Source organism: Nelusetta ayraudi, unplaced genomic scaffold, assembly GCF_046127955.1.
Source record: "Nelusetta ayraudi isolate G7.1 ecotype Tasmania unplaced genomic scaffold, CSIRO-AGI_Nayr_v1 ptg000092l, whole genome shotgun sequence".
Lineage (NCBI taxonomy): Eukaryota > Metazoa > Chordata > Actinopteri > Tetraodontiformes > Monacanthidae > Nelusetta > Nelusetta ayraudi.
In genome coordinates this window covers 3,507,125-3,645,000 of record NW_027466142.1, presented here as the reverse complement: position 1 = coordinate 3,645,000, position 137,876 = coordinate 3,507,125, and the positions used below count along the sequence as shown (strand labels likewise).

Sequence of the window (137,876 nt, the reverse complement as noted above, 5' to 3'; positions counted from 1 at the left end):
TTTTATAGGCCATTATATAGGCTTTATTGGCTCAGTCCTGGACCAGGCTGCTGGAAAAAAGTGGAAAATTAAATCAGGGAGATTAAGGCCAAGTGGGCAAATCAACATTCATGGGGATTTTTGCAAAGGTTTTTTGTTGTTGTTGTTGCTGTTGTTGATTTCCTTGACTGTGTTTCTTGTACGTGAGACTCATAATCTTCAGATTTTTTAGTAGTTTCTTAGTTTCTTTCCGCTTGCGAATTACAGTAGTGTGTGTCGTATAATGAACGTTTAGATGCAGGATTTTAAGGTACAGTGTTTAATGTACATTCCAAATCGATTATCCTGTCTTTAAGATCTCCAACTGACTCTTGATCAACAAAATCATTGCCCAAACTTTTCGTGCAATATCATTTACAAAGGTCTTGTTTGTTCGTTCTACCATCTGTGTCTTGTTATGTGATTTCAGGAGCAAGTACTGCTCAGAGGTACCACCAGGAAAAATATTTTATCTTTGCCTTGACGCCACAACAAGTCCGAGAAGTATGCATTTCGAGGTAGGATTGTCAGCTAACAAGCTGACAGCTGTTAGCTTATGAAGGATTGGTCTGACACCATATACTTTCAGTCCGGGGTTTTCATTCAGACATTTTCAAATTATCTCTTACTAATGGAATTACGCCTAAGGTCTGATTGACTTAAGTTTTTTTTGTTGTTTTGATCCCTTTGTGATGTCACTGATTCTGTGTTTGAAGTTCTGTTTTCCTTTTCCTTGTAGTGTTTTGGTAAAACAGGTTAATTCTACAGGGATGTGATTTGTATATTTCTGTTCTCACCTATAACAGACTCTTTGATATAGTTAAGTGTCAACATATAATGATTGAATTGACACATATGCGACCTTGTCTAAACTGTGACAGCCAGCCAGACAAAGAAATCGTTCATCTTCAAGATGAAGAATAGTTGGTAAAATAAAACAAATCCATTAAAACTCATTTAAGATCCAGTCTGTCAGCTTCAACTGACGTAGAACCTTCGTACAACCATTGAGAAAAAAAAAGAAGAAGAAGCTTTTCCTAAATAATTAGATATTCACATTGAAATTGTATGTGCGGTAAAAGGAGCTCGCTTGGCACGAAGCATATTTTCATATTCATATCATCATTGCTAAGAAAACATTTTTGTGTGTTCCATGTGGATGATAAAAATAACAAAACTTACCCTTGTTTTTTTTGTTGTTGTCAGGGACTTTCTTCCTGGTGGAAGACGGGATTATATGGTTCAAATTCAACTTAGGTGAGTGTGTAATGAGATTACCAAAAGTTTGTGAAGGTTCTCAGTCATCCAGGTCATCTCGAGGTAGAAGGGTTGAGTGAGGGCAACTGGACTCGTTTTGTGATTTCAAGATCACAAAACGAGTCCAGTTGCCCTAACGCAACCCTTCTACCTCAAGTTGACCAAAAGAAGCAGTACAAGATATTACCTTTGAAATTATTACATTAAATACATTTTTTTCCCGTACATCTTCTGTTTTTTTTCCGTGCCAGATTTACAAATGAAAAAACCCAGTATAAATATATATATACTTGTAAGTTTTTGATGTTGTAAATGTAGTAAACGTGGCTGATGCTTGCAATGATGGTGCCTTCACAATGGTGTTTATGCAGTGCCGTTATTCTATTGTCTATTTCCCAGTTGCTCTCATATGGATCTTTTTTTTTTGTCATCCAGGTTTTGCTTGTCCGAGACAAGTTGCGCTCAAGAAGACAATTACCCAAGTGGTCTATGTATAAAAGTCAATGGGAAACTTTTTCCTCTGCCTGTGAGTTGTTCTCGTCTAAGATGGTTCAGATTTAGAAAGAATGCAGCTTCAAACGTACCAACAAAGCCTTTCCCTCCTGCAGGGTTACGCACCACCACCAAAAAACGGCGTAGAACAGAAGAGACCTGGAAGGCCTCTGAACATTACCTCCCTCGTCCGTCTCTCCTCTGCAGTACCCAATCAGATTTCAGTCACATGGGCGCCTGAAATTGGAAAAGTAAGAACACAATTTTCCTTTGAATTCTCCCACTTTTTTTTCTTTTTTTTTTTCTTTTGGTTGAATTTTGAAATGCAGTCGCTGAGACCCCGTTTGTGTTGCAGACCTATTCCATGTCTGTGTACTTGGTGAGGCAGCTGACGTCACCACTGCTCCTGCAGAGGCTACGGATGAAGGGCATCAGAAACCCTGACCACTCCAGAGCACTAAGTAACTAAGAGTTGAACACAATCTGTTTGTTAGCCGGTGCATCCGTGTTCCACATGCAGCCCATGAAGTGCATTTCATAGCATTGTCTTCTGCTGCATATATATGTATATGTATATATATATGTCTATATATATATATATATATTTGTTTATTTTCCCAAATGTTCCTCTTGCTCCAGTAAAAGAGAAGCTGACGGCAGATCCAGACAGCGAGATCGCTACAACGAGTTTACGAGTCTCCCTCATATGTCCGGTAAATTGAGCTCCTAATGAGGAATCAAACACATTCACACTGTCGTCAAGTTCCATGCAATTCACCCTGCATGTGCGTAATACGTGTCTTTGTCTCTTTGCCTCTTGCAGCTGGGCAAGATGCGCCTCACTGTGCCTTGTCGGGCCGTCACCTGCTCTCACCTGCAGTGTTTCGACGCTGCCCTCTATCTGCAAATGAATGAGAAGAAGCCCACCTGGATCTGTCCTGTTTGCGACAAGAAGGCTGCCTACGAGAGCCTCATTATCGACGGGTTAGTTGAACTTTTCTGAGCAGAAACGATTTCTGTTTCTTTCGTCATTGACATTTTTTTTTCTGTAAAATGATGTCTTTAGATTCTAAGATTGGACCAAAGGAAATGGTTAAGGATGCACTGATACCACTTATTTTTTTACTGAACGAGTAGAGTACGATACCGAGTACTTGATAAGGCTATTACATATTATAGAATTACTTTGCTTTTGTTTTTCTACAGGTGTTCTGTCATTTGAACAACATTGCTCAGCATGTTTTTCCAGAACATGGGATGACTGTCACAAGTTCCACTGCAGTACAAACACAAATTTAACAAACTTGTCATATGCATACACATACAACTGGTATCGGTGTTGTGGTATTGGCACGTTTTTTTTTTTACGAGTAGAGTACTCAACTCTGGTACCTCTCTGTACCTTTACTGGTATCAGCGCATCCGGAAATAAAAATTAACCACGAAAACAAGACTTTTCAGAACACAAATATTGAATTACTTTTTTATTGGTTTCTGTGGTAAATTGTTTCTGTCTAATTAGTTCAACAGCGAGAGTCTGATATGTGTGCTTTGTATAATTGTGATATAGTTACTCATTCTGTGTGCAGTTTATTCTTAGAAATCCTGAATGACTGTTCAGACGTGGATGAAATCAAGTTCCAGGAGGATGGAACGTGGTGTCCCATGAGGCCAAAGAAAGAGGCTGTCAAGGTCTCCTCGCAGTCGGTTCCAAAAGCCGAGAGTAAGTGGCCGATTCCTCACGTAGAGTCCAACCAATAGTATCTGTCAGCCAATCCCGTCGGGACAAAAAGTGTCTCTTTAATACGGCGCACTTAGCTTTGTCTCTGTGCATGATGTATTTATTTGATATGGGCGTTTCCGACAGACCGTGTGTGTGTGTGTGTGTGTGTGTGTGTGTGTGTGTGTGTGTGTGTGTGTGTGTGTGTGTGTGTGTGTGTGTGTTTGGCACAATGAAACATTTTTTGGTTTTGTTTTGTTTTTTTTGTGTTTTGTTTCCTTGATTAATGGTTTAAATCCCTGCTGCCGGTAATTGTCGACTTTTAGCCAAGACACAGCAGCACTGACGTCACAGCTCCAGAGTCCTGATAGAACGTTTGCATCAAATGCAACAGCTCTCACCTCCTGTCACACTGTACAGTCCTGGTTAGAATAATGTAGAATAAAACCCTTTATTGAGGAAATGTGCATAATTACAGCAACAATGCCGTGCAAAAGAAGGACAATTGTATTAATTAAAAAGAAATAAAATATTTATAGACTACGAAAAGGAAAAGCCAATATGTTTACATGATGTTTACATTATATTCCAGTTGCATGGCTGTAATTGTGTCTCTAGCAGTCACTCTGCTGTCCCATATTCTCTCTGGAGGAAAGCAGGAGCAGACACAAAGCCCTCAATTAAGCATGCAATCTTAGAGCAAAAAAAAACATCCTGATGCGCCATCTATAAGCGTGTGCAAGCAGTTCAGCGCCCCTTATTTTGCAGTTAGTAAATCAGCCCCTCAGCGTTTATGAAACAATTGTGGAAAAAGAGCGCCACCTACCTGTGGTAGTGGTGTCGGAAATGTTTCTGTGACTTTTTGCCAGAACAAACATTTGCCAGGACATTGTGAGTTTTTTTTTCATTTTATTTATTTCCTAAAAAAAAAGTGGCCGTTCAAAAGACACTGAGAGTCTGCCTCAGTGAGACACATTGAATGAATTTTTTGTCTTTCAGCCGTGGTTCCACTGCGACAGTCCTCGGTCCTGTCCGTCTGCGCTGAGCCCAGCGCCACCAAGAAGGCCGACGTGATTGACCTGACCATCGAGAGCTCCTCCTCTGACGACGAGCAGGACACCGTCCCTCCCCTGAAGAAACACTGTGTCTATATGTCAAAGAGTGAGGAGATGCACACAAAGGGGTAAGCGAGCCCTGGTGTGTGTGTGTGTGTGTGTGTGTGTGTGTGTGTGTGTGTGTGTGTGTGTGTGTGTGTGTGTGTGTGTGTGTGTGTGTGTGTGTGTGTGTGTGTGTGTGTGTGTACAGTATATGTATATATATATATATATCGTGATAAATCGCAATTCTTGATTAATCGCGATTAATTGCATCGTAGCCCTTTGAATCGGAATTTTGAATCGAACCTAGCGATTCCCACCCCAAGTAGACAGTAGCCTCAGCGTGTGGTTCCTCGATGATTGAACAGGTCCCTAGTCATGCAGTAGAGCAGCGTTAGTTTAAAGGTGGATGATTTCATTTCACCAATATCTTTGCAATGTGCAATCTGTTTCCCTGAAGGGTGTTAACCTACCAGCCCACTGTTCGCATGCCAAATGTCCCGGCGTTGGATCCGTCGTATCTCACGTCTTCACTTGCTGATTACCCAGTCCCCTTTCATCCATCCACCCTGGCCTCCATCCCCGCAGACATGAAGAGTAAGTCGGCTTTATGATCGAACCCAAATCACCGTTAATCGCTGGTGCATGACAGTAATGATATTGAGTTTTATATTTATTTTTATTTTCCATAGGTCTGGATTTATTTTCCCTAATTCAAGCGGATCCACAGGTAAAGTGTCTGCTGTTATGAGATGTGTTTTTTGTCTGTTAAATCTAGGTTTTGTCCCATTCAGCAAGTGCCAAAAAGTGGTTAATTATAAAAATCAAATTATAGAAATCAAAATAGTTAAAACAGACACAATATTACCCCATCATGTCCGAAAAGGAGTAGGATGAAGCATAAGCTTATTAAATCCTAGCCCTTCTCCGCTACTCAGTCATCAACGGTCAACCCCCACACACCCACAAGCATACGTATTTATATATGTACATATTCCCAGACAACAGAAAATAAATAGTGGAAATAAGCAAATAAACAACCTGTGAAAACACCTGGTTAAAGCCCTTCTTCCCCCCCTCACACTGTCAAAACCATGTGTTTGCACCACTTTTTGAACTGGGTCATGCTTGGACATTGCTTGAGCCCCACGTACCGCCTCACTCCACAAGCAGAAACACAAAAGCGTTCTAATGTTGTACGCTCCCGCAGTTGTTTTGAGTTAAACACCCCCCTCAAATTATAGCCCCCATCTCTGTTAAAAAAAAATATATATAATTTTTGAATATTTCCAGGAAGTCGGTTAATTATTGCTTGATACACGATTTGTGCTGTTTGAAAATGGAGCAGATCAGTGAATTTTAATGATTTTGATTTTAAGAATAACGATCTTAAGTTGGTCAGTTAAATTATATTATTATATTGATTAGTTAATGAAGTGATAAATGAAACAGCACCTCAAATATGAAAGTGTGTGTCTACACACTTTCATAATGCACACTTTTTAATCTTAATATAAGTCAAACATTTGGGACTTCTGGGATTGTTCATCAGTTTCAGCTGACAGGTGCACCGACGGGGGTGTTTTTTTTTTTTACTGAATGACTAAATTGATACAAAAAAAGTAACTCTTCATCGCATTTTAAACATGCCTGGTAAACCCCTTCAAATACTCGAAATACCTACAGGTATTTTGGCCGTTTTGTTAAAGTCTTTTTACACAATTTGAAATCACAGTTAGTAAAACTGTTATTGCACATAATGCATCAAAACTTAAAAATTAGCAAAGTATAACTTTCCTACAGAGCTGGTGGGACTGACAAAAGGATTAACACGGAACAGATTAATTCAGGGGTGTCAAACTCAAATACACACTGGGCCAAAATGTCAAACTTGGAAAAGGTCGCAGGCCAACATTGATGTATATATTGAAGAAAATCTCCCTCCAGATGTGACAGTGAACCTTTTTATATGGACCAAACAAGTTTTGCTTCAACCTGAAGCAAAATAAGCTAATACTGCACACATACTAAATTGAGTTTCAAATAAAATAATAAAAAAAAAACAAAACTCATCAATATAACGAAAATGTAAATAAAAACTGTATGCCTTTTTTTATTTGCACAGTAACATTTTTCCACGAGGCAAATAATAGATTTGAAAATAAAGTATCAACAATAAACCAATTCAGTAGTAATAATATCCATCAATGAACTTCCTGTCCTGATTGACCCACCAAAATGCCAGCAGAGCATTCTGGGATTTGTAGTATTATAATCTGGCCAAATTTGGCCCGCGGGCCAGAATTTGACCCCGATGGATCAAAGCGTCACTCGTCTCTTGTTTCACTGTGAGCAAAAAGTGGCGGGCGTGAGTCGTCTCCGTGTCTTCCTGTCGTCAGCACTACCGACCGCAGATGTTCCTGGACAGCCTGACGGGCGGCAGGACGAGCGCCGCCGCGGCCAGCACCAGTGCAGCTCTGGTCTCCTCCACCAACAGCCACTACGACACCAGCGCCCACGCTGCCAGCTCCATCCACGAGAGCCGGGTCATCGCAGGAGGAGGAGGGGGAGGCGGCGGGAGAGGGACTCAAACCAGCATCTCGGACATCATATCGTTAGACTGAGCCACGTCCAGCCGTTCACTGGCTGCTCTGTTTTCCTCTGTGGCCCGCGTTACATGTTACATTGAAGCAATGGCCGAGAAAAATATTGTTCCCGACTGCCATTTTTTGTTTTCATTGACCTTCTGAAAATATTTCCTTTCCACACACGGCTCGGTTTTCACAAGTATTGCCCGGGGTCCTCACTCCTTGGTGTTTTAAAAAAAAAACAAAAAAAAACCTTGGCTTGTTCTGCCATCTAATTAAAACTCTGCAGCTCCTTATGCACAACCTTTTATAAGTGGCAATTGTAATATCTTTGGCGGGTTTATCCCAGTATTTTCCATCGAGTGACGCCGTGGAAAGAGGATCTTCAAGTGACGCCGCAGATGACGATCACAGAGCAACATTCCATCGAGAAATCGAAATGACGTCCCGTCAGCAGCAGCGTTGGGTTCGTTTTGCAAAAGGAAAGCTTTGGCCGCTGGTTGCACATTTTGGGATGTGTTTGTCACACAAACCAGTTGACCTGACGACCCCTGATGTCACCCTTCGTGATGGCCTAGCTAGGTAGTAAGTAGACACAACTATCTCTCCGTTTATGAGCTCTTGCAAAAACAGTCCAGCCGGTCAGCAAAACAGTTCTCTGACCGGCTGGAGATTCTGCTGTTGCAAAACACCAGGAAAGTGGAATTTTGCATCAAGTGGAGACGTCCCATCTATGGGTTCTAAGAAGTCCTCCCGCTCCATATACGGTGCATGGAAATGAGACTGTCCTGGGAAGCCCTTCAGAGGGATCCACATGAGGGGCTGGTGGGGGTCTGTGTTCAGCAATATATTCTGTAATGCTCCTGTTAGAAGTCCAGAAATGGCCTGAACTGTAAGGAGCAAAAACAAGGAAGAAATGGTGATGGTTGGCTTTACTATTCTAAAAAAAAACAAAAAAAACAACCCTCCAGCCACTGAGGAATTGGCTGGTGGGAAATGTTTCTATTGTTTCTAATGTTTTTTTTTTAATTTTTATGGCATATTATTGTATTTTGTTTATTGTTCTTCTTTGTTTGTTTTGTTTTTTTAACAAGGACAGTTAAAATATTCAGATTTTCAGTAAATGATTTCTGTCTCTTAACGCAACATTGTAACTTTGCTTCTTATTGTCGCTCATTTCTCTGTGTAGGCTTTTCTAAATTGTACAGTATTTTGTTTACATGGGACAAAAGCAGTTTGCAGCTTTGCCAATATAACTTATCTGCTTTCTTTCAGCAGTCACACGCTGCCATCTAAACCTGTCAAAGTCCGACATGGGAAGTGATCTCTCTCGGCAGGTCTCGAATGTTCTCGTGCATTGATGATAAGGGAGCTGATGAGCGTTACAGCTGTTTCTTTGTGTTGAAATGTTTGACGTTGCTGTCACACAAGCAGAATTGACAAACGGGGCAGCTACTGTATTATAATGACATGATTTGAACTTCATTGTGCTCTTGTGGACTTCCATCAGGACCTCGATCTCAGGGAACTACTTTTAACGACGGAACTGGAGGGGATATGAACAAAGTGACCCGTCTTTTATTTTTACAGTCTGTTTTTTTTTTATTTATTATTATTTATGTTCTGAGGTGTAGGAAAGGGGCCTATTCAGCACTGTTCATTCCCAGGAAGGTGACAATACAAAGTGATATTTGAGAACAAGAAAAAAAAAAAAAACAGCTGGCGACATTCACCAACGAATCGGTTACAAAATGCCAATGCGAATTTGAGCATGGAAGATGTACAGCATCACAAAATACAACAATGACTGAGAAAACAGAAGCCTCAGTGGAGACTGTTGTCACAAACTTCAAACGCAGAGAAGTAGTTTTAACTCGGTTGACATGCATTCTGTTGGTGGTGCTGTACATCCTCAGTAATTCTCATTTTTTTTTTATAGGTCAGTACTCGTCATTTGGTTTTTACGAGAAACAAAAACAACATATGAGATATAAAGAAAGTTTCACTGTCAAGACACACAGGCCTGGTTAACAGTATCCCTTGTTTGTTTCCTTAATTGTTCGGGGGGGGGGGGACTTCCTTTGGACACCCCATTCATTTTGTGATATATTGCTTTTAGAATCTCTCTTAATTCTCCAAGTGCAATTTCTCCAAATAGAGTCATCAGCAACCCACATGCTCCAGCGCACTCTTCCAATGAGGTCAAAATGGATGTTTCATCAGGATAGTGTCACACATCCAAGATAAGCACAATTTTAGGTTTGATATTTTTTCCTCTCGTTTACAATAAACCAAAAAACAAATCATTTTCATTTGTGAGTGGGGCACGTTCACCCTTTGAGACACAAATATTGGTTTTTCCACAGAAATATTTGAGATGCTATAAAATTCCAAAGGGATCGTTCAACAATTTTGCATATGGCCTATTGCCTAAATAATAAAATAGTCATGTGAGTAGGCACTTCAGTTATCATTCTGTTGTTTTGAGGTGTGTCCCATTTGTGTCAAAACTCGCCAAGTACACAATCCAACACTAAAATGCTTGTGTTGTGACCTGCACATTCAGCACAGTAGGAAATAGTGCATAATTATATAACATGACACTTGAGACATGAACCAAATACTCAAAACTACATTTTCAAGTACATCAAAGGGCAGTGACAGCGCGCACCTCCGACAGTGCCACAGTGATTTACTTGGGTTTTGGTTCAAATAAATAAGGCTGATGGTCTTTGTCAGTAAAGACATCATCCCGTCCACCGCTAAGTCCGCCAGGGTCGGAGGTCAGCTTCTCCTCAACAAAACATGTTGTTTCGATAATGGGAGTAGTTTCACTAAACATGCATCATAAAACATTAGGCACTCGTGCATACATACATTCGTATGTGTATGTATGTATTAATAAATAATAACTCTGGCAAAGGGATAATTGACATTTAATATAATATATATTAAAACAATATTAATTCTGCAGAGAAAATTTTGTTGGCAATTAGTAATTAAATTAACTGGAACTGATTTAAAACAAAACAAAACGCTGCAACAGGTTAGTTACTGGGTACAAGCAGTAGATGGCAGTATAACTTAAAACGTAGCAATGTTGCGAACAGATTTGGTCGCGCGATCACCTTTCGAAAATCAATATTTTGCTGAGATTTAGTCAAAAATGTTGCCAAGGAAAACGTTAAACACATTTAATTGCGACTCTAACAGATGACAGGATACACATTCTAAACTTGCACATGAGAAGTACAGTGGAGTGTGGCCCGGCCTTAGAGTGTACACTCTGAGCTCAAGCTGAAGGAGTCAATCACAGATATCCTCGAAAAGTTGTGTTCGCTCGAAGCTAATCAGAACGTGGACAATATAATTTTGCCACGGCCTTTCCTTGGTTAATTTAAATTTATCCAATGCCTCGTGTGAATTGTAGTTGTTTTATGTTATATATTTTTTTGAACTACTATCATGTTGTTCAACAATGTCACGTTATAAATAAAATAAGAAGAGATACTGACTTAAATGAACGCAACTTTTCCAAACAACATTCTGATACAGTCTGAACTTCCATGTTTTTTCCCCCCTCGTATTATTTTGTTTACCACACGGTTACAACACTAACAGGCCATTTTAGATACGTTTAAGGTTTTTCTATAATGAGATGCATCGTGTTTCTTCTTCTTCTTCTTCTTCTTCTTCTTCTTCTTCTTCTTCTTCTTCTTCTTCTTCTTCTTCTTTCATTGAGAGTTGGGCGGCTACGTTGTTGAGTCTTCCTCAACACCTGTTTCAGAACTACGACATTATCACAAAAAGCTGAAATTGGTGAGTATTTTTATTTATTTATTTATTTTAGCAAAGTACAAACAGTGTACACATAGCACTATGTTTCTTCTATCTTTTTTATTTAATCTGACTATCTTTGTTAATTTACCAACACGATGTACTTGTACTGTACTCTTGTATAGTTTTGCGAATCGCCACCATCAGCACGGCACATTGACAGACTGCCATGTCCATCTTGGTGAAATGTTACCCATGAGGGCGGCTCACACGGCAAATAGATCCCCCATACACACGAAAGAGCTTCACACGATGGTACTGAAAACCAGCAGGAATTTCACCGACAGTTTGGCGAGAGTCAGTGGACCTGGCGAGGTTACGCGAGGAAATCGCTGCACACATGCTGAGTCACTTCCCTCTCGACGTAACTCTCTCGGCGAACAAACCTAATTATCTACAGCGCAACGTGTTTTTCTCTCTACTGGGACACAGCCACAACTCCATTCAACACCTTCACCGCAGATTGATGCCGTATCCTATTTTATAGAGGCGTTATTGATCGGCAGTGTGCTTGTCAGTGGTGCATAAAATTAACACTATGTTATTAGGGCATTGATTTCTGTCAGCCATTGACAAAGCAACCTATTATTGGACAACTGCTCCTAATTTGTTTTTGTTTATTCAGAAGTATAATGTAACATTCAGAAGACGATAAGTCTATTACCTGCATATCCTGACTTGCCATTGGCAGCCACTAATCTTCGCCGCTCCTAATTACATGAGGATTCTCAGCCTTAATTAACCAATCTTTAGCCCATTTTACCCTCTTAATGCTGTGCCCTGCGAAACCGCATTAGAGTTCGACTGCTTACTCCTGCTAAAGAACAACTTTCCACATCTCCAGCTTTTTTTCGTTCTCCGCTCCACTGAGACGCGTTCACAAATGTTCAAATGAAGGGAATATGTTTAATGTTCAATACATAAAAAGGTAAACTGCGCAATTTTGTGTGTCTGTGTGACAGATCTTCCTCGAAGGAATTCAGCCTCTCGACCTAAATGTTGGTTCAGTTTTAAATGACAAAGATGGGGCTTTGTGCTATAAGAAGGTACAAGAGCCTCGCTGGACCACTGGTGGGTTGCTGGAGAGAATTTTAGATCTTACTTTTTAAACCTTGGCATTTTACTAGCAAACTGCGGCACGTTTAGTCGCTGTAAACAGAGGATAATAAGAGGAAAGTACAACCCCGTCCCCAGTCAGTAGCCACTACCAACACCATAGACTGTATGCTATTTCCAAATTCAGGTTATGCTGTGATTGGAGAATACAGCCATTAGTCTGCAAGACAGAAACGAGCCCCAGTAATGTCACTGGAGGGTGGCAGCTTGTCTCGTCCATTGTCACTCCATTTCACTTTCCAGAGAACAAGCTGGCCAGTGATGCATTTCCAGATATGCAGGGCCACCAAAGATCCATCTGGCGCTGCTTTCAAACTGAGGAAGTGAAGGGTGTAGTTTGCAGCTCTTTTGGAAGTAGGAAAGATTACTGCAGTTCGAGCACTGACCTCCTGATGTAAAAAACAACAACAACAAAAAAACAAAACAAAAACTGAGAAGGTTTAAAGGTTCATAAAAGGTCCAGTCTGTAAAATTTTTAAGGAAGCAAGACTGTCAGCGCGTTCTGTTTTTAGGACACTGTCAGACAGGCTTTCTACAAAATTGGTGGTGCAAGATGGCAGCTAACTGGGAGCAAGACCCTTATTGATCTATGGATATTCTTCTATATATGAGAAGAGTATCCATTCTGAGGGTACGAAAACCAAAATGACTTTTATTATATCTATTAATGTATTTATGGGCGATATGCTAAGCTTTTACCAAGATAAAAAAAAATAAAAAAAATCATCAATCAAGCAAAATTATATGTATACTCTTACAAATTTTGTACAGTTTTTACAATTACACACTGGACCTTTCTTATGCAGAAAAGAACGATGTTTGAAGACAAGAGAAATGTACTGTCAACACTTGCATAATAATCAATTCATCCAATGTTACAGAGCCACAATAATGTTTGTGGTCAATATACATGCACTTAATTCTTCCTCCCCAATGTAATAATTTATGTCTATAGTTCCAAATAAGAGTCATAAAAACGGTAAATTAATGCAGAATAGTGTTAGTGCACTAAAACTAAAATGCCCAATACTCCACACTGAAAGGTATATGGAGATGTTGGCACAAATATCTTATAGAATCACTGAGCTGGGCTCCACTCTAGGAGGCCTGACTTGTTATTGATGCTATGCTGTCTCTGAATCGGGTTGACAGTGGTTTTTTTTCTAAATCAACGACGCAGACCTTTTCACTAAAGTTTGAGTATAATTTTATTTTTCAAACACAAGTCAAATGGCAAAGAAAATGTCCTTGACCTTGATTGTACATTTTAAACCCTGAGCACCACAATCCAGCATTCCTACAATGAAGTGGATTCATCCCAGATAAACAAAAGGTAAATCAAACACCAATCAAAACTAACAGCATAGCAAATCTAATACACTTGACTACAAATTTCATATGACTTGAACATGCAAGGTGTTCCTTTGGTTTTGCGCCATGATCAACAGCAACAGCATAGCACAGCTTTGGTAAACATGATACATGATTTAATTGCCTTGGCAACAACTTGTCTTCCATTCATTACATTTGTTTCCTGTACAGTTTAAAGAATCCTTCGTTCCTTTGCCATGACATTTTTTTTGACACACAATATCCCCAAATGGAAATCACTTTCACAAAATAAATGAATAAGAATCATAGAGTATATTGTTAATTTTGCTCCTTTTAAAAGCAACTTACACTTTTCGAAAAGTATTGTTCACTATTTAGGAATAATTTTCTTCACGCGTTATTAAACATACTAAACTTGTTGGTGAATAATCGTTTGTTTTTTGTGTAATTGTTTGGTTGGGTATTCTTTGAAGGAACTTTTGCCTCAAGTCACTACCCAACCAAACTATTTTGGGGAACCCTGACATTGCAAAAGGGTGAATTCCACTTCCCACTTCCCTATCCCCCCTGCAAGTATGTGTGAAAAAACAGGTCATTTTTGGCTAAAATAGGTTGTCTTTACTTCGGGACAATGCAAAAAAGTTGTGTGCTTATTGGCAGAGGTACCTCATCATCGCGACAAGTGCAAGTTATAGCCTTTGATGTAGCTACATAAACACCAGGCATCACACTGCGTACAAACAGTAGAGCAATATTCAGATTTGATGTAATAAGTGCTATATTCTCACATTTACGGCCTTGTACTGCTTACATAACACACTTGACTAAGTCCTGCCAGGGTAAAAGACACAGAGGCTATAATAACATTATCACACTGCCGTGTTTGAAATAGAAATAAATGACGTCATCCAGGTCTAAACTGCTTAGAGACTTGAGAGACTCTTGGTGCCCTTTGATATTGCACACACAGCACGTGAAGTGCAACATCACATGACCTCTTGATATTAACAGGGAATGCCCTCAAATCCATGATTGTGAATTAACAATTTCAAAATCAGCGATATATACCTGTTAAACCTGGTCCAGGAGATTTTAACAGCACTGACAGAACAACATGCAACCAGGGTTGCACTAGGAGCCTTGAAAAGCAGTGGATCTTTAGACAATGAGTTTTGGAAAATCTAAGTTCATTAACGAAACAGAAAAAAATTGCAATCTCACTAGTACATGGCATACTGTTGCTCTCGGCGGTGCAAATTATGCCACAATAACACTAGCTAACAACATCAAGCATGTCAGGCAAGGACATTTCCAATGGAAAAGAAATGTATTAATCCGTCATTTGTCTCCAGGGGGGTTTCCAAGTAGGAGCTTCAATGAACTCCCTGTCTAATTCTTAACTCGGACTCTACTGATCCTGAGCAGGGTAAACTTTGGATGTCTGGTTCCAGAACAGCTGATTTGAAATGGCTCAATCAAATCAGAGTATGTTCACCTTAAATTAAGCATGTGGGCCACGACGGCACAAAGGCTACATTAATGGAGCCCTGCTACAGCGAGTCACCATGGCAACAAGAGGAAGTCAATGTCCTTTGGCCTGCTGGAACGAGACCGTTTCATACGCTCATACAGCGAATGTGAGACACTGATGCGTTCACAAAAGAGAAACGTGTCATGGGAGAAAATCACAGATGAGTAAATGTGCTACTTTAAAGATTGTTATTTCATTAGACATAAACAGGTGGAATTAGCTTTTGGAAACAGCTTAAAATAAAATACAAGAACATAATTCAAACTTGTGATACGTATTCTGCAGAATCAAATCAAGATCAAGGTTGAGATATACTATCAAAGCGGAAAAATACACTGTCTGTCAATGAAGTAGTCATTTGTGAATTTATAATTTCACAATGAATCCGTAACTCTGCAATAGTAACGCAGTCTGCTCAGTCTACAATGTCATCAGGACACGGCATGTTCACCACAGTCAAACCAGCATTAATTTATCCCGACGGATGACAACACTTGGCAACAGTGCGGGTTAAGTGCTCCACTGATTGGAGGAGCCACGGTGCTTCAAAGTTACCGCTCTTCGTGAGACAGGCTATAAGTGAAACCCCAGAGTTTCCCTTGTTTCCTGGGTAACATCCTTCCAGTTTTCACAAAACCCGCTTCCTGGAGTACCCCGCTGGGCACTAATATTGACGTATGAGACAGCTTGTGTAGTTGTGTAACGTTGATGCAAAAAGATTTGTTGATTCATTTTATATCTTGAAAAGTAGTCAATCACAAGATTACATCAATATGAAACATTTATATAATGTATGAGGTAGTGTCCGTTCACCATTCTCTTTAGCCTGACAAGCTTAAAATAATTTTTAAAAACCAAGTGGAACATGATTTGTTTTTTTTTAAAGGAAACAATAGTTAAATCAAATTTACATTGTTCCTTATTTTCTGATCCCCCCCCCCCCCACCCCCACCCCCCCTTCTACTGCCCCAGTACCACACCTCATGCATAAGCATCCTATACAAGGGGCTAATTGGGTTGAATTAGTGGCACAAAAATATATGCAAAAAAAAAGTGGAGAAAAACCTTATCAAAAATGACACACAATAACATGCTTGAAGGAGGTGTGGTGCTTTGTGTTTCCTTTCTTTTCATATTTGGTTTGTACAAAACAACAAACAACCATTTTTTTGTTCTTTTTTGGTTTGCCTGGCTAAATTGAATGATTAAATATAGCGATGATACACGGCTGTATTGTGTGTCAATAATATATTATTTCCCTAAGAAAGTGCCATACAAAATAAACAAACAACAGTAAAATGAAGCAAACAAACTAAGTCCAGTCATAAGATAAAGCGGAGTGTCGATTTTCAAGTAAATTATGAATAAATACAAATGGAAATCATGAGGTATTTTTTGTTTTCATACAGCATTATATACATTAAATTAACGAGGTTACTGTGTTTTGGAATAGCTTACAAACATGCATTTACACCCTAAGTAGTGTTTTTATTGTGGAGAGGATCAAAATTAAGATCCAACTAACTAACTTTGCGTTTTTTGTTTCAGCCCTACTATCATCTGGAAAATTCAAGTACAGAGAATTGAATAAAACAGCAACAGCTGAAACATTTGGAGGTACGTTGTGATTAAGACAATTTAGCGCGTGAAATAATTGACAGAATGCATCGAATGGATCTCGGGCCAAAATCCTAACAACATGAGCTGTCTTGCCTGTGTCAAAAGAGCTGGACGGCTATGACAAGGTGCTGTTTAGTTTAATACCACATCACTCTGTGATTACTGGTCTGGTCACTTCGCCTGCCTGCAGATGCACATGCAGCAAACATGCCCGTGTATGTTTTGACTTAAGTCGGGAAAACCCCTGGGTGATTAACGGTGGCGCCATGTTGGAGGGAGGTGACAGACTGCACATTTGTTTTATGTAGATGGGCCTGTGCGCTGCTTTGAGAGGGTGGAAAAGAAAAATAGTATAGTCAAGCAGAAAATAATTGACAGCGACTGCTCCACGTGGTCGGGGGTTCATCATATTTTGTTTTCCAATTAAAGTTTTCATACCTGATTTGTGAAATTTAGAGTGATGGCAGAGGCATTACACTAAATCATACTAGCAGTGACTGGCCTTTAGAGACATGCCCGCATTTATAATTCAATTTTACATACGCATTAGAATGAGGAACACAGTCCAATTTCCTATTTCTGCGACTCATCAATGTATTTCAAAGTGCGCAAGTAGTAAGTAACAAACAGAGTCTGTGTCACTCACAGGAATACATCATAATAGATGCATGTTTTCCATACGTGTGACCAGTATGAGGACGTTGGTCGTTGGCAGGCGGCGTTCACAGGTAAGAGCTCCACTGGTTAAACGCTGGATCGTGTCATGTGAAAGTGCGTGTGTGAAAGGGGCTAGTATCCTTTGTTACTATTAGATGCAACTAAATGTTACACAGTTGACCTTTAGGTGTTTTGGTATATAAATTTTTTTTTTTAAAAATCGATTACAATATGTATAAATTTAACATTCTGCTGATGGCATTATTGTAAGACTGAGGCTAATTTATCTGGGACTATGTGAACACTTTGGTGGAAGCCTCCATTATACCGTACCAACCAACAACAGGAAGGGTAATCTGTGAATGATTCCTCGAATATTTCAAATGTGTCTGAAAAAAATGACCTGTGTCACAATATTGGTATAGTTGACAGCTGATATGGAAAATGGGCATTTTAAAATGACAAGGTTTTGTGCCAGCATAAATCAGATTGTCATTTTAGTGTCAGCGGAGCCTCCTTGACTGATTTGGTAAACCCAAATCCAAGTCTTTACAACAAAGTTCAGCCACAATTAATTCCCCAGTTAAAAGATGAGACTGTTGTTGCGACAAACAACAGTAAATATCCTTAGAGTATCATTCCACACAAAAGCACATATCCGCATTTGCATGTTTTTTTTGTTGTTTTTTTTGGTTCCCAGTCGTGTTGCTTTCGAAGCTTCCGTGTGATGGAGGATGTATCTGAGTGAGTGAAATCTTTTCTCCAACATCTAATCAGATTTTTTTAAGTGAACAAAAAAAAAAACAAATGGTCCAACTCGGTGTGGTGGCAGGACAGACACTTAGGGAGAGGAGTTTGAGTGCCCCTGAAACGAGGATGATGAAGAAGTAGAAGAGGAGGATGAGAAGGAGCAAGAAGGCTGGAACTGTGTGTGAACGATCTTCCCTTCAATCTGACTGTTCATGTGTCTTCCACAGTGGGCTGCCATCGCCTCTATTGTCAGTTGCTGAGCAAATAGGATGCCTAAAGAAAAACAAAAAACAAAAAGAGTGCTTCTTTTAACTCCAAGCTTTGCAGTTTTCACCTAAATATTCAATAGGTCATGTCAGAATTAGCTTTTCAACCCCACAGAAGTACAGTGAAATCCTAAATTAATGTATCAAACAAATTTGACTTAAATTTAACTAAATTTAACAGTATTGATCCCAGTATTCTATTGACATTACATGCCTAAACACAAGTTTACAAATTGAAGAGCGCATTAATGTTGACAAAGAATTAGGCAATGATTGAATGAAATAATTTTAACAATGCTACATTCATTACATTCATTGATGATGGACAGGTGTTACACCTCACACTTTGTGTGTCTGTGACACTATGTTAACACTGAGAGGCATTAATTACCTCAAGATCAAGCCCCCTCCCCTATGACAATCTCTCTCTCTCGTGCATGCACGTACACATCCACGCGCACACATGCACACACACACACACACAACACAAGACAGGCACTTAAGACAATAAGCCCCATCGACCTCGAATCTACAGGACCAATTCTGAGATATTTAACTTTTTTAAGTCTATTGGACTGCCACTTCATTGCAATGGATTTTATAGCAAAAACATCAAATTGCGTAGTGGACTAAGCACCAGGGTGCTGCTATAACTTATTGAATTTCCTGCCTGCAATTACATCAGCAAACTTCCCCTCTATTTACCTGTGTAGACAACTCCATTTATTTCTATTGACATGTTGATGCTGCTAATGCCGTTGGTAGACAGGTTCAATGCAGTCTCTTGTCTATCATCTGTCAAGGGAGGAGGCAGAGAACAAGAGAGGAAAAAATTCAATATGGGCATTTAGAAAGGGAACAGAAGAAGCGAGAGGAGCGCCCTGGTGGAATATTGGTGATAACTAAGTGAGTGACAGGATAAGGAGAGCTTTCGTAAAGAGTTGTGCAGAGAAAGAACTGTCAAAAGAGCCAGCCATTTGTATGTTGTCACTTATAGATAAAACCTGCAGCAGTCCTAAACAGCGGGAAAATTTGGCTCAATAAATTTGACTGGTTTAAAATGAAAAAAGAAGGAGAAAAAAAAGAATAAACTATGCTAGCATTAAAATGCTATCATTTTAAAAACCGCCCAACATTACACACATGGTAATCCACATGAGTAGCTCTGATATCAAACTGGTAAACACACATTTATTCATCTAAGTGCACTTTGTGGAAACAAATGATAGTGTTTGAATTTAATCTTTAAATGACAGTGTTTAAGTGCTAAAGCAGGACCAGTGACACGTGCAGCCAGGTTCATGGCTGGTGACATTACAGCCCGGTGTGTGTGTGTATATATGTATATATATATATACATATGTATATGTGTATATATATATACAACTTAGTATATATATATACATATATATATATATATATATATATATATATATATACATATGTATATATATATATATATGTATATATACTAAGTTGTATATGTACTATATGTATTAAGTTGTATATACATATGTAGACATATATATATATATGTATGCATATACATATACATATATATGTATATATACACACAAGACATTATTACAAAGAAGTACATGTAAAGAAGTACATATACAACTTACATTTTTATGCACGTTTTTCTTTTCCTGATGTGTGTATACATTATTTTTATTAGATGAGGCAGACCTCCTCAGCCTCACTGAGGGAGGCACACAATAGCAAATATTGGGGACATGAAGGGAGACAGAATCTGGCACCAAAATCTGAGATGTACTTCACCTATGTATTTGAAGAGGAAATACGAAAAAAAAGAAAAAAAAGCAGAGCAAAGAAACAAAATCTAAAAGAATTTTTATTTCATCAATAGAAGTTTATATATTTTTTACTCTTCGTGCCATTACAGGACAGTATGTGAGTTTACCTGGGAAACAACTCACTCATTTTTCTCTCATAGATGAAGTGCAAAGCCCATTATTATGACTAATACATGGGGCAGTGAGGCAGACAGAAATAATATCACACTTGAGTAGATAGACCTCTTATTCTTCCTTTTGTGTCTATCATTAAGTCATGTGTGACTTATGGCTTGTCACAATCTGTGCTGGTGCAGCAAAGCAGCAGCATTTTTACTCATGACAGGCTGCTGTCTTCATGTGGTCAACACTAACTATTTTTTCATAGCTGGAACTGGGCTTTAAATCAACCTTTCATCATCACTGAAGGGGACATTAGTGGTAGAGCCTGGGCAGGTCGTTGGGGGTCCTATTTGGGCTAAGGTTCATACATGAGACAATATTTTGTTCTCTTTTGAAGCTCTTTTGCGAAAAAAAAAAAAAAAAAAATATATATATAGGGATTTTAAAAACTAGGTTCCCGGCTTAGTCATCCAAATCAAGGCAGAATGCACCCCCCTCTCTCACTCAATACACACACACACGCACGAGCACCAGCAAAAGCCATCACGCTCCAAAAAAGGTAGTCCCCTTCATCAAAGTTGGGAGAGAAACCCCAGGCACGCCTGCATCTAACAACAGGCCTCCCCCACACAGCCTCTAACTGGCAGCTGTAGGTCAACCTGGGAAAGCAACTTAAATACCAGGAACTTGTGGAGGAATGTAGGGAGAGAGGCTGAAGACCTTCTGTGAGCCTATAGAAGTCGGCTGTTTGGGCATTACAGGGACAGCCAAGAGGAGCGCCAGTCAATCCGCAACCAAAGCCACAGAGAGGGCCACAAGGTGGTGAGCTCATCTATGGACTGCTACTAGGACGCAAGATGAGACTTAGTTAACCCCGACTGGGTCGCCTGGATAAGACCTGAAACACCCCATGACCCCAGGATATATCACTGAGGACGTGTCCTAGGTAGAGACTGTTGGAATCAGACATTTAACATCATGCATCATATTATGAGACTGTGTAACTCATTAAGTCTCATGAACCTGTGACCTGGGTGACCAGAGAGTGGTCAGCTGAAGGAATTTCCTTTGCGACCCTCATAAAGTTTGCGACTCATCCAGTCATAGGGATGGGAACTTGTGACGTGAGGCTTGTCTTGCCGCAAATGGTTTCAACAGGTCCCACCGGAAGGAAGGATGGACCATTTGGCTCACGGCCAAATAAGGACCTGCTTCCTGATTCACAAACAATGACAGTAACACCCAACAACTGAAGGGAGAAGAATGGACAGCCAATCAAAGGACGACACTTGAGAAGACATTCAATTCAGGAGTCAGATCGTTTGTCTGTGTATTTAAGGACTTTCTTGGGAGAAAGGAGTCAGTCTGACTCCGGCGACGGCCAGGACTCGACTTCCAAGATCTCTCCATCAGATCTCTGTAACAAATGTCTTGTTCTTCTTTTCACTAAAACTTCATAAGATTTTCCTTGTCTTCTTTTCTTCATTAAACCAACACGCGGTTTGGTAGCTGGATATTAGATAAAGCAACCAAACCACCTCATTCAGATCACAAATCCAAGCCAACCATCACCAGACCCCTGTTCCCAAGTACGCCGTTTGGCTATCGGCTAAGAACCATCCTTTTAAGGTGGAGGCTCAGAAATTTGCTCCTCAATAAGTGGGACCATATGAGATCTAGAGCATGATCAATATATGTGCCGCTTGACTGACACTGACTTCTCTCCGGATCCTTTCACCTTCCACGTCTCCCACCTGAAGTCGTAGAAGCCCAGGCCCCTTGCTCCCCCTGCAGTATCCTCCCAAGCCCCCAAATGATTTGTGGTGACCCAGTCTACTAGGTCTGACATATCTTGGAAGTTCACTGTCCACCTCGGTTCAATTTAAATTATTTAAGTGACTCCCCATCTCTGTTTCAGTCTCTTCAACTTGGGTCCTGACCAACTTCACTGACCAGCGCTTCACAGTATGTCTTCACATGCATCAATTTGTAAGATTAAAGGCACAGCTAAATGGCATCTGTACAGATGTACTGACAAAATAGGATATTACATCTGTGCAATACCGGCCATCTTTTGTTAAGCTTTTCCGCACTGCCTGATTTTCCCACTCTTTGTCTAACAGTGAACAGAAAAAGGAGCTCACCTCTGTTGTTAAGTTTGATCTTGAGGGGTAGCTGAGTTGCCATCGCCAGTAGGTTCTGCTGCAACACATGCTGAATGAGCCTCTGCTGGTCCTCTCCTACCATCATCATCTTATTTTCCTGGGCTTTCTCTGTGAGCTGTTCCTGGGCTGCAGCCTGCTCGGCTGCCTGCACTGCCACAGCACTGCCTAAATACTGGCTGCCTGCCGACAAAGGAAGGCTCATTTGGTTGGGCAGGCAATTGGACATCATGGGCACCTCTGGAAAAGAAATAAAAATGGTTGGTGTTTCACTTAAATGCAGTGTACTTTTCATCCACCAGAGCCAAAGTGGTGTCATAGCTCTGGTGTGCTAGCTAAAGTGAATGCCTGCAAGCAAGCTAACTTAACACTCACGCCAATAGCACATCTTAATCGCATGGTGATATTGTGGTGTGTGTTTGAATTATATGCAGTTTCTATTTTTTTTTTTTTTAATCTTTACTGAATGTTTGCAATTTACAATTAAAAAATGCAGGAGTGCTTGAGATGAGGTTAAAAACTGCTGGTAAGTGCAAAATGGCAGTGAACCACCACAACACTGCCCAGGACTGTACTCCATTCAACAACAACAACTGCACTTTTTCCCCCCAGTTATTTTACAGCCTGCATATATTCTTGAAGGTATGGTGTTGTCTTTGTTTTATGGTGTCTTTGTTGTTTATTAGTCAAGCATAGCGTCTCTGTAGGTGCAGCTTTTAACTTCATTGTGCCTACTAAGTGTAATGACAATGAAATACCATATTCATTCTCTAAAAAGTACTAGACGGAAGGGCACTTATGGAAGTAAGTTATTGGGGGGTGGGGAGGAAACACTCAACACTTATCACATTTATCATGAAATCTGGCACACTTCTGTATGAATCCAAATATACAATTCCTGACACTACTTAATCACACATCCAAATCACAACTGGGTTAAATAAAGTAAGATAGGAAGATTAAATTCCGAGCTGTGCAATTTTCTATGCAGGCTGTGTGGTGCTCTCAGGCCCCTAAAAGATAATTTGACAATATGTGTTTCTGTGGTCACATTCACTTATTTGAGACAAAAATACTCTATGCAGAACATTATGAGCAATACTACGACCACTACTACTACTACTACTACTACTACTACTACTACTAAGCTGTTGATGTAGTTGTCATTCAAAATGCCATTTTTTCTTCAGCATGACTAACTTTAAAACTCAGATAGAGACTTCGGATTGCAACTCTCTGAACTACAACCACTAACAAACAATCTTATAATATTTTAAAAGGCAAATCTATCAGGGCAGAAAATATAATTGTGAGAATTTTGATTTATAGAATTATAGTTTATAGTTGTGACAGTTCAGGCAACGAGTAGGTGCTAATTGACAATTTGATCAGCACCGGCTTCAGTAGCAAGATGATTTTGCAAGTTGGCATTTAACTAAATATAAGGAAACATGGAGGAAATCACTACGAAGGATCTGGAATTCCACTAAACAGGACAAGAGGAGGCCCCTTACAGAACTTGACTTACTTCTCTGTGTTATCTATTATGGGTCATACACTGTAGCTTGTGATGTTACCTTTCTTGATGTCAGGCACCTGGGAGATATGCACACTGTTTTGAGTGGGCATGGAGAGATGGGACATTTGTAGCTTGGGGGAGGACAGAAGAGTCGGTGTTCCGACAGGAGAATAACTGAAGACGGTCGAGCCAAAGCTCTGGCGGCGGCCTTCGCGCCGGTTGCTGTCGATGGCAGCCTGAAGCTCACCCGGGGAGCTCAGTCCTCGTTTTTCACATTCATATGGGTACAGATACTTCATATACCTTTGGGGGAGAACAACGTTCAGTGTTTTACATAAGAGGTGATCAACTATAAAATGTGTAATAGTGAGTAAACATAAATACCTAAACATAATTTGTTAAATCTTCAAGAGATGTTCACAATTCACAAAGTAAAATCTAAGCATCCGTTCAAAAATCAGGATAAAAGGAAATGATTGCAAATGGACAAAACTGTATGTGAAGAACAGAAGACTTCAATATAGTTATTCACCTATTTAACTGTTGTAAACAATTTAATAATTTTATATTAAAATAATTAAGTTTAACACTTACAACTAAAGTTTCTCTCCCAAAACAGAAAAAACGTAATAGAAAGTAATATAAAAGTATTATTATTGAGGCTACAGCTTTGCAGCGCATGTTAGTTGAAAAAACGTATGTACAGTAAAGAAGTTGTGTCGTGTACAGTACTTGCATAATATTTTGTATTATTTGCCTGTGTGTGAGGACGGTTATGAAGACAACACTGATGAGGCAGTGTGCGGCTAAAGGGGAGGGCTCTCGTCATTATGCATTTTGTGGGGCTTGAGGTGGGCAGAACAGAAGTAAACAGCAATTTAGAAATAAGGATAAAGAAGGCAGAAGTTCTTGAGCATGGTTATTATCAGCAGTAATATTTCTCTTTCTCACCTAAGCACGTGTGATACTATTCAACCTGTATGCTCAGACTATATGTGCACTTGATATTTGGTTGATGTCCAGTTTCTCCACACATGAACGAGACCTTCATTCTCACAAAGGGATGTTACTATCCACTTCCAACTGTGTAGTGTAATCCCAACCCAGGGGTTACTTTTACTGACATGCTGTTCCAGTTTTAGCCATCTCGCAGGTCTCACAGTATCTTACAGTTCAGTGATGATCTTACTCACTGTGTTCGGAGGGTAAAAGCTGCACTGGTAATCGAGGTAGGAAGGTTCAAGCCTTTGGTAATCTCGCGCCATAATTTTTTATTAATCACTTCAACTAAACCGCCTTTTTCTGTGACAAGCTTGTAGAGCATGTAGAGGTCCAAGACCTGCTTCGCCATGATAGGAATCCGATTCACTGGCGTCCCTGCAGAAAGCAAACACAGTATCCACAATCAATTCTATTAACGTTTGGTTCTTGACGTCAATGGATTTGCACAATCTTTCATGTCCAATTTGTCTTCAGCCAGACAACTGACTGACAGCTTTGTTAACATGAGGCAATAAGATCTCTGATGTCTTTTCTGCATGACCATGATTACAGTTTTATTGAATCCAAGCATTTTTTCCCCCGCAAAAAATAACAAATCTTTTTTTACGACGAAATGCAAACAAAGCAATCAAAGATCATGCACATGAAAAATAATTCAGTGGTGTCAGAAGGTGATCTCCAAGTCCCCCTGTTTTTTCTTAGGAAAAAAGGCAGAAATACTCCTCTTCCCCCAGTCTTTACTTTTAAAATGTGTCACTGACACAGTAAATATCACTTGCAGGGAAATGGAAGCTCACATTGTGTTGACGACAACTTGTACCCTTATTAACGCAGTGATGAGACTCAAATTATGATTCCTTTTTTCAATGTAACGTAAGACAATAAAGAGAACAGCCAGCCAGAGGTTTTAAAGCGGCTGACCCTGAGATAATTAACCTGCATTTTGCTGATAGAGTTCCATTGTGGCCATTGGATTTACCATAATAGTGATCAATAACTGCAGAAATATAGTGCAAACAACGGCAGTGGAACCTATACAGTGAAAAGGGAGAATAGCCTTGAAGTGTTGTCGGAGCGGGTGAAACCACATCACTTAAAGACAGTAATTACATCTTCACTTTGAATTGCTGACATTTGAATGAATGAGGCACGCTAGATAAAAGACTGATGCTAAGAATTCAATAGGAGGTGTAAGATGTAGAGCCTTAACATTCTTCTTAGGAGGAGGAAGAAGAGGTAAGGAAAAGAGTGGCGTAGATATGGCTTCAGTGCAATATATTGCACTGAAGCCATATCTACGCCACACTCGTGTGTGTGTGTGTACATAGCTAGTACACACACACACACAATGTACAGCACAGTGAAAAGAACCCAATATATACTCACACTCAACAACAGATCTGAATAAAAATATCAAATTCTAGAAACCAGATATAAAATTTGAGATGAAATTTAAGATAAACAGGTAAAAAAAAAAGAAAGACTTAAAAAAAGAAGAAGCAATGACTGCTGTGAAGTGGCATAGCGGTGGTTGTTTGTTTAGGAGTCGTATGGATGATGGGGCAGATGAGAGTTTAAAGGACACTTTTGAAACGTCTGGCTCTGTAACATTTGTATCATCTACTTCTTGATCACATCTCTATTCTAGAAAAAAACAAAAAAAACAAGCGCACTTAACTGCAACTGTTCTGACCTGACTCAGTAGTCTATGGAGACAAGGGGCCTTAGTGAAGGTGACGGGCCTCAGAATGGGAGTGAAGGGTGTGGCCGGGGGTCATGTACAAGGATTTTGGAAAGGATGTAACACCGTATGGTGCAGGGGGGGGAAAATGAGTTGGACAGTGTGATTTAAGACAAAGCAAGCAAACTACAAGACCTTCCCTTCACCGCTCATCTCCTAGTTGTATCTATTAACAATGCAAGTGCTGATCCATAAAACTATTATTAGGCCAAGGACCTTGTAGCCACCACTAATAAATGAAAGTCTCTGGCTTTGTTTAAGAGAATTGGAGGGAGACACACTTAATAAAACAAGATTTATGTGGTTTCAATACTGGGGGTGATGTATTTGTCTTTCCCGCTCCCTGAAAGGGATATAAGGAATAAGAGACAAAAGATGGAGGCCTTTTGTCAGCACAAACCATCTCATCAGGCAATGCATCATTATGACAAAGAACACTGGCGGACAAGGGCTAAGAAATTCCCTTTGCAAAGAGTCCAGCAAACCCTAAAGGGAAGCCTTATCTTTCAAGAGAAGTTTTTCACTCTGAACAAACGTGCGCACGAGCGCTGGCTTTGATGTCCACTCGTCTACTTTGTGTTTCTTTCCGTAGTCTTGTTAACTTTACTCCCTAAACCAAAGAAAATATTAAAACACAGTGTCAAGGGAAATTATCTTTCTATGGAAGATATGGCTAAACTAAGTATCACTGCCTGTTGTGACGCCACAAAAATCAGATTTTCAGGACTGCAGATTTTACCACAGACGTCTTAAAATGTGAAGCAAGTGAATGAGGAAAAGAATGGAGTTTTCTTATTTTAGGGAGTTCTGTGACAGACTAAACATTATTATTATTATTATTATTATTATTATTATTATTGTTATTATTATTATTACATCATAGACAGAAAACACTGGTATAAAAAAAACACAGATAAACACTGTGATTTTCTTTCATTAATTTAATTATTAGCTTGAGATATATGACATAGCACAATGCTGCTATCGTCAGTTACTTGGCTCATTATCTGTAGGTTAACAACTCATTTTAGCAAAAAGAAAAAAAAAAGAACATACCAAAAAGATGCATTGTTGCATAAATGTGTACATAAACAAATACAAATATGCACACAAGCATTTTAATATGTGTATTCTTCATATAGAATATAGTATATTCCAATTGTGATTGAAAACAGTAATAGACAAGATGGTCATCTGATGGACAAATCGTGCACGGGATGCTGTGCAGAGTAATAAATAAGAAAGAAGAATTTTTAGGGCTGGTACTTAATTCAGCCTTTTCAGCCCTGGATTCATTGGATAAGCACAGAGTTGTTGACGTGCTGATGAGACCGAGGAGATAACCAACCTCTAACCACCGCCATCGGGTAACACTAAATTACACCTTACATTATCAACACACAAAGTAAGCCATCATATTGTGTCTGCTCCAGGCCAATTTTTCACACTGACGGAATTTCACAAAAGGAATTTATTGCCGGTGGCACCCAGACTAAAGAAATCACTATAAATTACCTGTGAAAGGGGCCCTAAGTCAGTCAAATACTGCTGCTCATTGCTAATACCGAGAAGAATAGATTAGGAACTGGCAACAGGATATAAATTCTTGTAATACAATAAAAACAAAAACATCAGAAAAACGATTGCTAACACTGCTCCCCAACATCATCTCCTACACACAAGAAACTAATCAAAAATGTCTCATTCACTATGTTGCAGTGATGGGCTCAATGAGCACAACACTACACAAACGCAAGACAGCGCATACTTTACTTTTACTTGATAGGTAATAAGAAATAAGAAAATGCCGCGGGACAAAATACCTGGGCCACTGGATTCTTTGTTTTAATTATGTTAAAAAACAATCGACAGTAAAACTATTTACATTTTAATTTTTTCTGTGCAACAATGCTGACTGACTCAAAGACACTAATGTTTTCTACCAACTGCCCAAGTAACACAACAGTATCAAAATTAATATCAAATGACAACATGTAAAATTCCCACCAAAACTGGGCGTTCACTGATGTCTATTGATATGATCCCCCCCCCCAAAAAACATTTTCCTGATATGGTAGAAACCCAGTACTATGTAATGCACTTGCGTGTCAGGTTCTCTGGTGGGCAAGGCCGCCGGCCCGGCACTTCTTTGTCAGCGCAGACTGACAGTGTTTTCTGCAGGAGCACCGATCGGGGGATATTGGGGGGGATTTCACTCTGATCGGAGTTGTCAGAGGTGAGCAGGCCAGATAGGGTGGCCATCTCCTCTGCACTGACAGTGTGTAGCTGCTCGAAGTCAAAAATCAATCTCCAATTGAACGCTCCGACAACAATCGATACGTCCTGAAAATCCGGCGACCACACAGATTTAGCTCGACGTCAACAACAGCCATCGCTATCACATCAAGACTATTAAAAATAAAAGTCTGTCACTGTGTCTGGAGCACTTGCCAAACCTCGCACACTGGCAGCATACTTAAACACCCCTGGAGCAGCTGGGCCTCACATAGAACTGCTGCAGTTGGCCTACCAGCCTGGCGTCGGCGTGGACCTGGAGTCTCACCTGGAGAAGCCTGGGAGCACCGTGTGTCATGGTCTGTCCTTCCAGTGTTTCCTTGTGTATTTTGATCGTCTCGTCTCAACCTCGTCTTCTCTGTACTTTACTTCCTGTTCCTGTTTTCCTGCCTTTCTTTGTCCCATGAGTTTAACCTGCGTCTTGTGGTCGGTCCTGCCCTTGATTGTTCTCTTTCGTTGTCTCACCCAGGTTGTGTAACTTACGTCGTCATGTCAGTCACAGTGTAAATCTCCCGTTTAGATTTTGGTTACCCATCAGGACATCTTCATCTTCTGTTGAAACAAATGGCTTTCTGCTCCCTACACACAGAGTTTGTCTGCGCTTGGGTCCTGCTTCCAACACACCTAGATCTCGTGACAGAGTGAGAGTCCTGCTCTTTGACTTCTCCAGTTCTTTCAACACTGTTGGGCCTGAACTACTTTGGGACAGGCTGGAGGCTGTCTGGAGTGGACCAACATCTCACATGCGGGATGATGGATTCATTTACCAGTTAGTATCGGTGATTGTGTGTCCAACACGCTCCTCCTCTTCAGCACAAATCCCTTTCGTTTATAAAGCACTTAAAAAAAAACCCACTGCTGACCAAAACTGTTATGACCTTATTAAGGGTTTATAACAGTTTTAATGAAGTCAACCTTACTAAGGGCTTGACTTTCCATGTTCAGGGCAAATAAGCCAATGTTCATGTATCTTACTTGCATTTCCAATATTTAAGCAGCTGTCCACAATTATATTAAATATATTTATGTGTCACCATATTTGCACATCATCTGGACATAAAAGCAATAGGGTAAAAAGAACCAAAAATTCTTCAGCATCTACTGCATAGATTTCAAATTCAATTTACATGTGCCACATGTTGTGCATTACAAATCAGATGAAAAAAAATAATGGTGGATATCAAGTAAGATAAAACAAAAGATGTATCCTGTAAGAGACAGATAAACACAAGGGGCCATGATCCACAAAGCGAGTGCCCCACTTTTGCGTCGGAAAATCCGAGCTAATAGCACCAAATATAGTGCGCCCAGCTGATACGCCGAGGCACAGGTAGCGGCAGGGATGCGCCAGACTTATTTGAATATAGTTAAAGGGGAGAATGCAGAATGATTCTATGCAAATATGACTCATTCGAAACAGCGCCGGATCCACAAAGACTTTGCGCTCACGTCTGCACGCAATTTGACCGACGTAAACAGCAGCAGCCAAAACCAGGCGCAGTTTCCGTCTGTCAAAGTGTTTCTAAAGTGTTTCTGGTGTCAGAGCGACTCTCTCCTGAAGAGCTGATAAAGAGGTGTGTACATATCTAAAAATATATATATATGTATATATTGATGTTTTCAGGAAGTATTGATGTTTTGCACAAGAGCTAAATCTACTCACCCCGCTTCTGCATGAAACTAAAAAGGTCATCGAGAAACTCTTTGCGTTTTTCATCATCGTCCAATTCATAGAGCTGAAAGAAGAAAGGTGAAATCACACATTAAACCATGAAAAACATGCATAAAAACAAACAGACAACACTTTATTTACAAAGACATGTGAACATGCATTCGCCTCAGGCCAAGAAATAGACACTATAACACCTAATATTATAAATATTAAGCAACGTGGATTTATGGAATATGTTTGGAAAAAGTTCCCAGAGCACAGATGGCATCTGACCAAGAACATCACATTATTGAGCTACTGTATATTTAAAAACAAATGTTGTGACATAAGAGTGCTTTAAAAGGAGCATGACTTTTAACTTTTGTACTTAAAAACACTGTAACAATGACGTCCTCGATCAATTTAGTAAACATATTACACACAAATATAAAAATACAATTTAACAGCAATATTCTAACAGGGCACATCTCTCCCACTGTCTCTGCTTGCATGCCTTCTCTTGCACCTATAGTAGTGGTTTCACGATTGGCATTTCCAATATGCAACCTCATCCTGTTCTATTCACCACAGCAGCGACGGAGTCAAAGAAGCTTTTAAAGAGGACCGTCCAACCAGGTACAGCTGATGGAAATATCTCAGCGGCAATGTTCCCTTTTAGCGAGGCGCAGAGTTAACAGCATTAACAGGCCAACTTAATCAATATACTGCAAGACGGGGAGATGACCTTTGGAAGCTGTGCATACGAGGCTCGGGAGATAATAACTGATCATTTAAAGTGTATTAGCTGATGCCAATATTAAAGGACAGCTGCAGGTCAACATTCAAGGGGAACTCACGGGGGGTGAGCAGCGGGCTTTGCTAAAAGGAGTGTTCTCAAGGTGGGAGGCAGCATGTGTGTGTGTGTCAGTGTGTTGTGCCGTGGAAAGGTGAGGAGTGCACACTGAGCGGTTCCTCTCAAGCATTGCATAGGGCAGTGAGTATTGAAAGGCAAAGACGCGGATGGTGGGTTAAAAAAAAATAAAAATGGACTCACAAATTTGCCGCATTACTTTAAAACTCTAATATGGGCCTGAATCAACACGTTTTTACATGTGGGATTTTCCCTATTGAAAAACTACTGCAAGGCGTGAAGATTCATGACCAGTAGCCACTCCCTAAACCTTTTGACAAAGCCATAACAATCAGATAGAAAGTCCATCGCCTCCTTTGATAAAGCACCGTCAATTTATCATTTGATTTAGAACACAGGATAGAGCTGTCAACCCTCAACTACATTTTGACTCTTTCCCATGTATAGATCTTCATTCACGGAGGAAATTGGTTTCTTTGTCAAAAGCATCAACTTGTCGGTAATTAAACAACTTCTTTTTTTAAAACAAAAAACAAAACAAAACAAACCCCAACACAATCAAACCAGAAGTTTCTTCTAACTACAGACTGATATCTAACCCCCTCTTCCCCTCTATAATCCTGGAAACAACTCAACAACTCATCAACATCAATTAGTTTTGTTGCTATTTATATCTTAACAGCTGATTTCAACATCTTAATTTGGAATTTAGATGACATCGTAGTACGAAAACAGCGCACCAACCAGCTTGTCCTGCTCACTTTAAGTGCTCCTACTTCTTTAGGCGGCAAACTTCAGCTGGCAATTTAATCTTTATCAGTTTAATATTCGACTGTGAATGTCAGCAATTCATCCTGCAAGCTCAACAAAGGGAGTTGTTTGGTTCCGCGACAGTTTTGTACTTGTTTTGCTTGAGGGAACTACCCGCACAAACAGAAGTGCATTGCATTCATATAGCGTATAATACTAATAAAAATAATAAATTGTTTTTGTCTACCTCATACTTATATTAAGTGTTGTACAGTTTCCATTCCTCCCTTTTCCTGTCACTGAAAATGTATGTAAGGGAAGATGTATGCTGCAGGAACACCATTACTGCCGTGTTCAACTTAGGGGCAAATTTCTCTTCTGCATTCAACTCATTTGATTTTCCAAGACACTGACAATGTCAATTTACGACTGTGTGTTTATTCATGAATGCAAGATCAACTTTGTATTCTTGGGTATACGCAGACTAACAGAACAAGACACACCACCGAACCTCAATAATCTTATGACAAATAATAACCCTACACGCTGCACCTGTGTATATATAAGGTACTTACAGTTTATTTCATGTCCTTCGAAAGTAAATATTGTCAAATTTGTCACATTCCTACATCAACATACTGAGTGAGAAGAATTAAAGGTGATCGCGGATCAGTATCAGATGCCGCGGCCTTGTCCCTGTGCTGCAAGCTAGAGCCTGCCTGCAACTGCAAAACATTGCTTGCTTACTTCTTGCCTCAGTCAGCAGCGGCGAGCCACATTATAAGGCAGGGTAAGCCAGACAATCAGTAGTGTTGGGTAAATAGCATTTCTGAAAAACACTGCAAAGGGGCTCTCTTCTCTTCCTTTAGTTACGATACCGGATTAAAATAGTAACACAGTTTTGAGTTACACCACAACAAGTAGATAATTGAAAAAATGTGGAGATAAGATGTGGTTAAATGCAACCAAATCTAAATGAATGTGTACATGTCCTAAAGTTGCAGTGAATATTCTGAATAAAAAGAAAACATATTGTTTGCGCTTCAAATGAAATCCAATGATTTCATCCAAAAATGATTTCCAATGTCCCTTTTAATCTTTCTTGCATCAGATGTGGCGTCCGTGTAAAATCACTGACTACGAAACCACAGTGTAATTATATGGCCTCCTTGCAAGTGTACCGTGGTCTCCATAAATACAATTTATAAATGTATTTAATGTAAATGTTTAACGTAAGAAGCTACTAACATTTTATCGTTAGTCACTGTATCTCACTCAGAACATATGCACGTGCATTTCATGTCAAAATACTACACCCATCACCTTTAACTTAACAGTTATACTTTTGTTAAAATTTACAGAACGGCCTTTACACTTGAAATGGAAATGTGTGTGTGTGTGTGTGTGTGTGTGTGTGTGTGTGTGTGTGTGTGTGCAACAAGCAATTTTTTAATTGGCAAGCTAGAGACACATTAGCGAAGTTTTTTTTTTGTAGTTTTCTTGAAACAAATGATTTGGCAGATGATTACTGAAAAGGTCGCTGTTGAGCCCTAAATGATCTAAAACTTCAGCAACTTCTGTTCTGAAAAGATGTTATTCACATTCAAATCTCATTAGTATTAAGAGTCACAGACTAATCCAAAATACCCAAACAATTGATCAGTTTCAGCTGGTGCACAATATGCAACATATGACAACTTATCAGTCTCATGACTGTTAATCAGTTGCTTCACTGCTCTTCTATATTCTCACTAAGCATTGTATTCATGATTGATATTGAAAAATGTCATGAAGAGGTAACACTCATCAAAAACACTGATTTTAGTTTTAATTTAATTGCTAGCTCTGTTTTAATATAATGCAGCTTTCCTGTAGGGGCAACAGTGCCGGGGTCTCGGTGTTGCTTTTGACAACAGCCTGTCATCTCCTGTTCAAAGTGAAATAAATACTAATATATTGTACTAATGTAATGTGGGGCCTTTCAAACACTTAGCCATGTTTGTGCCTATTTGTGAACGATAGTTTTCGCCTTTTTTTTTTTGTAGTATTAAGCATACTTGATGTTAAACTCCGCCTGCTTAACAAACATGGAAAAGATTTTATAATATAATTACTGCCCCCTATCTATTTCTCTGAATGATTATGCACATGAATGAGAACATACATAATTAAATACGCATCTGTAATAAAAGCAATCTGGGGAATCAAAACAATCTTTTGTGTGTTAATGTGCTTGATCTTGGGCGGAGCATATGGGAAACCTATCTGGGCAAAATATAGAATCTAAAAGAAATTTGCATCTTTTTCTACATCCGCAAATGTGCAAACTGCCTACGTACATTTTTGACAAGAAAACTGAGAACTTTTAAAGGGTAAGCAAAAACTGTGTGACTGAAAAGACTAATTTCTACATTTCCAGATACTGTTCAATTCAGGATGATAATAAACAAATGTAAATACAGCTATTTAGTTTATTTAATTTGTATAAAAATGCAGTCACGTAAACATCACATCAAACAAAGCCTTGGATTAAAAAAAACAAAAACAATTAAGATTAATCCATATTTTGTTCAGACATAAAATGTTAAATAGCTGTATGTAAAAAATGCTGGAAATAAAACCATCAACCAACTGATGGAAATTAATAAGAATAATCCTTTCTCAATCCATTTCAATATTAATAAATCATCCTTATAGTCCTTTTTTTTTTAAATAGGAAAACTGACTGACATTCAATACAGTAAAAGGCAGTGGGTTATAGTACAGATCACAAATGTTGGAAAAAAGTTGTTAATAGTTAATACAAACAACCAGTGTTTGTCATCTAATTTGGTAAAAAGCTCTGCTATATTTGAACAGCCACTTAAAAACTATTTAACCTGGTGACACAGCCATAACACATGACAAATATAACAAAGTTGGATTTGAACAAAAAACCCTTTCATTAAATAATCTGCTGATAATAATGTCTGGATGAAATAGGAAAGATAGACGAGCTCCTTGTTTCCACATGAACAAATAAATACTTTTGCTTATCAAAAGGTTATACTTTAAAATCTAAATTTAATCTATAATATCTATAATATTTGTACCATCTTAAAAACTATAACAGACAGTAACTTAATAGACGTACTTAATTAATGAATTGATTCAATAACCATTTGGCAAACCTGCTTTTCTCTAATGAACCTTGTTTGAGCCATGTGAAAGTCATTTAAATGACACTACTCACAAGGAGTTCGGAATTTCCGACTTAGTTTAGAGAAAACATAAAAGGTTCATACAACAGTGATATATCATGATGATCCATGATGGGCATATATAATGCCCCCAAAAAGAGTCAATGTCTCAAGAACTTGTAATGTGTAATGTCTTGGTCTCATGATGTCAACCTGTGCATGAAACAGCAGGATGAAAAGGACTGACAATGAACCAGTGCATTCAGTGGTTTTCATTCTTGGTTGTTGGGATTTTTTTTTTTTTTTTTTTGCTGTTAATCACCTTGTTAGAAAACAGCATGTCATCCAATAAGCACTGAAACAATGAATAGTTGGACACGTGCATTCAAAAGTTTAGAGAAACTCAAATTAAATTCACCTTGAAAGGTTATGGTGCGTTTTAGGCGCATTCTGAATTTAAGGTTGCATTCATTTGCAACGCGAATAGACCCAACTTTCTGAGAGAGGTGCGGTCCCTTGTGATTTCCACAAAATGTTGTCGAGTTAATTTAACGGAGAACACACAATACAAACATCTCATGAGACTCAATGCCGGGTGGTTTTGAACGAGAATCTTGCCTGTTTAAATTGCTCTTCAAACGTCCACTCGTGGTGCTGGGGCTGGCCGAGCGCCGACGGAGACTCTGGCCGCCGGGCTGGAGGCAGTCTCGCCGGCTCTCTGCTCATGACGAACACCGGAGGACTCCGCGGAGCCACACGGTCCTCCTGGAACGAGCGCTGCCGCCGTGGCTCGAACCCGTCGCCGTCGCCCTCATCCCCGGCTCCACTCGCACTTCCAGGCCCGCTCTTGCCACCTTCCACAATCCGCTCCTTTCCTATGCTGCCCGGTCCGGAAGTCTCTCCGTCGTCGTCGTCGGCTTGCCGGACCGACACGCGGGACAGCGAGTTGACGACCCCGGCGTTGAGCGCGCCGTGCACCACGGTGTGGTAGTGGCCGAGAGCCGCGGCTTGTCGCTGTATCTGGGACCCCATTAAGCAGCGGAGGTCCTTCGCCTCGGCCTGACGAATCTTTTTCTCGAGGGCCAGCCGCGCAGTCTGTTGCCGCTGGAGGTTTTCCATCACCGCCTCGAGCCTCATGCCGCCGCCGCCGCCGCCGCCGCCGGACTGGTGGCAGTGTGCCCCGAGGAACGGGCTCTGGGACTGGGCTGTCGGAGTCTGGAGCAACGCGCTGCTGGCGGACAACAGGGAGCCGTGCTGCCCGGACACGAGCGGTCGACCCTGGAGCGATTATCAGCGGTACTTTGAGATTCAAACAGGTCAACAAGTGTAACTTTTTTTTTTTCTTTCTTCCTTTCACAAGATAAACGGCGAATATTATAAACTAGCTCTGAGTTGTGAGAAAAGCGTTTCAGAAAGGACATGTATTATTAATAATAATAATAACAACAATAATTCGTTTGCTTACCAAAGGAGATTTGGTTGCTATTGGAGTAATTGTGTTATCGACCATGCTTCCCCGCTGGATGCGTAGCACTGAGGTGTCTAATCTTCTCCCAGTCACTCGGCATTCACCGTCACACGGGTGTCTCAAGTGACAACTGCGTGAACTGTTGCGACGTGTAGTGAGTCCGCTGTTGGCAACAAGTGGGAGGTGAAGGAGCTCTTGAGAAAGTGACCCGCCCCCCTCCGGAAGGGAAGGACCTTCTGCAAAGACCCACCACTTTCTCAGTCACTTTACCTCATTTCTCACCAACTAATCTCTATCAAATTGGATTTTTTATTTTTTTATTTTTTTTTTAAAGGTGAGTCAATGCACAGGTAATTAGAATAATTTGCTGCTAAAATTATGACGAAAGGCACTGTGTAAAACATATTATATTGGACAAAAAAGGAGGCAATTCTCAGGTAAAATCTTACTGAACCAGCAGGTAGATGGTTCTTATCATTGTTCTAGCAGTGTCAGTCTATCTATCTATCTATCTATCTATCTATCTATCTATATTTATTTCTTTCTGAGTGTATGTGTGTCTTCCCAATTGAATTGAATTATATGACATTCTAAATGTTCACCTCACTATTACACTCGTTCGTAGTCGTCAGCTCGACATTCAACACCACCATCCCCAGCAGCTGATCTACAAACGGGCTCCACACCTCGATGGGGAACTGACTGCCGGACTCCCTCCGTGGGTCAGGACCACATGGCAGTGTGCGGGTCAGGAGCAACACATCCAGCGCCATCGCTGGGAACACGCTGGGCCTGCGTCGCACCCTGAAGGAAGATCCTCCATCGCACAGTGATGCACTCCAACACCCTCCAACAACTCTGTGTGCTGGACAAGTGGGTATATAAAATGAGTGGATGGAGTTCCCACCTGTACAGGAAATTTTTGCTTGTCATTTTATTTAATTTGAAAGGATTTTATGTCACCAACTCGACTGTAGTGCTAAAAAGGATAGTTCTTTTTTTTAAATTTTTTTAATTCTTTATTTTTAGCAAGCTCATCTATTGGAATAATCCTTGTAATCATGCTCTGTAGCTTCATTCCCTCAAATGATCAGTCCCTGTTGTTTTTAGATCTTGGGAGGCCGAGACGTGAGCTCAGGGCACAAAATTGAGGTGTTGAGGCGGAGGCTACCCCAAAAATAATATACAGTATTTGCTTCATGTGCTATGACGTTAGGTAATACATTGTTATTTCATAGTGTGGCGAATGTACAAGTTGCAGGTGAGTTTAAAGTTGGTGATTTAAAAAAATAAAAAAATAAATAAAAATTTGGATTTCAACAGTTATGCAGTGAGCTAGCGCCTTCAGCAGACTTGCACGGTAAGTCGTAGAACAATTCCATCTAGTGGAAGGTCAAAAGATCTTCAAGAGGAGTTAGTGTGGATGTGAACAACATCTGAAATGATGGGTCACTGAAAATCTAGCTGACAAATTGCACTACAGGAGTCTCTGAGCAGATCTATGACAGGACTGCTGAGGACTTACCTAAACTGTGTAAAACTCTGATTAGCAATTCTTAAAAGTAATCAAAACTTCACTAAACATGAAAATCTGCACCCTGTCATCATCCCAACATCATCGGACAACAAACAAGCGTGTCAGCATCTATTTACAGGCATATAAGTTTCCAAATATTGCCATCAACAAGAGCATGAACTGCACTCGCAATCTCCAGTCCGTCACAACCAAAATGGAGCAAAACTCGACCATTCAAACAAAACAAAGCATAGTTTCAGCAACTATGTACAGTTCCAGCACAATGGTAGTAGAACAGTACCACCTGTTGGATATTCAGAAGTAGTGCACTTTACAAAAAAACAACTACGTTTTATAATCTATCAAATCGGATAGCAATGCTAGTGACGAAATTGATAGTTCAACTAAATATAACGTTAATCAACTCGGTAAGAATCACGATATATTTTGTTCGGAAAGCTAAAACTTTAGGAGGATACTGCTTCGTTTCATAACAACAACAACAACAACAGCAATAATAATAATAATAATAATAATAATAATAATAATAATAATAATGATAATAATAATAATAATAATAATAATAATAATAATAATAATAATGATGATAATACAGGTAACTTTTCAAAGGAGAAAAGTTACCTGTACCTGAATTGTGTTTTACACCACCAACACCAACAACAACATTCTATAGTTTTATTATTGTATTGCAGTTATTCATAAGAGGAGGCAGAACTGTGTTTCTCTGGTTTGAAGTGACCCAGGGCAGCACTGATCACATGCATGAATAGATAACTCAGATCCACCTTCCTCGATCATGAATTGTAAGTTCACTTTTCCATTTTAAACCTTAAACAGTAATGTGGATCCATTGTTCACGAATCCAAACAAAAGTTGAGATGTAGAAATGACTAAATGAGAAAAACAGAAAGCAAAACAAATCCAGGACGCAAACGGGTGATTGAAATTTATTCACTTGCTTATTGTGGGAACATTCTGTTAATATTTTGTCACCAGTATGTAGTTACAGATGTAGTTCAGTTACATTCAGCATAATCAAATCTTTGTTACTTTAAATCAATAAAAGAAAATTCGAGAATTTGCTTTTTCAAAGCTGTACCTCAACAAAATAACCAAACTTATTTTCTATGTCATTTATTTACATTTTTTAAAGCCATGGATCATCCACATATAGACAGTTACCAATTTCTCATCTGCTGCCACATGCTGCCATCAGCTGTTTTCATATGTAATTCCAGCACACTAGAACATACAGTATAACACACGCACACAACAAGCTTTGTTTTTAATCAATAAATAAATAAGGTCCAATGGCATAATGTCCACGCAAGGATATTTGGCTGCTTAACAAAAGTGCAAGTTGATATTCCTTTTAAAATATATTTAAAATTTTGACACATGAACCCTGAGTCATTAAACACTAACTGGGTACTACTGTAAGTGCAACAAAAGTTAAAAAATAAATTCTCGCTCATTTCTGTTGAAATCTATTGAGAGAACTTGTGTATAACGAACATCTTTGGAGTGAGTGATCTCAGGGTGATAATGTGTTTAATTTCTAGTAAGGCTGAATTGCTATATACTATAAGTGCTGTCCATATTCATTTTTTTTGCATCAGTAAAAAATATTTAACTTAATTTCAGGAACAGTTTAAAAAAAAAATCAGTGTACAAGCAAAGAAGTAATGGGACCTTCATGATAATGATAACATGTAAACCTGAGAATATTTGCTTATCAAGAGCGTTTGACAACACCTCTGTCTAGTCAGCAGAGAGACAGTGGCTAGATAGTTTTCCTTTTTAAACCAACCCCAACCGCATGCAAAATGGGAGAGAGAACATGCAGAGGTAGTTGTAACAGTAAAGAAGTGATATATCCGTATGCCCTGATAAAGCAACATAGATTCAGAAGATCTAAAAAGATGTTAACTGTCAAATATATGGACTGAAAGATCCGTATTTAATCCTGCATTTTTATGCAAACAGAGGCTTTCGAATTAAGATCATTTCAAGGCACACAATGATCACATTTCTTTCTATAATGTCGGTCTTTAAAGGCTGACTCTACATGATGCAGGTCCAGTAAGGCAGTAGTGTAATTGTTAGCAGGCCAGGGGTAGGTTAGGTTAGATTCCATACATTCCCATTACAAGCTATACATAGTTTGTTTGCACTGTTAGTTTCAAGAATGCAGCCTGCACGTTCAGCAGGCCCTGCTTTGAAGTCCTATATGTATTTTCTTATGATGGCCAAAAGAATGGACCACACAACCACCTTTTAAAGAACTGACTGACTGTGATCTTCTTGTTAATTGGTTCTGTGTGGTTTTTCTTGGTAATCGCGAAAAGGTGGCCCATTCATACAACTGAACATAAAGTGGTTCACATTCTTCGGCAACTCTCATGAATCCCACCAAGTCAACAGTTGTCATGGCCACTGGAGAAGTCCTGCCAGATGCGCACCAGTTCTGATGGCTTAAACTGGTTGACGATAACCCGCCTGGCAAACGTGCACCGGTCGTACTTGAGGTTTCTGATTTCAAACAGGTTCCGGAAGGTGAGCAGGGAGCGGGAGTACACCGGTTTAATTCCCACCACGCGGAGGCACAATCCTACGTAAACATCCTCCAGGGGGATCATCTGAACAAACCTGGAGCCCCAGGAGATCTTGGCGGCCAGGTCCGAAGAGAAGACGTAGCCAGCCCCAGACACATACCAAGGGAAACTGTCCTCTGGGTAAAGCTCCTCCGAGAGGAACCACTTGCTGTTCCTGTCCCTCCTTGGTGCACCATCCGTAATGACGGAACCCGTGATGAAACCTTGTTCGGGGGCACTTTTCAAAAGGTTGACGAGGTAGAAAATGTTCACAAAGATGTCAGCGTCCACCTTCATGGCGTAGGAGGCACTCGGACAGTACGTTGCCAGCCAGTTCATCATCATCATGGTCTTTATGGTCAGGTTTTGGTAGCTGTCCTGAAAGTTCATCTGAATGATGTCGGCGTGCACCTTGCTCTCCTCCTCCATCTTTTGCTGGAAGAGTCCGACCCCCGGCCCCTTCGGAAGGCCAGTGTAGAAAAGAGTGAGGGTGTTCGGATTCGGAGCACCCCATGTTTTCCTCACAGCCTCCCTGGCTTCGGCCTCTGCGGGCGACACAGGCACCATAAAAACCAGAAACGGACTTCGTTCCTTGCACATATCGGGCTGATTGATGATATACTCGTAGGTTTCAGGAGCGAGGATCCTGTGGACGTCTTCCGGAAGGGGGTGTGACGCCTCACGCGGACGTTTCCTCAGTGCTATCCTACACACAAAGATCTGAGCAGTCAAAACAAGGACAGCCGAAACTGCGAGTAACCTCAGCAACCTCCAGGAGTGACTTATCGTCATTATTCCAGCTCCGTGTGTGGCAGCGCAGACCCGAGGAGTGAAGCGGCATTTGAGTCTCGAAGGCGGTGGTGGCCACCTTCCGCATTGCTTGACTTGTGACGCCCGGGTCACAGTGGACGCGGAAGCGCCGCGAGCCGCAGCCCACCGGTTCACATCAGACGCGAACGGCTCCGCTGTGTGTGTTTTTTTGTTTTTTTTTTGTTTTTTTTTTTACTCCCACTCGAGTTCTTTTTTTCCCCCCCTTTTTTTTTAATCATGGGTAAATAAATTCGTAAAAATAATTCGCTATGCTTTACTTACGTACGAAACATGTTAATACAATTATTTTTTCCGTAAGTTAAAGTAGACGGTACACACACACACACACACCACAGACACACCCACACACACCCACACACACACCCACACCCACACATGCACTATAAATACACATTTATTTATCTAATCTTTACATTTATCATTTATTACATTTGTGTGTGTGTGTGTGTGTGTGTGTGTGTGTGTGTGTGTGTGTGTGTGTGTGTGTGTGTGTGTGTGTTCCGCGTCCAGTGTGATCCAGGCTGCGTCAGGCCTGGATCACAAGTCAAGTGATACAGGCTGGATCATCCTGGTTCAGGAAACAAACATTCGACAGAGGGTGGAGTCAGGCACGCTGCGGCAGAGAAGTCTCCTGACTTTTAAAAGTGAGAGTTCGTCTCAAATCAAATTTCAACAACTTATATGAGCTAAAAACAAAAGAAACATAAAAACAACAACAACAACCAAACCAAACAACAAAAAACAACCAACCAAAAAGGAATTTACTTAAAAGCTGTTTAAAAGACTTTTAATAAAAGCTTTTATTTATTAATTTACTAAATAATTATGGGCCAGCTTAATTCTATCTGAGAAATAGTCCCTGGGATAAATGGTTGGTTAATATTGGCATCAAAATAATTTATACTTTCGTCATTCAATCATTCAAAACTCTTAAAAAAAAAAATACAGATAGATATTCTGTAGGGTCATCCAATTTAGATTTGAATTGAAATGGAATATTTAATTTTAAATGTGTGGACCAGATTTTACTGTCTGATCTGCAGCCATACCAATCATTCCACAAGGGAGCGCCACATCCCTTTGCTTTAACAGTAGGCAAGGCAAGGCAAGGCAGCATTATTTGTGTCGTGCAATTCGTACACAAGTTAACGCAATATGTTTCAAGTAATTAAAAGTACAACACTAAAAGACATTTAAACAGAACATTTAAAGACAAAATACCAAAAACATTAAGAACAATTCTAAGCAAAGAACAATGTAGGGTAGAAAAATTGAAAATTTCTAAGAAAAAAAACACCCTAATTTTTCAAAATGATTACATACAATAATTTAAGGTGCGCTAAAAGAGCTTGCGTCTGTGAAGATGCTCAGCTGTCCAGGCGATTAGAATGTAGAAAGGTTAAGTTGAGGCAACTGAACTGCTTTTGCTATCGCAGAGGTGTTTTGCCTCTCATCCCAAAAGTCCCATCCATGCACGTATATAACCACCAGCAGGAGGTTGGAGGTAGTCCTAAAGGCCAGGGTGCATAAGTTGCCATTACAACATAATGTCACACCTGTGCTCTCACGTGTGTCAAAGTTACCAATCTTTAAAAGATAATAAATGTCCCCCCCCCCCCCACTAATATTACACTATGCTTTCAGAAAAGTCCAGATCCTGCTGCATTTTCTTCGCAAAGGCCTCTCAGACTATTTTTGTCTTTTTGCGTCGCAGCCACTAACTTCAAATGAAGTGTGTCCTGTCCTCCCCCTTCTGAGAATGTTGGCACGAAATGCTTAGACTCACATGAAAGAAGGGTGGGGGGTGGTGGTGGGCATGTGATATTTGCATATCAAATAAGCACTAAGCACAAAGTGTACTCTGCAGTGCTCATCCCCTTTTCCGTGTTTGTTTCAGTCAATGGTGTTGCAAAGGAGGGTGTGTGCTTTAAGTGTCAAGCACGGGAAGAAAAAAAAAAACAACAAAAAACACCCAGTGCTTCCAAACCGCTGAACCAACAACCAACACTTCAGGTGAGCAGTTGGTTGAAATGGCCGAGAAAAATTGTTCAAACAGGGCTAATGTTTGGACTAATTTCGTTTTGCGTTTCTTTCAAGGGACATGCAGGAACAACAAAGACAAAACAAAACAGAAAGCAAGCTTGATTAGCCCAGTCGACAACTCCAGCTTCATCACTGGCAGGCTTCTGCGTGTAGCTGGATGTGGGATCATGTGCACATGTCACAAATGATGTCACAGCGCACAGCATTAAGGGAACCTACAAATCAAGCGTAAACTCTTTATTCAGTGTTCAAGTAAACAGGACAATTTGACCTTCCGTTCATTCATTCATTCATTCATTCATTCATTCATTCATGTCTTTTGGTAAAGGCAGAGTTCACCCTGGACAAGTCTGCAGGGTGGCACAGGGCCACATGGCCAATTCACAATCCCCCAATTTGCCTCATAGGCATGTTGACGAACTGTAGGAGGAACATGCCAACTCAACACGGAAAGGTCCAAGGCCTCGGGAATACAACTCACCACACCACAACCTACAACCTTCTTGCTGTGAGGTGCCACTGCACCACCTTGTTGCCCCCCCCCACCCCCCCACATCTCGCAATTGGAGACAATTCAATCAAAAAAAGTGACCATGAAAATGCAACTGTGAAGGTTTGCTTCAGACGAATTTGTGTGCAGCCGGAGAACCTGGAGAGAACCCACGCAGACACAGGGAGAACACGCAAACTCCACACAGAAAGGCCCCAGGCCTGGCATCGAACCCACAACCTTTTTGCTGTGAGGCGACAGTGCTAACCACTGCACTTCCGTATCGCCCATGGTATTTCATATTTCCCTCTTATATATATATTTTTTAATTCCCTTTCTCGACATTGTTACACCTTGCACTTTGTTGACCCTGAGGAAGACGTAGGAGGGCACCTGCATACTGCACACTCTGACCCTATTGACTGTTGATCGTGGCCTAGACCAGAAGCTTGGTCAGTAGTTGGCGAACAGGCTTGGTTGCTGAGTGGGCTTATTTGGTAGCAAGTGAAAGGGGTTGGTTGCAGAGGCCTGGCCAGTAGCTGAGGTCTGGAGAGCTGGATGTGGACAATCTGCAACTGATGCAACCTCACGCTTCAAACACAGTTGCATTGTATGGCCACATTCCACTGCGCTGTATTCCAGCAGGAATATTCTTTGGTGTCGCTACTGCCATAAGTGCTATGTTCACAACCCCAGTCCCCTGTGGGGATTGGGCCTTTTGTTACAGGCCGAGGCTCTTCAACTCCACCAAGGCAGTCTGTCTCCAGTCCTGTTCTTGACGCTCATGAGGATGATAATGAGGTGTAGCCAGGATCAGGATTGTGGTCAACCTGGGGGCTTCACGTTTGAAAACTGGCTCTCTATATGTAGATGATGTTGATGTTTTATTAGCCTCCTTAAACAAAGACTTTGATGATTTGTTGGAAAGGATGAATGTGTGAAAGATGAATGAAAAAGGAGGAAGATGAAAATGACCACCGTAAAATGCTCCCTTAATGTCAATTAACTATTTCTATGTTGACATATGAAAGTGAATAGTCATGTTTCTTTTAAACAAATGTTTTTTTTTTTGTTTTTTTTATTGTAATACAGTTTACAGAGAAACACAATTGGTCACTCAGTTATAAATGAAAAATAATAAAAACAAATTTACACAGGCATTCTTTAAATGGTTAATGGTTTAGTGTGCTTTATCAGACAAATGGGGGAGGGTGTTGGGATAGGAGGTAAAAACAAAGGAACTAATTTTCTATGCTTAATGATTCCAAACACTATTGTCGCCAACATAAGAACAGATACCTCACTATGTCAAATATACTTCAAATGGAACTGTCCTTTTTATGTTTTGCACTTGACATTTTGATGTGAACAACATAACATTTCTTTTTCCACATATATGTACCGTATTCACATTTTGTAAAAAGAACAAGAACAGGCATCAAACACGGTGTTACATCGAGGACAACTGGTCCTGCCTTGCATTTATTTGACACAGAAAACAGAACAACCACACATCGACTTTTTCTTTTCTGCATTCATTGAAAGACAAATTATCGTGGCTGAAGCATATTGCCACCAGGACCTCATCATTACATCACCACTTGTTTAAAACCAATATCTTTTGTGCTTTACAGGGAATAGAATGTCATGAGCCGAGGAAATGAACATTGTATATTTGCAAAGATGGCCCAGACCTTCGCAAAGGAAGGATATGGAACATCGAATCTGCATATCATAATGACATAATGGCTAATCTGTACACTTACCACCCTACTCATGCTGCTACATGGAAACACCAGAATCCGATCAGATTGAGATATTGTTTCTCTCTTTGGTGGTTGAATAGAAAATTTGTGGGCTGGGTTTGAGTGTAGTTTTGGACAAATACATTAGTTTTCATGATCTTCCCAGCAAGTGACAGGAAAGTCACAGAGTCGAGGTGGATCTTGGCAGAGCTCCTGGTCGTGGCTTTTGGTCGCTGTGAGATATGGAAGCGTGGGAGTGGAGTTGAGCGATGCTGTTCTTATGAACGTTTCCTTCTTCCTTCCAGATTTCGAAAGTTGGATGGCCGAATCTTCATCTCTGCAAACTCAATGGAGTGCTCGTGGCCTTTCCAGTGGAACCAGTTCACCCCCTGGGGAAGAGACGGACAAAGCAAAATGCATTTAAATAAAAAACAAACTGTCGAGATTAAACAGCTCCACCGTCGAAGGAACTCATAAAGTGACCTTTGATTTTTAACTTCCCACTCACTGATTTAATTTTTGCTGTGTTAAAGCGCCACCAACAACGCCTGCAACAGACTGAGCTGCAGACTGAGCTGGCACACTGAAGTAAACGTTTCGAAAATGAGTTCATTTCTCCTGCTTACTTGTCTACCTGTCCAGCAGAGACAGAGTTCACAGAAAGATTTGGCAACGACACTGACGAGGCAAAAACAGGCACGGGCAAACTTGAGGCCGAACTTGAAGAAATGATATGAAATGAGTCAATGACCCCAAACTACGTCCTGTAGCATATCGTTAGCCTCATAGCATAGTCGCCTAAGTCATATTTGAACGTTTTCGGAAAACAAGAAAAAACACATTTTTTTAGCAAGTAAATTGTTGTTGTTGTTTTTTTTTTCAGATATCACAATTTGGCCCCAAAAAATGATTTAGGCAATTATGCTATTAGGCTAACGATATGGAAATGTGGCCATTAGCCCACGCAGTCACGTTACCTTGCTGTGATTGTTGTCTCCGTATCGTCCCATCAGGTTGACTCTGTGGCAGTTTTTATACCAGAACGCTCCCTTGTATGACAGGGCGCAGTTGGTGACGGCGATGTCGTTGTCGTGGTCGAAGGTGGAAAATGGACGACCGTGGTGGTAGGTCATGGAGTCACCTAGAAAAGCGCGGGACAAACACGGAACGCGTCGACAACGTGGCTCAGTTTGTGTTTACAGTCTTTACTTTTAATCCTTCAAAGATTATTCAATTAATACGAATACGCTAATTCACGATACACTTCACTGAATGTGTCGATCCGCTATACCTGCTGTTCCGCTGTAGCCTCCCACGTGCACCTTGTAACGGGTCCGAGGTTCAGACACGGAAAACTTGTCATACTGAGCGTAGGCCGTTTCTCCCTTGTCTCGCAGGTCGACGCGCAGCTCGTACTGACCTCCGGCCGTGACCTTGTGCAGGTTGGAGAGACCTGAGCGCAAGCAGAGACTGTTCCTCAGATGGATGGACCACGGTAACAATTCAGTAGAGAGGCTGTTTATTACATTCCGAAGTTCCTGAGCTCAAAAGACAACTGCGTGACAGTGTGCGACTTTCGAATGCTACTGCGTGTGTAGCCGTCTTGTTGTGTATCTTGAACGTACCGAGCCAGAATTCATCATTCAAATCACCAAATCCAGCGGTGTAATTTTTCCAGTTGCGGAAGAACTCTGTCTTGCCACTCTGGCGTCTCAGGAAAACCTGAAAATAAAAAAAGAGACAGATTCCCGATGAATCAACCATTTCTGTTTGCACTGTATTAAGGCTCTTCATTTCTGATTGCAACGGCAATTCAGGTAAGGTAAGGGCGGAACATGTGCCAGTACAACATTTCTCACAGTCTGTCTGTTTGGTGGCGACTTACAATCCATCCACCCCCGTCGGTGGCCATGTCACAGTAGACCTGGATTGGCTGGCTCTCGTCCCCGCCCAGATAGACGGTGTACAGGCCAGAGGAGGTGTCACCGTTGAGCAGCGTCTGGGAACAGTCCCTGGGGTGTCTGTACAGCACGCCAGCTACACAAAGACACAACACACAACAGCGTCAAGTAAACAGCATCGGCTTCTGATTGAAGATCTACAGCGGAGATTTAATTTGATGTTGAATAGTTTAAGGTGAGGTTCCCGTCTGGTTTGTAAGCTGCAAAAATGAGAAAAACTCATTAAAGGGAATGTGAGATGTGCAATTACACTCAATAAAAGGAATGTCCTCAGCTTGTTGTGCATTCAGTTAACTAATACATAAGAAAAAAAAATACAGATGAACTGATAAAACAGCTGCAAACAGCCCTGTTCTAGTTCCTCTAACTTATTTTCTTGTAATGCAGTGAATCTTTCACTCATAAATTATTTTGTTCTTAATTTCAAATGCCCCCAAGTTATTAATAAAAATACCGTCAAGTTTATGAATATTTTCAATGAATCAAAATATATTAATCTAAGTCACATGCAGAGACATCTAGAAGCGCTTTCCCCCCAAAAGTATTTTGTCATGCAAATGAAAAAATTAAGCTCCAATTCTATTTGACATTTTGTCACAAGGCATACAATATTTGTCTCGCGTCGTGCTTTTCATCATAATTATAAACCTTACAGAATAATTTTCTTCTTTTGCTATCATCTACATGACTGTTGAACTTTTTTCTGGTTCATTTTGTTATTTAAAAATGAAATAATTTAGTATTTTTAAAGCTTCGGCTGGCACAGGTTAAACCGCTTTTCTGTGTAATCTAAACAACTTTAATTAAACAGTCACAGCTGAGTTTTTTTTCTTCTTCCAAAACGTACATATGAGTGTCATGTGAAGATGCAAACTTATAATGGACACATATTCAACAATTTAAAAAAATATATTTTTACATTTTATTCTTATAATTACAAAAGATTGCTGTACTCTGGAGTCGGGCATCGATGTTTCTTTGTAGAAAGAATCACTGCTGCCTTTCTCTTTTTCAATGACCAATAAAGAAAGTCTAAGTCTCAATGTAAGATCAAAACAGGCTTATCATCCCATCCCTGTAGCAAAAAGGAGTCCGCTCACCGGTCGTGAACACAGTCGTGATGACTCTGCTTCTCTTCGGACCGGCAATAGCCTGCAGTTTCACCGAATACTCCGTGGAGGCACTGAGTTGAGCCATGTTGTAAGAGACGGCGGATGGACTCAGCACCACCTCCTGGGAGAGAAATCATTGGAAAACTCCACTCTGAAGGCACAACCAGATACGAAATACCTCGGAGCAGCCAGGCCCGATTCCACAAGGCTCCTGCGCAATACTTACACGAACGGTGCCATCCGTGGACTCGAAACTCAGAATGTACCCAGTGATGTCAGCACGAGGTGGCTTCCAGGCCAGCAGCCCACTTTCTATGAGGATGTTACTGGCTGCTAAATCATAAGGCGCGTCCACATCTAGAAGAGAGACGCTAGAAACGTTATTTATCCCCTCCCGTCTTGGGTTTCAAGTGTGTTTCATACAAGCACATATGAATACACATATGTAGAAATGTGTGTAAGTATTGTTGCCTCAAAATGCTTTTGTATGTAGTTTGAATGAACAATTCCTGAAGGAGAATACTGAACTTCCAGAAACACTCACCCGTAGTGAATTCAGTTGTCGTGGCTGCACTCTTAGCCAAGTCCCTCACAGCGTAAACCTTCACAGTGTAGTGTGTTGCTGGCGTCAGGGAGCTCATTTGAAACTCAACAATGTTCCCTGAAACTCGCTCCATCACTGGACCCGCTGATGTCATGCAAAAAAAACAAAAACACAATGTAGGTTTATATCAAAATGCCATCAGACACAGGGTACAAACATGGTGCTGATGTATTAGTTTCATTAAAAGAACAAAACAAACAAAAAAAAACCAACACGATTTATGTACGCTGAACTGCAGAATTTGACAGGCAGTCACATGGGTGTACATTGCTGTACATATATTATTATGTCTATAAACAATTTAGGATACATAAGTACTCAAATCAAACAATCATTATAGTACATTTTTGGCAGAATTAGCAAGAATGATCAAATGAGCCTCCTGTAAAGCCCTCTGTGTTTTGTTTAAGCGAAGTTACTCTGTATTTTGAGTGACAGTCACTTAGATATTTGGTAAGAGCCTTTATCTTAAAGATAATTAAATACATAAAAACCAAGACCATGAGAGCATTTCCATCTAAATGTAATGAATAGAATGTGTGAGGCACAATCAATTAGGCAATGAGGTGATTTTTCACTGCACTAGAGATACCGAGCTTAGGAAATAACTAAACATAATGAATATCGTTCTTTTGTATTGGCCAGATTTTTTTTGTTTTTGTTTTACCAACATCCCCTACATGCATGGTACCTGAGTCTGCACTGAAGGTGATAACATAGCCGTCCACAGTTGCAATGGCAGGCTGCCAAAGCAGCAAAGCTCCATTGTCTGTGATGTTGACTGCAGTCAGTCCACGGGGCTTATCCAGAGCTGCAACACACACACACGCACACAAACAGATTGACCTTTAAAACAGATGCTTTATCGTGCGGCAGTGTAGTGAAAAACAAAACAAAAAAAAAACTGTTCCCATGGATTCACAAAAACACAAATTAAAATTTTCTAATTTAAACAGACACTAAATTAAACCCATCGTTTCATCACCAGCCTTTCTAGATGAACAAAGTAATATATAAAGTTACACAAATGACTTTCACACATCCTGGAATGATGGTTTGGGGGAAAATTGAGTATACTTCATTTTTATATGCTTCGTGTGTTGTAATGTTACATAATTACACATTATTATTTTATAGCGTGGAGAATATGCAGATCACCACTTGTCCACAAGAGTGTTTTGGAGTTGTTCAATTGTGTACGTGATGAGACGAGTACAGGAAGACCTGTAGTCTACTGTTCCATTCACCTCCATTTGGTTCACTGACCGCAGGCACTGACAATCAGAGAGAATGTGCCCACTTGAATGACTATATGTACGCACAAGGCAAATTTTCCAAAGTGTGGAACTACCTCTGTAAGGCTTGTTTATGGTAAGAAATGTCATGCTGCTTTATCAGTGTTTCCTCTAAGAGATCTGCTGTGACTGATTTTCTGACACTGAGTGAAATAGGGAGCAGTCGGGAAGGTGAGTGTTCAGGCCTCGTATGAATGTTGTTTCACTGTCGCATACACAAAAACTTACCCGTGGTGACGCTCTCTGACGCGGCCTCGCTTTCTCTCTGGCCCTTGACTGCGATTACACTGACATCATAGGTGACCCCGGGAGTGAGGTTTGGCAGCACGATCTGAGATTTGGAGGCATCCACTGTCACGGTCTTGGTGTTACCTGGAGGTCAAAGCACAATTGAAAAAAAAATATATATATATTAGAAATGTTTTTTTTAATTAATCTTTTACACGTCGTCTATCTATCTATGAATTATTGTCTAATTATGTCCTAATTATGGTTCCAGTGTCTTTCAAAGAGGGCAAAAACATGAAGCATGTAACTTTATGCATCAAATGTGGACAACAAACTGCTCTGTTGGTATAGCTGACTGGTCTTATGTCATCTCATAACTCTCATAAGTCTCATAACAATTTTTTTTCATTTTACTTATCAGTATTGTAGGAAAAGATGATACCATCATCAACATCATTGTGATATTTTCTTGCTTTTCTTCTCTATATATCCACCTAATCACTAGATGGCAGAGTCAGTCTTTACATATACCAGTTTTTTTATATAGCTTTTTCGTTCTTTCTTTCTTTCTCTTTAATAATAATAAATAATTTCAATCATTTATTTACTAGACATGATAGAAAGTGGTTTTTACTTATGTGGAATAAATTTCAGTGCTGTGGAATTAATTTGAGTCCCAACTTCATGATAAGGAAAAAAAACAAAACGTGGGTTCGGAGACTCCACCAGTTGAGAACAACTGGCTTAAAGCATGTTAGATACCAATCAACACTTTGTCATCTGTGACCTTCCGCAGTTTTTATGTTTATTCACAGCGGAGGCTACGTTTTATCCTGTCTTTTCTTTTCTCTTCTTCTCCTTTTGCTGCAGATCCTCTCCCGGTGCTTCTGTTACAGAGAGGAAACGTTGGTACACAAAGAAACAAACCTCCGTCAGCTGGAACATAAATGACCCTGTAGCCGTCCACCCTGGCTTTTGGAACTATCCAGTGAACGGTGGCAGACGTGTCAGTGACATCAGAGAAGCGGATGCCCGTTGGTGAGCCCAGATCTAAAACAAAATGGGACGAAACCAGACATGAGCACAAAGACATCATCCGTACGATTTTAGTGTTTTCCACCTATTGAGTTTAAAGCAGCGGATGAGACGTGACACAAGAGTTACCGGGACATCACCAGTGGAAAAAAAAGAAATAAAAAAAAGGTCTTGGAACAGTGTGAGAGAGCTCAGCTTGTCAGACAAAAGGGACCTGAGTCGGCTTTGCCTCATGGAGGAGAGGAAGACTCTTCCCAGCCAGCCAAGTACAAACCACAGTATCTTGCGTGACAGACCAGGGGAGATTAACTTGCCCCCCCTCCCTGTTATGGCAACACAAAAGTGAAACATGCACCGTGCCTCCCAACAGTAAAGCCTTACCCCCAGGGAGGGCAAGGGGACAAAGCCCATTTTACGTGACACAGATAGCTCTCCCCCATGCACCCCTCCCCCAACTTCACAGAGAGTGACTTGGACACAAGGGACCACGCAGCCACATTTGGGAGGATGAGTGGATGTTAAAGACAATAGGAAAAGTACTTGTTAGGGGTCCATGTCACCAGTTTTAAAAGCCTTTTACTACTATCTACTATATTCCTTCATCTAAAGAAGGAAAATTAGAAGGAAAAAGAGGAAAAAGGTAAATGAAGTGAATGTAAATGTTACACAAATGTATTTTAAACTAGAAAACGTAATTAGCGAAGAAAATACCAGTGTGAATGCTGATGCTTTGAATAGGATTTGAAAGTTGAATAGTAGTTGAAATACAGAATTCATGCAGAATATATTTTTAAACTCGGAATTAGATCGTTGAAATGACAAATGGGCAGTGAACGATTAAAATTTATTGTTATTATTATTATTTTTTAACTTTGTCCAATTAATTTTAAATGTTTTTTTTTTTTTCAAAAATGGTTCATAACTTGGAAAGTCAAATTTTTCATCAGAACTTTTCAAACGCTGAATGGTTTGAATACACTGAAGTATGCTGAAGCAGTTGGATGCCAAAGAATGTCCTTGGAATAATAACAATAGAGGACTCAGAAGAACCACTCAGCATTCTGACCAAATCAAACTAGATTATTCCTCGCAAGAGGAAATTGGATGGTCCCACTGTGAGTGCCGTCGGTCGGCGTGCATGCTTATGTGTTGTCTGTGCCTTCAATTCCACCCACTCTGCTTTTAGCTTCATGTAATTCAGTTTAATTTGAGTTTGCAATGATTACCTTCAGTTGATTTGCACTGTGGTCAGAAAGCTTTGATTCACACCATTTAGCGTCATCATGTCAAACTTAGTGTGTGTTTATTTTTGTTTGCTTACTTCATGTCATGTTCACTTCAATCAACCCTTACAACCTTCAGTTATCTTATTTTAGCTCCCTTCATCTGCCATCAGCTCCATTTTGCTCGGAATAGCTTCAGTTTGCTGATTTTAGCGCCAGTTAGCTTTACAGTAGGTTCTGTTTGCTGACTTAATCATTTGGTAGCTCTCTATAACTCGAGCAGGAAAAAATTATTTACAGTTTTTGTCTCATCGAGGGCCATGCAACTTGGTTGTTTGTTAATACTGCAGATTAAGTAAACATTTTGAATGTGTTTAGTTCTGCAAATTAATGTAATTGTCAAAACCATCAAAATCTGGGATACAGAATGGCATGAAATGATGGCATACCTTTCTACTCAGTGATCTATTATGTGCATGCAGCATCGTCTCTCTAGCATTCAGCTTCGCATACTTCACAACAGCTCCATTTTATATTATGATAGCATCAGTTTGCTCACACTCGTGTAAGAAAAAAGTGATAGTTGGCATTATTTGGGTCACGTCAACCTTAGTTAGTATTAGGTTCTGTTAGTTCAATTTAGCCTGGCTAACGCCAGGCTGTTTAGAACCTTTATTTGGGTACAGCTACATTCAGCTGCCACCAGCTTAGCATTAGTTACCTCAAACTAGCTTCATTCACTCACCTGAACATCAGTTACTCCTATTTAACTTTACTTAGCTTAACTTTAATTAACCCCCATTTAACATGAGACTTTGCTGCCTTTAATTCTACTTAGCTATCATTAGCGTTATGTTGTTCGTATCATTCTTGACTTTGTTACCATTAGCTTCGGCTTGTTTTCGGTGACATCTCGTGAGCCTCAGTCAGGTCGCATTAGCGTCAGCTCATTAAACTTGAATCCTTCGAACCATGGTTTTCTGGGTTGGCTCAAAACCATTTCACCTCTAACTGTCACAGTGGCGAATTCTCTCATTGAAAGAGAATTATAATGGAAGTCATTGGAGCATAAAGCAGTCTTTTTTGACTGCAGCAACATTTATTGGCGATACCGGAATTGAATCAGTATGACCGGCAAAAGTTATGCCACGTTTTTTATGTTTAAGTTGTGTGAAGTGAGAATAGGATTTGTTTTGTTTGTTTTGTTTAAGCATGGAAATGCCATGCTTTGGATCGTCACCTTAGCAAACGCAACACACGCCATTGCAAATTTTTGTTTTGTTAAATTTTTTTTTTTGTTGTTGTTGTGATTTTCACAAAAAGTTACATTTGAGCATTTTGAACTTTGTCTGGTTTGAGTATATGTTGATATAAATATGTTGAAGTGCCTTGGAATAATGGACATATAGAATGTAGAAGAACAACTGCTTTCAGCATTCACACCCAATAACTGTATTGATTACTGTAGCATTGGGTACCTCCAACAAATAGTAAGCTTTTATTAGTGTTGTTACGGGGTTAGTACACAACCAAAGATTTGTGAAAATTAGAAATGTTTTCATTTCAAGGTCTAAACAAGATATTATGTCCTTCAATATAGATGGAATTGATGTTTTTGATTTGTCTTTCATTCTTTACCATATACCTGTTCTCACCATCTTCAGCATAGACTTGGAGCGCTTTTCCAAAACTAGTCCAAAGATTTCAACTGAGTACTCTGTGTCCTCAGCGAGATCGGTGACGGCTACGCTTCGCTCCTCGCCAGCCATCACCAGCTCTCTGGGTTCAGCTGTGCCGTCTGGCTGGGTGACCATTATTACAAAGGTGTCCATGGCGTCTTCTTCGGCCGTCCAATTCAATCTAAAGCTCTGAGAGGAGACGTCAGAGACCAGGAGAGTCTGCACCTCTGGTTCGGCCTCTGTGTGGAAGGGGAAAGTCAATTTCTCCACCTCTGTGGTAAAAAGCGCTTTTGATATTTGCGTGACAAAAGCTGCAACAAATAATGTACCGTCTTTTTAGGTGAGACCAGAAAGGCATTTGAGAAAGCTGATAAATTAACCACAGAGAAAGAAGGGAGAGCAAAAGAAATAACAGGGCTTGGCTTGAACAGGCAGCAAGAGATTTGAGTGAAAGATTGTACTTGGCATATGTAGCAGTGACAATTTTTTTGAAATAAGTACATGTCAATAGCAACCATGTTGATTTTCAAAATAAAACTGTACTACAGCATCTACCTTTAAATTATTATTATTATTATTATTATTATTATTATTATTATTATTACATACGGTATGTTTGTTGATATGATTGATTATTGATTGGGCGACACGGTGGTGCAGTGGTTAGGCACTGTCACCTCACAGCAGGAGGGTCGCCAATAGAAATATGAATTCTTGAATGGGGAAAGTGTAGCTTTCTACTTCGGTCGAAAATAATGGTTTACGGGTTTTTGGACAAGACGTCGGTCACTGTTAGCAAATGGACTAGAGTGCATAATAATAGAAATTTAGGATAAGCATGAGACCTTCAGATCAGTTTTGTTTATGGGGGCGGCAGGCATCGTGCACATACAGTTTTATCACACAACATCATACAATTTTAGCAGCTTTAAAAGTAAGAGACCTCACTAAGTAGCAATTGTTTCCTTGTTAAATTGTTCCGAGATAGTTTGGATATGTTACCATGATGCTCAGTGACGGGAGACTGTAAAACCGTTCATTAGGGGAGATATAGGAAGCGGGGGTTTCTTTCTCCCCGAGGGATGAGTCCACCGAAGATAATTAGCTGGGGAAAGTTGCACAGGCTGCAGCGACGGATAGAAAAATGGACCGAACAGAGCTTTTTGTGCAGCCCGACACAAATGGGCTCAGGTAAGCTTCATTAGAACCACTGCCACTGCTCATTAAAAACAGTACACTAGATGTTGTGTTCCCAGGGGTGGCGGAACTGCTCTGACACCGTTTTATTTGGAAGGGGAAAAAAATGGTTTTGACATTTCTTATAGGGAAGATGCTATGAACTTGAGAAAATAGAGAGAAAACCTCGGGGGCTGCCACTCTTCATTAGCCACCGGACAGCATTATACTGTTAAGTGGAAAAGAGAGACAGCTCAATCCCACAGCTAACATGTGCTAGCCTGCTCCTGATTTCACCCTCCCTTCACCACCACTTCAACTCCTCTGCCCTGTTTCCCTCTTTATTTCCCAAGACCTACAATCTACAATGACAAAAGGGAGCCTGTTATTGGAGTTACGTGCTGGGTCAACTGACTAGCTGGAAAAGGGAGGCTGCTGCAGTTTCATCGTTAGCTAGCTAGTTTCACCTAAAACATTTCATAAGAGGAGCCTGCACATAAGCTGCCCATTCTTTATCAGAGGGGAGGGGTTCTATCAATCATATTTTACATGAAAGTCCCCTTCCGATCATGACTTTCTCTGATCGCTTTTCCTCAATCATAATTGTTCAGCGATCGAGCAACGGCCACCTTGTGCAATGCCTTTAAACTAGTCAAAACTTGCACTTCCTCGTCAGAATATTTTACGAACAGAGGAGGGAGGTGGACGTAAAGATGGTTTCACCAGTAATTAGCATGCAGACAATGGGCTAATGTTGAGCCCATGCCATATTCTGTTCAGCCCCCCCAAGCCCCTGGCACACAAGCACCTAAGCCCAGGGGCACTGGTAGCATGAGAATGAAGAGCAGTCCATGCTTGGGGGAACTGGGGATGCATACAGAAGAGAGGCCTCATACAAAATGACAAAAGCACCTCAGTTTTTTTTTTCCTCTCCTCCCATCAGTCCTGCTACCTTTCTTTTACTTGTCTAATCCTCATCACGAAAATCCAATGAAGAGGTCATGGAACGCTAACATTAAGAATATGCTGGCTAACTATTTTTTTTTTTATGTTTCGTATATTTGATAGTGCGTAAGAAAGCGTTAACACTTAGTACACGCAGAGTTTTAACATTTCCTACGTGTTGAGAAATAATGACTTGTTTGTTCCTGAAGTTTAAACCTGTGAATTTGAGTCAAATATCATAAATCTTTCATTTAATTTTAATTAAATCTTTTAATTAATCTTTTAATCTTGCGGACAGTGTGCGTAATTATGAGAGGCATTACATGTCTCTCTCAATGTGTGCGAATTAGCCAAACAAAACACAGACGCTAAATGTGAATGTACTGTTACAAGATACAAAGGCAGTACTGAAAAGTTTTTTGTTTTTTTTCTGTTTTAGTCACTAGTTTGTCTCATGTCAATGCTAAAAAATATTTCAGGCAAAAGAATGATCGTAAAACTAGTATTGACAGCTGAAACAAATAAGTTGCTTCAGAGAAGCCACATCATATCTCTGTGCCTGGTGGAAACTGAGAGGCGAGAGAGTAGAGAAGAAACCCAATAGAAGAGAAAGTTGAACCCCAGTCACGGACGTTGTACCTGTGATGGTGTCGGCAGAAACGGGGTCTGAAAGGGTTCCTCTGTGCAACCCGCGCAGACTGACCCTGTACCAGGTAGTTGGGAGGAGGCCTGAGATGGCCAGACTCTGAGCATCACCGGAAACGGTGTGGTTTTGCCAGTCAGATCCCGTTTCTGCATCGATAACCGTGATCAAAAAGGCCTGGAAGACTCCACTGTCAGCAGACCAGGACAGGAGGAAGCTGTCCCACGACACGTCGCTGACAGTGATGTTGGTCACAACTGGCTTCTCCTCCTCTGGGTCATGACAAGCACATCGACATATAGTTACAGGTCTCGAACAGGCACATAAAATCAAGACTAAATATTGCACCGATACGACATTTTACAATCCTCACATTCTTCTTGACTTATATTGAACTAAAAATGTATTTGCGTCTACAGAATACACAAAAGGCTTTCAGCCAAACTCTCGATTCAATTTAAAATTTCGACTTGAAAACTCTTATCGAGAGCAATGTATAGTGAAATGGGAAAGTGTCACATTCCGTTGAAAAATGAACTGTCACATTGATCTATTTTAATGTTTTAACCCAAAAATGTATCATTTTAAGATATACGTATATTTATTGAGAACATTTTTGGCAATTATTTTGACACACAATTCAATTCAATAATTTCAATAATTTATCGAGATAAAAAATTGTATAGAAATGCCTTTTATCACCTTATTTGTAATCAGATGTATAGAGGAGATATGTCCAAAGGATGTGTAACCTTCTGTCTAAAAGTCTGTTGTCCACCCATAGGTGGATCATGAATACCAGTAAGCAGCCTGCTACCTGCTAGTCTATTGACTGCGCGAGCATTGAGAGAGTCAATTATGAAAAGATAGAGGGAGATGAGCGATGGTGGTGAAGGTAAACACCGGGCCGCCGCACCAATTAGAGTCTTTCTGGCTGGTGCTACGTTGGGCCTTGGCCAGGGCCATACAGTATGATAATATATTTGCTGGATGGCGGAGAAAAAAAAAAAAAAAGTGCATTGTTTTATGTCACAGTGGCGTTGGCAGTCGGCGTGCCTCGGGGGAACAAAGCACACGCGGTTAAATAGCCGAGAGCCGCAGACGGAGGGAATTTACCGCAATCATCTAAGAGCGGAGGCGCTAGTGCCCCCCCGAGGGAGGCGCCGTGATCTGCAGCGAGAGCGGCGAGAGGAAAATCCACAGAGGCGCGAGGTGTGTGTCTGAATAAGAGGGACCCAAGTGGGAACCGTGACGTCAGAGGGAGTAAAGAGGTACGAGATGGAGGACTGCAAGTACGTGTGTGCCAAGCGGTCCGCAGGAACAAAGTGTTTTTTGAAAGTGAGGGTCAAGCACGAGGGAGCAGGTTTGAACCGGTGGAGAAAAGGTCCGGGTGTGTGTGGAGTGCGATGAGAGGGCGTCGCGAGAGCGAAAGGAGAAGCGTGGAAAATGGCGGCGAGGAGGCCAGTGACGTTGCGTGATTTTTAGAGACGGCGCCACCGCGAGGGAAGACAGGACGTGGAGCTGGAGGCAGCAGAAAGGAAAATGTTGAGGTTCTGCGTGTAAGCTGTAGTAGAACCCCGTGGCTTTGTTGCCTCGGATTTCCTTTGAACGATCTTAGACGTCTACGCGCACGTCACTTCCTGCTGAAATCATTTCAATAACCGAAAAATACTTTGTCTAGAAATCAACGATCTGTTGGTTTGAGTGTCTGGAAGGCCGGAATGATCTCCGGCTGCTCTGCAATGTAAGTGAATACTAATGACTCTTTTCCAGCTCTGGGGTAACGTCCAGGGTGTAGCTCGGCTTCTACAATCGAAGCTAAATTAGCTGCCAGCGCCCATCAGCTGGTAGCTCAGCCGATTCTCTTCTGTTCTCTCGGAGACGCAACACACTGCACATCACTTCCAAGACTTCCTCCTGCGGACTTAATTGCTTTCTTCTGCGGTTCCCCAGCGTGGCTCCACTCCACTTCCCCCTCTTTTGCGCAACTTGCGTTTAAAATAATTCAATTCTGTGTCGCCGTCAATGCCTGCGTTTCTGCACGTCACCCCGTCCTAGAGTCCCAAAGTGGAAACAGCGCGGCTGTGTTCACATCCAGTGGCGAAAAATACAGCGTTCGAGCAGCATTTTGGCCCGGGCCCCCTGGAGGTACAGTCGTGACAGTCATTGATTCAACTTGTTGACACGTCCGGCTCCATGTTTTGATTGCCACGGCAACGCGGTGAATTGCACAGTCCAGCGCCACACAATGGGACCTCCCCACCCCACTCACTGAAAAAAAAAGACTTGAATGTTCCGCTGTTTGTGGACACAGGAGACTTTTTGTATTTAAATGAAATCCATTGCATGTTGCAGGTTGTTTTCCCCCAACTTGACAAATTTCTCAATTTTGTCAGTTTTCTTTTCTTTTACTTTTCTTTTTTTTTTTTTACTATTGTTTTCCATGTCCCCGTTTAGGCAAGTTCAGTGTGATTAAAATTGGGTGGGGGTGCAACGAATGAATGAGTGCTACGTAGAGTTGTTTGATGACATTTTTACCGTATCTTCTCAAAGAAAGAGGTGTTTGTATTCTGACGACGTTTCTTTGCGATGCCTACCTGTCGCTACGAAGATGGTGGCCGGCAAACTGGTCTTGCTGCCCCTCTCAGCGGTGATGCTGATGGTGTACAGCATACCCGGCGTCAGGCCCCTCAGGGCGTGAGACTCGGAGCTCGCCGGGATTTCCTCCTCGGCCTTGTGGCCGTCCGCAGACACGTAGACGACTCTGAAAACGTCGAGCTTGGCCAGGGGGCGCTTCCACTTCAGCATCAGCAGGGTTTCCTTCACCTCGGCGGCCGTCAGTTCCTTGGGAGCGTCGAGCGCTGATAATTAGAGAGTCAGAGACGGCTGTGTTAGTCACAGTTTTTGTTGAATTATCATTAAATGGTCATTTTTCACATGTCGCACATTTTTGCAAACTTCTTTTAAAAGATATCAAAAGTGGATAAAATAAACAAACTAAAAAAAATGTTTCCTAATTGTTGGCTACTTTTAATGTGGTCGCTTGGTTTTTGTTCATTCAAATTAGAGATGACATTAAGTTTTTTTTTTAAATCTTTGATTTCATTATGTTTTTCTCTCCCTCCAACAGGACATAAAACAGTTCAAATCGGCCAAAATTGTGAGACAAAACTTACACGACAAAACAAATCAAGCTATTGTCGTGACCTACAAAGGTGGGAAGGGGAGAGACATTCACCTGGTTGGCGGGGTACTTAAGTGGGCGCGATGGGAGCGGGGTTTGGGGTGTTTGATGTTCCGGGTTCCACGTAGCGCGGTGGATTTGAATGTGTTGGAAGTGCGGAGAATAAACGCTTCGACCTTCTGCCTTCGCTTCTGGGTCTCATTCTCCGCACCTCCACACTATTGTAAATAACCTAACTTAGAGCATAGTGTCAGTCTTAATCAACTTTCTGGCATTATGCACTAAGTTCTCTTTTCTAAAAAGGCAATTCCTAGTAATATTTTAATAACGAAATACGCCCTCATACATGTAGCTTCACTGAAATACATGGGCCGCCCTCTTGGATTCTGTGGGCCTGGAACAACCTCACCAACTCTCTCTTTTCTTCAGGGCTGATTCTGAAAACTGGAGTTGCGCCATTATGACGCTCAAGCACTCCTTGCATTTGACTCATCAATTTTTCTTTACTTAATGTTCTAAACTTGTGAACTTAAGTACTGTAAATATCTGTTGTTAACTGAGGTATAAGGGATGGATGCGGTAAAGCGTGGTTCTACGGTAATGGCTACGGTAAAGGGCACTTAGAAATAAAAGCCCTGTTCTCCTGCATACAGTAGGCTGTCCACTTTCAGCGAGTGGAGTAATTAATCCAAGATAACATAAACACACAGAAGGTGCGATTTTTTTGTACTGTGCTTTATTTTTTGACGTGCACGTTTAGACATGTTGGGAGCATTTCATGCACTTGGTGTATGAAATGCTCCTCCGCAGACACACACTTTGTGAAGCGATTGCCAAAGACGCATCTAAATGCAATTCAACAATAGTTCCCAAACTTGCTTTGCTCAATAAGGATGTTGATAGCAAGTTATGGCTGTTATCTATGGAAAGAAGTTGTGGCTAATTTGAATATTAAATATTCATGATACAAGTATCTAATCAGCGTGAAGCTCACGTAAATATTGAATATTCGTGAGGATTGTCAGCCGTCTTCTCCAGCTGCCTTTCAAGCGATACAAAGGTGCCTGGATTAACCAATCAGAGCCACAGCCTCCGTCTCTTTTGACGAGTTGAGTTCAGTTAGTGCTACTCTGTGCATAAGTCTATGCAAGTCAGCAGCCAAGGAACTTGGCCAAACACCACAGTTAAACATTGAGCTTCTCCACAATCATGGACTTGAGTATTGTGGTGTTTTCACATTTCACATGTACTGTAGATACATTGAAAAAAAAATTCTATAGCTGTGGATACTTTAATATATGATTAACCTGAAACAGTAACATTTCTGCCATTAGTACTCTTTCATAACGACTCTTTGTCATGACAATAACCATAAGAGCTGGTCTTCACCAAAACGTATAGCATTGTGCAAATGCAGCTAACTCCAAAGGCCTGCTTCTACAATACATTCTCATTGACAACCATTAAAGTGAACATCTCACCAGTTACTGCGTTGGTGGTTGTTGGGAGACTCTCGCGCTCGTCCTTCACGGCTGTCACACCCATCCCGTACTCAGTGCCGGGTCTCAGCCCTGTATCACCCAACATCAAAACACTGACTTACCAAAAATGACACATAGTCACTAAATCAACGATGGGTTGGCAAGGCGGCTACAGTTGTATTTGATTCACGATGTATAAAATACAGTTTGATTGCATAGTAGACAGCAAATAACATTGCGTGGTCAGCGTTCGGACACTGAATCTTGCATTAGAATTGAAAGAGGAGCCCGACGTGGCCCCTGACACGGAGGAGAAACATGACCATACTGGAGACACTGGAGTCCTTTATGGTCTCAACCATTAAGTCTCCTCTCAGCCTCATCACCCCTAATTCCTTTATTAACTATCACAGAGGTCATCCCACTGAGCTCTGCACCATGAAATTGCACTTAACACCCAGAAAGCCCCTTATCAATCACAAGCGTGATGCCAATTACAGCTAATGACAGTGTGAAAGCAGGTTTTGTGTGTGTGTGAGCGCATGTACATGCGCGTGCCTGCGTGTGTATGTATGTGTGTGTGGCATGTGTGTGTCAGTAGGGTATAGTGCTTTAAAGGCATAGGATGGGCCTCTTTAGGACAATAAAGTTGGCCTGGAAAAAATTGATTAGCTTATTTTTTTTTCTTTTCTTTTTTTTTTTCCTGCTGTAGTTTCTCTTTAATAAATAAAATAAAAGATTCAGAGAAAAGATTGTTTGAAGGGTCATTAAGTGAGGAAAAAAAACATTAATCCTTTTTTCTTTGATCAGCATCTCAGTAGTACACTAGTTACTACTAGTAGTACATTGGTATTTACAATATGAAGACACAATATATTTATATTTTTAAAATGTATGTAGATCTCTCTCTCATAAATATATATATATATATATATATATATATATATATGTACATGCACACGTATATATTTATCCACTGTGCACCCATTAGCCTCAATGGGTGTGTTACAATTAATGATTAATTATTTAATTTAAAGAGTAAATGATTCATGTGTGACTGTGTGTTGCTGGCATCAAGTACCGGTGAGCTTTGCCTGAGTTCTGTCTTTGGGTCCGGGGCTGAAGAGAAGCTCCCCATGCTCGCCTCCAGAGAGGGGTCCGTACTTGATGCGGTAGTTGTCAACTTGAGCTTGGCTGGATTTCCACTCCAGTGTGATACTGTCATCTGTCAGTTCAATCGTCTGGAGGTCTTTTGGGGCGTCTAGGTCTACAAAACACACACAAGTTTTAGCCGTTCAACTTACATTTTCTTGTATTTCAAATGTAAGAAATGTAACCATATGTTACAATGTTTAAACTCTTATACAGTAGCACTTTATAATATGAACTCACTTACAGCAGTGTGTAGCTAAAATTGTATAGTTACTATAAAGTCACTTTTTTAACAAATTGCATTCATCCACATGCTATAGTTCCTTAGCTATACATTCATCACAACATTATATAGTTTTATTGTCCCTTGTCAAACATCAAGTTTAAATAAAAAATAAAACAGAGATTAAAAAATGTTTACAAGGATCACGGCAATAACAATGTTGTTTGAGTTGAACCTGTGTGGAAAGTGATGGAGACGGGAACGCCGGACCACTCTCCCCTGCGAGCCATGAGAGACACCTCATATTGTGTGTCAGGCCTGAGGCCTCCAAGGTGGTGCTGGGTGTCAGTGGAGGACAGCTCCACGGTGTTACGATCAGCCGGAATGGAACTGGGTCCGAAGGTGATGGTGACGCCATCCACCTCTGCTACAGGCTGGAACCAGGTGACGAGTGCTGTGGTGTCTGTCACATCACGCACGTCCACCTGGCTGGGGGCATCGATCACTGCACATGTAGACAGCAACAGTCAATATCAAATTTTCTGAAATGAGTTGTCATAACAACAACAACAACAATAATGATAATAGTAATAACCTTTTCATTGCCATTTTATAGCATTTTCAGCATTTTGTTTTTAGTTAGTGACTGAAAATCAATTTCCCTACAGCTGCCATTCAATATTCAGCATACATGCAGTCTCACTGCTTTTAGCTGCTATATAAACAAGTATGGGTTTATTCTTTGCAACATGGTGATATAGCGGTTAGCACAGTAGCCTGACAGCAAGAATTTTGTGGGTTCAACCTCTGGGACCAGGGTCTTTGCATGTTCTCACTGTGTATGTGTGTACATGTAAGTACTCTGACTTCTTCCCACATTCCTAAGAAATGTACATTAAACTAATTGGCAATGATAAATTGTCTGTGGGTATGAGTTTAAAAAGAATTTAAACAGTTGTTTGGTTCTCGATGTGGCCCTGCTATTTACTGTTTTCCTGGGATGGGGTCCAGCACCTCCCCGACTCTGAGTGCAGGACAAACACTGATTGTAAATAAACGAATGAATGGATTTTTGTTCCACCTAAGTGACACCTCTAAAAATGTCAATTTTTCAACCAAGGTTTTATGATCAAATAAAGAACCAGAAAATAATTATTTAAGAATTCAGTGACTTTAAACTGAGCTGTACAATCAATTTTAAGTTTGTTGCTAAAGTGACAGCCGACCCGTGACCGACCTCTTTCAGTTGAAATGCATAAAGATTGAGAAATTGTGCCCGTAATCTGCACCACTAAAGTTTTTTGCCCTAATGACATACAGGTGCAAAACTGTCCACAAATCAGCACCTGACTCAGAGGCACAAATTTCCAATCACGTCCTCAACGTATGTTGCTACATCCACACCAGTACAGTGTTGGCTGTGTGACAAGAATAATCTCATGGAAAACAGAACAATAAAACAAACAAGAGCTGTGTGACAGTTACCAAAACCTGCATGACATTTTCACTTGTTCTATATTGATCGGTAATATGTCGGTCATAATGTATTGGTAATAATGGTTTAGTCCTTGGTTTCTGTTTGTGTAATTTTGCATGTACAATCAGTTTTTCTTGAGTAGAACTGAGGTTGTGCTTTAATGTGTCTGCCACTCACTTGTGACCACATTCTTTGAGGCTGGAGGTCCACGCTTGTTGTTCTTCACTACCTCCAATTTGACCTCATACTCCTGGCCAGGACCCAGGCCTGACTGCTCAAATGTGGTCTCTGGACGGCCGAGGGAGTTTAGAATCTCACCATCTTCCTCTTTCTACCGGTGGCATGAAAAGAAAAGAAAAAAAAAAAGAAAAAGTTTAACAAACAAAAGACCTATCTTGCAAAATATGTGATGAGAGGACAAAAATCTAATAAACCACACATAACAGCACCCTATTTTGTGATTCGACTTAAGTGTTGACAAATTAATATAGTGTGGCACTGTAATGTTTGTTTTAATCACTTGAGCTTTCAGGCTAACTGTTTGAATGGATATGTTTTTACATTCTAGGCTGGCTTATCCATTCTCCACACAATGCGCACCCTGATCCTCATGCAAGGAAATTCCTGAATTTAAATTAGGCTATCAGCAGAATACAGGGACTTTTGTTTTATACTGGGTAGCAGGACTCACTGTGTTTCTAAAGATGAGGTTCCAGCCATCAAAGGGAATGTCCAATGGATCCCATTCTACCTCGACTGATGTCTCCCGCACAGACTTGAACTTGAGTCCATCAGGTTCAGGTAAATCTGCAACATATGAAGCAGGGTCACTGCATTTCATCATGTAGTAGTGAAAAAGTGTATCTTTTCAGTTATACATAGAGGACTGACATACGTGTTGCCACCCTTGCACTAACGGGAACACTTCTTTTGTTGTTAAGTACAGCATAGACATTGATAAGATACTCCACTCCAGGCTCAAGGTCTCTGATAGTGGCCCTTTTTTGGTCTCCGGGCACCTCCATGTCCATTTCAAGACCTCCAGAAGCAGTAGGCGTGTATGTAATCAGGTACTCAGTCAAGCGCATGTCATTATCCCAGGACAAGTCCACTGACTCCGGTGTTACCTCTTCCACTGTTAAGTCTTTGGGTGGTGATACTGTTCAGGGAAACAAAAAAAATAATCATACAAGTTAAATGTTGAAGTACTCGTTTGCATGTAACAGACAGTATGAAACCAAAAACTGATTCCCTGAAAATTGTATTTCATACCTTCTGAGCAATCCTCGTTTATGAAGCCCTCGTCACAAACACATACTCCATTTTCACAGCGCCCTTGATTATGGCAGTCGGCTGGACAGGTCAGTACGGAGCAGTCTGACCCAGTAAATCCCTCATAACATACACAGCTGCCATCAATGCAGTAACCTCTATCGAGACAGTTCTTGGGGCATGTCTTTTGATTGCAGTCCTCCCCATGAAAACCCTTGTGACAAACACATTGTCCATTTAAACAGTCGCCATTGTTATTGCAGTCGTTGAGGCATGTCAGCTCACCACAGTCTCTCCCCTTAAAGCCCGTGAAGCACACACACTTGCCATCCACACAATCTCCATGTCCCGAGCAATGTTTCGGACAAGTCTTTATACTGCAGTCTTCCCCAGCATATCCCTTGTCACATAAGCATTGACCGTCAACACACTCTCCACGTTCGTGACAATTGTTCGGGCAGGAACGTACGCTACAGTCCTCACCTTGGAATCCTACATCACATACACACTCGCCATTGACACACTGACCCCTGTTTTTGCAGTTGTTTGGGCATGAGATGATTGAGCAGTCTTCACCTTCAAACCCTGGATCACAGATACACTTTCCATTGAAGCAATGCCCTCTCTCACTGCAGTCCTTGGGACAGGTGAGTTTTGAGCAGTCTTCTCCAGTGTAGCCGTGATGACACACACACTGACCATTCACACAGAGGCCCCGGTCGTGGCAGTTGTTGGGACACGTGAGCTCACCACAGTCTTCTCCAGTGTAGCCCTCTTCACATTTGCAGGTACCGTTAATGCAAAGTCCGCGATCATAGCAATCATTTGGACAAATGAGCTCGGAACAGTCAAAGCCTGTCCACGGCTCGTCACAAACACACTCATCATCAACACAACGGCCCCTGCCCAGACAGTTATTGAGACAAGTGGACTGACTACAGTCCTCGCCAAAGAAACCCTTCTCACACATGCAAGATCCATCAACACAGTGGCCATAGTCACCACAGTCCACCAGGCAGAGCTCAATGCCACAGTCGGCTCCACTAAATCCATCAAAACAGTCACATTTGCCATCCACACAACTCCCCTGATCCTGGCAGTCATTGGGGCACTCAGGCTCAGTACAATTAGGACCTCTCCAGCCTAGTTCACAGAGGCAGCTGCAGGTGTCGGTGCTCCAATTTCCACGACCATTACAGTATGGTTTTGTGGACAGTTCACCTGAGGAAAGGTAAACGTGGGACAGTTAGTCGTAAAGAAGTACACGCTTAATCTCCACCACATTTTAAATGATAGTGTATTATGTTTTGTTACTTTTCATGTTTTTCTTCTTACACTTTTGTAGAATTAGCTTTTAGCTTGTAATAATAATGTCTTTGGAAATGCTGTTTGCATAAAAATGGCTACATATGCAAATCCATAGATGGAAAAAAAAAACTGCCTATATCTACTTTCAATTTCAGCCAAAAGGTTTTAACACTAAACAGTGTTAAGAGCAAAACAGTATGTACAAAAAAAAAGATAATACCTGAAACCTGAGCTCCGCAGCAGGAAGTTCCGCTGTTACACTGTTCTCTCAGGTGTGACAACTCTGACTCCAACATCTCCAGCCTCTGCAGGATTTCCTTCATGTCTGGCTGCTGTTTGTTGCAGTTACAAGCTTGCTTTGGGATAGTGATGCGGTGTGTGAACACTATCTGGTTGTTGCCATCCTCTGTGTGTTCCAAGTGCTCAGTGTCCATCGGTGCACTCTGGTGTTGGATCTCAGATCCTCCAGGAGAGTCGAGATCCACGGAGCAGAGGGAAGTGCCAGGGACATTGATATTGTAGACGTGGTTAAACACCACTGGCTGTTCGGGGTGGGGCAAGGTTACATTTTCCTGGCTATGCTTGGGAATCAGTGCCTCTCTGCGGTGGCGAATTATTTTCTTCACTATGCCTGCTGTAGAGAGATCAAACAGCAGGGCCACAGTAACAAAACCTGAGATAGAGCTTTTCACCCACATAATGGCTGTGTTTCTTTTGTGAACGTGGCAGTTGACAGAAGGATGGAGACTATCCACGTATCAAGCAGGTGTTCTTGTCCTAAAATAAAGAAAAGAGACAAGAAACAAACAATAAAGATTGACTCATTTTGAGGATTAGTCTTTCTGGCATGAACCGTAATGGCAGTGCTTTTCTCCGTGCAGGAAACACAAGCCACAAAACAATCCAGCAAGAAATGTATCTCTAGGTAATTACACTTGTGTCTGAAATGTATTTATTACCAAAGTATCCATTCAGCCATGAAGTATGTACATTCAATTTTTTTGTACTCAAATACTATAGGGCATCACTTACAATTATTAACCTTTTGGCCACGACAGGACACAGCAACCCCTATCAGGCCTGTCAGACATTTGACACCCACTGGCCTCAGAGCCTCACTTAGCAGATGTTGTAACCTTGAGAAAGGTTACTCCAAACAGTCCTACAACGCCTGTCTGATGGGAGCCATCACTATATTCTGTGGTCCAAAGAAACAAAGCAAAAGCGAAAATTTGTCCAGATTTGTTTCTTTGGCCAAACTGAAAAGCAAAAAGGTCAGCACTTAAACATTTTTCTGAACATTATAGTTTCATATCAACTATTGTTTTTAAATCAAAATGTCTGATTTTGTTTGCTAACTATTTATGAATACTTTTAAAAATTTCCCCAATGTGGGATAAATAAAGGCATTCTAATGAAGGTATTCTGATAATGCCTTGCATGCTCTTCGGGTTGAACGCTGCTCGCAACCACAATGGAAACGCATGGATGCTTTGGATGCATTTACACGTAACCTTGCATACTGATTTTATGTCTCCAAAGGCAGCAGGCAGAGGGGAGAATGTAGGGAAAACGAGACGGTTGCTTCCTGCATGCTGACATGACATATTGTCAGGTGAACTGACAAATAAGCTTGCCTTGGAAGGATCCCTATGGTATCACTTCCCACTCAGCAGCAAGGATAAGTCCTTCATGATAGCTACAATGTACATTGTAAAGTAAAACTGCCTTTGTAGAGCCTGATGGTGGAGGAATGAAAATCAGGGACCCCCTAGGAAGCGCGCGCGCACACACGCACGCACGCACACACACACACACACACACACACACACACACACACACACACACAGTTGGTTTAACGTGCCAAAACATCAAAAACTAGGGATTAAATCCACCGAACAGGCAGAAAATTGCTTTAAGATACTGCAAAGGTTTTAGTTCTGAACCGCTGACTGGCTTTCTCACTCTGATGGCTGGCTGCTCTCCATATGGACCTCTTAGTGAGGCAACTCTGAGAGACCAAAGGAGACTTTGTGTGAGAAACTGAAACTCTGGCAAACTCGGCTGTATTCAGACGCTGATGAAGAGAGGAGACTGCTGCTGGGATAGAAAGAACTTTTGAGTTGGACTTTTTCTCAACATAGATCCTTTCTTGTGCTCTAATACTGAAACAATACCGGATACTAGAAATAATGTCAGTATCAGCTTGAGTTTTTTTTTTGTGTGTGTTTTTGCTTTTAAATAAACATGCTTGCATGTAGACGTGAAGTGGATTCAGAATGATTTGCCATTTGCTGTTTGTAATGTGAGAAGTGGTCGCACACTTCTCACATTACTTCATTCTTTGAGGCTCAAATGACATCAAAGCTCACTGTCTGCCTCGTCTTTAACCTTTACCAGAAGGCACTTGCTGTGCCACATATTTGGTGCAGGTGATCTCATATGCCAGACAATGGTCAACCATGAATAATTCTGATATCTATTTCAGGGCTATTATAAAAGTTACATATCACACCCATTTCCCGATCCCCCCCAAAAAAGCCATCCTTTCTTGTACTTCTCAGATACTTGGAAGCAGCCAAAAACCAGGTGGCAGTGAGGTGGTTTCAGGTGGCGGGAGGAAGAGGAACACCTGGTGGGATGATGTTACTCATCTGAGAGAGGGTTCAGTGCCTTTTTTTTTTTAACATCATAAAAGGGTGATTAACGAAAAGTGTGTGCTTCAGTGCATATTTTCTCTCATTTTTGGGATGTTTTTGTCAAGCTAGAGACACACTGCTAAAAGGGATTGGAAAGTCAATTTTGGGTTACACAAGTGTACATTTTGGAATTCCACTGCGTGCTGAAGAAGCACTGCGGAGAACCAAGTCGATGGAGTAGCAAGATCCTAATATCACAACAGAACTGGAAGGTCTCGAATTGCTTATTATGCAATAATAGACATAAAAGAAATTACAAACTGATGCAAATAAAAACATATTTTGAGGTTGCTTTGCAACAATTTATCACCTTAACCAGGCTCAGTGTAGCGAGCTCTATTTTTTCATCAGAATGCATTTGTTTAATTATGTCCAACTTGTGACGTAGCAACGTTAGTAATATGTCCATTTATGAAGCCACAACACACACATACCTAGCCAATCATTGTTCAGTGAGGACAGATTTATTTAAAACAAAACACACGCACACAAGCCACAACTTATAACTGGTAAATAGGATCAGTTGTATCTGTGAAGCTTCTTCTTTTTTTTTTTTGCTGTGCAGCACAAGCAACAAAATAAAATGCACGACAAAGGTGGCTTTTTTCAAGCGTGAAGAACCCTCTGGCACTTCCCTCTTTTGCCCTCGAGGAGTGCATTTGGTTCAACTGGTTCTCCCTGGAACAAGAGAGGCTGTTAGCTGTCAAGTTAAGACTCAAAAGCAAGGAGGCTGGATTTGATCAGTTTTTTCTTTCCTTCCTTTTTCATTGCATCCAAAAATAAGTGTATTGAATTTGGTGACCTTTTCAGCAGGTGTGGTTTTCTACTGAAATGTTGTAACGCTTTGGCCGTTACAAGGGTACAATTAACTCAATGACGCTCTTGCTAGACAGCTTTACCCTGTTTTCTCACGCAAACACTTTCTATTGAATGAGCTTCCTTCATGCTAACATTCCATGTCATGGCAAGGGCATAAAATGTTTGGAGACAGAAAAACATATAACGTGAAAACCACTACCTTACTGTGATGGAAGAGTTTGTGTGCCCGTGTGAAACTGTGTTGTCAGGAGCGAAAAGCTACGCGGGGGAATCCAATGAGGGGAAAGTAATCGCTGGGGGCTGTCAGAAGATGTTTGATTGAGAGGACTAATGGAAGCAACAAGGTGCTGGACCTGCCCTGCACTGACTGGTCTGGAGGATATGGTACCGTAGATAATAACATCTCAATGTTGATGTCCTTACTGTTAATCACGATTAATTCCTTCACATGCTGACCCTTAAATTGAATGGTATGAGAGGATCCTTTGTGATTATCTCTAATGGTTTCTTCTTCACATGCTTTTTTGTGCACTCAGTATCATAGATCATGGAGCCACGGTAACAGGATATAACACGTGATTGTGAAATTATTGGGTGCCTTGTGTGTTCAATTTCATGGTTCATGGAACCACAGTTGGTGGTATAGGAGGACTTAAAGTGAATACCCCCCCCCCCACCCCCACCCCCCCACATACACACAGACAGACAACCCTGAGTGCAGGATAAGTGGTTATAGAAAATTAATGGAATGATGGATGGATGGATTGATAGATGGATGGGTGGTTGAATGGATGGATAGGTAGTTGGATGGATGGATGGATGGATGGGTGGTTGGATGGACGGATGGATGGATGGATGGGTGGTTGGATGGATGGATGGGTGGTTGGATGGACGGACGGATGGATGGATGGATGGGTGGGTGGTTAGATGATGGATGGATGGGTGGGTGGGTGAGTGGTTAGATGATGGATGGATGGTAGTAGGATGGATGGATGGATAGGTGGATGGTTGGAGGATGGGTGGATTGGTAGTAGGATGGATGGATGGATAGGTGGATAGGTGGGTGGTTGGATGATTGGTGGATGGGTGGGTGGTTGGATGATTGATGGATGGGTGGGTGGTTGGATGATTGGTGGATGGGTAGTAGGATGGATGGATGGATGGATGGATGGATTATAGATAGGTGAATGGATGGTTGGATGAACGGATGGATGTGTGTCCTGTATACACTGATTGTTGGAGGTGGCTTTGGTGCATTTCTATTCTGTCTTGGTATTTGTATATCTCAAGGTCACCAAAAATAAACGATGGCACCTAACAAATTAAACTAAGTGACAAACCTTTTCGTGTACGACTAAGCCAGTTAAAAGCCAAAGTGCAGTTTAAGGGACACAAATTTATGCTCCAAGTGATTATAGAGAAATCAAGCAATATAAATCATGATAATCTGAAATATTGTTATTGCAGATGTATTAACATTTCTAAAATAATTCTGATGTAGATTTACAGAATTTTAAACTAAAAATGGGTTTGCGTCTCAAAATTGATCACAAACACACACACACACACACACACACACACACACACACACACACACACACACACACACACTCATTTATAATGATAGCGACAATGCTCTAACAAAATCATAAAACTATCATACTCTTTCAGATGTTTTATTTCCACTGAAATTCCAGATTGCCATTCATTTGATCACAGACGCATCCGTAATTAGGATTACATATTTGATGTTCATGAGTTGGAGCACATTGGGAGGACAGCGCATGTCTCAAGGCTTTCACCTTGAAACACAGCGATACATGACCAGGGATGAAGCCCCACCCAAAGATAGGAAATGCAATTTATCATCCTAAAGAGTAATAATAAATCCCAACAAACCATAAACACAATGGAATTGAAATCTGTAGATAAATAACTCCATCAATTCCCAAGTGCCAACAGAGTAAAAGACACCAGCCGCAGAAGCCGCTCAGGCAGACTAACCATCCATTCGCAGCCCAAGGTCAAGGCAAGTTGCTGAGCACAGCACAATGATTGTGAGTTATCATCAGCAAAGTCTGAAATGGATTTTTTCGGAAAGGAAGACATAGCCGGAGGTTGCTCTAAGTGTGATCAATTGTATTTCAGTTGCTCCTCAACGGGAAAAATATCCTCCACCTCAAACTCAAGGGTGCGGATAACGTTTCCGCCCTCTGTTATTTTAAATGCAGCAGTAGTAGGTGCCATCCCTACCTCAGAGAACTGAAAACCAAACTGAGAGGAGAGAAATAGAACAAAGTTTAAACAATGGAGATACAAAAGTATGATTTATAAAGTGATTAATACAGCGAATAAATTTGAATGACTGAGCAGACAAGAAAAAGACGCAAGTGTAGTTTTTTTTTAGTGTTGATATGGTGATGTGGTGAACTAATGGGATGAGTTTGAGAATTTAAAGAGCAACCAAACAACCTTGAGCAGGGGCAAAGGCAGCAAAAAAAGAAAAGAAAACAGGAACTGCTGGTTCAGAGAAGCAGCAATTGCTCCTCAACGCAAATTTACTCAACATTAAATGAAATCTAACTCAATTTGGTAATTTTTTTTTAAATTTTTTTAAATGAAAATTTGTATGTACAGTATTTAGAGAATAATGGTAAAAGTGTATATTTTTAATACACCATTGTTAGTGGCGATCAGTTAAGTCGGTAATGAAATTAAAAGGGAAAGGAAAGAAAAGAGACTCAAGGTAGAAGAGGGGAGATAGATGCCTTCATGCAAAGCTCACAGGCAATCTGCCGTGACCCCATTAGATCTGTTGACAGAGATAGCATTAGAGTGGAGAGCGTCAGTGTGTTCATGGCTGATAAGGTGGATTGAAAGGCTCGAACTGAGCAACCGGGGGAAAGCACTCCGCCAAGCGTCTGAGCAGCACTGCTGGGAGACTCAAGGCATAATTTACCAGGGCTGACACGTCTGACTGATACTGCAACACACGCGAGGTTTCTCCTTCACCCAAGAACCAAATTCAAGCTTTGACACAGATACTGAGAGAAAAAGGAGTCAAGCAGGGACTAATATTTGGGTCAAGACGAAGGCGGCGGCAGCAGCAGCTAATTCTCAACTTGTTTTTACGCTCAATCGAAATTTGAGTTACAGCTCAAAGTGAGGCCATCAGTATTCTCTGTGGTGCCCCCCCCCCTCTTCATCCCCCCCGCTAGCGCGTCTGACTTGCGCTTCATAATGGGTCCAGATGGAGAGGTTGATATCTGCATAGTGACACCACAAAGACGCGTCACTCCAATGCAATCAATCAGTCAATCAATCAGTCCTTTTACATGTTTAGTGGCAATTATTGATAAGTCATCCAGAGACTGAAAAATAACGTGAACCAGCAATTAGTAGAAAAAAAAAACTAGAAAAGCTAGAAAAGAATAAAGGTTTTGGGTAGAATTGGGCATAACCAGGAACCAAGAAGACAACCAACACATGACCTGCACTTAATGAAGCCGTCAGGTGGAACAAGTGAGTTGACCTTTGATTGATCGTAATGTTGTCAACTTAAATACTTGACCGAGACGTTTGTTCTTCTTTTTTTGTACAGAAAACTTTGACACTTAGTAAGTCTACAAAATGTTTCTTTTCCCCTCAGCCCCCTAAGGACCTTAACAAATCTACACGCCAAACATATCTCACAAAAAGACAAAAAGTCCTTTTTTCCCCCCATTTTTGTTTAGCTGTCCCTTTCAGGGGTTGCCACAGCAAATCAGCTGCTTCCCTATAGCCTGCATTCAAAAGACATAAATATCAAACTAAGTTTAATGCTACTAAAAGTTGGTGAGTGGTCCTACTCCAACCCCACCCCCTCCCCCACTCCACCAATAATAGAACCATGGCGACTGATACCAAGACATCTGTCAACTGTAAAGCCTGACTCGTGTGTTGTGTCCAAAGTGGGAGTGCCTGCCATTCAGCCACTTGTATAGCTTAATGACCCAAGTCTAGAGGGTTGGCTCTTTATAGCCTTTCCAGTGTTGCGCAGTTTAAATTTTCAGCCCCTCTCGAAAAAAAAAAAAAAAAAAGCCCCTATCTTCTTTCCGAAAACATTATGGTTCATGCATTTTAATGTGGAAGGTCACTGGCAGAAGAAAAGTGTTGGAACAAAGTGTCTACTACATATGTTCATCAATTGAATACCTCCAAGGAAGGGTCAGAGAAAACTAAGGCACTCACGACCCCGCAGCTCTGAGACTTCCAATCCTTTCCCATCGCAAATTAGCATTTGGGCAACTTTGAAAACCATCTGGAGTGAACAAAACTCTTAATTTTGTGAGCCATCTTTGTTTTGTGTGAATTGGGAAGACAAAAAAATGCTGTCTTTTCACAAATTTCCTTGATAGAGAAATTTGTGTTAATCAGGTACAAAAACAAAAATATAAGACATTTTCCTTGTATGTGTGTGTGTGTGTGTGTGTGTGTGTGTGTGTGTGTGTCTGTCCATATATATACATCGTATACTTAATCACTGTGGATAAAATATTCATATTCCAATAAAGCTGAAATTTTTTTTTTTTCATTAATGCCACAGAAAAGTTAAAAGCAAAGAAGATGACAGAAAGTATTCCTCACCAACTTAAATTAAGAATCACTTCACTTTACTCCAACAAATGCTTCATTTGTATTCCACCTATATGTTGCCCAACGCGGCCACTTTGAATACCCGCCGTGTCTGCGTCGACCATCTCACCAGCGGAGGAGCAAAGTGGGGTTAAAGACAATCACTTTGTGAGTGAGCTTTAAGGTCATGCAGTGTTGGGAACCAGCAGCTGTCCAAACAAAGGCACATTTCCCTCTTGTCACCACGCTGCTTGTCCGTGCCATGGCTAAAGCATCATGAAATATTAATGTATGGAAGCGGCGGTGCCAACTATGATTGCAAAGCACGCGCTGTGTAAAAGTGTCCATGAACCCCAATGAAAGACTTAAACATTATTTGTACTCTGTTTTCAAGATGAAGAACTTGAGGTCTCAAGAAAAGTAGGGGGGGAAAGTGTGATTGCAGGATCACTTAGGGCTTCTGTAACTGTTATTCTCCTCAGCAGATACTTGTGTTCAAGATGACATAGTATTAACTAAGTGTGATGATAGCAGGCTTGCGGTCAACCATAGACTACAACGACTGAGCCAGCGGTGAACAGACTCGTTTTTTTAGACTTAATAACCATTTAATTGGACCCGGCCAGGTATCCTGCGTCGCCCCATCACAGCTCACCTTTATTCTGTCTTCACATTTTTTTCATTCTCTTTTCTGCATCACACACATCTCCACATTGTGGTTCTGTTGCTATCGTGCTTGCATAATTTGGCTTTCAGTTTAGGAGTCCAAAGTGTGAATCGTGTTGAACATGTGGTGACTTTCCTGGAGAAATTGTCATGGAACCATTTTCCCTGCTGCTGAAACAACAACTGGATAAAAGACAGTTCCCTTGCTTTACTGCATTCCCCTCCCACTGCCTCAACTATGTTTTTTCTTTTTCTTCCAATTAGTTCAGATCAAATCTGTTGCTGAAAGCAGAGCAGAACATTAAATATGTTTTGTCAGTGGGAGGCCTGCACATGGAATTGACAGTCTGTCTGTTCACCATCTGCTTACAAAGCCTTCAATTTGCTAACTCCGAGGCTAACGTAAAGCAACTGTCAAATTGGTTGCTCTTATTTTTTTTTTTCTTTCCCAAATTTGCATTTCAAATGCATTTAAAAGGGAGCAAAACGTGAGTGACAGCTCAGTGCGTGAATAATGGCCTACTGGCTGCGGTTTCCACTGTGTTTTTGACAATGTTCTGTATCACCAACTTACAGTCAGACTTTTCTTGGCGAGAGCCGGGCCACACGGCAACTAACAGCACCTAATGCAGAACAGCTGTCTGTCTGCCGGCCTAAGCAGATCTACAGTCTGCCGGCAACTATAAAATGTACAGCTGGGCCGACACAGACAGACACACACGCTTGCAGGCACGTAAAGGCATAATTGTATATATCTCACGTCCGCTGCGGCGCAAGCAGAGGAATTCAGAACGTCACCAAGACGACTGACCTGCTGTTGAATGAATGATGAATTGGCAGCAAAGGGGAGAAAGAAAAAAAAAGAACTTTCTCTATGAAACATAATTAGCACCCAGCTCAGCTTGTGTCTGGGGCTAGACTCTTATAAAACAGCAGGGTGAACAATTCCTCTGCTTTAATGGATGGAATTTTTTTTTTTTTTTTTTTTTTTGCCAATTTCATTTTCTTTTCATTCAACGTTAAGGTTAGAAACACATCCGCACTAGGCCTGTAAAAATGTATTTTACATAATTTCATTATTTTAAATATGTTTCATGAAAAATAATTCCATAAGGGAAATAATTACAGCATTTGGTTTGAGCCTATCAAATGTATGGCCATTGTACGATTGTAAAGAGCAGTTTTGAAATTTTCAGCCTCACAACATTTTAACGAACCATCGCAACAATTCGCGATTTCCGATGACGTAAAGTTGAACGCCAACTCAAATGAAAGGCATAAACCACCAACTAATGAAAGTGCCCTTTGTAAGTTCTCAACATGTACCATCCAACTGAGCCTCGCAGCCACAGCATCGTAGCACTGCACATTAATTCCTCTCCCTCAATTAAAAAGAAATAAATTATAAACTCCTTCAGAAAAAGAAAAAAAAATGTTGGCTTACCTTCCGCGCAAAATGTGTGTTGCCTCTCCACTGATTAATAAGCATGAAGCAGACGGGAGTGTGGCAGAGAGCCTTTCCAGTCAACCTTGACAAATGGTTTTCCCCACTGTATCCTTTACAGCCCTAACAGCCCTGTCATCTTCCCTCCTCTCCCTGTTCCCTTTAAGTGGTTACTGAAGCCTACCTACAGAGCTGATGTTGTGCAGCCACAGAAACAGAGAGAGAGGGAGAGAGATGGAGCGAGCAAGAGAGGGAGAGAGAGAGAGAGAGAGAGAGAGGACACAGAGAGGGAGGGAGGGAGAGACGGGGGGGAGGGAGAAAGAGCGGGGGGGGGGGGCGGGGGCAGGCGGGAGAGGGGCATGCAGCAGGGAACGGGAGTGAAAGAGAATTTCCTTTTTCTTAAACAGTAGTCCCTCTTAGGCGAGACTCCACTCCCACCTACTGCTCTCTTAAATGCCTCCCCGTCCATTCACCCTTTCCAGGGCATTGTGACTGAGAGCGAAGAAGCTGTAACGGGACGCCTCAAGGTTAGAAAGAGAGAAAGTGACTCAGAGAAAAGGGAGAGAAAAGGGAGGAAAATGGGGGAGTTGATGGATTGGCGGGGGGTTGCGCCGCGAACGGCAAACTGCAGCCGGCAAGCCAATGAAAGGGAAGATATGAGTGAATGCAAGGGGCTGCATTAACATAGCATTAAGGACGACTGAGCGGGGAGGGGGGTGGAGGGGTGTGGAGTGGGGAAACACATATTGCCGCACCTCTAAATGGGCTTAATCAATGCCGGGGCTGTGGGACTGGGATGCTGAGATGATGCTCGTGTTTGTGTGGAGCTCTTAAGACCCGTTCCAGCCGCCAAGAGTCGCCTTTGTTTCAAGTGTTAGAGGGAAAAAAGGTGTCGAAAATGTTTCCCTTATTTTCTTTTCAAACAAGTCCGCATTTCCGAAGCGAATTCAAGCAAAGCAAAAATAAACACCGGGTTGTGGATGTCTAAGCAAGCCTTCCGGCCCCCTCAGGGATGGTAACGCAGACTGTGCAACAACAGTGCATTGTTTACAGAAGGAAGACAAATCGTTAGTATCTGGAGACTTGGGGTGCAAATACACTGGATAATTGACGTCACAAGTGAATTATGTCACTTGGCTTTGCCAAGCTGCAGAGCTCAAAACGTCACAGAATTGCAATGAAATGTCCGCTGTTTTTGCACAAAGGGACTTTATTACATAATAAAAAGGGGGAAATTATTACCTAGTAAACCCCATAGATGTCCCGGAAACAGCTGTTTAGCCGTGCAGCCTTCCACGGAAGCGCAAGTGGTCTCCTTGTCTCCTGGTTCCTGCTGCTGCCGTCTCCCCTAACATGTGTGAGAAGGACACAGCAACAAAGTTACCATGAGGCGATCTCACACCACAGATCTACACACCAGACCAGGTGGAAGAAGTATCAGTGGAATTTGTCCAACAAAACAACGGAACCTGGTCCGCTTCACGCCCGTCCTACTGCAGCTCCACTGGAGCCCCATCACACACTGCATTCACTGCAACATCCTGCTGCTCACCTACAGTACGAGGCCATTCGCAACCTCGCTCCCCCATACCTGCCTGACCTCCTCCCAACTCTGGACCCCCCCCTCCCATCGCCTCCGCAACACTACATCATACATCTGTCAAATCTAAACTCAGCTCATCTGTTCAAACTTGTCCACCACACCTGATAAATGTCACTGCTTTTATATTAAGTTCTATTTTTAATGTATTTTTACTAGGGCTATCAGCGTTGATGTGTTAATCGCGACTAGTTAACTGCAATCCATGAAGCGTTCATTTTTTTTCATCGCATTTCGAACGTGAGGCCGGGTTCTCACCGGAAACGCCGCGGCACGGAGCCCGCTTCCTTTTGTAAGCCTTTTTGTCCCTTTTACTAACCCGTAGTCGGCCCCTCTGTCCGATTTCGGGTAAGAAATACTTTACTTTATGGGGTTAAAATTGCCTTGAAATGCAAAATCACAGAATTTTACACATGCAATTCAAACCGCGATTAATCGCAGTTAACTATGAATATTCTGCGATTAATCGCAATGAAAAAAATGAATCGTTTGACAGCCCTAATTCTTCTGCATTTTCCTGCTGTGTGCTTTGTCGTGCGCTTTTTTGTATTTCATCTCTGGTATTTCGTAAACTTAATTGTTTCTGTAAGGCGACCTTGAGTGTCAAACAAAATGTATTATTACTATGGTTATTATTATTAATATGATTATTATTTAGAGTCTTGCTCTATTCCAGTCTCTGTCGTTGTGCAAGGCACACTACGTTTCGATTGTGAGGTGCTGGTGGTCGGAGGGGCTGCTGGCTGGCGCAGGCTGACTGCTGTCCCTGACTTCTGTCAGTCTGCCTCGGGGCAGCCAGCCTCACATTTAGCTTACCACCACCACCAGCACCAGCACGAACGTGGTGTGAATGAGCGATGGTCTCTGCAAACGTGAAAAGCGGCATACAAATCCAAAGCCATTATTCCTATTAGTACTAATCATAATCGTATCCATTATTAATCTATTCTTTTGCTGCAAGGATTGACTGGTACGGTACAATGGCAGGCACAGACGCATGCCCGCCGTACATTCAACCTTTCTATTAAGACCTATTGTGCGAGAGTCTCCACCAGACTGTGTGAAGCTTTTCCCGCCGCGGAGACGATTCTCATCTGCCGGCGACGGCCGTTAAGTCAGCCGGGCGGAGGATATCATTTTGACTTCCACATACAGCGGCGCTGCGGCGGCACATTCTCAGCACGGCTATCAGGTGATAAAAAGCAGACTCAATGACTTGAGGCGGCGTAATTCATTTCATCCCTATTTCCCACAGAGGGGGAGGAAATCCATATAGTCTGGGGGTATTGATGTCTTTTTAATGACTTCTGCCTTTATGATAGAATTTAGCTGAAATGAAAGGTTTGAGCACGTGGCCACGTAGCACCTGTTCAGAGTGACAGTAAATGTAGGTTCCTTGCAATCCTCCATCTGTTCTCGTTTTTTTTTTTTTTTTTTTCTTCTTTTTCCTTTTTCCTGCCTGTTCTGTTTTTTCCTTTCCACAAAGGTATGGGAGAGAATCTCAGGGGATGGGGGTGGGTAGTAGATGACATACCTGATGACCGACGCCTTCGGAGGGTAGAGACTCATACAGATTTCTTTTAGAAAAGCAATGCTCAGTTTCATTCGCTGTAACGGACTGTCTTGAGACGGAAACGGATGCCGTGCAAAACAGCCTGCAAACGATAGAGCAACCTATTGTTGCATAAGGTTGGGTACGCAGGCGAGACCCGCACAAAATATATGCCGTTTTTGGATAGGTATGGCTCCAGGTATTGTAACGTGCGAGCGGAAAAAGTGCAAATAAATCAATACTGTGAGCCGGCAACAATCAGTGTGAGCACCTCTCTGAAGAAAAATGTCATCTATAAAAGAAAAAGTGAGACAAAGGTTCCCTGAAGCTCTCGTGAGAAGGTCGTCCACGCAATGTATATTTGATGAAATCGATATTTGAGAAAGACAGACGGATAGAGCAGTCTCCCTCGATGGTGGCAGGGCCACATCATTCTATGCAAACACTGTTGCTGTGTGTTCAACATCATAGGCGACCTAGAATGACCTGTTTATCCCACTATAAATTAATTATAAGGAAATAAGGTCCTCACTCCCATTGTCCTGCCTACCCCTCCCTGTCCCCACCCCCTCACGTTTCCCCTTCATCCATAATGCATTGGCAAGGAGGGACAGTACAGGTTAAATCCGCAGGCTGGGTCACTACTAAAATCTTCTGCTTCTGTAGTACAGAAAAAATGAGACGCTGGCACAGCGATGGGAAACCCCAAATGTATGGATTCACTGAGGTAAGCAGCCATTAGCCGCAGTCCTGGAGCAAAAAATAAGTTAAACAAAGCAGAAACAGCCTATTAGGAGTGATACATAATTCATAAGTCGGGGATCAGATCCCAACAGAACACCACCGTCGCTTTCATGAGGAGCCACATAGAAACCAACCTCTTATATGTTGCATGTTAGCAGCTGTTTGTGTTTAAATTTGCATCATTTCTTCCCCTTGGATTTTTATTTCAGTCTACAGAGATTCTAATTTAGTGGCCAATGATCTGATTAGATAGTGGCTGCGTTAAAGTGCCAAGGTGTCTTCAGAAACTAATTGTTATCTAAAGTGGAGATAGACAAGAATAAATCTCAAGTCTCTACAAACTGGAATCTAGTTTGAGAGTTGACATTTCCAACATTCCAATGCATGATCTTTTTTTTTTGTTTGTTTGTTTTTACCTCAAGAATGCATTTTTTTCTCTTTGTACTGAACCTGCAGCGCCATAGCAGTTGAAAGTAATAATAGTATAGCCACTTGTAGCCACTCTCCCACAGTCAAGGCCAAACCAGTGAGCAACATGTAGTGGAACCTTCAGAATTCTAAAATTAATAGAATTCACTGTCATTATGTATTCCAGTTTGGGGAGATTTGCATAATTACAACAATGTATAGTGCAAAGAGAAGAAAAAATTATTAGATTGATTAACAAGAAATAAATTAAATAAAAAAGGATCATAAACATAGAATTAGCCCCAAATTTGACAGCTGCCACGTAAAAGTGCTGTTTGATCGAATACCACGATTATCAGCTTTTCTGTATTTTCAGATTTTCTTTCTGAATTTGAAATTAAATACCAGGCTTCCTTAAAAAAAAATGGCGCCGCAAGATGGCAGCTAACTGGAAGCAAGACCCTTATTGCCCGATGTGTATTCTTATTTATATAACAACAATTCTCAGGGTAGGAAAACCAAATGACTTTTATTGTACTGCGAGTATACACTTTGTTAATGTATTTATGGCCAGTATATTAAGCTTTTACTCATATATCATCAACCAAGGCACATTTTACACACTGGACCTTTAATATATGTAAAAGACCTGTAACGCTGATATTCTCTGAGTGGTGTATCAACAGACTGGATGAATTCCAGTCTGTTTCCAAGGAGAAAGAAGACTATGTGTGGCTAGCAGAAAATGCTCATCTTTAATTGGCTGTTAACTAACACTGTTCTTCCACATATCATTTTGCTCCTCAGACGAAGTCAAAAATGTTGTTTCCCTGTTGAACTGAACGTTTCCCAGACAAAACCTCTGTCTGAGACTAAATCCACCAACAGGATTTTCTCATCAGACAGCGTCTTTGACGGCTTGAGAGTTTTTTCTAATTGAACGTTAATAAGCCACATATGCATTCAAGGACTATAGCAAGTTTATTTGTTATTTATTCCACGTATATTTCCTCCATTTCAACGTTGAGCACATATCAGCCCACACCATATTTAAAAGCTAGCAGCGCGGATGCCTCCAGAGACGTGGTCGTTATCGCTCCTTTTTAGCTGTGCCAAAGAGCCCTATAGCACATTATGGCAAATCCCACCCGTTGTCTCCTAGCTGAACCCGAGCTCTTACTTAACATCATGCAGGTAGAGTAGAGGCGAACACACAGCGAGTGCTTATGTCAGGCTGTTGCGTTCTAGATTAGCACGTCAGGGAGTTCAAAGTATTCTATTCTAAGCCCATAAAACCTACAGTACTGCCAGTCTGATATGGCTTATAGTTTAGACACGACGTGATTTTTTCGGTAAATCATAAGTGAAGCATAAGCTGCAGGATTCAGTCTGTCAAGAGGGATCGGGGCGAAGATGCAATTATCTGAAGAAAACCTTCTTCTTGCAGGCTTCCTGCCCACACCAGAACAGAGAGGATGCATTTGTTACTTGTTTGGTTAAAGATCAACGCGGTGCAACAATGGAATGCTTTTTTTTTTTTTATAAATAATTGTATTATTATAAATACATCCTCACATTGGTATTTATTGAGATCAAAAAATATACTGTTATTTCTCTTTGTTTTTTCTGCCTTTGCTTCGCACGTCATCTCGTCTCCCTGCAAAAGAGAAAGGGGGGGGAACAGTCATCTCTCCATGCTGATCTGTGCTGATTGACAGCTGACAACCGATCTTTACGCACGGTAACCGTAGAAAACAGATGTAAGGCCTCAGGCACTCCTCAAAAATATGCAAGGACCCAATTGTGGCACATCTGTAACAGTTGCTGCGAGGTGTGTCCCCCATCAGGTGAAGATTTAGTGTGCCTTTCAAGCCACGTATATGCCAGAGAGAGGCGAAAACTGTTTTTAAATCAAGGTCACGTCGAGGACTCTCGGTTGAGGTGTGCTCGCTTTCAAGCTTCCTCTCGATTATATCGGCAGTAGTGCTGCACATCCATTTATGTACAGTGCATGCCTTCCCTGTTCATCCGTGTGTGTGTGTGTGTGTGTGAGTAGTTTAAAAGAAATGTTTCTAGATTTTAAAGATAAAATCATCACCATCATCATCATCATCATCACCATCACCACCATCACCATCACCATCATCATCATCATCACCATCATCATCATCACCATCACCATTATCATCACCATCACCATCATCATCATCATCACCATCACCATCATCACCATCATCATCATCATCACCATCATCACCACTATCACCATCACCATCATCATCATCATCACAGTATCTGTCATTAGTGCAACTGATGAATGATTTCATTGGACTGAGGTGTTTCCTATCTGCCTTCTCAGCATTTCCCTTCTACTGTCACCAAGTTCCTGCTTAAGGAGGACTGATGGCTCCTATGGTCTAAACCCACGTGGCACATTGACTGACACCATATACATACAGCTGACTTGACACTGCAGGGTAGGTCGTCCTCACACTGAGCCCAGAGTGAAAATGAGTGAGTGAAACGGGCGATGAGCTCAGGAGTTTGGCTCCACTTGAGTCTGGCATGTATTCTGGTGGCTTCACCACGGTCTGTCTGGGCAAGGGTGTCTTTTTTTTCTCCTTTGTTCTCCCCCGGGGGACATGACTGGGAGGTTGTGGCAGGAGAAAAGGCAGAGCGGCAGGTCTGTTACGGAGACAAGCCTGGTTAGTTTGTGTAATGTTTGCCAAATACTGAGGCTAACACGAGAGCAAAGAGAGGAAGATGAATGAGACCCAGAGGACGAAATCCACTCCACGAGCTACATTACCGGTATATGTAACTGCACTGCAGGAATTTAGCTTGCAGATCATTCTCATTAATGTATGTATGTATATATATATATATATATATATATATATATATATATATATATATATATATATATATATATATATATGTATATATATTTATTTTTGCCTTGTTTGCCAGATTTTCAAAGCCTTCCAATTATAATTCTTTTCCCAGGTAACCCTGTAGCCATGAACACATTAGTATGGGTTTTGGTGAGTTTCTGTGTGCCAGGCTGCTTAATTTAGTTTTTGCTTCTTCTTTTTTTTTTCTTTTATAGGTGCAAGTGTTTCATGACAGAAGCTTCATTTCAGTCAATTTCAATTGATTCCCTTCGCGTCAAACATCTCATTTGATTGGAATGTGTCAGGCTTAACACGGCTAATCCTTTCAGCTGCCGGGCAACACAGTGTGGATGTGTCTGTGTGGAGAGTGCTGGCCTGAAAGTAATGGGCTCCCCAATTGATTTTATTCTTGGGGCTACAGAGAGTGAACATGTTTGTGACCAAGCTTTTTCACATGGGTGAGCGCTGACAGCTAGCCAGCTCACTTCACCTGACAAATACATCAGCGCTCAAATAATCCCTGATATGGATTACCTGACTGGGGTGAAATGAGCACAGGTGGCGCTAGTGCCACCTCTCCTTAAATATGACAAGGAGCCAAAGAGGAGCAACGAGAACTTATGCGGTGCATCATCCTCTAAGCTCACTAATAGAGGCTTTTAAACAGGAGATGCTTTAAACTCATTTGTGTGTGTGCAACAACAACAACAACAACAACAACAATACTAATACTAATAATAAGAACAAATAATGATGATGCAATGTGAGCAGAAAGTATTTCCTCTTCTTCTTCTATGGTGCTGCAAAACATTATGTCTGCAATTTAAAATGATGATTTATTCTTCTTTTTTTTTAGTTATTTACTTATGTTAGCGTCTGTGTATGTATGAGTGTGTATGTATATTTTCTTTTCATCAGTGTGGTCCTATGTATTCATAAATGTTTACTTTCTTGTAAAGAAAAATAAGCACCTTGTCTTTCTTTTTATTGTATCCCAGTGAAAGAATTGTGAAAATCTTCTCATATTTTCTTTTTTTCTTTCTAGTTGTTGCATATTTTCAGTTACTCGTTTCTCATAGCTTTTGTAAATTTTAAATTCTTTAATGTTGCTGTAGGTGGAGGCTTCAAATAAGCCTTTTGGTTGTTGTTGTTGTTGTTGTTGTTTGCCTCTCCCTGCACTACTTATAATTTGTTATCTTGGTTCTTTGTATACTTTTTTAAACTGTGCAAAAATAAAAACTAAACTATAAAATTATGGTTGTAAAAAATCTTCTTCTTCTTCTTGTTAACAGCCCTAAACTGATGTTCAGCTAATATTATTCCACCCGTCACTGACAAAATATTGCCATGACACCATTATTCATGAGAGACTAAAAGAAATTCCGGCTCAAAAGTGCGAGGGAGGGGAAACGGGAACTACTGAGTGGCGATGCTAATGTTAACCACCGAGTCATTAATGACAAACACTCCAGAAGGCTCGGCTATCTCTCGAGCGAGAGGGCTCCGCTCCATTTGTTCTCACAACCTCTGAACCATCAGAAACAAGGATCAATTGTAGCTGAAGGCTGGATGTGCTCACTTATGCAGACTTGCAAATGTCTTTCAAACATGAACTACATCCAGGCTCACCCCAGAGGCTTCCACTAGTGATGGCAGCTCTATTTGAAGTGAGTGAGTGAGTGAGTGAGTGAGTGAGTAAGTGCGTGAGGCCTTGGGTCAGTCAAGTATATGGGGATTTGCCTCAAAGCGCATCTGTCCCTTTGGAAAACCCGACTAAATGCATTTTATTGATCGACAGAAAACTAAGAATTTCTTACCAATGTCCAACATTACGCTCAGAAATTAGATTTTGGTTGATAGCTGATCCTAAGCGATGACACTCACCAAAGTTGACCAAGGCCCCGCCCCCTCCAGTCTCCCAAAATTAGCATTTTCTTTAGCGTTTAGTAACAGCAGCATGTTACAATAAAGCAAAAAAAGAAAAAAAATTGGCATTTCCATACGTTTTTCGTTTTCGTTTCTGCTCCACTCATCCAAAAGCCATGCAGATGTCATGTAGCACAACCCCAAAAGTATGAATGAGGGGCCTATCCAAACATGTGAGCCTTTTTCAGAAAAGTCTTACAGAATGGTGACTCCTGCTGCTAATGGAACAATATTAACAGTGAATTAATGGTAACTGCAACAGCAGGGGGGGGGTGACAGACGCGTCTAGTTCCACCTGAGCAACACTGAATTGGAAGCATATGGTTGCTGTAACCATTTAAAGTAACATGGATATATCGACAAAGGTACAGAAAGACGTAAGGCGACATTATTTATGCAAATGCATTATGAGGAAACTGATGTTAGACATGTTGTCTTCTGCAGACAGAGTGTCCTGGGTAGTTTTGCTTGCTGTGCATGGCGCACTTTATGCTCTTATGAGATCTGACAACATTTAGAGTGTTTCTGGAGGGGATGCCTTTGGTACATCGACGTCCACATTGTTTGCCATCCAGATCTACTAAAGGCTGTCTAGTAGCTCCTTTGATAAACAGTAAAATATAATCATGCAAGTTGTTGCCATGCCATCCCATAACGTGGCGGTGTGTAAACCAGTATTATTTCATTTCATTTCAGCGTTATTTCAGACCAGTATGGTCAAATAAAACACAAATAAAAATAAAAGATCTTTCTTTCTTGGTAGTCCTTTCACAGCCAACCTCTGTCTGACTCTGAGCTGCAGCTCTGGATCTGTATGCCATCAGCATGAGCAGTCTGAAACACACTGAGTGCCATCTGAGAGGAAACCCAGAAAACAGGGGAATGAATCTATGCTACACATCCAGGGTCATAATCACACACTGCTGCGGTGCACTCTCTCTAACATTCTATTGAAGGAATTCAATTACTTTAATCTGCTCGTGTGACATTTACATCAGACCAGGTTGAGCACACAATTAGATTTTCGCTGTGTTTTTATGCAAGGTGGGTTTTTTTTTTTTTTTTAAATTCCTTTCCAATGTTTCAGCTCTGATACTAAAATACCAGATTGGGTTCGCATGTTCTGTTGGTGAATCTCTACATTCCTCTGCCTTGTGTGTGGGTGGATGGACATCTGTGTGGGTATGTCAGCACTACTCACACAAGTCTGGACTGCTGAGAAATGAAGCTATGGTCACAAGAGAAGTCTATAATTACAGAGCCACTATGAGAGAAGAGAGCCTGCTGGGTAATTGCCACTGAGAGCACAGCTCCTCTACATCTTACATACATCGGTTATATAAATGGTTCAACTGGAGCCATTGAAGTAAGTAACCGGAACCGTCAGTCCAGAAGCTGAGCACAGACTGGAACAGGGGAAAAATGATTGAAAAATGTGATTAAATTGTAATTAAAGTTAAATAAGTAAGAAGTTCTTAAGTTAAGTGTTGAAGGACATTTTATTGTTGAATATAGGTTATGAAAGGAACAAAGCATAAGGTAAATGTTTGTTTTTGGTTTTGTGTAAATGTAAACATGTTTGGCAACCTATTATGTTCCAATGTTTTTATACCTTTGACTATCATGCAATGAAATATTAGAAACAATTGAATAGTTAATTTAATATCTTTCCAGGGTCTGCGCCTAAAGGAACTTTACAGCTGCTGGCTGTGCTACAGAATCTAAAGCCGTCTTATCTAACGAAATAGTTACATTTTTAGCTCCAGAACCTTGATGTGTCTTAATGGGGATCAGGCAAAAAGACTTGCAGTCCAACATGCTTCTCTGGGGCTTCCCTTGCTGCAGTCCCTGACCATGAATAATTGCAATAGCATACTCAATAGAGTCTGCGTCTGCCCCACCCAATCCTCATATAAAGTCACATAAAGATACTTCGTACTTATTGTGATTCCAGCAATTACATTTTGATCAATAGTGACACGAGACAAAATCAAGATTAAAAAAAACATAATGTGGTTTTGGAAATATTTGGTCGCTGCCATTATTGCTGTTCTGGCTGATGATTTGATAAACAAACACAATATTGATCTTTTTGGTTTGACAGAAACCAGAGTATGTCAGGATGAGTTCCTCAGTAATAATGAAGCCTCTCCTCCCAGTTATATTATCACTCATACAGATCGCCACAATAGTTGAGGAGGTGACGTGGCAGCAATTCGCAATTCCATCTCACTGGTTGATTCTTAACCTAAGTCCAACTGTAGTTCATTTGAAAGTCTGCATCTGCATTCATCCGAAGAATTGTGGAAATCTTGTTAAATTTTGGAATTGGTTGTCATCATCCTGGACAATATTCATTCATCTTTTTAAATTGAATTTTCTGATAATTCGGCCTGGACTAAAGATTATGTTGGTAAGAAATTTCAATATTCATTTTGACGTAGAAAACAATTTGATTTACTGAGATCCCAGATTGCAGACATAATGCAAAAAGTGGTGGTAATTCCTTAACCCCTGAGCTAAAAAAAAATAAATAAAAAGAAGATTGGAAGTAACAACTCATCATTAAAAGAGGAAAATAAAGAAAACTCTCAATTCCTTCACAGTAACACAGTCAAACTGACCCTGAACCAGAGTTGTATTGAACCCATAATTTCCGCATTGCAGTGAAGTTTACAACTAACATTTATCTGGAGGGCTTTCACCAAACTGAACTCTGAACCCCGCATTAGGTATCAGAGAACTCTATGGTTGCAGCAATTAATCAGCCTTGAGCAGCAGTATGTACCGCGATCTTGACTAAAGCACTCCTTAAAAAAAAAACAAAGTTGGATACAAGTGTTTTCTCACACAAACGGCCAATCTCCAGTCTTCCTTTTTGGTAGGTTTCTGGAGGAAAATGTATTTCTGGAAGACTTCAGTGCTGTCCATTGATGTGATATATCATGGTTTTTAATCACAATTTTATTTGATCTGTCCTGAATCCATTTATTCGTTTTATCCATATGAACCACTCCAGTGGTTCTCCTTACGGGAGACCCTCATATCAAGAGCAGTGCCTACAGGAGTATTTGTCTGCACGATACTAATATGGCAATGCTCTATACAATATTACCTTTAACGCTTCTATTTGGACATATGTATTACTATTGACGATGCAGATGTTGAGAGACGATGCATTGCGATGGTAAGGCATAATATTAGGAGAGAACGTGTAATAGACGATAGTTAAACCATTACCTGTCAGTGAAAAGGCTTGACCTCCTGGAATAACCTCTTCAGAATGCTAAATTACAGAACAGCACATTCACAGGGACTCACATGCCTTGACAAGCCAGTAAAATTTGACACATCCCTTCTGAGCTTCCAGAAGGTGGCAGCTGTGCTGAAGTCATTTTACAATTTTATGGCAAACTGCAGTTGTTTTTCACAAAACAGCCACCGCCTTAAAACCGTCGGCAGCTCTAGTGAAAAATGTCTATGTCTATGAAGAAGGAGTAGCTATAGGATAGAAGCAGCCACTTTTGAAATTTGACACATTTATACATTTCATAATCTTAGAATCTGCATCCTCACATATTGGAGAAGATACAGAAATACCCCAATTCATTTATGAAAATTACAGCTTCCTTTGTTCTTGTGTGTGTGCACGTAACCACTTTTTTTTATAGTTTATTATTCTCATTTTTAGCTTTATACGTTCTGTAACTGGCACTAATTCGTCATTGCAAATATGTATTTATAGTCTTTGCAGGTTAACTTAACACTCTTAACAGGATCCTCTGCCTTACTCCTCATTAGGTACAAGCAAAGAGGTGTTATATTGTTGGCCTTCAAACGAACATTTGAAGCTTAACAAATGGTTGGAATCAATCATTTGCTGTGTTTCGTCTACTTTAGGAATTGTGTGTTGCAATCTATGTTCCAGTTTACTGTTTTTAATCTAGGAGGGTCTCTTACACACGTCTCAAAAATAAATAAATAAATACATTAAAAAAAATATATATATGTATATATGTTCATTTTCATTGCTATCAATTAAACTTGATGAAGCAGATCAACTAGTTAAACTGGAGACTTGCCGAAGTGACATCAAAACATATTTCTCCCAAAATGTCTTAATACTTCATTCTAATAAAACCAAGGTTATTATTGTGGGCCCAAGTGAGTTAAGAGGCCAATTTGTAATGATCAAATTCTTGGAATCATAATACTTCAGTCTCCAATAATGATGTAAGGAAGCTTGGAGCCATTTTTGATCTGGCTCTGTCCCTCAGCCCCAATATTAAGAGTGTTGCCAAGGACAGCTTTTTTCCATTTAAAGTGCTGGGTGCGTTATCTACACTGCAGGTAAAGGGAGAGGAAATCATGTGCATTCCATCCTCCAATGTTCTGAGATCTTCAACTCGCTTTGACAACTCACCAGGCAGTCCTCCTAACATGGACGACTACCTGCCAAGGTGTTCTACCCATGGTCTGACTTCTTATGAATAATAATAATGGATTGGATTTATATTGTGCTTTTCTATGCACTCGAAGCACTTTACATGGAGCCTGGCAATGTGGGTCTAAATGTCTTGTCTACAGACACAATTACAGAGACTGGTTTGGAGCCGGATTTGAACCGCCAACCTTTTGGTCATTGGACATCCCGCCCAGGGTTTCATGCTTTGCATGTGAGTGAAAGTGTTGCTGTCCGGTTTAACTGCAACTTACTTATGAAAGCCTTTACCAGGCTGTGCATTTCATGAACAAAAAGTCTCTTGTCTTGCAGTTTGGTGTTCAGTTCATTAAACAGTGCAGTCACATCAATAGCAAACAAAATCTGCCATCCAGTCATCATCTGAGAGCTCTGAGATGTCTTTACCTTTCTTCTCACAAAACTCTCGGATCTCTGCTTTTAGGTCCCAATCTCTTTTTAGCAGGCTGGGCCATCTGACAGCATAGTCGATGTCACAATGTTAGTCCCATTCTCCTCCAAATGAGCCACAAAACTGTCTTCCATTCAGTGCTCATGTCCTCATGAAGCTGACTTTGACTGATTTTGGTACAATATGAACAACACGGTTCATTTTCAGCATTGACTTGCTCAACACATGTATAATATGCTGCAAAGATACCAATTTCTTTGTCTGAGTTGAGTTCAGTCACTTTCTGTTGCATATGCTTTTCCCATTCAGATTTGGACAACTGTCTGTTGGGACATCTACCAGACTGTCCCATTTCACTCCCAGCATTGCCATGCATACATGTACTTCCATGAAGGAGTGAACAGGTAGTCGTCTTTTTCATTGAGCACATTGCTGCCGGCTACTCCGTAAGTCCATTCACCCACGAACAAATGCAAGTAAGTGGGCTGTGCCACGGATATCATAGGTCTTGTCCAAAGCCAAGGCAAAAAAAGTCAAGACATGACAGTTGCACGTTGCAGCTGAAGCTCCAGATTTCCTGCAATGTCCGGCGATCCTTCTTGTCACAGTTTGCCTGGACTGCGGGTCAAACTTTGTGCACACATCAATATTTTATTTTCAGAGAATATTTAAACCAACATTAATTAAAGTGGGTCACTTAAAATTACCAGTGGATATTACACTTATACCTGGTCAAGCAGCTTTGCAATTCTCATTGTATATAATTATAATCTCTATGTATATTAACACAAATCTGCTAGATAGTCATCACTGTCACTTTGCAGCTAGATACTTTCTTTCTAGACAGCTCTTCAGTAAGTACACACATAAACACACACAGACACATACACTATTAAAGCATCCATCCACTCATTTTCTATACCTGCTTCCTCCTGCACTGGGCAAATACCCACTGTTGCTTCAGCAATAAACTGAATTGTCTCCCGACAGTCAGTGGTGAGAGTTCAATAGACACTACACACTGCTGGGTTCCATAGATGCAGACCAAGGAGGGCACCTGTTTTCCACATAGGGCACACAAAGCCCACTCAGCATTTGGAAATGCTCATCTGTACAAAGAAGAAGACTACTGGTCTTCTAATTTGTGGTAAGATGAAACTTGATTGTTTCAAAGGATACACATTCTTCATTTGATGTAAAAAAGAGAGGTTTTCAAACCTAAGAACACCATCCCCACTGTCAAACAACCTAATGCTTTGGTGGTGTTTTCTAGCCAGCAGACCAGGGAACCTAATCGCAATGGCACCGTGAAAGAAGAGCAATACATTAGAATTCTCAACAACAACTTCAGACATTCTGCAGAGAAAAATAGCCTTGGGCACCAGTGCACATTTTCAGCACAACAACGACCCAAAACTCGGGTGAGCAGCAAAAAACAAATAAAGTTTTGCAGCGGCTCAGTCAGAGTCACTTGCAGCCTGCATCATTTCCAATTAAGAAAAATCTTGCTGGTTGAACAAAAGTAACTTTACATCAAGATTTGGCAGAGGAATGAATCATTTTGGACTGAACTGTTTACATGGAGAAAAGAAGGGAAGGGTTTATTTGTTTTGTTTTGTTTGTTTGTTTTTGTCTTTGCATCATTTGCAACTGTTGTAATGTTAGAGCCTCGATGCTATGCTACATTAATGAATGCCAGAAGAAACCATTTTTTCAGATAAATCTTTTGGTGACTGAAATGCAAATGCAAGTTGCTGCTCCCAGCAATACATTTACTGCCCCATTACTCCCACTTTCATCTTTTTATTGAATGCAGTTTTCTGTGCACGCGTGCATGTGTGTGTGTGTGTGTGTGTGTGTGTGTGTGCCTCGCGCTAGCTTATGTCTTGTTATGCCCTGCTGTGCTATCTTTTTATAAGATAGCCTGAAAAGCCATGTTCAAAAGCTAAGAGGGCTAAAGTAGTCATGACTTCGGATGAACTTTGTACATCTCCCTACAAAAGGATGTGCTTACCAAAGGCACTGCACTGTATCTTAAGTGAGCTGCTGTTCATCTTCCTCTTTCTAATTCTAGCAGGAAGCAAACTTGCAAATAAATAAATACAAATTTCCCAGACTGTCATACCAAATCCCAGAAAATACAAATTCTCGCAAAATTGTTTTTTATTTCAAATCTGAATTTAAATTAACATTGCCAGTGAAACATGACCAGCAATGCTAGCAATTAAGGAGAAAGAAGCCCATGTATTAGAGCCTAAGTAATACAATTAAACAGTTATAATGATTTAAATATTTTTTTCTTGAGTATGATTTCACACCAAAAGCACACATAAATCCTGAAATGTGATGAGACTCTGCAACAACAACGCTCTTTGTCCCCTTCAAATCTCGCATGAAAGTTTCAGTTGAAACAAAGGTTAAAAAAACAAGGACGAAAAAAAACGGTGTTTAGTATTTGTTTCCCCCTGCATTCACAGAATCACAGAGCCACAATATGAAGTGGTTATGAGCGGTTACTGAAGCAATGCAATGTGACAAAAACCAAATTGTCCATTATATAACGCATATTCCTAACTGATGTAACTTGCCATGTCCTCGGATCTCTGCCGAGGGGATTATGCGTTGCCGTGATCTACAGTGTACATGCGTTCAGCAATGTGACGTAAATCCACCCAGTTGATAACGCCCCAGTTTGTGTTTGTTGCTCAGCCAGTGGCTGTTTGTCTATCCGACCTTACCTTCACAGTGAGCCCCTAATCCTTCCTCCAGACAGATCAGCAGTGGCTTCAGGCTGGAGGGACCCCCTCTTAAAATTAACATGCTCGCCTACAGTATCCAATGAAAAAACCTCCAATGATTTCTCTCTTTAATGCTTGCATCCTTTTTTTCTTTTTCTTTTTTTAAATCTGCACACATTCAATTTTGTAATTGGTCAAATACAAAATTATGTTCTTAGAGAGTAATAGTTTGTCCATTTGACTGGTGTCCACCATGGATTCCATCACTAAGCCTTTTAGACGGGCCACGCGCTTCCCAATTCCGATGTTTCTTTTGCATTTTCACGTCAAATGTAAAAAAAAAAATCTGTCTCGACAAATAACAACAAATTCTGATATATATTCTGGCCCAATTCCTTTTTTCTTCTTCCAATTATCATGTCTTTTCTTTTTGTCACGTAAACCGTGGTAAAGTCTGGACCACAGAGAAAACCACCCCCGCATCACTCAACAGTTTTATCCTCTGGTGAATTAACACCTTTTCGCCCCTGAGAATAGATCACCTGCAAGCGGCAATGGATTCGGAAATGCTCCTTTGAATAAAAACCAAATTGTTAGTATTCTGCACCGTGGTCTGTCCATCCCTTTCGATCGATAGAGACTGAATTTATTTGTTGACGCAGTGCATGTGCGGAAAATCTATAAGGTATGTCTCTCAGGTCAGTCCACTTTCCTTGATCCTTCACAACACACACACACAGAGTATGTAACACTGTATATATCCTGTTCTTAAAAATGCAAAAGGATAAATATAATGCAAAATCAATACGCAGTGAAGAGCCTTGTCTCGTCATTGATTCCGGAGGGAAGTTGGTTGATGAGTAAACATGTCAACGCATAAATATTGCATGAAACGGAACCTCCAATGATTTCTCTCTTTAATGCTTGCATGGGATCTGGGTCAAATCCTCTTTCTGTTTTATATGGGTTACGCTGCCAGGAAAATAGATTAAATTCAATTTCCCAAAGCTAGACGTAACTGATACGACGTGTGTTTAAAAGTAATAATAGTTAGTTTTTAACTAAAATCTTTTTTTTTCCCTGCAATTTGCAATCAAGCAAAGCGGCATGTGCAGCCCAATCGGTGCACTAAGAGTCATAAGAGCAGTGCAAAATTCTACCTTGTCTGGATGGAGTTGGAGTACTTCAGCGCCAGCGTCACTGCTGTGGCTGCAGGTTGCCTTTGATTCCCAAGTGAACTGAAGCAGATGTCAGCAGAGACACCTGCTCTGCTTCAGACTCCTCCTCTGCTGATTGCTTAATGTCAAGGGTTGCCGCCTTGCGCGAGAATACGCACACCAGTCAGCCCCCTGGCATGCTATTGTCTTAAGAACTGGCATAGATGGCTGAACTCACAAAGACAATTTCAGTCGTTTGGGCTCATTTTGCACCATCTTTGGGCAAATATTTTAAAAATAAATAATAGCTTTGCACTTTTAAATAAAGTTTTAATGATTACTACGGAATAAGAAATAAAGATCTCTTTGATGAAAAGAATTAAATTAATGATAAGAATGGAAAAAAAAATGCTAAGGAGCTTACAGTCTCTTACCCAGGGACAAAATCCGGGTTAGAGTGGGTGGGGGGGACATGTTTAGTTGTGGCTGGCCATCTGTTTGGGGTGTTTAATAGTGAGCTTGCATGAGTACCCGTATGATTGATAGTTGAGTAATCCAATCTGTGCCGTTCTAAACTGAGGTTGGAATGTCATGGAGTGAAAGAGTAGTTTGTGACAAAATAGTGAATTGCAGCGTTTTTTGCGCAACGACAACAACAAATAAAAGGGGGTAAATGTTGTGTAACTTGGCACTTGCCACAGGGTGCTGATCTGAGGCCATAGGTTGCCGCCTTAATCAGGCCCTGCTCGGCAAAGACCGGCATCACTGACCTACATTCATCTCCTTCTGATTTACAGATGTCAATGGTGTGCTTGCTGTGGTAGTCGTAGTACGTGCTCGTCTTTAGTGATTAATGCTGCACGCCACATGGCTCAGCAATTCAAAGCCTCTAAACCCAAAAAGAGTTTGATTTGTCATAGCCCGGGTGATTTGCAACAAGGAAAAAAAAAAAAAAAAAAAAAAAAAGCCAATATGCCACTTTGTGATCATTCGGAACAAACGCAGCATCTTTGCACGGAAGTATAATGCATAATGTGGACTGTGATCATGTAACTGTAATATGAGCAGACTTGCTGTAGCAAGTGTGCTGCGTGTAATGTTTCTTGTCAAACAAGAGCAATCAGACAGACTGACAGACGCCCACTGTCACGAGCAAATGACACTTTTGTCAAAACCCTTCTTACCAGAAGTGCTTTTTCCACTGTATTTACGTTACAACAAACAAGTGTATCGGATATATTGGATATAACACATTACGGTTTTATGGACAAAGGACCTAATATTGAAAGTAAAAGGATGCCCCTTTTTGGTATATGTTCTGGACTGCAAATTTAAAAAAAAAGAATCATAAGCACAGAGCTGTCTTTTGTTGTTTGTTGATACATACAATGTTGAGAGCAGGAGGGTGCCAACCGTTTTTAAAGCAGGGAAGAAAAGGGAAGATTTCACATGCATTAACATGACTGCGCCAAAAGCAGGGCCAACGTTTTTGTTTTTTTCCAGCAATATTAACTGCATTGTTGTCAGATTTTGTTCCCCAAGAACATTATAAATTAAATTAAAAAAAAAAAAATAATAAAAAAAACTCATCATATACTGTTGGAATGTGAAGCATTAACACCTTAAGAATTTATAACAGCTGAGATTCTAACAAGAGAACGCGTCAGTATGGAATCGGTGTGGAAGTGTGACTCATTATCGTCGCTGGTGATAAAAAAGAAATATAGACTAAATATAGTAAAGCAACTTTCCCCCTCAAATATAGGTTACTGGGACACAAGAAACCAACATGTCTTTCACTATCATCCCTTGAGGTTTGGCTTCTTGAGATCAAAGCACAGCCGGTTGGAACTACACAAGGCAAACACATTTTTCTTAAACATACATTTTTTTGGTCAGCGCTTCATTAATGAACTTCTCACTACCAGGCAAAACAACAGCTAACATGTGAATTTAAGTAAGTGGCCTATGTAGGTATTTATTTAGCCAACAATGTAGCTATGTAGCTAGTTAACTATTGCTGGCTATGCACTGTCACACCTTTCCAAAGTCAGAATCTTGGACTGAAATCATCAATGAGGGAGCTTTAACGGAGCCTCTGCACATTTATGATTTCATTTGTTTCAGGGGGAGTTCGGCTTCACACTTGAAAACAATTCAATTGACTCTTGTTTCTGTAAGGTCTTGTTTGTCATTTGTTTTCTGAATCAGGATGTAGCCTTACAAATCCCAAAACACATTGTAAAATGTAAATGCAACTGGGACGACGTTCCCTGAGAAACACACCATCGTTTCAAACACCATGCCTTCATGACATATTGGTTTGCGTTTGGGTGGCCCTGCCCTGCCATGTGGGTACATAGAAAGCCTTGGCAGGGAGAGTCGTGATGATAAATAAGAAATATGTCGAAGGAAGTGGGTTTCAAAGAAATTGAGTCAAATTTTCTAATTGGCTGACATACACATAGCTTTTCTGCAGAATGGAAAAAAACAAATCCTATTGACATTTGGCTTTTACTGCCACTTGCGTTGCTAATTAATCAGGTCATAGCGTCACACAACAAAAACATGATGGTAAAATGATGGCATAGTACATTTCTTGAGCAATGCCTGCACACACATTAAGAACAAATACACTCCTTGGTCATTGTATTATTTAACAAACTCCAAATATCCCTCTAAAAATGTTGAAATAGAGACAAATGAACTGTGGGTCTGATAGTGGGAAGGAGGAGTTGGTTGTTTGGACAGAGAACAATGGAAATCCAGACATACTGAGGCTGAATTTCAGTAGAAGAAGATTTTACAAGATACACATTAAAATGATACTCAGAACCTGTAATCTTGCCAGTTGTGTTGAGCACCAGTTCCAGTCAAAGGTCCTTTCATTTGTTTCCCATACTTTAGTTCCTCACTCCTCAGACAGAAACCTGAGCACTGGCAGTCTCAGGAGAGGAGGCATAAATAGTTCAGCAGCAATTGTCTTTCTGACAGATTTTTTTTTAAAACCCTCAAAAACTATAGATCATAGAACCTGCCGTTATAGTTTGTCTTATTTCCAGTATTTAAAGAAAGCCATGTTTCAGTCGCACATTGTTGATTTTATTCACAGGACAGTACGCTCCACCCTGGTTTCAATGAACCCTTTCATATAGTTCCACACAATAAAAAAGACAGAACAGCTGTAACCGATATTCATTAGCAATGCCTTGCAAATACTGAGTAAGGTAGTCAGGATTACAAGTACAGTATTGTTGAATGTGTTTGCAATATAGCAGAAGACACACAAAATGTCTGTACTTAATTAAAAACTTCTCCTTGCGTGCAGCCTTTACGAATATGCATCCATTCATCCACCAATCTTCTATCAGGGTTGCATATTGGAGCCATTTTTGGATGAAGGCACCATGGAAATGGTGGGAAAGAATCTAACACGTAACACTTGAGTGATTTTTGTATTTTATGGGCCCACAAGCTTGAACCAGAACAGGAAAATGTTAGCACTCACTGACAGGCTTTAGCTCACCCACCAAACTACAGGAGCAAAAATGTTTTTGCAGTGTACAGCAAAATTCTGTTTCTGTTTTGACGTTGGACAAAGTCTACTGAACAAAAACGATTGAGATGATTAAAAGTATATATTTATATATATATACTTTTATATATACTTTTAACTGAACTGTGAGATTATTTTGAACCCAAACATAACTATTAGGTGAAAATTGAAAAACTAAATGGAAAAACAGTTGTTTGGTTTTGAGTAAGGCAGAGCTGTACTGTTCACCTCCATTTTCTATGCTGAGCATCTCATGTCTCCGCATCGTGCATCTCAAAATAACCAGCACAGAAGATTAAAGGGAATATACCTACTGCTACTGCTACTACTACTACTACTACTACTACTACTACTAGGACTACTACTACTACTTTACCTACTAACAGCTAGGATTGGCTACAACGCCCCCTGTAAAGAGAAGCGAGAGTAGAAAAGAAATTGCTAAGGAATGAATGAATGAATATTAATTACCAGAACTGTCTGGTGTATATGTTTAATAACCTGTACATTTGGTGAAACCCACCTCCCATGCCTTCTATGTACTCTGAGTTCTCAGGAGCCAGCTGAATGGACTGAAGAGTCACTGACTATGTTTACATGCACAGCTTAATCGAGCTATGCTCAAAATTCGGTTTTCTCATCTTATCGGACTTCTGTCCTTCTCCTAAGTATACGTGCAACTGAGAAAATCTAATTATTGACGGGAATGTGTCCTCCTCCCAAACACTAGGGGGCGATATGAGTCTTTTCAGCAGGTTAATACGGTCCCCTTTCCGTTTGACCTCTTGTGTTGCATATTAAAAAAAACAAGTGGAGCACAATACAACACCTGTGTGATGTGCAGCACAGAGCGCGTGGAGCATGCGCACATGCATTGTCTGGTTAAACTCCTTCTAAGGCTTGTACATGAAGGAGAAAGTCGAATTCCAATCGCATTATCTGGGTGTTGTGGTGTATTGGTTTATCCAAGGAGTCATACAAAACTATTAAGTTCTAGAGGGTTTCATTCTGAAAAATCTACATGGATTGCCTGTTGTTTGGCCAGAGGAGTAGTCTCAGTTGAATCAAGAAGGAAACTATCCAGGTAACCTAACAAGGGAGAATGAAAATCAAAGAATGAAGAGTTTGTATGGGATGAACTCCCGTCAGATTTGCTATTATTTGTTCGCAAGGAGGGGTCGTGGTTGAGATTTAACCCCTCTGGTTGGCTTCTTCTGGACCCTCCTTATGATTTGGGCCAATACAAGCAGTTGATGCCCTGAGAGTGAGATAGATCCAGAAAAAGAAGGAGGGAACAGCACCTGGACAGGAAAAGGACAAACTCTCCTTCCTATCGATGTGTCAGAGGAAGGACAGTGCCCTTTATTTGAGTGACCACTCACTCATCACTTAAATAACAATTTTCTCTGTTTGAGTGATCACTGTCTCTGCTTTATGCAGGACTGCTGTTACCTTGAGGTGGTTGACTAGTGTATTTCCTTTTTTACCCTAACAGTGTCCCAATCAGAGTTCTTCAACTACAACTTTAGTCGGACTTGACAACTGAAGTGCAGTCATTGTCGGGCTAAGCCTAAAACTTTGCTACACCAATGAGGATTGCAATCAGTTTCGTTATTCAATGTGACAGTGAAAAGGAAGTTCAATTAAATCAATCAACTAATCAGTTAAGAACATAGAAGTATAATTTCTGTGGCACGTTTAACCACACGTCAACACGCTTAATCACTAGTCCACGCTGAACAGTGAGACAAGTGCCACACACTTACTTGTACAGTGACACAGATGAAATAATATGACTCAAGCTTCACATTAAATGTTTTAATGCTATTTATGTGTCAATTACGAAAGCCACGTATTTCCCCTATAACGAATGTGGCTGTAGACACAAGTCAGTCACTTTATACCAAACTGGGTTTTGGGGTAGCCATCCAAAATGCACCTCCAGTGGCACAGTCGGCCACACGTTCATATAGTTCATATGTTTATTGCAAAGACCATAGCCAGGCTTACAAAAAAACACAAGAAAATAATATAAAGCAAAGAGATGAGTTCTCTTAGCTCTCAAGGCAACAGGAGGGAGAAAAAACACAGACAAAAAAACACACACAAACCAACCAATGAAACCTATGAAAGATAACTAAGAGAAAGTTCAAAACCAGCATTTGTAATTATAGTTAGGGATCAACATTTCCAATCAACCAGGCTTTTGTCTTTTTTGGTCATTTATCAAGTCAGGCCTGAAATATCTGATCTGAAAACCATAGGCCGAAGCTAAATTTGTCTTTAGAAATAGAGGGCATCCGTTTTGGTACCTCCTTTGTACTTCTTATCAGCTGGGTAGTGATGTCAGACGGTCTCGGGAAAGCCCTTCCTTTACCACGGTCTAGTGGAACAAAGCCATGTTGGTGGGGGCTGGTTATATGGGTAGGAGTGGGGGTGGGAACCCAGATGTCTCTCTCACAGTGCCTTTATTATTCCTTGGTAGCTGAGCCCAGACATGCTCTAAGCCTGTGGAGTGGCATGAACAGGGCTCCTGATTATGCTCATTCTTCGGGTTTCCGGTAAAACACTCAGCATCCTCTTAAAGCTACTAGCACGCAAACTACGATACTTGGAGAAAAAAAAAAAAAAACACCCACTGGTCTACATTGTTCTGCCTGCCAACATCTATATTTTTGACAGACATCACTTGACCACAAATCTTTGGTGATGACTTAAATTTAAAACCAAATACTTAAAACATTGTAAACTGCACAAATGTCTGTCAGCACATCTGTTTTTACACTATTTTAAGTGGATGTTCAATGCGCCCGCTCTTAGGTAGTAACGAAACCAATGTACATGCACCAGTACCGTGCCGAGTAGTGCCGGACCCAACTGAGTAGCGCCAGTTGAAACATGCCCTTACTCTGACGACCCACTGGAGGTGTCTCCATTTTCCTGCCTTGCCATCATGTGAGTTGTTAGGCTCCCTTGAGACAAGATGTGAAGAATGGCCGTCTGGGGCCACGTTTACCTGAAGACGGCATTTTTTGAAACTGATCATCTTCGCGAATCAAAAAATGCCCGTTTACACGGAAACAATGGAGACAATGCAGCACCTATGCCAAGCCATGTGTGGTGCCGCAAGTTTACTCCCTGAAGGCGTAATAAGAAGAACACTTGGAGCACGGCGTATTTACAGAAGCAACAGCGAGCTAACAACAGCACCATGGAGATGGCAAAGATCACTTGTGAGAAGATGCTGTGGATAAATGACAATTTTAAAGTGAATACGGAGCCTCAAAGCTACACGATAAGATTGGCTGGGTCAATTAGATTTTCTTGTTCTATATCCCAGTTAGCTGGCCCAGAAAAAAAAATAATTAAAAAATAAAAGAGGACGTTCGGTCGATTTCTGTGTGTTTATTTTCACTTTGCACATAATCCACAGTCGATCCTAGAGCTTGTGTTATTGTCCACTATTGTTGTGATCAACAGGACTCTCTTCTTACATACCTCTTACATACAGAAATAATTGCATTACAAAATAATTAAAAATGTAATGACTGTACCATACAGAAATTTAAAGGAGGAATATTTTGGAGGTAATAGTTTATGGTGGAAAATAATTAGTCATTGTTTCCTATAGGAATCACTGTTTATTAAAACCCTGTCTTTTGCCATTTTCAATTTGGAATTTATTTTTTATTTTTTTTATCTTTTTTTACTGTTCAGTGACGTGGTATGACTTTTCAGTTTCACGTTAAAAAAAAAAACTTTATTCTTCTATTTATTATTTATTTTAACCAAATGGTATACAACTGGAATAGCTTGAGGGTTTTGTATGTCCCAGATTTAGACATTGTAAAAGAAATGTGCCAGGAGGTATTTGTCCCGCTCCAAAAACCTGTGTCTGGGGTTCAAGAACCAACCAACTAACCTCCACAAGAAATGAAGTGAGGGGGGAAATAAAATCAATAACTTGCTTTTGTATTGTAGAGAATATAAAAAGAGGCCGCTGCAAGCACGTAACCTAATTAAAAGAGGAGATTTTCACCATCAGTGAGTAGCGATCATAATTCATTTGACATGAGATTGAGAACAGTGAGAATAGAACAGTCATTTCAACCCCGTCATTTTTAATCACGTTTTGCTTATTTTATGACAATTACTTTTTAAAATGGCTCAAACACTCCTGATATCCTCTCCAAAAGTTAAGTGAATGAAACACACACATCGACACACACACACACACACACACACACACACACACACACACACACACACACACGTTATTGGTTATGTAACATGTCACTTATAATTAATATATCATAATGTATGTAATAAGGGTGAATAATTATTGATATGCATAATGCATTGTCACAGACCAGACAAAGAAAGAAGAAGAAGAAGAAGAAGAAGAAGAAGAAGAAGAAGCATTTATTAATCCCACATTGGGGAAATTTGCAGAAGCCAGGAGACTTAGCTGTGCTATTTATTAAAAGATATTTATTCATAATGAAATAACACAATTGAATGGAAAAATTAAGAACAGAGAAGGCGTAGCATATCGTTGGCTGAGAAAAAGAGAAATCGAATGAAAAGGAAGGCCGAGACAGTGTTTCCTTGCAGGACACCAGTCTTTAAGCTAAAACTCCTCACTGATACTTTCAGGTGTGACTCTTTAGACTCTTGTTTCCGTGCAGTGTATGAAAAACCCATCAATATTCGGGGGGTCTCCATTCTCCTGATTAATACTCAATACCAATCTAAATTTCCTTAACATGCAGGAGGCCTATAGTATTTACCTTACAATATTTCATGGATGTAAGCCTTGACAGTCACACAAGAAAGGCCTCCCTTCCTTGGTCCACTGCCCAATTCACAAAGCATCTTTTTCTGCATGTGGCGGGCCCACAGGGAAGCAAACCCATGGCTCAGTTTCGGACTGTACCCGACCAGGCATCATAAGTATAAGCTAGGTGACCAGGCACTCACCTACGAGCCCCAACCCCAGGGGACAGGAAGTGGAACCATAGGTGTGTGCACTGGTGTCAACAATCCAGTTGGACAGTCTTCGCTGGGAGAGACCCAAACCCTTCCTAGGACCACCCAAACAAAAAAGAGCTGATCACACTGTCATATGCTGACAGTGGCATCAATGTAAGCCTCTAGCTGTGACCCACCCTCCTCAGGTGAGATTAATGCGAGGAGGAATGCAGTCTTAAAAAACACCCACTGAAGTCCAGCTCAGGCAGTGGCTCAAAGGGGTGCTGGAACAGAACATCCAGCACCAGAGGCAAGTTACATGCTGGGGCTCTCCAAGAGCGCTGACCCGACTCTTGGAGGGGCAGACCTCAGGGCCCCTCTAAGATAGAGGGTGACAAATCTGTGTGAGCCCACCGTGCCACTATCCACAAGGACATGGTGACTGGAAATCGCAACAACGTACACATGAAGTGTGGAATGAGAACAGCCATCATCCAGCAGGTACTGTGGGAATTCCAGGATCATCGTAACTGGGTAGTTTACCGAATTGAGGCGCTTGTCCACTCAAAGAACAGTTTCCACCTATTAGGCATACTATGCCCAAGTAGATTGAAAATTGAAAATGGTGCCCCTCACCAGTTCATTGCATTCACATAAGAATGGCTTTGGCTCTGGAGAGGCCAGACATACAGGTTGAGGTGGGTGGGGTTGTTTGTCCCCAGCTGGGACAAAAGGTCTCTCCTGTCTGGGAGACGCAACAGAGGGAAACAAGTCTTCCCCGGCCAGAAGGGGGCCACCACAAGAGGCTTGTGGCCTTGCCAGAGGACCATGTACAGGGTTGGTAAGATCAGAGACCAGTCATGTGCCAGAGCATCCTGGCTGAGAGTGCTGGATGCCTCTGTCCACAATGGATCCTCCAAGGAAAGGAGGTCCCAAATCTGTTAAACCACTGCCGGGTGAAGCTACCACTCCCACAGTGGGGGTCAGAACTCCTGGTTCCATTAGTGCCAAGGTACTGAGATCCAGCAACACAGTGACCTTGACCCAGCCACATTCGGTGCCAGAAATGAAGTGCGTACCTGTAAGTTAGGGTGGGAATCACCCAGGGGTCTGGTCTGCATGTCATGTGAGGGTTTTTGAACGGGCTACTGAGGCTACTGGAAACTACTGGAGGACGATGGAGGCCGTGTACAGTGCCAGGGGTTGCACAACCCCCACAGAAAGCAGCACGCTTTGCAAGCGGGAGCAAGAGCACTGCCTTCACTGGAGCTGAGTTGCTGAATGCAGTTTTACAGACGTGGGCCAATTACGGGTGAGCTCCTGTATTCCTTCACGGCAATCACTTTGAACAAATCAGTTTTCATGTGATTCATGTGACGCCTTATGTTTCACTGGTGCTGGGTCTCCTCCAACTGAAACCCCACAATACATAAATTAACTGGTCCTTGGGAAATATAGTTTCATGGAGCACTTATTGTCACGTCAGTTGCCTCCACTCTGCCCTGCATCCACCTGTAGAATCGTCTCTCACACCAGACCTGCCAGCTCTCTCGAAGGTGCCAGAGATCTATCACAATCTTGAAATTTTCAGTCAACAGCAGGTATTCTCACTTCCACCAACTGTGCGATTGACCTCTTACCTGGCGTACCACTTCCCAGCAGTTGGCTTTTTAATCTGTCAGTCTCTGAACAAGACATGGAAAATGACATCCATGCTTTGCTGGCAGCTGGAATAATTCGGCCATCATCCTCCCTATCGGGTGCGGGGTTCTTCTTTGTGGGCAAGAAGGATGGCACCCACTGACCCTGCATCGACTCATGAAAATTGAACAACATCACAGTTAGGAATAAATAATTAAATACTCTCATTAACTCAGCCTTCATTCCCCTTTGGGAAGCCACAATTTTCTCAACATTAGACCTCCGCAACGCTTACCACTTCATGCCCATCCGAGTGGTGGAAGACTGCCGTCAACACTCATCTGAATACGCTGGTTTCATTGCTCCTTTTCATGCCTTTTATACATGCTGCCTCAATTAAACAGATCCCCAAAACGCACATTTGACCAATTAAACGGATTCCTGAAATTATTTTACATCGTCTTCAAAAAATATCTAGTCAGCCAACTAACAATAATACCAGAGCTAAAAAGACATGATAGTATTCCTTAGTTCTCGCACAATGTCAATTTTAAGTTCGAGCTGTTTTTCCTGTTTTACCCCAAAATTTTCACATCTAACTGGACAAATTTTATGATGAAGGCGGAAAATGAGCTTCCCCTGTTGGAAAGACCAGCAGCCATGACTGTACCACTGTTGTTTTGTCAGTACCTCTTACAATGTTACTTTGACATCCAGCCTCCGGCTACTATGCAGTGGCTCACCAGTAGCCATAAAGAAACAGACTTTGCCTGCATATATTGTGGCAACACAAATGATTGAACTGAATTGAATTTTGGCCAGAACAGCAGACATATTCAAAATCTCCTTAAAAAGTTTAAAATTATTTGTTTAATATGTAATTATTATATTGCATATAAAATGTTATGTAATTATAAAATGACTAGACTACATTCATTGCAATAGTACTCACATCAAGAAATCAGTGAGTTAAAACCAGGATTGGTTTATATGTCCACCCTATAGCTTGAATCAGGACTATTCCTCTATAGTAGATCTGAGTGAAGATCCCTTGAGATGCTGGGCTGTTCAATGATTAAATACTTGTCAATAGTGAGTAGATTCAAAAAAATGAGTGAAATCCATCTAAATTCTTCACCCACTGGCACTAGTGCATAATGCAAATCTCAAACTCACATTTTACTCAACCTCATCTAAACCATGTCTTTTTGCATTACTATTTTGTGCCCCCATGTGGCCAGACCGTGTCATCAAAACTCATTTGTGTAGAGTGGATTTCAATTCGGCAAATGTGTATGCATTTCCTAATACATACACAAAACACAGCAGTTCTATAATTGGGGGCCTTTCATCAAACAAAACTCAATATACAAACATCGACAGACTGTCAAGAGTGCAAAATGTTTATTATCACATGACATAAATAAAGAACGCTGCAGAGGAAACAAGTTGACTGCAGTCTCAACACATTACTACAGGTAAAAGCTCTTCATCTTAATCTCAATTTGGGTGTCAAATAAATATCTAAGCAGATAAATAAGTATTTGAATAAATGCCCTCTTCAATTTACCAGGTTTCCTATTTAGAACACATACATCACATTGACATGGTTTTGTTTCTATTGCAAAAACATATAGGCAGTGTGGCATTTCCTATAAATCAATATCGCTGATACAGCATAACATCAATCAGCTCAAATTTATTACTTCTAAGCTGAAGTTGAGAGAACGTTCTGTCAGTCATTCAACAGGTCAAGCTACATTTGACACTTAGCAAATTGAAATGAAATGTGAAGCCCTTTAGTTGTATTTGTGAGTTACGATAAATCTTTTGTCCCAGCCAACATCTATCAATTCATTTCAACATTTCAAATGATAAGAACGTCCAAACAGGGCTCCGAGCTACACCGAGAAGCTTTACACAGGGCACACACTGACAAATTAGCCTGGAAAAGACATTAACGTGAGGTCAGTCTGTACATTCTAACATCAATGGACTTATGAAAAAATAAAGGTACAGGCACTTCATTTTGGGGGAAAAAGGTTAATCCAAAATGAAAGAAATGCATTGAAATGAGAAAACATTAACTAGATCCTTAACACTTCAATTCCAGCCCAAATTTCAGTGTTCTAAATCACACAATTCTGAAGCGAACCTGTGTGTGCAAAATGCATTCACACTGAGAAGCATGTGAAGATGCAGGGTATTAAATGCGTACTCGAACAATCCATCCAATCCAAAACAACCCAAGCTTAACATCCTGAAATAATGTGACACTGGCAACACAGCAAAAGCTCTATCACAAACTTCCCAGCTCAGTGGCAGTATGAGATTATAACCACCTGGTAACTGTCACTGTGTTCTACAGATGTAAGTTGTGTACATTTTAAATCAAGTATCCCTTCAATCAGTTAGGTAATGTTTGGTGGACCTGTCATGATTTGGTAACGTTTGGATGTTAGTTTGTATTCTGTTAGCTGACTTATGTGCTCCTAGCTACAGTGAGACATTTTAATAAGGCATTTCAGGCAATCATATTAAAATAAAACACAGTCTTCATAGTAATAATAGTAAACTTGCTGCAACAACTATGCTTAGAGATATTTCAGAATTCAATTTTCACCCCACTTACTCCTCAGCCCTATGGAGACCGATGGAGACTTTCATTATCCAGGCAAAGAATTCCACCCAGTGGGTGCCTAATGTGAATGAATAGGCCAAAAGCATGGTGTTAATGCTGTCATTTTGACACTGAACTGTCACATCCTCTACACACTCGGATGATCACGCTTGGTGAGAATATATGCAAACAACTATAGAGTTGTTTTGTCTTTAAATTTCCACTGAAAAAGTTTTTTTTTTTTGTTTTAAACTCATGTTTAATTTCTAAAACATGTAGGCGCTGTATCGTACAGGTAATTAAGGTTGCTGAGGGTTGGGAGGGTTTGTTGGCACCGAACGGAACAGTGGGTCTCTTGATCAAAATAATTGGCCACTCTGAACACATTACTTTTGTTTGTTTAGGTCCAAAAACTTTATTATGAGTGAACTAAATATATTTTTATATAAAATATATAGGTAAATATCTGCAATTTGATTATTATGTTGTTTTTTTTATCATTTCTAAACTGAATGAAATAATTTAGATGACAGAATAATAATTACAGTATACAAAATGAATTGTAACTGACATTCCTGTTACTATTTTGATACACCTTTTGCAGTTGGAAGTAACGCTGTGCAAAAAACGTCACATAATAAAAAGTTGAACCAATCTACAGAGCCTCTCGCCAAGGTAAGCAAGCAAATGGCCTAATATATTTCAAAGACAACTGACAAGAAATAACGGGAATACTGCAACGTCTACTACTAAGGGGCAATGAACCACTTTGCGAGTCAAAGAATAAAGGTCCTACAAACTGAATGCAAAATGAGTTGGAACTTAAAATGTAAAAATTTCTTGTTTAATTTTAATTTAAGTCATATTCATTTTAGAGTGTAATAGAGTCAGTTGTAGCACAAGTAAGAAATCAAACCTTAAAAGCAAAAGAAATACATAATCCAAAAAACCTACGTGCTTTACTTTTATTTTAGTCCTTTAAAGCTCCTGGCTCGCTGCAGAGATACACAAAGAAACAACCTGTTTAACATAGCAATAGTTTGCATGTTAAAGAGCGTAATATTTTCCCTTATGTAGTCCCACAATATACACACATTCGCCATTCTTCTACCCCGTGATGACACTCACAAAATGGTTGAGTAAAGGCGTTTGAAACATTTAAGCCAGATAATCTTTATGACGGGGTACTATACCAAATGTGATCATTCTAGTTCTGTGGGCCTCATAACTTGGTCAGTGTCTGTGAAGGTTCTTAGTAGTCCAGGTCATAAGAGTCTTGATGGTTAAGTGAAGGCAACTGGACAGGTTTTCATAATGGGAAGAGGTTTCACCTGTCTTCAAACCTGTTTAGTTACCTTAACTTAACCATAACCAAGGAGATTGGCAAATTGCTATAAAAAAAAAACAACAACAAAAAAAAGAAAGGAAATTGTGCTATAATTTAATAATTTTGCTTCAAATAATCCATATTCTAAAGGAGGTGCAAGAGCCCCCAAATGTTACTATTTACTAACATAAAATCCTCTGAACCCATCATACTCTTGGTAGCATTAAAAGTCAGTTTACACTGTGTGTCTACAACCCAGTTAGGTCTACAATGGCTTTAATGAAGATCGTGTCATCACGTATATATGAATTTTTAGAGTCCAACTTGGAGAGTGTACAGAAGAGTGGGCAGCCACTGGCAATGTTCATGTCACTGACTGGCCTCTGAAATGACGAGGAAGAGATATCAGGCCGGAACGCATCGATGATGTGTTCTCTGTTGTTCTGGTCCAGCAGCATTAGGGTGACCTGGGGACAAATGTTAACAAGTGATAACCTTACATTCACTCTGACTAAAAAGTATGGTCAGACTTTATGATTATAATTTATAATAACTATGTAATAACCAAGAAGACATAATTTATATACTCAAAAATAATGATCATTACATGATTTATTTATTTATCTTATTCCTTTCATGAAAGTGCACAACAGAATTTATATATACACTGTATTTTCAAATTAAAATCCAATTCTGTGATTGGAATAATTTACAACTTAAGTTGAACAAGATTTATATATGGTAAATCATCAACATTATTTGTATCGCTATTGTATTGTACTTATGTGGTGTTCATGGTTTCCTAACATCACCAGAGAAGAATTTAGCCCAAAATATGGGGACTTATTAGCCCCCCCATCCAGTTTTTTAAACTGTAGATTACACCAACGTAAAACAAGCATTGCATTTTGTGTGGTAAAATGTATGTTTTGTATGTTACCCATTATTATTATTATTATTATTATTATTATTATTGTTAACACAGCAATAAGAGAGACACGGTTTGGACAGACAGAGTTTTGTTTGACTATTGTTATCTTTAAAAACACATGCACATGAGACAATAATTGATTTTACCTTCTGATTAAAAGGCCACTTGAGGAGTGCATCACTATGTCCTCTCATCACAACAAAAAACAGAGACAAGTGGCTGCCACGGCCGGTCCCATCACCATTCAGGTAGATCCGCAGGCACATCTTATAGCCGTATTTACTTGTATAGAAGGCTGTAAAATAAAGGACACAGGAACAGATTAAGAATGTCAAATGGCAATTCTAAACGGTGAAGGCCTTTTGCATTGTAGACAACTATAGCCGGCAGGCTGTAACATTGAGTAGGCAGAGCGGCCATTAATGCTAAACATGACAGCACGATGAGTCAATCAGACTCAATCTTACAAGTACTCCAGGTGTTGTTAAGAAAATGAATGCATGCAGCACTGAGATTTGTGGTTTTGTCTCTAAACTAATAGAAGGCGTTGAAATGACTTTAGTGATTGCCTTGAGACGAAGAGCGAAAGGGTGTGGTTAAATAACGACGAACGTGGATCTGCCTTTGGAGAACTAACATAGAAACAGTGGTGTCACTGTCTCTTAAAGGGTCTGATGATGAAGTATGTACCATCTCTAGGTCTTCCAGAAAACCAGCCAACACAGAGGGTACACTAGCAGCCAAGGTAGAACAATCAGAGGTTATTCAAATGCTACAAGCTCAAAAAGGTAAAGGTGGAGAAACTGGAGACTGAATAGAAACTAAGGGAAATTCTGGTCCAAATCAAATGAACTCCTGGCTGGTAAGGAGCTTAAGGATTGACATTGCAGCACTCTCAGAAACCTGCCTGGCTGATGAAAGGCAGCCGAGGGAGGATAAGGGTGCATAAGCCTTCTTCTGGAAAGACAAGGCAGCCGGTCAGCCATAAATCCACAGTGTGGCTTTGCTTTTTAGGGCCATCTGATTTGCCAACTCCCTAAACTCCCAGTGGGCACCAACACTAAATTACCATACATACATTATAATGCTTGCAGGCGTATGGTCAGTGGTGGCCAGTGAAATGGCCACTGTTATTAGCACTTAGGCCCCAACGCCTGATGCACAGGCTGAAGTCAAGGAGGCCCTCTATGCTGACCTGGGTAAAATCTTGTTCTTGTATTCTAATATTAACCTTTAATATTAGAAACATAAATTTATTTTAAACATATAAAATACTAAATGACAAAACGGCTTTTCATAATTCCGATGTTTGACAATAGTGTTTTTACCAGGGGAGAACATAGCAGGCGCACGGCCGGCTATAGCATCCTGCCTTTTCTTGGTGAAGTCTGAGATCTTCCAGACGAAGATGCCATCATATGTGGCTGCAGACATCTCCCTCATTTTCCCATCCATCTCCACGATTGACAGGTCCCTTAGGCTCACGGTCCTCTCTAATTGACGAACCTGCAGCACAGGCACACGTAGACTCATTTTAAGTCTTAAAAATCAATCTTCAACTGAGGATCCTTTAGGTACAGTGAGTGCAGTAATTGTCTTCACAGAAAGGCGGTCAAATATTAAATAGCCCCACATCGGCGCTCACTCGGTAAAAACGATAATGATTTGGCACACAACAATATACATCTACATAAGCATCCAAATAATAATAATATTAATCAATCAATTATGAAAAAAGGTCATTTATAATGCATGCAGATTCCAATGTATAAAATAAAACAAATCAAAATGTAGCTTCAGCGACAGAGGGTCTTTACTTCCTTTTGTTCATTTTTGGTACCATATGAATTCAATCCATCCATCCATCCAGGGTTACACCCCGGACATGTCGCCAGTTCATCGCAGAGCCACACAGAGGCAAATAAAGAAAAACAACCATTCGCACTCATGCACACACCTATGGTCAAATTAGAGATCCCAATTCACCTCACATGCATGTTTTTTTGACTGTGGGAGGAAGCCGGAGAACCCGGAGAGAGCCCACACAGACACAGGGAAGAACATGTGCATTCAAGCTGGATTAGCTGGATTAGTTCTATTACCTTGTTATTAAGAATTTCAATCTTATCCTGGTCTAGTCGATGCTGCCGGTTGTAGGCTTCCATGGTCGTGCATGAGCGCTCTATCTCTCTATTAAGAACACAGACAATGTTCTCAAATGTGCTAACTTTCAACTCCAGGTCTTGGCATCTCCGGCTCAGCTCAGCAACCTTTGTCTTTTCACTCTGAAACTGCAGCTCCAGAGCAGGTCCAACTGTGCTGGGAAGTGGAGTAAACGAGGTGGAGAGCGTTGAGGCACACGCACCCTGCATAGGTGCCGCACCTCCTCCATTTATCTGACCCATCTTCAACTCAAGATCCCTAAGGGACTGGTGAAGCTCCTGCAGCTTATGACTGGCCACTTCAAGGCTCTGGGGCTGCAAGCTCTCCAGGCTGACCTTGATGCCCATTATGAAACGCAAAAGAAGATTCAAATGTTCATAGGAACACTGCTGCTCGTGGTGTTGGATCTTCTCTTTTTCAACCTTGGGATCAAGAAAAGACAGTCATAAGACATACAAACAACATTCCTTATCTATTACATACCTATAAAGAACACATCTTTTCCATTCCTTCCGACAGCCAGGGTGGAGTTTTACATCTGGATATTTCATCACATACGCACAGAGGTCCGAGATGGGTACGACAAGAAAATGACGCTTCATCTATGTGACCTGGCTTTGTTAAATCGTCATCTCTCGCATCTTACTTCCTTGACAGCCTGTTGCCTCCCACGCGCGTACACACACACACACACACACACACACACACACACACGCACGCACACGCGCGCGCACACACACACACACACACACAGGTTTCTTCAGTATTCACAGTATTCAGAAAAAAGGTTTTTGGACACCTCAAGCATTTGTGATGTACTGCGTAGAGCTAAAAAACAGTCTGAAGTCTTCAAATGCACTTTATTTTAGTGGAGTCACCAACGTGCTGCACATACACTGTTCTGTCCAGCTCAGAACCGGATGTATAAAATAAGATAAATAAAATCCCTTGCAAGAATTTAGTTTTCTTATACTGTCTTATTAACAACAAAGAAAACATTCACTTTAATTTGTTTGTGTGTCTCTGATGCAGCAAAACCCTTCCCAGTACCCTATTGCCAGTTGGCATGACCAAACCAATCAAACACATTTTGACCAGAAAATCTTGGACACTTCGATAATATGAAGTGTCCAAATGCAACAGAATCCAGTTCATGCACTGCCCTCTTCCAAAGATTAGTTGGGTAAGAATGACAGTTGTTGGTGACCCAGGTCAAGAAGGTCTTGAGGTCAAGAAGAAATTTCAAAGCTCCTAAGAAAAAGAACCATAGAAAATGTACAGGGTATTTGAAAGGGCTCTAATCAGTCTCAATGAAGTGCACATGCCAAGGGTACAGAACCAGGCCGTAGGCATGCTCTCCCATTAGGAACCCCACCGTTGGCAATGTGGAGTTTGAGCACAGTTGCAGATTATCCACACGGTCCCGGGTGAAGTACAGGAGAGCAAAAGTCAATGTCATTGCCTCGAGTAAGTCTGCCAGCTGTGGTTCTCCCTCTCTGAACCAACAAATTCCATTAGGCAGGACATGCTGGCACACCCCTGGCAAGACTGCCTCTTTTATGGCTTGTCTCCACTTTGGTTTAAGTTTACTCTTTACAGGACGGACAATCGATCATACAACTAAACAATGTTGCTGGAGGCCAGGGAGGACAATCACATGGAACTTTGCGATTGTGAAAGTACTTGAATGAAGGCTTGGAAGAGGGACGTGTCCTTGTAGTTGAGAGGACACATTCGGCATTATCGTCCTTCACCTGGAAGTGCAGTCCCTATGGGCTAGACTCATACTGAATTCCTGTGTCCAGGCTGTTGTTACTTGCGCAATCTTAACTCAAATACATACTAGTATGAGATGGAAGCTTTTCACCAGGTGGTATGATAACGAGAATGGGGACTAGGACATTGACCAGAACCCTAAACCTAACCCAGGCCACAGTACAATACAACTAGATAATCTGATTGGATGAGACTGTATGTCTCTGCTATTAAAATATGCCGAGTCCCCACAGCATTTCAAAATTGTACACCATTTCCAGACTAATTTCTGCATGTTTTTTCAGATAATTTACATCAAAGAAATAACTGAAGAAGAGTGTGACCATTTTGACTTTGCAGTCCATGTTCAGAAAATACTTGCTGTCTCATAGCGTGGGATACCAAACAATCTATCAAAGTAGCAATGCAAAGAGCAGATTTTTCTGCCTTTAAGAGCACCGTTTTAGCGCTGGGGTGCTGTCTTGCTTTCTTTGCCTTCTTTTTCTGGCTTCCCCAGTTCTATAGCCTCCATCTTTACAGTGTCTGTAGTGCTAAAAGCCATGTGTTATCCACTATTTAAGCCCCGGCCAAAACTAAGGAAGCATTTCTACTTTTGTCTTTTTGCTATTTTGCCAGTAAGATGTTTTGGTGAGCTCCATGCCCTGTCTATTGCTGAAGACTGAATGGCTCTGGGGTTACAATGTGGCCGAATCTCTTCTCTCTCCCTAAGAGACTTTAAGCCTTTCACGCGAAGCAGCGAATACACTTGGTATTGTTTTTGCCTCACAGTGAGGGAAGGAGGTGACCAATGTAAGGCTGTTGTGTGCAATTTAGGTACTTTACGGATGGAAAAATGAGCCCTTTTCTATAATGCTGGGCACAAGAAGGGACAAACTTTTCTAAACAGACGCTGCCACATTGGAATGTTGAGAATATTTTAAAAAACAAAGTATGTAACTAAGGATCTATGAATTCCAGATGACTGCCAAAATTGTTTGTCAGTTGGGAATATTTCGAAATTCCAACAGAACAAAAACAACAAAACAGGAACAACGACTGATTAGTAAGTAGCAGTGCACACCTTTCATATCTCTGAGACATAACTTTCTTGTTCATCTAAACCTCATGTGCATGTATGATGTAATATCTAAACCCTTGTAAAAGACCACCTTCTGGCAGCCATCCACCATAATCATAGAACCTTAGTTACATTTGTAGCTCTCAATTAGTGATGCAAAGTATGACATATTTAGAAATAGAAAAAAAGAAAAAAAGAGAAAAGAAGAATTGATGGTACATTTTTAAATAAGGTATTACGAGACATCATGAAACCTCCTAAATGTCATGTTTCTTGAAGCCATATAACTAAACTACACAAACAACCAAATTATTTTCTCCCTTCTTTCTTGGGGGATATTCTGTGACAATGAATTAGAACACACACACACACACACACACACACACACACACACACACATGCACGCACGCGAGCTGTTTAAAACAGTTTTCAGATTTCACCTTTTTCCCCACAAAATAAGGTCTCATCTTGTGGATGAAACCATGGCCTTAACTTGGGAGCTATAGAAAAAAATGAACAGAGTAGAAAAAAATGGTTGTAATCTCCTTTCCTACTGTAAATTTTGTGCCATTTGTTTTGAGTTCTTGTAACTTTTTTTTTTTTCCAAGAGTATAACAAACATAACTACTGTAGTTATTTCATGATGGCATCTACGCTCATGCACACAATAAAATTATACAAAACAACAAATAATTTATTGCCACTCATGTGGAAAGAAAGAGCATAAACTGTAAGTAAGTAAGTGTTGTTACTTTTACTATGAACGTTTAATGTTTAACTTTCAAGCTAAATGTTAATAAATAATCATGGTTAAAAAAAAACAACTTTAACCTTAAGTGCCCAATGAAGACATGGCATAGTTACATGGGTCTAGCTACTGTGTGGTACTGTAGACGTGTATTTATTATTTTAAAGATTTTCTTTTCTGTTTTTTTTTTATTATTTGACCCTGGAAGGGACACATATAAGGGAGGTACTATACTAAGGATCTCAACAGGCTATCAAGTATATGGTTTTTCACATTGGATTTTTAGAATATCTGGCTTCCTTACAATATTTCACTGTCGATTAATGTTAATATACCATCCAGTTTCAAAACAGTCTCATTTGAACCCTGTGTTCACAGTCAAGTATTTATAAGATTAATCATGACTAAACAAGAAGCAAATTAAGATGAAAATCTCTACTTACAGAAGTATTGCAGCCAACAACATGAAATCTGCATGGTGCTTTAAATTTACTGCAGTACTTAATATGGTCCACATACTGCAAAAAAAATAAAATAAATAAAAATAAAAAAATGTGAAAGAATGATGATCTTACGGTCTAAAGAATATGCTGTAAAACTTGAGTCAACCGAGATGGTAAATTTCGGTCAGTGCAACAGAAATGAGAATTAACAAATAAATAAATAAATAAAATCTACCTTTTCCCTGGGGATCTTTTTCTTTGCACAACCTTCACAAATCATTGGGTACTTTGGGCAAATTTCATCATGAGCCTAAAACAAAGCACAATACAGTGCAGTCAGTTCACAACAGCAGAGAATAAGTGCATCTCCTATCTGTACTTGTTGTTGTCGTCAATGTTTGTGGTTTGTGACAAACATGCATGGTCAAAAGAACAAAACAAAATACATTTGAAAAAACAAGTTACTTCTCTAGCTACAAAATCAATAAGTTGCATTGTTTCCAATTTATACATATAATGACATACAGACTTCACTTTTCAGCCTACTCTCTATATTAATGATAGCTAATGTACATCATTATATATCATCTAGTCTGTATAAGGTTTTCAGATAAAAATGTAGAGGTCACGCCCTTTTAAAGTCAAAGTTAAAGTCAAAGTTAAGAGCGGTGGGCAGCAGCAGTGCCACGCCCGGGAATCACTGGGTGATCTAACCCCCCAATTCCAACCCCGAATACTGAGTGCCAAGCAGGGAGGCAATGGGTACCATTTTTACAGTCTTTGGTATGATTCGGCCGGGGTCATAACATGTTGTTGTTTGGGGTTTTACCTGTACTACACCCTTGAAGCCAAACAACAGGATTACTTTGGAAACAAGAAAATACCCTTGCCTTACTTTAATGTAAACACAAAGAGGCCAACCACTAGCAGTGATTTTTTTTTTTTTTTTTTTTGGAATAAGGTTTCATTATAGACAGATAAAATCCTAACTCAAACCCCTACAAAACAGGTTTTGCTCAAATTTTACAAACAAAAATGTATGACAAAAAATGTATATTTGACTTTACTTACCTTTTTTAGTTCAACCCGTTTAAGCTGTATCTAAGTGAGTATGTGTGCATTGCTTCCTTATTAATTCATAAACAGCACTAATGACATTTATAACATCACAGATAAAATGTTGCATGTCAGTGTAAAGTGCTGCGGTCAATAGTAGCCTTACCTTGATGTTCTTTAAGTGGAAAGGTTCTTTGCAGTATTTGCAGTAAAGCGTCCTTTCTGGACATTCCCTTTCATTATGGTGTTCCTGTTCATTGGCTCTCATTAACTCTTTGCAGGAAGGGCACAGGATAATCATGAAGTCACAGCTGTCCTCGTGGCTGGCCTGTAAACAAATTTGTTTACATTTTGTGCAAGGTATAATAATTACGTCTTAATACAGGCCTAGTAACACGACGGGACTCCCATACCTAACTGTACACCGTGTGCGCTTCGTAACTGTAGTCTGCCAATTTACCAGCGATTTCAGATTACTTCAAGGTGTTACAGTGACATAAACCCCATTTTCACTTAGCAAAAACATCGGATATTTTACAGGAAAATTTCCCATGTTCTCATGTTCAACAATTGCTTGTCAGAAAGTAGGAGAGTTGGGTACGGAGTTGCTCACGAGTTTGTTCTTGGACCAAAACTCTTTTGACATTTACATGTTACTTCTTGGTAGTTTTATTAGAAAGCATAATAAAACTACCAAGAAGTTTTATACTTTAAACACTGAGACTGACGTCAGTGAAGTTATCCCAATAAGATCAGCAAATGATAAACTAGATAATCTATTTAAAGTCTAAATAAATGCAGAATTGAGAAGAATTCCCTAACATATACCTCAAATTCTTTAATAGTTCCCGTCCACGTGCATCCTTCGTTTGGACAAACAGCTGCCAAAGCCTCCACCTCTCTCCGAGCTGCATTGTCAGGAAAAGCCTACACAGAGAGGCAAAGGTTAATTTCCGAGCTTTCAAACACTTGTCACGGTTTATGATAATTCAAAATATGTCATGTAAAACACATGAAGCTTGCTTTTCTACAATGGAGTATTGTTGGCGACACAGTGGTGCAGCGGTAAACGCTGCCACCTCAAAGCAAGAAGGTTGTCGGTTTGATTCCGCGCGTGGGATCTTTCTATGTGAAGTCTGCAAATTCCCCCTGTGTCTGCGTGGACTCTCTCCAGGTACTCTGGCTTCCTCCCACAGTCCAAAACCATGCATGCAAGGTGAAATGGATAAATTGTCTTCAACCTAAGACACCTGGGATAGGCTCCAGCAGACCTTAGTGACCCTGAGCTCAGGAAGAAGCAGGTATTGGAATAGGATGGATGGATGGGTGATATTGTTTGTAGCCCACAAAACTGCATCTGTAATTTCTCCATCTCTTATCCATGCTGCATAGAGAGCCATTACAAATGCATTTAGCTCTACAACTGTACAAACCATGAGCTGTAACGTTACCATTTATTTTTATTTTGACATCCATTCAGAAATCTTCCTGATCACCCAAATAAATGTGTTGACAAAGAAGAAATACTTACCCCACCTTGCTTGAGAATAGACACAGGTTCCTCAAACAAGTCTTCTTTGATACAAGCAGAACATTTCTGTGGTCCAGAACTTAACAGATGGGGAGAATACAATTATTACATCAGTGTGGTGCTAGCATATTCTGAGCTTTCTGGTGATTTTTGGGTTGGTTTTTTTTGTTTTTCACAGCCATGATATAAAATGCATGACCAATTTTGGAAGAGGCTGTCCGTATAAGAGTAATGCTGTTTATTATTTGTGAATTAATAAAATATAATGCAACATACTTTTACTATATTCAAGAATATATTGTATATTGTTTGGCTTAAGCAACAATAGGGGCCCCCATTGTCTCTGAATGCCTGAAAATGACATTAAGTCATTAAGTGGAGGAAAATCATGGACAATTACATTGTCCAAGCAGTCATGGGGGTGCCCAGAGGATACCAATATTAATATGCTAGGTATGGAGGCGTCATAGGAGCCAAATTGCTAGCTTCCCCCTGCTTTGTGGCCACTGGTTAACTATCTTGTGGTCATGCAATAATATCTTGTGGCCACTCAGACGCTTGTCACCAGAGGGACTCCATGCATTTCTTTACAGTTTCCTGTCTGGATTCCATGATCTTGATACTGATACTTGATCCTACCTTTGACATGTCTGGAGGGGACAAAAACTAGCAGGTCCCAGAGGGTATAAAATCATAGCTAAGGGTGTTACCACCACATAGAGCTACACTCTTTATGACAATCACAATGACCTGTCGCAAGACATTTCCAGAACCATTTGTTTGAAATACACCTTTGCCACAAAGGAAGTAAAAGAAGGGGACTTTTAAAGTTCCTTGGTTAATTGTTCTACAAACTATGAACATCAAATTTATGGAATCTGTTCGATGGTTAAGAGTTTTTTTTTTTTTTTTCAATGCATAGTGACCTTAACATTAAAAAAAAAAAAAAAAAAAAATAGACATTGGGAAACCCTAACGAAAAAGACACTCTCTTTCAGTGTAATAGCCTGTATCCGACAAAGGTAAACGTTACCAGGTATAGCTGCTCACTTAATTCAACACAGCTGAACAACACTACCCTTCCCTATTTGGATTGCCTGCTCCAGTTCAACCACACAGACAACGGTCAGCCGGCCATCCCATCATACAAGTTGCGATTTTGAGGGTAGTGAAAACTACACATGCACCCATTCTGTTCGCTTTTGGGTTGCATGCTTCCGTACGTAACGTTTAGAGTCGGGTCGACTGTGACAGGAAGCAGGGCGACAACACAATGCGAGGTGCTACAGAAGATGACCGCTGACAAACGAGTCGCTCGGAGAGGCTAACAGCCACATCTGGCTAGCTCGTCCACAACCACGACGCTACTCACCTCACAGCTTTGTTGAAACAGAACGAGCAGAAGCGATGACCGCACTGAGCTTGCAATGGTCTCCTCAAGATTTTCTGGCAGGAATTACACAAGTGTTTAATTTCGTGGCTGTTGGCGAGAATTTTCTTTGAGAAGCCCGGTTTGTTGCCTTCCAGCGACGATGGTGGAGACGGCTCATGTGCAGCCATTATTCCCCCGAACAAAACCGGGGTGGTCGACGGGGTGTGTTCAAAACGGCAAACCCAGCTGAATGAAATAGCGTCGGTCGCCAGCAGTTAGACATTGTTGTTAAAGCCTACAGCTGCGAAACGTGTGTTCCTGCTTGTGCAGACAGTGCGCAGCTTCAGCGCGTATTCACGCAAGCCTCATAGCGTTTCTGTGACAGCAAATGATGCTGCGTTGCCACGCCGTATCGCTGTCTACCGCCAGGGCAAAGCCCGAGCAGAGGACACTGCGATGAATCGAATGTTAGGGTACGTCGTCGAGGTCTTTTAGCTCTGTTCACACTTTGATATGTCATCACTTCAGGGAGTCAAATTGTATTCGTGGTATGCAAGGTTTGCTAAAAACAAAACAAAACAAAACAAAAAAACAATTTGCCTCATAGGTCTTTGTGCCGGGTAAGAAAAAACAAAATCAGAAAAGTTCCGTAATTGATGTTCAAAGGAATTAAACGCTGTGATGTTTCAGATTCAAGATTCAAGAACTTTATTCGTCACATGCTCATGCTGGATGTGTAGTGTTTGAATCGATAGAAGTGGCAATGCTTACGAGAGGCCGTGCAAACGGCAAAAACAACATTCACAGTGATGAAAGGAAGAGCAGCAAAAACTGACAATCTGAACACTATATCAGTTTGCAAACATGTTATGGGTCGGCTTAAAGTAATATTTAGCCTTTACAGAGTTTCATTATTTTTTTTTATTTTTTTTTTTTTTTAAAGTGTAGGCAGTCTACATCACAATTCAACTCAATGACTTTGAATTCCTCAAAGTCATTGAGAGACAGAAAGGATGGTGTTCCTTTGCCTGCGTTTGCATATTTTAAAGATCCGTTTAATGTTCTTTAAAGACACGCCAACGCGCGCGCGTGTGTTGGCTCGTCACATCATCTAATATATTTCTAAAATACTTATTTATATATCATAATATTCACGCCTCATCAGCTCCGCAGTGACGCCAGAAATAGCGCCTGTTTTGGCAGGTGGCGTTTACGTCTGACAAACTACGTGCTGAAGTCAGCGCAAACTCAATGTGGTGTTTTTAAATAGGCATATTTGCACAGAAGGGAGTGTCAATTTCCGCGAAATGATCGATTTATAAATATATTCAAATAAGCCCTACCTGCGCCTCATCCCGTCATCCGCTGCTTTTTATCTTTACGTGCGGTCTGTGGATAAGACGCATTTTTTGGGTCGTATTGTCGCGGATTTTCTGCCGCAAAAACCGGGCAATCATTATGTGGATCTGGCCCATTGGTTTGCGAATACCCGGCGTTTAGAAACCGGGAGATAAATTGTTTTTTTACAGTCAGCTCCATCCTGGAACAGTTCGTTTTAACCGAGTTGATTCCATATTTGGATGTGTGGGTGGTCCCGGTAGTGAGCAATGATTGGAGATTGGAGAGCGGGTGCAGCGTGAATCCCACCCACTGATAAATCAAACACACTTTGATCCATTTGCCACCTTACGACAAATTTTACATAAACGTATACCAAGTCGGACAAATTGACATTAAGGCCTATTTTATTTTTGTTTTGCTAGCTTTTTACAACCATTTTTTTTGGCGAATCCTGCTGGCGAAACGACAGAGTGCAGGGTTTTAGCACTTCCGCGTTGGCCTCCGTTGAAAACCGGAAGCTTCGTCCATTTCACTTGCTTTTTTCTTTTCAATGGAATACTCTTTCCTTGTTATTTTCAAGGTACCTTTCTGTCTGTAAATAAAGGTGTAATTTTATGTTCTTAATTTTATCGCCACGACGTTATAATATTAAGGAACAACATCCTATAAAATGCTAAAATAATTTGTTTTTTATTATTTCTAGACTTTATTTTGAAAACTTGAAACGGACATTGTTGGTGCTTGGGTCAGATTTTACATTATTCACAGCGCTTGCTCCGGTTGCTCTTACAGCAAAGGAATGCCACTGACCTGTCGATGTAAGGATGGAGGTCCAACGGATGTTCTGTTAAAAAAAGATGTTGCCGTTGCAAACCCCTGTGCTATTAGATTCGTGAGTATTCTGCTCATGTGTCGATAACAATAAATAAATATTCGTATCCGTTCCCAACAACTGTCACGGGGTGTTCAGGAGAGAACAGCTAAGCTAAATTCGGCTAGCTAACGTTTGCTAAACCTGACTAAAATAATAACGCTACGTTTCAGCTAGGACAGTTATCAGGTTATCATTTTTCCTCTCATTCGAACAGGTTATTGTCTGGCTAATACTGACAGTGTATTTGAATTGACATTTTTAGCGCATCTTAAAAGATAGACACAGCCTTAATACCTCCATGTTAACAACTACTACGGCATTCAATGCTACCTCGAATCATTAAGAGGAAAGATAAACTTAAAAACAATCGTGTAGCTGTGTTATTAAGGGAGTTTGCTTTAAACCACATGTATTTTCGGTTTGTATTTAAAATTGACATGCGATAATGACGAATCAAGAGAGACACAGGATCATCGAATCTGTCTGCACACGAAGACAGACTCTTAAGACTACGTTGACAGTCGTTAGTTAAAAATTAGTCGCGTTACCCGCACAGCATCTGGTCTCGGTCACCCGATTCCCTGTTTGTCACCTGATATGATTTTCCATTTGTCAATGGGTGTCTGGTGTACTATCACAATCGCCTCTTTCATAACCCATAATCAGTATTTGTGTTTTTTGAAGTGCACATAGAAAGCTAAATAATATGCAAGCCATGCAAATGGTACCTTTACGTTTATTGGCATGTTCTCTAAGGAATCCTGGACCATAGGCAGTATAATTTTTGGGTAAAGGCCCCCACCTGCCACGCCGGCCATAACCTGTGTTACATTATTGTGACACATTAGCCCAAGAGAAACCCCATCAATCAATCTACTTTGATTTGCTTGTATTCCAGGCTACATCCAATGCAATCCCATATTATGCAAAATAGCCTATAGTTGAGTAATGGATGGATTCCCAAGAAGTGAAAAAAGCTCCATCCATGTGTTAAAAAAGTTTCTGAAGTCAGTCGACCGTGATGCCACAAATAGAGACTGATAACTCTTCTGATAACTCAATTGGCCCGTCATAGGTTTTCATTGTCCCTTCTGAGACTGCCTCACAGCTGCCTTGTTTTTCTGCCTTTTCAAACATGTGGATGCTACAAAAAGAATACATTTTAGCATGCACCAAAAGAAATGTGTTTCCTGCTCACTGTAAACAAAAAAAGGACTGAATATGTGGTTTTCTGGAGATTTTGCTCCTTTGAATGTTGTTGTGAATTGACTGAGGCTAGGATTAATAAGGATTTCACAAAAACACAATGATAAGGACACAGTATAGGACTTATACTGTTAAAATGCAGACATATGGGAATTGTCGTATTGAAAAAAATGTTGAACAAATGCAAGAGAACTGTGCTACATTTATCCTATTTCTTTCTATCGTAACAATTCTTTTCCATTTCTGTTTTCTGACAGATGCAGATCCTGAAAACAACACAATGATCACTGCTTCAGCTTGGCCAACACGAGAATGTATTCATATTTAAAAGAAGCCCATTCAGTGCTTATTAATTTGGCATCAGAGTTTCCTCTCAGCATGGGACCCTGAATTCCTCAACTTGCTAGGATACTGCATTGCGCTTCCCGATCGGCTACTATTGTACCAGTTGTCCCACAACTTCCGGCACGCTGCCGCCTGGATTTGTTCGGCCCTGCTGAAACTTTGCCAAAATGTTTTCAGCTCTTAAGAAGCTGGTAGGATCAGAGCCGGGGCAGCTCAGAGAGAAGCCCATCCCGGCCGGCTTGCAGTCCATGAACCAAAGTTTGCAGAGACGGTTTGCCAAGGGTGTCCAGTATAACAGTAGGTATTACGTCTGATGCAGTCGGCTCAATACAACACGTTACTTTCACTATCATATGTATTATTAGGATGATTTTTATTAATATATCTAACCCATGTAAAAAAAATGTCATGCTGCTATTTTTTTTTTTGATAAACACCGTATTTGTCCCTCAAGTGAAAATTGTCATTCGGGGGGATCGGAACACTGGAAAGAGCACGCTGTGGCATCGATTGCAGGGCAAAAAGTTTGTGGAAGAGTACCTGCCCACACAGGAAATCCAAGCCACAAGTATTCACTGGAATTATAAAAGTAAGTCGTTTGTGTTAAATATGTCAATTGGACAACTTCTTTCAGTCTCTGCGTCATATTTCCTGTTTGACATTTGTTGTCTTTGCCCATGCAATTTACAGTGGCTCTGTATCAAGGTAAAAAAAAAAAAAAGAAGAAGAAGAAGGAACAAAAGAAAATCACATTTTAGAATGTGTGGAATCCAAGAATAGCCATGCATTTATTTTTATTTCATCATTTTACTGTTTTCGGGTGATAACGATTACTTAATTGTCTAGGTACAGACGGATGAATTTATTTCATTGTCACGTCCAGTTTATCAACAACAGCCTACATCCATATCTGCAGTTTTTTTGTTTTTTTTCTATTTTATTTATTTTTTTCACAAAAGACAAAGAATACAAGAACATTTCACTTCAACAAAAAGAAATTCAAATAACTACAGACAGAACAAAATTGGTGGGTGATGGGGTCTTGGTACGGATAAACTTGGGGGATGATGGTGTCAGGATATCTGTTCATTAACTCTTATCTGATGTCGTCATTGAGCCACTCTAGCGTCATTGCGCTCAGCAAGTCCTTTGAAGCTTTGAAATGTCGCATTTTAAGGCTTTAAACTTTGAGAGGCATTTCCTCACACACCATGTGAACCAATCTCAGGAGTCTCCTGAAGGCACTTAGCGACGCAGCACTCGCGAAGGTGTTTCAAAATCAGATTTTTATTGCTGGGTATGATGCCAGCGCCAGTCAGAGAAACTGAAGAAAAGAAAAGAAAATCGACAAAGCACTCTGAAACTGTCAAACCGGCCTCATACCAGGTGGCGTGGGACATTGCTCGTGTATAAAGACCATGCAGCAAGGAGGAATGTATCAAGTCATGCGTTCACAATATCCCTACAGATGTCAGGTCACACCATTGTACAGATCTTGAGAACTCCTGCCATTTCATCATTGCTCCAGATGAGTCACGTGACATCCAAGATCAGCCACAGTTGGCGGCATTTTGTATGCACTCTGAGTCAGAAGAAGAGTATTATTTGAAGTATAGTGAAGGAAGAGTTGCTGGCCATAGTTGCCCCCGAGGGACCAGGCACGTGGGTCCATTCTCAAAGAGACTCTATTGATGGCTATTGGAAGAAGCAACACATTGAATAAATAAAAGTAAGAAAATTGCAATGAAATTGTTCATTGCTTGGCCCCAGAGTCACTGATATCTGCGTTATTTTTGCGAGTTTTGTTTGTGTAACTCTTTAAATTGATCTTGTTTTTGTTGTGGCTTTTTGAGCTGCTCTAGGCAGTGATGTCCAGAATACATTCCACATCACTAACAGTTCAACACAAAAAAAAGATGTGATCACATGAATCAGCCAACAGTCATCTTAAGACTCCTCATTCGTCTGAATAATTATCCTATGGAGAAAAAAAAAAAAAGTATTTTGTTATATCACAAAGTAATTTGTTATCCCCCCCCCCCCAAAAAAAATGTTGTTTTAACTGGTAAAGTAAAGATAATCACAAATAATTACAAGAGAATTTCATCAAACTGGAAAAAAAAAAAATGAATGCACAGCTGTTCTTGGTTTCCATTAGATTGAGCTCCAGGCTTCAGCAGACTAGTTTAGTGTTAGAGTAGGAGCTCTCTACACTATTAGTATGTATTTCATTAGTATTTTTAGTCCATGCAGAGTTGACAGTGTCATTACTAGTGTTTTATCATGATGTTACTGGATATATACTGCAACGTCTTTCCATCCTTTCCATCAAAAGTTTTGTCTGTGGCTGAATAATTATAAATACCACCGTTTTATTTCCCAAGCTACTGATGATGTGGTGAAGGTAGAGGTGTGGGACGTGGTGGATAAAGGTAAGTGAATAAGCAGAATCTATCTATCTGTCTGTCTGTCTGTCTGTCATTGCATTTGTTTGCTTGTCTCTGGTGGCCTTTCAGTGAACACTATGAAAATGAGCAGGTCCACTTTTGCTTGTTTAGTTCTCTGTCTTCACTGACAATCTTGTCATTTTTGTACCACCCTTGCGCTCGACTCAGGCCAAAAATATCCTCTTCCTGAATGTGTAGGTGAGCACGACTGAAGTGTGTAGCGACTTATGTTATACCGTATGTGTCCCATAGACTTGCACCGGTCGAAGAGTCAGTGTACAAAAGTTTCTGTGTAGAAAGAATTTTAATTTAGTCTTTTTTTGACCTAGACTCCTCATCCCTGTGTTCACGCCACAGTCGAAAAAAATCAAAAGTGGATTTGCCGAGCCACTCTGCCTTCTAATAATTTACAGCAATTATAAGCCATAGCTTGTTTTCATTAACATTTCTGCCCTTTTTTTCTTCATTCAGGCAAAGGTAAACGACGTGGAGACAATCTGAAACTGGAGAATGAAACCCAAGAGGTTAATGTTGCTCTTTTTGGTCCACCATTAATATGTGTGGCAGCCACAGATGTCTGAGATGAGATGCCTGAATATTTACCTCAAATGTTCATATGTGTTTCAGTCAGATGAGGTGGCCCTGGACGCAGAGTTCCTGGACGTGTACAAGAACTGTAACGGAGTCATCATGATGTTTGACATCACCAAGCAGTGGTAAGAGTCGTCTCGGCAGTGTCTGCTTGCGGCTGGCACTAGATTATTCATGGACAGGTTAGGTTTCAGTCAATGTCACACTTTCCAACCAGAGGTTCTTGCTAACTTCACAGCTTTAAAGGCTGATCAGAAATACTATTTCTGGCATTATGTTAAGTATAAATAGATATGTGTGTGTGTGTGTGTGTGTGTGTGTGGGTGGGGGGTTGGAGGGTGTTAAATACGTCCTTGTTTTTCAGTCATAGTAATAGTGGGAAAAATGGCACAAATAATTTGAAAACAAAAACTAACCTTAATCTGAGAATCTGTTGAAAAGTACATTACAAATAAAAACTAGTAAGATACTAAACCCTGATGTAAATGCTATTTATATCATATATATAATTTAATACTATATGATATTTTATAACATTTGTGGTAGAACTGAAATATGAGCAGTGGGCCAAAATACCTGTTGGCAGGTCCAGAAGTATCATTGAGAGTTGCAGAATTCACCTGATTGCAGTGATTGCATCAAAAGATTGTGCAATAAAAATGTTTAGTTAAAGGTACAATTTTTTTTTTGTTGAGGCCATTTTCATGATTTTTTTTTTTTAATCATTCTGTTGAGCCACAATTCAAAAGCAATGTCTTATTTCCATTAGTTCATTTTCAGTAAATGTTTATTTTTCACGACTTTTGTCAGTTGCAACTTTTTTTAGTGAACATTGTGGGTTTTTCTTTTTTCTTTTTTAATGGTAGGGTACCAACAAATTTGTCCACCTCTGTAGATATCTGTTGTTAATGTAAGCATGAGTGTATGTCATTCTGACATTTAAAAAAAAACAAATCAAAAAAAACCTTATGAAAGTAAATGTGAAGTATATTTGTATACATTTTGCGTAGTCTTGGTAGACTTTCAAAGTTTAACAATGTTATGAACTTCATTCATGATTTAAGCCAGCAGCAATTTATTAGACCATAATTTACAATACCGACCAGAGGATGTCAGTGTTCAGAACATTCACTCATAATCAGGAATAGTAACTGACCCAAGTGGCCTAACAATATCACGTGGGGTGAAAAATCATCCCACTAAGAAAGACGTGCTTGATGTCATCATCTCTTTATTCCATCTATGTTTTACACAACACAGAGTAATGCAAGAGAACCCCCCCCGCCCCCCAAACAGAAACACACCTGTGTTTAATCATTAATCATTAATGACTGATAAATTTGGCCCAAGGCCCCATATTTGTTTAAAAGTTCTAAACATAAAGCACATTTATTTCCATACACTGAGATGATTTCATGGGAGGCTGTTGTCATCGTCATGTTGTAAATCAAGACTGGACTTGCTGCTTGCCAAGTTAGCCGAATTATTGGCCGCATTTGTGGGAATTTGGTCGTTGCATCGACCTTCATGTTGCTCTCAACCCATCACCTGATCCGTGTTGCAATGTGCTGTGTTCTTGTTGATTGCAGGACATTTAACTACATCCTGAGAGAACTGCCCAAAGTACCGACTCACGTGCCAGTGTGTGTGTTGGGAAACCACAGGGACATGGGCGAGCATCGTGTCATTCTTCCTGATGACATCCGAGACTTGATTGCAGGACTAAACAGGTAGCGATCACAGGGAAACTTAAAACAGTAATACAAGTTAGTTTTTCTTATTAGCCTCCTGATTTTGATATGTGGTAGATTAGGTGTAAAATAAAGGCAGAATAAATGACACTGCATAGGTCTACATCATTTACTACAGTTTATCCAATTTAATCCCAGGCAGAGGTAGGAAGAGACAAAATGGACAGAATTTTTGACCCATCTGTGGGTACATTAAACTTTTGGTAGTAAATCTTTCAAGAAATGTTACACTCTGTGCATTGAAAGGGTCCTTATTTTGACCATTTCCAGTTTTAATACATTTATTTTGGTGATTTAGATTCCAAAAATAAACAAAGTTTGTTTGGCCCCCAAAAAATCCTACAAACTGAACAGTATATCCTCACTATTACCAAGGTATTTTAGAATCAAGTAATATCATCATGTAATGCTATTTATTTTACAGACCCATGGGAGCATCTTACATCCACTATGCCGAGTCCTCAATGAAGAATGGTTTCGGCTTGAAGTATTTGCACAGATTTTTCAACATCCCTTTCCTGCAGCTCCAGGTTACTTTTCACCATAACATAACTGTTATTTAGTTGTCTGTTGATATATATATATATATATATATATATATATTTATTTTTTTTTAATTTTTTGCGTGTATCTGTGAACATAGAGGGAAACACTCCTGAGGCAACTGGAGACCAATCAGCTGGACATGGACGCCACTCTGGAGGAACTCTGTGTCCAGCAGGAGACTGAAGATCAAAACTATGAGATGTACAGTGTGCATTTTTATTTTATTTTATTTTATTTTTTACTAATGCAGGAAAAAGACAGCTGAGAGGAAATATGCTCAAGGCAAAACTTAGCACCAGAGAGCAAATGTTTATTGGTTTATTGTTTATTAAACAGGCTGAATGGCCCTGTAACAAACCATCAAGGTTTTTTTTTGATGAGCTGAACCAGCTCTGTCTATTCATAATGTTGATAATAATAATTATTATTACTTACTATGATTGATGATTGTAACTAATTTTAGTATTATTTATGATCACAAAATCTGTTAAAAAAAAAAATCTCTGAGTCCTCTCAGTCCCTTTATTAAAAGTAAAAGTTTTTTTCAAGGTTGTTTAATTCTGTCTTGGTCCCCGTCATGGGAAAAACATCGACGTTTTCAATAACAAGGCCTACACAAAAAAAGCCAGACGCAGACCTTCGACCAATGGATTTAAGCTCTATTCTGTGCAAAACAATGAAAAAGTTTTGGTGAACCTTCTGACCTCCACAGCGCAATAGTAATAGTGTTGCAGATGATGCTGTCCACACACTGATAGACTCTCTCTGTCTCTCAAAGTAAATGAGGCTTCCTAAAGGATGAACTCAGGGTTGTGTTTGTAGATTTCTGCACAGCTTTTAATGAACAAGTCTAAAATTGTGGCTGCCAAAAAATACACGTTCTACTCGACCGATTAATGTCCAATCAGCACCGTTGTAAAGCTTGAAGTCTCCTCTGCCTTTCTATCTGGAAGTTGTTCTTATGTTTCAAGATGACTTTTTCCTTTTCCTTTTTTGCACTCTATGCACCTCTAACATGAAAAAATTGTGAATTTTCAAAAAAAACAAAAAACAACAGCCAAAACCAGGTACTCAGTTCTAAGGGTTGGATAACCAAATTACTTTCATTGTATTGTGATTATACATTTTTATTTATGTATTCATGGGCAGTATGTTAAGCTTTTACCAACATAGAAATTATAAATTAAGCCAAATTTTACACGCTGGACCTTTAAATATTTGAGCCTTCGACTCAAAAATCAGACCTCCGAAATAATATTGCAGGTGTTGTATGGTTGATTGATCTACTGTGTTTTAACGTCCACAGCTTCCTCGAGAACTTGGAGTCTCGCAATAAGGGCTATGGCTCCCCCGGTCCCGCCAACGGCCAGAGTCCATCCTCAGGCTCCCAGTCCCCCATTGTCCCTCCCAGTGGAGCTTCTACTGGCAGCTCGAGTCCCAGCACCCCTCAAGCCCCCATCGCTTCCCAGGCTGTCCCTCAGTCACCATCCATGCCAGCTTCCTCCCCTCTGCCCCCGTCTACAGCGGCCAGCGCAGCTGCTTCTCCCACTGTTGACTCCAAGCCACCAGCCCAGTCGCCGGAGCACCTTCAGCCCTCGGGTTCCACCGCAGGCCCCGCCCTTCAAAAGCGCAGCTTTATTTCCCGTTGGTTCGGATTGCCTCCTGCTGAGGTCACTTCTTCTTCGAACCAAGGTAAGATTCTGCAGTTAAAGGAATTAGTTCCTGTGAAAATGTTTCACTTCATATCCTCTTTATATCAGGGATGCACCGATACCACTTGTTGTTGCAGAACGAGGAGAGTACGAGTATTTGCATTTCAGTACTCAACGATACTGAGTACTTGATAAGGGTTCCACAGATGTTCTGTTATTTGAACAACATTTCTCGGCATGTTTTCTAGAACATGGGGGTGACTGTCACAAGTTTCACTTACAGTACAAACACAGATTTAACAAAATTGTCATATACATACATATACAACTGGTATTGGTGTTGCGGTATCGGCACGTATTTTACGAGTAGAGTACTCAACCCCGGTGTCGGAACTGATAACGTATTGGTATTAGTTCATCCTTACCTAATAGACCTGTCAAGTGTGAGTGAAGCAAACAGAATGTTCCCTGAGACGCACATATTCAATTAACGAGACACAAGGCTGTTCAATAACTATGAATAATTTATAATAAATAATGGTTCATGTTGTTAACTTAAATGTGTATTTTCTTTTTTTTATTTGCATCTCTTTTCATCAGAGGGCCCCCCCGTGGCTGTCTCTTCCGCTAACGTACAGAGTGTGGATGACTTTGTGCCTGACGACAGGTTGGACAAAAGTTTCCTGGAAGATAGCTTGGGGTCAAAGACCAAAGTTCCTCAGCTTGCTCCAACTACCGCGGTTGACAGTGACAGGTGAGATGTACTGTGTGTTATGTTGACAAAAACTATACACATATACATATATATATTTATAATTGCCAGAGTCACTCCATATTGTCAAGATAGCATGCGCCTGTTGCTGTATGTGTAGATTCAGACTGATTCGGATCTGAGCAGAAACAATACTTTGACAAGCTGTGGCATCTAAACGATGCTTATTTGGTACAATTGGGCCCAGCCTGTGCAAACAATATCCCCTAAGCCATTACAACACCTACGATACAAGTGTAGCCAGATTGTACGCCTGTGCAGCCTTCTCCATCACAGCTGTTCAGGAACCTTGCTTAAACTGGGAATTAAAGGCTGAGTGTGTAATATTTGTCGATTTTTAAGAAGAAACAGTGACGTCAAGTGGTTACATTTTGGATTGCAGCGCTCTTTCACATAAGTCCCCTTAGAGACTCTGTACCCTCCCTCTCCCAAGCTTGCCAGTGAACTGTGGTGGCCTGACAGCACAATGCTGGATAACTCGTTCACCATTTTCTTTGTCGGTTTATTTGAAGACACGAGCGTTCACCATAAACACAAAACGTCAGGCAGCTAGATTGTCCACATCCGGCTTCCTTAGGAATATGGTGGTGCAAGATGGCAGCAAACTAAGTAAGACCCTTGTTCTATGTATATTCAGTGATGCGGAAGACCGAGGAAACCCAATGGTGTCCAGATTCCAGGATGAACTTGATCTGGATGACACGGAGCCCAGCATCCCCCAGCCAGAAACACTTCTGTTCTGTGAAGGTGTCACAGTGACCAGCGATGAGGAGGAGGGAGTGCCAGCAGCTCCTACTGTCACACACAGCAAAGATGTTGACAGTGAGCCTGAACTGAAACCGTAAGTTCCTTCTTTTAGGGAAATTTCCATGTATTTGGTGGTAGCGTTGTACATCTATTTTCTGTCCTGTTTTTGTCAGCACACTGGAGCCACAAATAAAAATGTTGTAAATGTTGAATTGATGGATGTTGACCGGCAAGTGTTAAAATATTTAAAATATACACACACACACACACACACACACGCACACACACATAGGTATACATATTAAGGCTGCACTATATATTGTAAATTTATCGATATTGCATATATATATATGTGTGTGTGTGTGTGTGTGTGTGTGTGTGTGTGTGTGTGTGTGTGTGTGTGTGTGTACATATATATATATATATATATATATATATATATATATATATATATATGTGTATATATATATATATATGTGTATACATATATATATATATATATATATATGTATATACATATTATTGATTGTTCATCTAGCTTTGCCATCACCGTGCAACTGTTTTAACTGTCCATCGTTCTGTGATTTTCATCACACGTAACTCTTGTTTCAGACCTGCGATTCACATCACTGAACCAAAGGTGCCATCTAAAGTTATCGAGCCCAAGGGCCGCAATGAAGCGGGAGTGCAGCCCGCCCGCCACCCGGGAAAGACCAAGGGAAGCACACCTGGAGCCGAGGATTCCGACACTGACCACGAAGCCCCCGTAGCTCAGCAGATGCTCTCATTTATAATGGACGATCCTGACTTTGAGTCTGAGGCGTCGGACACGCCACAGATCATGAAAGTAAGTCAAAACAGAATCTGAGAATTGTTATTTAATGTACGTTAGTCATCATAGTTGTGTCTTTAGTAGCTCCTCTGACACTAGTCACACCAGATGAAGTTAGTGTGTGGAGGGATGGAGCCGTTTGAGTGGAACTCAGCTGTTCGTGTCGGTCGCTTTTGTTTAGAAAACTGTACTTCCTGCTCATGGCGTCTTTCTGTCTTTCTTTCTTTTTTTTCCTCTGACTTATCGTTCCAGAGTACGTTTCCAGTCAGAGACGAGCTTCTCTCCGACCTCTCCGACGATGACGTGCAGTTAGCGGCGAAGACACCAGAAGTTCGAAAGCACACTGTGATCTCCTTCAAACACAAAGACGACACTGACCTGTTTGGCCTTGGTATCCAGGAGGAGGCACCTGCGGCCAAAGACAGCAGTGAAGAACAGGAAGGTAACAGCCTGATAATATCCAAACAGGAAATCAATATTTTTGGCCATTATTTAGTTTTTAGTAGCTCTTCTGTATACAGTTGTGTGCGTGTGTTGTGGGGGAGGGAAGCGGGTAAGAAAAGATGATTTGTTCTATTTGCGTCCGTGGGAGAAGAACAGAAGAAATCAGCTGTCATGGAATCGGTTAAAAAAAAAAAGGAACCACTAGAAAAGCGTCAGGTTCTGCTTGGTTGCCACGGCTATTTTTAAACTGTAGCGCTCACTGATGAGAGGGCTGTTCAAATAAGCAGATTATTATTGTGGGTTTATTGATTCCATTCATGATGCAGGCCCAGTCGCATCGTTTCTTGTTGTAGTTCCTGAAGCGCAGATCAGCGTTAATAATTACAACGATGGCAAATATCAAACATTGTCAACGTGCCTTTTGGGTTTCACTTGTTTTGACTCATTTGATGTTTCTTTTCAGAAAAAGACGTCCAGACGTCCTCCAAAGACAAAAAGAAAAAGAAGAAGAAAAGCAAAGAGGTAACGTTCTGACTGCTTACACTGTCTGTGTAAACACGCGTCGGGTTGTTGCAGTGGATTCAGTTTTTTGTTGTTTTTTCAGCTGGAGGAAAAGAGCAAGAAGAAACACAAACACAAGAAAAAGGAGAAAGATGACGTTCCCACCGCGGACGAGAAGGAGAAAAAGAAGAAGAAACTGCGACACAAGAAGACAGAAGTGGATGAGTTGGAGGACTTTTTGGGTGGGGGAGGGGGAGCGCCGATAAAGTCAGACGACGGTGACTACGAGGAGCTTTAATACGACACGGTAAATTCCACAGGGAGTCAAATAGCCTCTCCACAAAACGTGCAGGTTCCCTATTGTGTGCAGACAGCAGCATCTCTAAGCCATAACACATTAGGAGGCTGGTGGGGGGATGCGGGGGGCTGCTATGGTTCTCACATTAATGTTTACCTCCTTTCCAAATGGTAAAAAAAAAAAAGGAGGGGAGGAGCAAAGAGCCACGAGTACTTTAGCTAACGACGGTGTTTAAAAAAAATAAAAAAATAAAAATCGCAGGTGTGGCCAGAACTCGGCTCCTCGGACTCCGGAACTCGTCATTCCTTCGGTTTGATACTTTGCTTTGGTTTGACGCAAAATGATCTGATCTTAGACGGCTTCTGTATATACGGTTAGCGTTTTCTTTTTCTTTTTTTCTTTTTTTTTCGTCTGAATGTTGGTGTCGTAAATAAGAGCATGCTAAAACATGACTGAAATATCATCTCGTGCTCCGTCTCTCCCTTTTCATCCGTGCGCTTTCAGTGTTTGACCGCCGTCTCTCTCATGTCTACAAGAGCTTCCAAACCACAGGGGCAGTTTCACGGTTTTGCGTTGCTAGCATTTCTAGGAGCAGCGCTCTTTTATGGACGTGGCGGTAGATACCAACAACGACACGTCTTTCTGGAATATTCTTGCTGGGAGGTTTTTTTTTTTTTTCCTTCTTCTTTTGAGCAGAGACTTTGACTCCGCAAAATTGAACTGCATGGCAAATTAAACATCGATTGGCCACAGAATCGATTTTTGCGTTGCTAGCATTTCTAGGAGCGCTGCGCTTTTATTCAGGTGGCGATAGATACTTACAACGACACGTCTTTCTGGAATATTCTTGCTGGGAGTTTTTGTTTTTTTCTCTTCCTTCTGCTTTTGAGTTGAGACTTTGACTCCGCAAAATTCAACTGCATGGCAAATTAAACGTCTATTTACCACAGAATCGAGCTTTATCACAATATCGCTGGTGTAACCATGTCTATGGGGCTCTGGCGCACAAATGCCTGATTGTCAAAAAAAAAAAAAAACTTTTACAACTGTGAACATTTCTAAAGGTGGCAGCAGCTTAACTTCCTTTCACCATTCCAGCAAAATGTATTTTGTCGTTTAAATTGATATCATTTTTATTTGTTCCCCTCAGCCTGCACTTAACACTACGTTACTGCACACAGTCTCATTGATTGTAATGATAATAATAAAAAAAAAAAAGTTGTGTGGTCACCTAGACTGCAACATTATTATGTTTGCGGCCAGCATTTCACACTTTTTACCTGAAAAAACCCTATATTGTGTTAATTTCAGATTTTCATTTTTGCGTGATAATTTATTAACAGGGATGTTTATTGATAGCCACGGTGAATATTATCACAGCTTTCATATTTGATAGTGAAATACGGTTGTTAAGCACGGTGACTAAAAGCATGGTGACCGTGGGAACTTTGTGTGCGGCTCTATGGAAACTCCTTTTGTGGGAACGTCTATATTAGACCATAACGGGGTGTTTGGATCTGCTGATGCAATTCTGGCTGTTTTCACAAAATGTGACCAAGTTGCGTTTGATCTCTACAGAAATTAATGAAAAATTGCCACTATGCCGGTGTGCTGGTTCACTTTATATCATTTACTGTTATTTTTGAGAGCCTCTGTGATCTTCCACCTTATTGGGTTCATGCAGTCCTTCGATAAACATAACTGCCTGGAGTCAGTGATGTTATTTTAAGTAATTGTTGGCTTTCTTTGGCTGGGTATTCTATGCTCAGGATATCACACATTTTTGAAGTTTTAGCGTTTAGTGTTGGTTTTTTTCCAGGGTTAAACAAGTTTAAGTTTACTATGAAGTGAAGTAAGTTAAAGCAGTTCCTGAAGTCCAGTCAGACTTCAGACAACAAAAGCCATCAGCGATGGTGATAAAGATGTTTATAAGAACAACCACTAAAAATGGCCCTGCTAAAAATGGTGGTAAGAATGAATTTGTGTCTATTTGAACTACCAATATGTCCTCATGGTTGTGTTGTACAGTACACACATACATATATATGTGTGTGTGTGTGTGTATATATACGTGTATATATACATTTGTATACATATATGTATTTGGTGTATATGTATATATGTACATG

The 137,876-nt window shown here is 40.6% G+C and overlaps 6 protein-coding genes across 11 annotated transcripts in view; 2 read left to right on the top strand and 4 right to left on the bottom strand.

The window, feature by feature from the left end:
* pias2 (protein inhibitor of activated STAT, 2) overlaps positions 1 to 8,313 on the top strand; it is a 10,258-nt gene extending 1,945 nt beyond the window's left edge. The window contains 12 exon segments of the mRNA XM_076047024.1: positions 449 to 536; positions 1,225 to 1,275; positions 1,711 to 1,801; positions 1,884 to 2,018; positions 2,123 to 2,228; positions 2,407 to 2,480; positions 2,591 to 2,751; positions 3,357 to 3,490; positions 4,487 to 4,670; positions 5,045 to 5,181; positions 5,277 to 5,314; positions 6,984 to 8,313. Of these exon segments, the coding sequence (XP_075903139.1) occupies positions 449 to 536; positions 1,225 to 1,275; positions 1,711 to 1,801; positions 1,884 to 2,018; positions 2,123 to 2,228; positions 2,407 to 2,480; positions 2,591 to 2,751; positions 3,357 to 3,490; positions 4,487 to 4,670; positions 5,045 to 5,181; positions 5,277 to 5,314; positions 6,984 to 7,208 (1,424 nt within the window). The 3' untranslated portion in view covers positions 7,209 to 8,313.
* A 9,351-nt stretch (positions 8,314 to 17,664) lies between these two features.
* On the bottom strand, positions 17,665 to 37,167 carry arid3c (AT rich interactive domain 3C (BRIGHT-like)). Its single transcript, XM_076047184.1, has 8 exons — positions 36,836 to 37,167; positions 35,989 to 36,648; positions 30,583 to 30,655; positions 25,075 to 25,258; positions 23,940 to 24,184; positions 22,345 to 22,602; positions 18,987 to 19,076; positions 17,665 to 18,288 (listed from the first exon to the last, which is right to left on the bottom strand). The coding sequence occupies exons 1-8, from the start codon at positions 36,878 to 36,880 to the stop codon at positions 18,107 to 18,109; spliced, it is 1,737 nt and encodes a 578-aa protein (XP_075903299.1). The 5' UTR covers positions 36,881 to 37,167; the 3' UTR covers positions 17,665 to 18,106.
* Positions 37,168 to 39,395: 2,228 nt separating this feature from the next.
* On the bottom strand, positions 39,396 to 41,888 carry b3galt8 (beta-1,3-galactosyltransferase 8). Its single transcript, XM_076047124.1, has one exon. The coding sequence runs from the start codon at positions 41,759 to 41,761 to the stop codon at positions 40,793 to 40,795; it is 969 nt and encodes a 322-aa protein (XP_075903239.1). The 5' UTR covers positions 41,762 to 41,888; the 3' UTR covers positions 39,396 to 40,792.
* A 3,478-nt stretch (positions 41,889 to 45,366) lies between these two features.
* Positions 45,367 to 79,667, bottom strand: tncb (tenascin Cb). Of its 4 annotated transcripts, none has more exons than XM_076047111.1 (23): positions 79,561 to 79,667; positions 68,297 to 68,853; positions 66,769 to 67,989; positions 66,392 to 66,655; positions 66,188 to 66,303; positions 65,674 to 65,827; positions 64,255 to 64,524; positions 63,726 to 63,911; positions 62,645 to 62,734; positions 60,577 to 60,840; positions 57,976 to 58,251; positions 55,182 to 55,454; positions 52,206 to 52,328; positions 51,279 to 51,422; positions 50,447 to 50,566; positions 49,696 to 49,839; positions 49,378 to 49,508; positions 49,140 to 49,272; positions 47,964 to 48,115; positions 47,704 to 47,800; positions 47,370 to 47,531; positions 47,056 to 47,219; positions 45,367 to 46,467 (listed from the first exon to the last, which is right to left on the bottom strand). In XM_076047111.1, exons 2-23 carry the CDS (start codon positions 68,772 to 68,774, stop codon positions 46,357 to 46,359), a joined length of 5,073 nt encoding a protein of 1,690 aa, XP_075903226.1. In that variant the 5' UTR covers positions 68,775 to 68,853; positions 79,561 to 79,667; the 3' UTR covers positions 45,367 to 46,356. The 4 variants fall into 4 exon arrangements, with proteins under 4 accessions (XP_075903226.1, XP_075903225.1, XP_075903227.1 ...); XM_076047110.1 differs by lacking the exon at positions 79,561 to 79,667 and adding an exon at positions 78,319 to 78,525; XM_076047112.1 differs by lacking the exons at positions 55,182 to 55,454; positions 79,561 to 79,667 and adding an exon at positions 78,319 to 78,524.
* A 28,092-nt stretch (positions 79,668 to 107,759) lies between these two features.
* Positions 107,760 to 121,888, bottom strand: traf2a (Tnf receptor-associated factor 2a). Of its 2 annotated transcripts, XM_076047068.1 has the most exons (10): positions 121,401 to 121,886; positions 120,029 to 120,107; positions 119,326 to 119,424; positions 118,664 to 118,825; positions 117,677 to 117,751; positions 117,442 to 117,516; positions 113,357 to 113,839; positions 112,583 to 112,760; positions 111,401 to 111,549; positions 107,760 to 110,790 (listed from the first exon to the last, which is right to left on the bottom strand). In XM_076047068.1, the coding sequence occupies exons 1-10, from the start codon at positions 121,586 to 121,588 to the stop codon at positions 110,572 to 110,574; spliced, it is 1,707 nt and encodes a 568-aa protein (XP_075903183.1). In that variant the 5' UTR covers positions 121,589 to 121,886; the 3' UTR covers positions 107,760 to 110,571. The 2 variants fall into 2 exon arrangements, with proteins under 2 accessions (XP_075903183.1, XP_075903184.1); XM_076047069.1 differs by lacking the exon at positions 117,442 to 117,516 and having other exon boundaries at positions 121,401 to 121,888.
* A 1,605-nt stretch (positions 121,889 to 123,493) lies between these two features.
* rabl6b (RAB, member RAS oncogene family-like 6b) lies at positions 123,494 to 137,348 on the top strand. Of its 2 annotated transcripts, none has more exons than XM_076046976.1 (16): positions 123,494 to 123,633; positions 125,079 to 125,463; positions 125,621 to 125,755; positions 127,551 to 127,598; positions 128,085 to 128,137; positions 128,241 to 128,329; positions 129,794 to 129,934; positions 130,380 to 130,485; positions 130,599 to 130,702; positions 131,808 to 132,193; positions 132,754 to 132,907; positions 133,563 to 133,766; positions 134,285 to 134,519; positions 134,757 to 134,946; positions 135,412 to 135,470; positions 135,553 to 137,348. In XM_076046976.1, the coding sequence occupies exons 2-16, from the start codon at positions 125,334 to 125,336 to the stop codon at positions 135,745 to 135,747; spliced, it is 2,229 nt and encodes a 742-aa protein (XP_075903091.1). In that variant the 5' UTR covers positions 123,494 to 123,633; positions 125,079 to 125,333; the 3' UTR covers positions 135,748 to 137,348. The 2 variants fall into 2 exon arrangements, with proteins under 2 accessions (XP_075903091.1, XP_075903093.1); XM_076046978.1 differs by having other exon boundaries at positions 123,497 to 123,559.
* Positions 137,349 to 137,876: the final 528 nt, after the last annotated feature.

Bases quoted from the DNA above. Each gene is read 5' to 3' on its own strand.
- arid3c (XM_076047184.1), bottom strand. From the start codon at position 36,880: ATGGTCGATAACACAATTACTCCAATAGCAACCAAATCTCCTTTG. The intron at 24,185-25,074 runs GTGAGTAAGATC...TCTCCCCCAAAG, and splicing joins GCTTTTACCCTCCGAACACA to GTATATGAAGTATCTGTACC. The intron at 19,077-22,344 runs GTGAGCTCCTTT...CTCCCTTGACAG, and splicing joins GATCAAACTTAACAACAGAG to ATGATAGACAAGAGACTGCA.
- b3galt8 (XM_076047124.1), bottom strand. From the start codon at position 41,761: ATGACGATAAGTCACTCCTGGAGGTTGCTGAGGTTACTCGCAGTTTCG.
- tncb (XM_076047111.1), bottom strand. From the start codon at position 68,774: ATGTGGGTGAAAAGCTCTATCTCAGGTTTTGTTACTGTGGCCCTGCTG. The intron at 51,423-52,205 runs GTTTGTTTCTTT...TTTGACCTCCAG, and splicing joins TTATGTTCCAGCTGACGGAG to GTAACACCAAGACCGTGACA. The intron at 49,273-49,377 runs GTAAGTATTGCG...TTTCTCTCCCAG, and splicing joins CCACGGATGGCACCGTTCGT to GAGGTGGTGCTGAGTCCATC.
- traf2a (XM_076047068.1), bottom strand. From the start codon at position 121,588: ATGGCTGCACATGAGCCGTCTCCACCATCGTCGCTGGAAGGCAACAAA. The intron at 117,517-117,676 runs GTAGATTTTATT...TTTTTTTTGCAG, and splicing joins AAAAGATCCCCAGGGAAAAG to TATGTGGACCATATTAAGTA. The intron at 113,840-117,441 runs GTAAGTAGAGAT...CTTGATCCCAAG, and splicing joins TTGTTGGCTGCAATACTTCT to GTTGAAAAAGAGAAGATCCA.
- rabl6b (XM_076046976.1), top strand. From the start codon at position 125,334: ATGTTTTCAGCTCTTAAGAAGCTGGTAGGATCAGAGCCGGGGCAGCTC. The intron at 125,464-125,620 runs GTAGGTATTACG...TTGTCCCTCAAG, and splicing joins CAAGGGTGTCCAGTATAACA to TGAAAATTGTCATTCGGGGG. The intron at 133,767-134,284 runs GTAAGTTCCTTC...CTCTTGTTTCAG, and splicing joins AGTGAGCCTGAACTGAAACC to ACCTGCGATTCACATCACTG.